The sequence below is a fragment of the Uranotaenia lowii genome, chromosome 3 (genome assembly GCF_029784155.1).
Source record: "Uranotaenia lowii strain MFRU-FL chromosome 3, ASM2978415v1, whole genome shotgun sequence".
NCBI classification, from domain to species: domain Eukaryota; kingdom Metazoa; phylum Arthropoda; class Insecta; order Diptera; family Culicidae; genus Uranotaenia; species Uranotaenia lowii.
This window is the reverse complement of record NC_073693.1, coordinates 193,819,285-193,963,463: the sequence shown is the minus strand read 5'-3', so window position 1 is coordinate 193,963,463 and position 144,179 is coordinate 193,819,285. Positions and strand designations below refer to the sequence as shown.

Here is a 144,179-nt window from a genome sequence, read left to right as displayed (position 1 = left end):
ACCATAGTTTTTCAAAATTTCCTCACCTATTGATAGTAATTCATTTCAGAATATAAAATTTCAACTAAGATTTAACTTATTGCAATCCTAATTGTATTTGTGTCTTCATATTTCGGATTCTGTATCCAGTTTAGGATTCTTGTTTTTCGTTTCGAATCCTCATAAGACGTTATTTTTCCGAATATATTGAAAAAAAAACTAGTTACCATCGTGAGTTTTTGTTTCACATTCAGAGCGATACGTATTCATCATTCAAAATTTTAATTTTTATTTAGATTTGCATGTCAGGTTAGAAATACATTTCTAATTTAAATGAAGAATTATCATTGGAACCCCAAACATCAGATTTTTAATAATAAATTCAACGGAACCAAACGTATTGAAATTGCGAAACAGATTCAAAAGTCAAATTCAAGTGCAAAACCCAGATTCAGATTCAGCCCGTAAATGAGTTCCATAATAAAAATAAAATTATAAAGATGACTATTTCGATAAGAATTGAAATTGCAAGAGATCGCAGGCTTATTATTGATTGTTAGTTCGAGTTCAAAATTACGAATTTTTAACCAAAGTTAGATCGTTTTTAAATTTCTGCTGAAAAAGACCAAAATTGATGTTCGCCTCAGCCCGGCTGCCTAAATTTTGATTAATAAATTTCTGATTTTGCCCGGCTTAATTCACATTTTTTGCAAAATCAAATGAAAAATTCAAATTGCATTGTTATAATTTAAAAAAATTACTCCCGAAAAATAGAATTTTTCGAGCTAGATTTCTTAAAATTAACATTCCGGATTTGCACGGCCTGTATACTTGAGGAAAAGTATCTAGAAAGCTTTGACTAGAATAATTCCGGATTTTGGAACTTCAAATTCAAATATAATTCAATAAAATTCGATGTTTGTGATAAGAATTCGGATTCTGTAGCAAATCCAGTTTATTGTTACAGAACTTCAGTTTGGATAAACATTAAAAAAATCCTGACTCGAATTTCGGTTTTGAATTGCAAACTTTTTTGTTCGAGACTTATCCTTTTGGAATATGAAAAAAAAAAAACTATTTTAAATTACATACCATTCTTAAGATTTGAAATGTTGATTTTTGACTCTTATATAGAACTGGATATTAATAAGTTTCATGATGATCATGAAATATCTGAAATCAAATAAGAAATTTCTGGTTAAGAAATCTGATCCAAATTTCACTTTTTGGCTTATAATTAGTAACAATTAAAATCTGTAACTTAGATTCAAAAATCGTTTTCAAATTCTGAATTCAAATTACGAACTCAGGTTAAAAAGGCAGTTTTCAAACAACAATGTGAAAATTTTATCATGTATTTAAACTACAGGCGATCGCAGTTTCATAATTTTGATTCTGGATTCAAAACTAAAATTTTACATTCAATCAGAGTTGTTAAGAACTAACATAAACCAGAATAAATCACAAATACAAAATAAAACAGAGAAAACTAGATTTAATTTTTTTAAGTTCAATTGAAAACACATTTACTGGTTGCTTGTTTAACATTATTTATATTGCAGATTCTTTTTAATCAAAGTTTCAGACTAAAATCTAAAATTTTAGTTGACTTACAAGAGTAGAAATTTGATCTAATTTGAACCGCAAACTTTATCTCTCTTTTATTTATTCCCAAATATTTGATATTTTTTACTAATGCTTCAAATGATCATGCTTGTGGTGAAAAAAGATGCAGCTTACTACTTTCTTATTTAAGAAAATATAAAAAAAATGAAACCTTCAAATCCGAAATTTATTTTTTGAATTTTCTTGAAAAAAATGGCTACTTCTAGGACTTATTTTCGATAGTGAGAAATTTAAATAAATACCTTTCAATTTAAAATTATATTTTTTTTTTACTATTCTCTATGTAGGCATTGTTCAATCAAAAATGCTAAAGAAAAAATATTGTCACCGAAACGGTGAACTCCACTACGGTGAGTATCAATCTCGAATGAATATCTAAAAATCTGAAACTTTGGAACTGTCCCTCGTAAACGAAATTTGCAGAGGAATACTACTCAAATTAAGTTATTATTAACACTAAACGACATTTTTTTAACTTCGACCGACTATAACTCCTCTTTAAATTGTTTTTTTTTTCACAAAGTTTTCTTCATAACTATTTTTATTTACAAAATGCACGTATTTTTTATTTTATTTTTTTTTTTAATTTGTAGATTTCGAAAACGTTTGTGGTAAACCAATTAAAACCACTGGGAGTCAAATGACCCCTAACAATTTTTTCGCTAAAACTCTCTTGTTTCTTAACCAATATGATTGATTAACAATATTCAGCTTTAATCATTTATTTCAAAGTTATTCAAAGTCGAAGTTTTTAAACCTACTGTGGGAAAAAAGACTGTAAGTCAGATATTAAGTGCTCATAAAAAATTACTCAGGGCCTGAGAAATCTGAAGTTCGAAGCTTTGTATATGTTGCACATGTGGATTTTTTTTTTTAATTTTTAAGATCATGGCCACAAAAAGGTTAAAAAAGTGGTGTGAAAACGTAACTTTTTAATGAATCTACCGCCAAAGATGTTCCAGACATAATATAAAGTTTTTGAAAAGTTAATTGAAAAGTTGACGTAATTTGTGACAATTTGGTATCATTAGATTTCTAAAACACGAAACACAGAGTTTTTGACGACTATTCAAAGGTAGCTGTTTTACTAACCTGATATCAATATGCATTTTCTGAGACTATTCTGGCAACTGAATTTGGTTTAGCACTGGATTTTTAGTACAAACTTTAAAATTAGTAAAAATCGGTTGAGGAAAAAGAGAGATTTAGATTTGCTGCTTTTATGCATTTTGCGCCTCGAAAATTCTTCATTGTTGACTTGAAAGCTCATAAACTGTTGATTTTTTCTGATTTTTTTTTGGACCAAATGGTTAAGAAGTATAAGGAGCCACTTAAGGATCTGCACGAAGTTCAAACCAACCATCGGAGTGCAGCCCATGATCTCAAATATGGTAAAAATTCTATGGTTATTGGGAATAACTGAATGCAGACTCCTTAAATAATACAAAAAATCCATTTCCGGCAGGGAAAAAGTGTTGCCGACTAGTAGACACCAAGTAAATAACTATTAATGATCAGTTCCAAAGATTGCAATCTGTACATCCGGTTTTTACTCAATATGACAGATGTTTTCTGATGGACAAAAAAAATTATGTTAAAACCGGATTTAAGAGATCATATTCTTCGAGATGCCTACTCATGAAAAGGTTCCAACCAGATTCCAATTGCTTTTTCCAGGTGAATTTGTGTGAAATATCATGATTTTGCAAAGGTGTTGTTTCTGTGGTAAAAAAATAAATCAATATATGACTGAAAAAAGTGTGCAAAGATAAAAAAGAGATTTCAAGAAAAAGTTAAAGTATTTCTTGAAATCATTGAAAAGTATTTTTTTTATATTTTTACATTAAATGTCATATTAACACCTTCATTTACTCCATAGAAAGTTTTTCGATCAAATGAATAGTTTTTAAAATACACATGTTTGTAACTGCTCGGATTCTATATGATCATAGTCTTATGTACAAAATGTCGGTATGATTAGTGTTAATAATAAAAAATTTGTTTCATTACGTTCTGGTTGTAAATTCTAAAATTTATCTCTGTATCTGGTTTTCAATTTAAATTTCAGATTTACTCTGTGCTCCTCAGAAAATTATCAAAAAGTTTAGTTCAAATGAAAAATCATGGCCCCTGCTTTCCAGCAAACGATGCAAAAGTCGACGATGTTATCATTCATTAAACAATATTATTACACAAAGTTTTATGCGTTTTTTACAATGTTGGCTACTCAATAAACAATTGACTCTCATTTTTTTTTATCGCAGAATGCATCAATATTCGTTTACGCTTTATAAATTTACCAAAATGAGCTCAGTGTTACACTACAGAAGTTTTTTTCTTCTTTTAATTTTAATGAGGTCATTACCAAACAACACTTTTGAGGAGTTCTATTAACTACACCTCTACAAAAAAAAATTGGCAACTTTTAAGAAATGGCGTGGTTTTGATGATGAATTATTGTTTTGCATTGTTGATAAAATTATTGAATCATTTTTTCCGAGCTTGGATCATTTTAAAATTAATTTTTATGCTTTGGCTTTCAACTATACTCCATTTGTGGTTTTCGGTCTAATTCCGGCCATTGAACTCGACGTTTACATAGTCACTCGAAATTTCAGTAGAAATAGATACGATAACTTTTAGTAAGTTTAAATTTATATCTTACCATTTATCAAAGATTGAAATTGGTCTTCTGAGCCAACCAAAACACTGCTAAAGCTTAAAGATAAATATGTGAAACCGATACGAGTTATCCACTTTTCTACTGCTGGAAAACGCTGTCTGGCATCACAATTGGTTTACGAATTTGTCCCAATTAGGTACATGACTGGCATATGTGTTCGACGTACCGTGAAATCTAGCGGGTGAGCGTTTAGGTTGTTAGCGAATTCTTCAAAAACTATATTGCCATTAGCCTCATTGGTCAAATTTTCGTTATGATATCCCGGAAAAATTGCTTGACAACAATGTTACAAGTGTTTCACTATTTCATTTAGACATTTTTTTTTTTCAATGAAACAGACGCATTCATTGGCTACGTCACTAGATTGCAGACAGACTCATTACATGATATTAAGTAGCTAAGTCATTGGTGGACTAGGTCTACTAAAACTTAATTCAAATCGTGCTATCGTCAGTTACTACTTTGAGCTTCCGCATTCGGGTGCGAATTGGATTTTGAATAGAACTCTGAATTTTACTTGACGGTATTATCCCAAAACAGCGGAATTTCATTACTGGATACATCGTGCATTGGTAAATATAATTCAGGGATTTTATAAGTTAATACGAGAGAATTTAAGTCTGATTTATAAGTTAATACGAAAGAATTTAAGTCTGATTTATCGTTGTTCAATGCACCTCAAAATTCTGCATCCGTAAAAGGTAACAAAATGATTGTTTTCTAATTTCATTCGGGAGCTAATTGGTTTCGAAAAAACAACAAAACGAAATCGAATATAAACATAAAATTGGCTTGTCCATTTGTTTGAATGACAACTATAACTAATTACTTGTATTCAAATGGTTTTACATTGTGAGCTGAATTTTGTCATTCCTGAGGTTGGGGTGAGGTTAGCCTATGCCTTGCTTGAACCCTTTCGTTTGCCCAACAACGCTAATGGATGTGGTCATTGCCGATTATGGGCACATCCGCAATGTCAATTATTCGCGTATTGATTCATGAAAACCCTTCCATTGAGTGTGGCGGCCATCGGGCTTTAGCCGGTCCCATAATGAGGCACATTGTCATCGTCGTTGGCGTTTCGGAGCAGCGATAATGTCGATTGGAGGGAAACTGGGCTGCAAATTAAAACATGATTAGATACTATTGACAGCCTCCCCGGGACCGGACTTCCTGCGCTTCCGAATCCTAAAATGATGAATTTTACGTCATAAACAAATTCACATTACTAGGGTGTTTTCATCTAAAGGTTCTTAAAATTATATAAGATACTTAACAAAAAAAAATGGAACATTTCAATCCACACAACGGCTTTTAAAATTGATTGAAATGTTCGAAAAAAAAATGTGATTCTATATTGGTTTATTTAAAAAAAAAAATTGCTACACCCTTTAGGACCGTTTATTCGGGATATAATTGAAATTTATTTTCAAATGAATCAATTATCGGAGCTGCCAAAGAGCCGAATGATGCAATCTGAGGTGGGTCTATCCGTTTTGCATTGAAAATGGTTAAAATGAATTGGTACAGTAAGTGGATTCGAAGCTGCCGGCACAGGAAATGAAGTCAATTAGACAGTGATATTTTATTTGTTGCGAGTTGAAGGGCATCCGGCGTGAATAGACTGAATAAATGGAATTGGATGCAAGTGAGTTCAATGTTGGGCCGCTAATACCATCGTTGTAAAGTGGAATCTTTATTTAAGAACTAGCTGACCCGGTGTGCTTTGCTACACCTTTCAAAAACAAATGTTATTTTCAGAAACTTTTTAAATTTTTATTGTTTTATTGGCATTATTTTAAATCAAATAACAACATAATTCATTATGCAACCGCTTTAAAATGAGAACTACAGCTGGAGTTTCGAATTGCAATACAATGATGACTTAAACAAATTTTCTAAATCTTGATCTGTGAATTTGTGTTAAAAATATGATAATTTTAATCTGTTTCTTTAAGCTTCGCCCTGAAAAAGGAGGGTCTCAAATTAATCTTACGCAAACAATCTAACTTATGAAATCTGGTTGTTTTTGCTTGATATATTCTGAAAACTGATAAGAGAGCCCCCCCTGTCCTCCCTTTCACCCCCTGCTGAATGGAGGACGGGATCTTTAATAATCATACTCATCCTCTTATATCATATATAGTTCCATTGGTTGATAAGTTTTTGAGCTTTACAACAAAATTTATATGGACCCCCCTCCTTTCTTCCCCTCTCAACACTGTGAAGCGTAAGAGTCTATAACAATCGTAGAAACATATCTAGTAACCAAGTACCTTTCCATGCCATATTTGTTTCCATTTGTTGGCTCCGTTAGCATAAATTGAGAACTTATGCTAACAAAATTGTATTGGGCTCACCTCCCTCCTCCTATGTACCTACTCACTGAAAGGAGGATAGTGTGTCAGATAATCATAGAATCATACCAAAATGAATTTTTATGTTAAGTTTTGTCCATTTCTCGGATTTTGTAAAAAAAAAGTTAAATGCATTCCTCTTCCCTTCCTATATTCCCAATTTTATCCTCCTACTGCAAGAAAGGAATCGTTTTCACATAGGAAAATTTCTAGTATTAAAATACCATCCCATGCCAAATTTGGTTTTATTTGCGTTGTAATTTATTGGGTTATGCATAAACTTTAAAGGAAGTACCATCCCCCCTTCCGTTCTCCCCATTGAATGGAGGGGTGAAAACTTAATATTCCTAAAATTATTTTTCGTATTCAAATACTTTATGATGCCAAATTTGGTATCATTTGCACGATTTATTCTCAAGTTATGCAAAAAATTTGTATGGAAGCCCCTTTTTCCCCCTTTCTATCTTTCCGCTGAGAAAAGGTGGGGCTCCAATTTATTATAAAAACATTTCTCGTCTCCAAATACCCTCACATGCCAAATATGGTTCAATTTTCTCGATCAGCTCTCCAATTATACTGAAAATTGAAAGGAAGACCTCTCCCCTCCTTTTCATCCACTTCTTTGAAGGAGTGAGGGATACCAAATATTCATAGAAGCATTTCTCGTACCCAAATATCGTTCCACGCCAAATTTGGTTCCATTTGCGGTTACTTCCTCTTTCCTTACTCCCCGCTGGAAGAAGGAAGGGGTCTCAAACAATCATTAGAACATGTCACGTTCCCAAATACCCGCCCATGCCAAATTTGGTTCCATTAGCTTAATTAGTTTTTGAGTTATGTAAAAAATTATAAAAGAGGCCCCTCCCCCCTTAATATCTCCCAACTGGAAAGAGGGAGGGGTCTCAAATAATCATAGAAATATTTTTTGTGTTCAAATACCCTTCCATGCTAAATTTGGTTCAATTTGCTTTATTAGTTTTTGAGTAATGTAAAAAATTATGAAAGAGGCCCCCCCCCCTTTCTACTGGAAAGAGGGAGGGGTCTCGAATAACCATTGAATTATTTTTCTTATTTAATTTTTGGCATTTCGGCGAGTTGTGAAAATTCAAGGTAGAATATTTAGAAAGAACATGAAAGTATTATAGGTGGAAAGATCAAAGCTAGAGCGCTTTGGGTAGAAGAAATTGAATAGTTGGTGAAAATGTGAGCAGGGCTTTTGTTGTGTGAACAGCTTTTGAACTACTTGCGTGATTCTTTGCCGCGCGCCGTTTCAATGTTGATGGGAAGCGATGAAGAAACCCATCGCATTCCTACCCACATTGAAACACGGACGGACGGATAATACTTTCATGTTCTTTCTAAATATTCTACCTTGAATTTTCACAACTCGCCGAAATGCCAAAAATTAAATAAGAATATATCCCAGCGGCGATTAAAATAAGATAACTGAATTATTTTTCGTATCCAAATACCTTCCCATGCCAAATTTAGTTCCAATATCTTGATTAGTTTTCGAGTTGTATGATAAATTGTAAGGTACCCCCCCTCCCCCCTTCCTATCACCCCATTGAGAGGAGGGAGGGGTACCTAATATTCATAGAAATATTCCTTGTTCCCAAATACCACCCCATGCCAAATTTGATACCATTTACTTGATGCGTTCTCGATTTATGCGAAAAATTGACTTTTGCTTGGAAGGCCCCTCCCCCCCTTCATGAGAAAGGGAGGGGTCTCAAACCATAATAGGAACCTTCCCCTGCCTCCAATACCCCCACCTACCAAGTTTCACGCAAATCGGTTCAGTAGTTTCCGAGTCTATAGGGAACAGACAGACAGACAGACAGACAGAAATTCATTTTTATATATATAGATTGTTACTAATATGGTGTGTTTTTTTTTTTTCAAATAACTGATACTGAAACAACCATTGAAGAATGAATGAAAAAGTTGAAGATGTTGTGTAAAACACACGACTGCAGGTGACCGTAGAATTACGCCAAACTGTCATTTTACAACAATCTACCTATTCCTGGTATTAAATTATCAAATATAATCAGATTTAAAAAAAAATGCAGTTGCGTTAAATTTTATAATTAATTGAACTTTGCAGTTATTTCACACAAGCCCTTAAAAGTTTTCACTAAACTCCCTAAATCCCGATGCTGCATCTTCATTATTGGTCAGCCCGAAGACCTGGATAGCCAGCGTTAGAGGTCTTTAAGAGGTGTGTCGAAGGCCAGGATGGACATTTTCAGTTTGTACAGAAGGTTCAGTAGTAAATTTAATAAACAGGCCACTCCTAGTATAGTATAGTATTAACATTTGGATGAATGGGTTTTTTATTCCATTTCGAGACAATATGATGCTTTCTCAAATGCCTTCAGGGGCGATCCTGAACAACAGGATTCTGGAGAATAGTCACTGAGGCGGATCCTGGTCCTGACTCCAGATTCTGAATCCTTTATCGTGATCATTATCCTGATACTGGATCATTAATCTTGTTCCCGCATTTTGATCTCAGTGCCTGATCCTGGCTCCTTTTTCTCATCCTGGTTCCTGATCCCATATATTTGTCCAAATTCTGATCCTGATTTGAGTCCTTAGTTCAGATTCTCATCTTGGTTCGTGATTTCGAATCTGGATCCCGTATAACACTGCTCAGGATCAGGATTATGATTTTTATATACCATGTACATTAGACTGCTCCAAATTTGTATGGAAAATTTCAAGCTTGTGAAATGTTATGCGCTGCAGGCTAAAATTGATCCTAGGCCTAGTACAAGGTCTAATGCCAAATTTGGGCCAGATCGGATCACGGGAAGGGGTCGCTCAACGAGCCCAAAGTTTGTATGGAATTTTGAGACATTTTGTTCGGGAGAAACATGAAAATCCAGTTTTTCATTAATAACTTTGGATCCCGTCGGCCGATTTCTTTCAAAAAACCTAAACTATGAAAAAAAATTTCATCCGAAGACTGCTTATCGATAAAAGTTAAGATAAAAAAAGTTATTAGGCTTCCAAAATGGGCTAATTTTTTAAGGAAGATTCGGGGCGGTCGAACATATTGACGCCTCATTAACAGTGATGAATACCATCCTTAAAAAAGTTAGCCCATTTTTGAAGCCGAATAACTTTTTTATCTTAACTCTTATCGATAAACAGTCTTCGGATGAAATATTTTTCATACGCCTCTATTTGCCTTTCTACTTTTTCTTTCATAATTTGGCTATTTCTATTCAACATGCCCTCTTTTCCAATGTCTTTTTATCGCTGTACATTTTATCTACTCCACTCTTATTTAATCTTATAAACACTTCGTAATTTTTCATTTTTCATTCGCAGCTTCGGTATCGTTTCTTCTTTTTTTTAACATTTTTCCTTATTAACCTACTATATACTTTTACTTTCATTTTCTTATTTCTATTCCTTACCCTCCTTTTTAAATCTCATTTGTTCTCCATATTTACTTCTTATTTTCTTTCATCTTTTTCTTTCTTTTTATTATTTTACAGAATGCATCTTTTGTTCCCCCCCCCCCCCCCCCCCCACTAAACACTCTCTCATGGTACTGCCGCTCTCAAGGATTTGTACATTTCATCTTATGATTCTGCCCCTCTCAGAGGTTTATACCTCTCAGTTCATAGTACTGCCCCTCTCAGGGTTTTGTACATTCATTATTATGGTACTGCCCCTTTCAGAGGTTTGTACATTTGATTTTATGGTACTGTCTCTCTCAGAAGTTTGTACATTTGATCTGATGGTACTGCCCCTCGCAGGAGTTTATACCTTCCATCTTTTGGTACTGCCCCTCTCAGGAGTTTGTACCTCCAGACTTATGGTATTGCTCCTCACCTGCAAAATCGTCTCATGGCATTGGAGTCTATAAGCATGCGTTATCATTGTTTCTATTTTAATTCTTACTTTTTACTACAGTACTCGCTCTATATTTCCTATTTTCCACTCCAATGAATCTTCTTTTATGCACACTTTTGTTTTAACAAGTAATTTCTCCTTTATTTGACGTTATCTTACTTTCCGTTTTTTTTCTATTCTATTTATTCATCTTTACTTATTTTTGTCCTCTATTTTCCCTTTTTTCTATTCTGTCTTCATTCGGCTTTTTCGATTCTCCATGCCCTATTTTCACATCTCTTTTTATTGTTGTATATTTTGTCTATTCCACCTTAAATCAGTCTTCTTCTATAAATACTTCCGTTTTCCGTTTTCATCGGTAGTTTTTCATTCTTAATTTGCAACTTCGGCTTTTTATTTTAAATTATTCCTTCTTTACCTACTCTATACTTCAATTTCATTTTGTTTTTCAATTTTTTACCCTTCTTTTATAATCTCATTTGTCCTTCATTTTCGCTTCTTATTTTTTTCTTTAATATTCTTTTTCTATTGTTCAATCAATCCTTTTTTATTTTACAGAAAGTTTTTCTTTTCTCTTTTCACTTCAGTGCTTCCTTTAACTATCTGCGCAAAACACTCTCTCACGGTACTGCCCCTCTCAAGGGTTTTATACAATACATTTTATGATACTGCCCCTCTCAGGTGTTTGTACCTCTCAGTTCATAAAAAATTGCCTTTTATGGTACAGCCCCTCTCAGGGGTTTGAACATTTCATCTTACTGTACTGCCCCTCTCAGAGGTTTGTACATTTGATCTTATGGTACTGCCTTTCTCAGAGGTTTGTTCCAGTTCATAGTACAGCCCCTGTCAGGGTTTTGTACATTCATTATTATGGTACTGCCTCTTTAAGAGGTTTCTAAATTTGATCTTATAGTACTGCCCCTCTCAGGGGTTTGAACATTTTATCTTACGGTACTGCCTCTCTCAGAAGTTTGTACATTTGATCTTATGGTACTGCCCTTCTCAGGAGTTTGTACCTACCATCTTATGGTTCTGCCCCTCTCAGGAGTTTGTATCTCCCACCTCATAGTACTGCCCCTCCCAAGAGTTTGTACTGTAAAGCTCTTGTTCGAAGAATCGCCTCATGGCATTGGAGTCTATAAGCATGTGTGATCACTCTTTCTACATTTTTTTATCTCATTTGTCCTCACTTGTCCTGTTTTCAGTCAAATTCTTTTTTATTTTACAGAACGCATCTTTTTTTCTGCTTCCTTTAACTATCGGCCCAAAACACTCTCTCATGGTACTGCCGCTCTCAAGGGTTTGTACATTTCATTTTATAATACTCTCAGGGGTTTGTATTTCTCAGTTCATAGAACATTGCCTATTATGGTACTGCCCCTCTCAGGGGTTTGAACATTTCATCTTACGGTACTGCCCCTCTCAGAGGTTTGTACCTCCCACCTCATGGTACTGCCCCTTTCAGGGGTTTGTACCTTCCATATTATGGTACTGCCTCTCCCAGGGGTTTGTACTTCCCAACTTATGGTACTGTCCCTCGCTAAACTCTTGTTCAAAGAATCGCCTCATGGCCTTGTAGTCTATATGCATACGTTCCACCATCATAGAACACATCTGTTTTGGAACTAAATCTCACTGTCAATCCTCGCTCGGATATGAAAATAAAAAATAAAACTGCTTGCAAACAATCTGATCAGATATAAATCACCTTTTTGAAATTTCCCGTATAACACAAACAACCAAACAGCCGAAACAACTGTTCTGTATCCCGTGGTTTACGAATAATGGATAGAACGAAACCAAGATCAACACTGTCAAATGAAAATCGTTGCATCACACATTAAAATCACCAGCACCACTGAGAAAAAGTTGATTCTTATTTTTCATTTCCCGAATTTAAACAAAACGTAGAGCGTGGTTGAATCGACCGACTGCGCCATTGTCGAGACCGACTGACATATTCTGCATATTTTCTTTCTATATTTAATTACTTTTCCTATTTTCTATCGACTCCACCATTTTCTTCCACTAAAATTTCTTTTTTTCGCACGAAAAACAACGCGATTCGTCTCTCATAATATGAGTTTATTAACTGATGTGTTTTTCCGTTTGGTTTCCATCGAACTCTCTTCTTTCAAAACTCCACACAGTCTTTCTCTCAAACTAAACAAACGCTCTCGACCAAACCAAAAGTTGTTCTTCTTATTATTATTAATTCAGAGATATTAATTCCTACTTTATAACCTACAGTAGATATTCAAATTGGGCTCCTGGCCCGCTTTTTTAAACGCCCGGGAGCAAGATAACACCTGGCTCGAAACCTTGCGGTGCGCCGTCGAAATGTCAAAAATGAGCGTTAAGCTTTGACATCTGACCGCTGTTGATACTCTAAGTAAGCAAGTGTTTATCAGAGTAGGGATGACAGTAACTTGAAATTAAATCTAATAAAGGAGCTATCTTCGGAAATTCGTCAAAAATTTTCGTCAACGTCAACTTTTCAATACACTTTTCAAAATTGTGTGATTTAAAGAATTTATCAATGATCTTAAAAAATTTCAAAAAAAAAATATATATCCTTGTGCGCAACATATAGTTTCTAACATAGGCTTTCTTGGACACTTATTGATTTTTTTTAGCATTCCATAGGTGATCTACAGTCTTTTTTCCAAAGCATGTTTTTCGGGTTTTTTTTCTTAGACTTTTAATAATGTTAAATTGAAGTGTTGTAGCTGAATATTGACTGAAATACATATTTGAGCTGCAGTACGAGGTTTTCTGTTATGTATTTCAGTAGACTCGGAAACTGATTGGACTGAAATTTTAACTGGTTGTCTCAATATTCACTTCATTTTGTGATCTTAACAACCATGCTCTCTTCTTAGAGCTGAAGCAATCGTTGCGACAATAATCCACTGTTATTGAAATCATTCAAATAAAGGTTGAATTTTCCTCGCCTGCATCCAGGCCGGACAAACCCGAAAAATTTAACTTAAATCCTAGCAGAATCCAAGCATTTGATTTAAAAACTACTTACCCAAAATCCGGGAAACATCCGGGGAAATTTGGTCAAACCCAGGATGAAAAACTCTTCAAATATATTTTTTTCTCATTGAAACACATCAGCAGTTTCAAATTGTTTTTTTTCCGCTTCCAAAAACAGTTCATGATGATTTTCATAGAACGATATGAAAAAAAAAAATCATTTTTGGACTTAAAAATCTAAAATTAGAAACCCTTAGGTATTTGAGTTTCTTTTTATTTCATTTGGCATATGTTGTGAATAAATCCGGGAAACTGGGTCGGATTGGACTTTTCCCAATTTTTGTATCAAATATTCGGGCAAGTCCGGATAAAAACGACCATAGCAAGGCAAGCTTATTTTAAATATTTCTAGAAACTTGACAAATTTTGGCCAAGAGTTCAAAATTTTGGTCAACAATCAACCGTGAAAAGTTGATTGATCAAAATGACAGTTGTCCAACTGATAATTTTTTTTATATACATATAATAATACGTATTTGTTAAGTGAGCTCGAAAAAGGACCACGCACTGGTCGAGTTAAAAAAAACAATACAACTTCCGGAACTCAAATTTCACCATCAATAGTATTCGACCGAATTCCGGTTTCCGGTGGACGTAATGTTTTGTGCTGACCTATCTGAGCAACCATATCCGAGTGATAAATCTCCAGTGAGCTGTCGTTCGGTTTTTCGTGGCTGAAGCTGTGTGCAATTAAATTTCCGTTGAATTTAAATTTAATTATTGTTCATAAATCAAAGAGCGCACGCAAGCCATGCTTTTACCTTAATTTCCCACCGGGAGAGGTGAATCGTGGGCATCGCCCTTTTAGGCCGATTTTCAACACCCACACGTTGCTTCCAAAGCACTTTTCCGTAGCCCGCCTTTGCGTTACAGATTGGTCGGTGACTCCCTTTTGCCTTTAACTGTTCCCATCCATGGCCAGGAAAATCGATTTTGGCTCCCAAATTGTACAAGGGGATGGGTCGGAAGATCATCATCAAGAGAATTACACACGACGAGCACGCCTCCGCCAAAATTTGGTTTTAATTTGCACTTTATCCACCTCCATTCAACCCAACCAGCCAACGAATGAACCTGCTCGGCGGCCATCGGCAACATCCAAACAAACCCGAAAACCATTGAGAGAGCTGTTTCAGTTTTTGGGCTGTGTTTTTATATTTATTTTAATTTAATTTGCGTTACGCGCCACGAAATCAGCTTACACTTTCCTCCTTCCTTGGCTGGGCCTGGCTTCAGGTTTCCTTCCTTGTTTGCTACGGAAAAAAGGGCGAAAGAGGTAAGAGTTAAGTCTGACAATCAGGTGTAACATTTTCCCACAGCATATTGAAGCTCCGTGGGGGAAGGTTGGTAATTGTGTTCAGATTTTGCTTTCCCTCAGGAACCGGGGAATGCTGATTTGGGAGTTCCGCGGAGGGTTGTATTTTTGCTACGCAATCCACCAGATGTGGGGACAGGAAACGATCTACAACCAGTTTGAATTTTTAACTTTCTTTGTATCACGGCGACGGGTGATTTATTTAATTTGAGAGATACTTTCGAGGCTACAAAATTGAATGTTTCGATTTTGGGAACGAAGGGAATTTAATTTTGTGAATTTTAATGTTGACAGCATATTATGTTATTTGAAGACAGTAATATAATTATATTAGATAAGGAAGTCGAGAGATTTCGTTGAAAGAGTTGCGATAGAAATATAGGAATATAGAGAATTTTCGACCAGGAACTTAAATTTTGATATGCATAGTTACGATAGGGGTAAATGTTCCTATATGCGCATATTGGGTAATATGCGAATACAGCCAATTGACGATATGGCTGGGGATTCAACATATCTAATCAGTGCAGTTTGAGGGTAATACGCTTTGGATACATGGCATGAAAAAAATAAATTGTTAGTTTTGTTAAAATATATTGAACTTTACTTATCGGTGCGTACAGAATCTGTAAACAAGAATTTTAATGGTTTTTCTTTCTTATTCATCGGGAAATCGGAAGTTCAACAAATTGAAGCTTTTGGCAAAGATGTAAATGGTAAGATATTGAAATAAGAGACAGGTTTTGAATGTTCATATCAGGGAGGTAAAATGCCTATATCAAGAAAAAATAGATTAGTCTTACAAATTTTTCACTTTTAATCATTAAAACATTAAATCTTCGCTCAAATAACAATCTTACAGTGAAAAAAGAAGAGCTTAACTGATCCGATAAAAATACGATATGAACAAAATATTACCATGAAATATGGCCATATTTCATACCAAATTATGTTTCATGCAAAAAAAAAACTTGTGATGTCTAAAATTTCGCCAAAATTTCAGTCTTGACGTTTGCTTAACATCCGTTTTTACCATTTTCAATTAAATATTATCGAAATATTGCAAGTGTAAATGAAATATAGCTAAAAACATAAATATGGGCATTAGAGTGCCCCAAATTACCCGACTTCAGAAAAAGTTATGTACTTCAGGCTAAAATTGATCCTAGGCCTAGTACAAGATCTCATGCCAAATTTGGGCCAGATCAGATCACGGGCAGAGATGTTAAAATCGCGAGTCTACATACTCGCACTTTGCCCTTCTTTGCAGAACGGTTTTATTTCTTTAAACTCAAACTGCAATGATGCTATCTATAGTTCAACTCGGAAAGCATCAGGAAGTAAGCTTCGGGTAAACTCGGCAGCAGAAAACAGCAATCGGGGGAAACATCAGCGAAGCGAACGTACAGTTCTGCGAATTCAAAATTCAAATCGTTTTCGTTCGGCAGCCAAACACATCAATCGGATAACGCATGGGGGCGTGGCTAAAAGTGATAGATACCAGTGATGTCAACCTTCCAGATTTTGTCTGGATCTTCCAGACTTTTTGGACTTTTGCCAGACATCTTTTCAGGTTTCCAGACTTCCAGACATTTGACAATTCTTCCAGACAATTCCAGACTTTTGGGTTTGGATATAAATTGTTCTGAGAAACTATGAAAATTCAATTTGGTCATGGTGTAATATGGCAGGAAATGATTAGAATTTATGAATTATGAATTCATAAGTGTGCAAAACCTATTAATATTGGCAATTGCTTTGAAGATGTATGTCAAGTTGAGATTAAGACATAATACGTGACTGCTTCCCCCATGTTTCCTAAAAAACTTGGCGGCCGAATTGACAGAGCCTCTTCTGATTCTTTTTAATATGTCATTAAATTATAGAAAAGTACCCAAATTTTGGAAAAAATCTTTTTTAATTCCGATTTTTAAGTCCGGGAAAAAATCAGATGTACGAAATTATAAAGGAATAGCTATTTTGTCTTGCATCCCAAAATTCTTTGAATCAATAATAAATGTAAAAATTTATCAACAAGAAAAAAATATTATAACGAGTAAACAACATGGTTTTTCCAAAGGACGCTCTACAGCATCAAATCTTCTCGAATTCGTTACATACGTTATCGATTCTATGAGCAAAGGCTTTCATGTTGAGGCTATTTATACCGACTTTAGCAAAGCCATTGATCGCATTGACATACCCCTTTTAATCTTTAAATTAAAAAAAAAATGACTATCATCCAAATCTTCTCTCCTGGTTACAATCATATTTAATTGATCGAACACAAATCGTTCGTTTCCAAAACGAATTATCCAAATCTGTAGCTGTGACCTCTGGTGTGCCTCAGGGGTCTCATTTAGGACCTCTCGTTTTCATACTGTTCGTTAACGACATTTCCTTTATTCTAGAACGGATTGAATCTAATATATAAAGATGAGTTGGACTATATATGTTTGTTTGTTTGTATGCACTCTATACAAATCCACACTGCTTAACCGATCAGCCTGAAATTTGGTAGAGGTATGTGTTTGGACCATTGTAAGGTTTTAGTAACAGTGTTGAGCCCCTCTCACCTAAGAAAAGGGACCCTCCTTTACAACCTTCGTTTTTATTCCCGCGAACCAAAAGCCATGGCACCCATTTTGGCAACCGATTTTCGTTTCCTTTGGCGGAGTTGTTTTCACCATCACCATGGGCTGGGCATTAGAAACGACCATCCAGAGTTCACGTGTACTGGAAAGCAAATCAAAGCCTGCTGATGATTAAAAATTTGATAGCAAAATTTTTGGCGGGCTTTTCAATTTCTTCTACTGTTCGTAGCACAGGTTACAAGCAAGGTTGCTGATCTTCGCTCAGAATGGTTTTTCGCCCCGATCCTAGTCACCAACGAGTTTACTCCTCAACATAGAAAGTCTGTTTTCTTTAGAAACGACGCTTTTCAGCATCGAATGACGCAAACCTAGTTTGTTTTTCTTCCCCTCTTTAGTGATACGTTATTTTTTGAGTTACTATCGGTAACCATCAAACAATCATCATTCGCTTTTAATGAAAACATTGCGCGTAGACGGCGTCGAATTCTTCGACATCTACTCGACTCGCTGACGATCATGCTTCGCCGCGAACGCTTCATGAAGGAAAACGAGTTAATTCTTGGAACGCAAGAGATGCCCAAAAACCAAATTTATGAAAAAAAATGCCTTATTTTCCTCTCAAGCTGTGTTAATTATTTTATTAAATGTCGGTCTTAGTCTTTATCCCAGGAATTGATCCCTAGTAGCATTCTCCCTTAAAGGTCTGATTTTGGGCATGAATCAACAGCATCGTCATCAACTCGCGCCGAATCAACTCGCAAACGAGTTCATTCAGTAGCAAAGCGAATGATTGCTGGAGTAAACAATGACTAAAAATCGGAAGAAGAAAATCAACAAGGAACGCTAGGCAACACAAACAGAACGAAAATTCATAGTACATGGTTCACTAAGACGGCGTTCTTATGTTGCATGTTTTGATTCGTTCGCGAGTCGATGCTTAACAGCGTCGTTACTGTGTTTGCGTCGTAACGATTGAAAATTTTGAAGCAAACGAAGCGATTATCAGTAACCCTGGTTACAAGCATGTGATACTTGGATGAAATAACAAGTCTACTTTTGGTATAAAAAAATACTCCTAATTGCCTGTTCGAAGTGGATTGATTAGAACAGTAGTGGTTTTCAATGTGGTCCCTGGGGGCGTTAAAGATCTACAGGAATATACAGCATATAAAGTGTGGATGCAATGATTAATCTTCATAATGAATTGACTTCTTCAGCTTAATGACTATTTGGGCTGTTTGCTGAAAACTAATGCTTCAGCTTTTAGGAACCGACCACTTTCATGTTTTTGTGATTTCTTATGGATAAAGAAAAATCAATTAAATGCAGAGATATAAGCTGAAGACTGAAATTTCAACGCTTCCATAGAGGAGTAGGAATTCAAACGGGGGGCTAGACAATTAAACGTGCATTTTCTGGAAAAAGTTGAAACCAAATCTGTCGCATGAAACTTATTAGAAATTTTATCTAGCATTTTAGGTTTGTATAGTTAAATTTCAAAGCCCAATTTATAACTTTTGAGTTATTGTTGATCATCAATGCGGTAAGTTCTACCATCCAATTATGAAAAAAATTGAACCGTTTAGTACTTTGAATTAAAAAAAAGATTTCTAATAATTTTTACATTGATCACTTATGATAATTTATGGGATAGTTGTGTCAAAGAATAGAAAATTGAAAAATAACTTTAATAACATATTTTCCATAACATAATAAAATGGGCGATTTCGGTTCCGAGATGATTTGTGTTTTGATATCTGCGAAAAACTATTAGTGGAACTTTCAACATGTAAACAAACTAATCATAAAACAGTGTGAAATTAAACAGCGAAAAAAAGCACATAAGATTGAAAACATACAGAGTAAGTTTTCAACAAAGTTTCAGCTGAAGTCTGTTTAGGAATTTCTAAGTAAATAAAACTTGAATATACTATTCTACAGGCAGATTATCCATCTTGAAAAGTGGTAAAATCTTCAATAGAGGTCGTTCGCATATGTCTACAAGCTTGAGATACTGGATTTTAATTAGATAGTACATGGAAAAGATAATAAAAAACATCGTTATCATTTGAAGATAAAATAAAATAAGGTTCAATCAATTCATGCTTCCTAAAACATTTTGATTTTCAATTTTTTTCGTCATAGGATGAATAAGCATAAGAAAGAAATTATTCTAAATTTCTACTAGCAGCTTTAAGTTTTTGAATAATATAAAAACGATAAACTTTGTAAATAACCCCAATCAGAACTAAAAAAAACTAACAAAACTTACAAACTTCACAAAGCCCAACATCTGCAAAATCCTGAGCAACGAGTCATCGAAAGAAACAGCGATTATGTAATGAATCGAAAAAATTGAAATGTGGAACAAAATTTGAATAAGGTCAAGCTATTTTTAAGTATTTTTGAACATGAATGCCATAATCATGGTAAAAGGCCTCTAGTAAAATTAATAATAATAATTTCGTGGCTAAATCATGGCAAAATGTTTAATAAAGATGAATACAATTATTGATATTTAAACTGGACCCGAGCAAGGCTAGGTAAAATAAGCTAGTACCTAATATACGCCGACGATATTAAACTATTTCTGAAAATAAAAACAACCGAAGATGTTGAAATATTTCAAAACGAAATCAATGTTTTCTTTGAATGGTGCAACAAAAGTTTACTTCAATTGAATGTTAAAAAATGCAACTCTATATCATTTAGCAGAAAGCAAAGTTACCCCATCATTGAACCAAAATTAGGGAATCAACCAGTACAAAAATGCAAAATTGTAAGGGATCTCGGCGTCATACTGGATTCAAAACTCAAGTTTATAGAACATCAGAACAATATCATCAATAAAGCAAATTGCATGCTAGGATTTGTAAAACGTTTCAGCAAACACTTTCAAGATCCGTACACCATAAAATCACTTTATATATCCTTTGTTCGTTCGATATTGGAGTATTGTAGCATCATATGGAATCCTTATTCAAATATTCACGAGCAACGTCTCGAATCAGTTCAAAAACAATTTTTGTTATATGCGCTACGTAAAATCAATTGGACCACTATTCCTCTGCCATCGTATGAATCTCGCTGTAAGCTTATTGATATAAAACCTCTCAGTAAACGCAGAGAATTTTCCGAAATTACATTTGTAAATGACGTTGTTACACAAAGAATAGACAGTCCTGAATTACTTTCAAAACTTAATTTTTACGCACCCTCCCGTCCATTAAGAAATAACCATTTGTTCTACATTAAACTTTACGACAAAGATTATGCTAAACTTACTTACTTACTTAATGATCCCGCGCCGATCCTCCGGTGCATAGGGCCGTGGTAAAAGACCTCCACTGTTGACGATCCGGAGCCAGCGTCTTCACCTGGTCCCAGTCAAGATTCTCGTCGACAGTTCGGATTTCAGCGGCTAGGCTTCGCCGCCACGAATTTCTGGGTCTGCCTCTTCTTCGATGACCTTCTGGATTCCAATCTAGCGCCTTTCTGCAAATCTCGTTTTCATCTTTTCGCAGCGTGTGCCCAATCCATCTCCACTTACGTTCCCGAATCTCGATTTCTAGCGCCCTTTGATGACACCGGCGATGTAATTCCTCATTCGAGATCCAGTTGCCAGGCCACCAAGCGCGGATGATATTCCGCAGGCAGCGGTTTACAAATACTTGCAGTTTTCGCGTCGTCACCGCATATGTGCACCAAGTTTCGCACCCGTACAGCAATACGGATTTGACGTTTGAGTTGAAGATTCGGATTTTAGTTCGTAGAGAGATCTGGCGTGACCGCCAGATGTTTCGGAGACTCGCAAACGCAAATCGGGCCTTTCTGATCCGGGTTTCGATGTCTTTCCTGGTACCACCATCAGGCGTTATCTGGCTACCAAGATACTGGAAGCACTCCACTTTCTCAACTTGTTGCCCAGCTACCATGAAACTGGAGGGATTTTCTGTGTTGATCTCCATCGACTTGGTCTTTCCAACATTGACTTTGAGACCTGCTGCCTTGGAACTTTCGGTGAGGTCGTCGAGTTTGCTCTGCATATCTGGTTGTGTTTGGGCTAGCAAAACAATATCGTCAGCCAGGTCAAGGTCGTTCAGTTGCTCCATTGTTGAAGGATTCCACGGCAATCCTCGGTTCGGTGCACAGTCAATCGATCCAATCAGAATCTCATCCATTACGATTAGAAAAAGTAGCGGTGATAGAATACATCCTTGTCTCACTCCAGCAGTTACCGGGATTGGTTCGGACAAGACACCGTCGTGCAAGACCTTGCACGAAAATGCCTCATACTGTGCTTCGATGAGATGGACTAGTTTCTCTGGGACCCTTCGTCGCCTTAGAGCCGCCCAGATGTTTTCATGGTTAAGTCGGTCGAATGCTTTTTCGAAATCAACGAACACCAGCAGAAGAGAGTCCTGGAATTCGTTGATTTGTTCCAGTATGATTCGTAGCGTTGTGATGTGGTCCACACATGATCGTCCGGATCGGAATCCAGCTTGTTGCCGTCGGAGTGTAGCATCTATTTTCTCCTGGATCCTGTTCAGAATCACTTTGCAGAGTACTTTGAGGGTTGTACAGATCAACGTTATGCCTCGCCAGTTACCGCACTCTGTCAGGTCTCCTTTATGCTAAACACCAACCTATTAATCAAATGATGTACAAATACAATTTACAAAGTAAAATTATAGACGTAGCGATGAACAAAACACAATTAAAAAAGGCTGCTTATGCTTATGATGCTTATGATACGTACACAGCCAGATCTTGTCAGCATCCCGGTGAATAGTAAAAGTACATTTACTATTCATCTTATCAAGGCCGGGCCCACTGTGCAGTATTGGACGCAGAGACAACTGGAACCAGGGGAGGAAGAAACGTGGACAACAGTACCATCCCGAGCAGACTTTGATGCCCAAATCGATAGCTTAGTGAGACCAAAATAAGGTATATACAGCAAACTGATAGCTTATTTTGATATTGGTTTTTCAACTATAGCAAAATAAGGCATTAATGAGGTGTGAAGATCAAAAATTTTGATAGCAAAATTATACCAAAATGAGCTTATATAAGCAAAATGATAGCATCATTTGGTTTCCATTTGTAACTGATAGCAAAACTAAGCATCACGGAGGTATCTGATTTTAAAAGAAAACTTAGAGCAACATATGGTACCAAGAGTAAAATGATACCATAATCTGGTGTTCACTTTCCAACGATTGCAAAACTATCCATAAATGAGGTTTCAATACCAAACTGAGAAAGACGTAAGGCACAGTATGGCGATTCTATCATTTTAAAAACGCCTTTGTGTAGACAATAAATTGATATAGAAAATTTATGGCACATTCAAATCAGTTTGTTGTATATCCAAAGGCGTATAAAACATGATAGTAGGTCTGCTAAGCTCGAGTTGCCTACAAAGTAGTATGCGTTTTGTTTTCCTAGCCATAAACTAAAAAAATATGCTAATAAAATACTTATACACGATAAACATACCTTTTTTTTCAAGATTTCAGTATTTCCGTGAATGTTATAAGAGAAGTTTTTTTTGGGGCCAACAATCAATATTTTTGTCGAAGAATTTCCATAAACATCCTTGATCTATTCGCAGGTTCTTCGCTTGACGGTCACAGAACCTACAAGTTTACTTCATTCGAAATCTAGGTAAATGAAATTGTATGAAAATGAATAACTTAATTTTTTGTTTTTTGCTTACCTCAAATTTTACGTAAAAATATTATTTTTCAGTTTCGTTGTTTTAGCTTTTCTATTTTTTATAGGGCACGCACCCTTCCAAATAAACAAATTGCAAATCAAAATTAATGTTTTCATCTCTTTTTCTGAGAATTTATTATGACACTTGAATTAAGTGGTACTAGATTTGGTTCTATAGGGGTGCTACACGCTCACGATTTCAAATGCAGAATTAGGGTCCAAATTGAAAGAACAGTTCAGTGGTGCCCTTTTAACTTTAATTCGACTGGGTATTCTGAAAATTTAATTCAAATGTTTGCGAAACTATGCAGTTTAAAAATATTAGAAATTTTTAAAGAATAGAATAATGACACTAAAATGATAGCATCATTAGATGACTTTACAAAAGTTACAAACCAAAATTTAAAAACCTTTGTATTTAAAACATTTTTATAAAATGTTTTAAGATTATGCATGAGAGAGACAAATTTGGTTGGCCTCATACAAAATATGATAATGTATGCGGCGCTTAGTAATAAACGAAATTGTAGGTGAGCTCAGCAGACATTATCTTATGAAATTTGAGGAGGCATTTGAAATGTTTCTAATTTAAACGGTGAAATTGTTAAACTTAAGGTGTTGATCTTGGCAATCACTATAGAGCAAATTAAAAAAGGCGTTTTAAGGATTTTTTAAATTTGTGCTTGATTTAGGTGTGAGCATTCTAAAACTTTAGAGAGTTTAGAGAATTTAAGCTATTAATTTAGGCGAAAAGCGAAATATAAGATATCTCGTGTTCAGTTAGTCAAATTAAATTTTAAAACAATTCCAACTTAAACGAAAATTGATTTGGATTTTTCTAAAGCTTATTAAATTCATGTGTTCTCCTCAGAACTGCAAGAAGGTATTTGATTGATCCATTTGTGTATAGGAAACAACAATTTTTGTCGAAATAAGTTTGCGTTTTTACGTTTCCTTGTAGAATCATAATAAAGCAGCACATAATTGTGAGTATTTTTTCTTGTTTGATTGAAAGTTACATTTTTTATATTTGCATATTTTATGATAATCAGAAAACCAATGGCTTTAATAGCATTTTATTAACATTTCACAAATGATGATTTTTTCATGATCTACTATGGATGGATTTATAAATCCTTCAGATGCAATTTAAAGAATCTTAAATACCAATGACAAAAGTTTATTTCATATAACATTTAATTATTTGATTGTTTAACGGTGTATTGTGGTGGGTATATGGTATCAGTTACAGAGCCATGATAGGTTTGTTTGGATACCATGGTGCGCGTGTTTACATTTCTCGTATAGTGACGAATTATTATTTTATATCCGATCATGTTGTTAAAAGTTGCCCAGGATAAATCTAAGCCCTAAGGCAGGAAAGCATTGCCAATACCAACGCTCCGGATGTGCCAGTTCCGGGTCTTACTTGAATGGATACGAAACTGTTTCAAAGTCGCGCGTTTAATTCTTTTGCATAAAAGAAAAAAAATGAACTTCACTAAGCTCTTACATTGCATTTTGTTATTCAATTTTCATTTAAAAAACGTAGAATATTGATTGCATTTTAATGTTAATACTAATTAAATCGAAAACATTTTTTAAAATTAGCTTTTTTTATATATCACACGATAATTCTTAGTTACGCCGTTTTTAAATACTAAGCTAGAACTTGAAAACAAAAACAAACACTTGCGGATGAAAATAGATTGAGCTCCGTTGTTTCATTAAGTTTCGTCTCGGACAACATTGAAACAGAATTTAAAATCTTGAAAGGATTGTGGAGTACGCGTTTTTCCATGTCCGGAGTACGAAAACCTTCAACGGCCAAAACGGTGAGTTTAACAGCAGAATCTTAAGTGTATTTTCATAGCTTACAATCGTTTTTTTGGTTTTCAGATGACTGAAAGGGAGCAGCTGCATCAAAATAAATTCCAATTGGAACGATTCAAGTGCTGTGTTCAGTTGCTGCAGAGAAATTACCGAGAAAGACTGGATCGGAAGTATACTTGGTCATTACCAATGTAAGTATCAATTCTGCAAAAAAAAAAACAGGTTGGGTTCTGCCAGAATGGTGTGCCTCATTGTTGCACTTTAATCATCGGGAGCAGATTATTTAACTGGCTTTGTTAATGCTTGTTCAAATTTACTTACAGACGGCTGGCGATAGGTTCTAAAATTCCAACACGGTTATCTAGATACAACTCTAGTGCAGGACTATAAAGTATAGTGGAACGAACTACATTAACTTCACTAAAAGAGAACCAAAATTTTGAAGAAATCTGAAGGATTATGATGTGTTTGACGATTGTTCGGTTTGATTTAAGGAAGAAGCCCACAGGAAAAAGCCCACAGGAAGAGGCTCCACAGGTAAGATTTGATTGAAGCTGTGTAAGGTATTATAAACGCTGCATAATTTAAGGCGATTTTTAAAGCGACAAATATTTATCTCGTTTAAGTATAAAATATATAGCTATTCAGATTCAGCTCTCCAAAAAAAAACCTTTGCTTTGCATACATTAAGGCGTTTAATATCTCTGCCAACATATTTTAAATGTTTTTTTGCCAGGAATTTACCACTAGGTGGCATCCTGACCTAACTTATTTTACATAAATTTCTCTGTGTAACACCTCTCAAGCATACGTTTACGGCACAATTATAGCGAAATTTGCTATCACGCCTTGAGACTGAAATTGGCTTTGATATTGCTCGACATAAAGTTGTACACTGCAAAAATGAAAACAAAATTTCCGTGCTGATATAGCTACATGAAGCTCTTAATTTTGCCTAAACTGAGACCTCAACTACACCTTATTTTTTGAAAGATTCGAGAGCAAAACAATGTCAAATTTAGCTTTCATTGAAAAATATGTTATGCCTTATATTGACATCATTGTGCTCTCCAAGCTTTCAAAAAACGAGGTGTAGTTATGGTCTCAGTTTTAGCAAAATTTGATATCACTTTGCTAACCAAGTATGAAAATTTGTGCTCTCATTTTTGCTGTGTACCACCTTATGTCAAGCAAAATGAGAGCAGATTTTCCTCTCAGGGTGTGATAGCAAAATTTGCTATAATTTTGCCATAATAGTCTGCTCGGGATACGTTCCCATGATCATTTGATATTTATTCGTTGGGAGCATAGATGCTAAGATATTTCTATGCTCCTTGGTGTTGGGCCTTGCGATTCTTCCTTCAAGGGATGGAAATGAGGTTTTTCTACATAAAGTCCACAATTTAACAATATAATAATTAAAGAAATTTCTTTAACCATTAAACACAGTTTAGTTATGGATTCCTGTACCTTCATCTCAGGTCATCGACCATGGTTATAGCGCCATTGCCCGCTTTTGAAACGATTTGAAAAAGCAGAGAAATTATTAATACAGCACCAAAATCTCAATGGATTTTTCCATCCTAAAAGATTTCAGCGCCAAAAGGAATACATACACATTATGACATACTAAAAATATCAACAGCGAAATTCTTAAAACTATTATTTATGTTTAGATTTCATAACAATGATTAAAACATCGTGCGTTGCGCGCAATACATAATATCATTAGCTGTGCGTTATTTTTCCAGTAGATATACATATTTAAACAATTCGGTTGGCATCTACCAGAATTATCAGATTAATAAAAGGTCGGAAAATTATGGAAATTCAAGTGTCACGTTGTTCAGCTGTGTGATAAAAGTGGTGTTAAAAAAGAAAACCTATGAAAATGTCAATGAGAAATATATGTATACATTTAAAATTCAATTTTTTTATCGACGGTATGAATTCCATTAGGACTTATCTATGCATCGTGTGATCATCTGACATCTGTGACATCTGTTAACTAAGAGTTGGTGAATCTCGTTTTAAGCTTTTTTCCCCAGTTTTAAGCTATTTTGCCTTGATAGCATACGAGATGAAAGCTTAAGTCTGACAAAAAAAGCCTAAATCTGAGGGATTTGCTCCACACGAATGAACAAAACACAATTAAAAAAGGCATTCAAAAACAACTTCATAGAACAACAAAATAGCTTACATTAGTTTTAAGTAGTTTTTAAGTATTGTAGTCTACATAGTTTGATTTAACAAATAAATAGATATGGTTTGGGGATTACCTACAACGTGACTGATATGGTGACAGAAAAATAGTATTGCAAAATTGAGATCTGGGGACAAAAAAAGGTCGCCACCTTCAAAGCTAAGGTGTCCAGACATTTCCACACATTTCCAGACATTTTTTAAAAATCTTCCAGACTTTTCTGAAAAATAGTTGACAACCCTGATAGATACAAGGGAACGAGAAACGAGCGAGAGAAGGGTGCGAGGAGTTAACTCGGTCCATCGGGCAACGATTGCTCGTGTGCATTCGTGTACGGTAAGCTTCGTTCTGTTGTGTCGTTGGTGTGATTTTATTCCTGCGAGGCATGGAAAACATCAATGCAGAACTGTTTTCTTTGTTTTGTGTGCAATCACGTAATGATTGGAACGAAGATAAAATCAACCTGCACACAACAAGTTAAACTCGGAAAAAATCAGCCGAATGATTCTTTCCGAAGCGAGTTTACACTCCGCTGACCACGGGAAGGGGTCGCTCAACGAGCCTGAAGTTTGTATGGGATTTTGAGACATTTTATTCGGAAGAAACATGAAAAACCAGTTTTTCATAAATAGCTTTGGTTCCCTTCGGCCGATTTCTGTTGAAAACAATTTTTCTCAAAGCCTAAACTATGACAAATATTTCATCCGAAGATTGCATTTCGATCCGAGTTAATATAAAGAAGTTATAAGGCTTCGAAAATAGGATAATTTTTTAAGGATGGTATTCATCACTGTTAATGAGTCGGGGCGATCGAACATATTGACGCCTAATTGACATTGATGAATACCATCCTTTAAAACAGTTTGTCAGTTTTTGAAGCCTTATAACTTTTTTATCCTAATTCGAATCAAAATGTAGTCTTCGGAAATATTTTCCATAATTGAAGCTTTAAGAAAAACCATTTTCAAAAGAAATTGGTCGAAGGGGACTAAAGTTATTGATGAAAAACTGGGTTTTCATGATTCTCCCGAACAAAATGTCTCAAAATCCCATACAAACTTCAGGCCCGTTGAGCGACTCCTTCCCCTGATCCGATCTGGCCCAAATTTGTCATGAGATCTTGTACTAGGCGTAGGGTCAATTTTAGCCTGCAGCGCAGAACATTTCACAGGTTTTAAATTTCTTATACAAATTTGGGGCAGTCTAATAGTCATACTGAATTATATCTTTGTTAGCTACAAATGAAACCTTCTATATAGGAACGTAATAAGCTCATCAAGGTTTTTTTTTCTAAGTTTTTATATTGAATACATAAATTGTGTAGGTATTTGATTCTGATTTCTCATTATTGCAAAATGAAGTCGATATGTTCTACTAGGTAATCATAAATTGGTTCGGAATGAATTAAGTCAAAACAGTTACCTATATTTTTAAGAATTTAATTGTTTAATAGATTTTTGAAATCGTCAAGAATTCACCTTTCCAACGGTGTATAAATATGTTGGGGTCCAATGTAAATTTGGACTGCTATCTCAGATCTTCCGATGGAAAAAAGTATTACTTAAAAAATAAATTCAGTTTTTTTTTGCTTGTATAATCTCGTTGGTTTGATTTTCATTTTCCCAGAACATATTTAGTCTCAAAAAATCTTAGTTCATCAGTATACTGAAATAGTGATCATGATGATTGCAATTTGCGCTTCGGGTCATATTGACCCAAAAAGCTTTGGAAGGTAAAAGAACAATATATGAAGTTATGCAAAAATGTTCTTCACTGTTAACTGTACACACATTTGAAAAGTGTGTATGACATTCGTACATTCGCACCAACTGAGAAGAAAAGGATACATTTTATGAGTCATCAGGAATTTGTTTTCAACAACCCACAAAAAAATAAAACACATGAAAGAACAAGAAATATATTACACAATACTTTCTATAAGATTTGATTTAAAATTTTCCCCAATGAATGTGTTTCAACGCACACAGGGGTTAAGCTAGCTAACAATAAAAAAAAATCTCAATGATCAACATATTTGGTGAGTGACGCATTCGGAAACTGTTCATCGCTCAGTGCCTTCCAGTAGCATTCCATCATCTGGGAAAGCTCCTTTTCGGTCGACTCCACCGTTCGGGATGCCATCTGGAGCCACTGGTAGAACTCATCGCTCCATTCCGGATTCCGGGGCCAATCACACTCCGGCACCAGTTGACTTCGCCGCACGTACAGGTGCCGTAAATTTTGAGCCGATTTTACCATCAGAAGCAAGGTGGCCGTCGATATACGTTCGCGAACCATCTATTTAAAGGGAAATAAAATTCAGATTAGAATAAGAATTTTGATGTTTGACTTTCATGCGAAAATGCCAATTTAAAGCGTTTCATCTTTCAAACACATTTTTACCAAAACTGTCAACTGCGGGCATGACCTTGCCAGCAGCACCAACAAGCTGTCCACTCGATCCTGAAATTCGACCGGGCTGGTAAAATCGGGAAGCATTTCGTGCCCGTAAACGGCCAGTGTGTACTTGTAAGCTTCGACAGCGGCCAGCAGCTTATCCGAAGTAATCTGAAAATTAAACCGGGAAAAACATAACAAAACAGAATGCAGATCCTGGTGAGCGGAAAATTTTTCCTAGCAACGAGCGACTAGCAACTAGGCTTCAGTTAGCGCAAACATACAACAAAAACAACAACAACAGCACAAACACAGAGAGCAATGGCTGCGGTGCGATATATACAGAACCTACGTTTTTCATTATTCAGATGGAACCCGGCAGCAAAGTTCCATTATGCATATGAATAGAAATAATAAACAAACTAACTCGAAACTTAATTAACACTCTGAGCCGGGGTGGCTAAATCGGAAAAACCCAGCCAGCCAGCCAGATCCAGTAGCTAGTGGTAGCATTCGCAAACCGAGACCAGTTTTTCGGAAAAAGCCAACTACTGGAGGGAGTGCATTGTTCAACGATGAAAGCGCCCACATCGGCTCACGGTGAGCTGAGCTGCGGCGGTGAATGCAAATTAAAGAGGGAGAGGAAGGGCTGGGGGCAGGAAAAATAGGACGGGTTGCGATTGTGTGTGCAGAATGTTCGGCATGTGCGTTTTTCACACATATGCAGGGCCGCATTTAAGGGAAGATAGCTTAGAGTCCTTCCGCTCAAAGGAACTACCGAAAAAATATGGTGGCTCCAGAGAGTAAACCAGGCTACATTACACACTTAAGAGTTTCTTAAACCGCATCAAAAGTATTGGAGGGGTATCTACAGTTTTTGTGTATATCAATACTGCTTGTAATTCTATTTTCTTGTACTCACTTTTAATTTTTTTTGTGGTAAATTTATGTCAAATTGGATGAACAAAATGGTTAAAGCAATAAATTTTCAAGGACAAAAATTCTCAATGAATAAAAAATATAACAACATCTTTGATGTAAATTTATGTCAAACGAGATATACATACATAATTAAAACATTGCTTTTTATTTACAATAGGATTGTTTTACAATTGAAAACAGAAATAAAGGGATTATTTCTGCGGAATGAAAACAAAATTTTCAGCCATATATATTTGTTCTGTATTCATAAGTCATTCAATAAAATTAGCATCTTTCACTAAATACATAAAAAAAATTCGCTCTTTACCGCCCTTCACAAAGGAAAAATGTGTTCTATTCAATAAAAATTTGAATACAAACCTTGTATTCTGATCAGGCGTGAAACTAGCTCGCTATAAATTTAGTTTTGCGATTCCGAAAGAAATTCAAACAAAACATGTCATGTATTATCCACTTATATACTTTATATATAAGCTTTATATCTTTCACCATACAATTGAGTTTTTTCACACATAATTTTACATCACTCTCGAAATGAATTTAAATGGATATCCAATTTTCAAATTCTCGATTTTATTTATAGCTGCGCTCAAGAAATATACATAAATTTAAAGTCTGCTTCATTTAATATTGGAACAAATTCTTTTGCTCATTGTGGCGCTCCTAGTGGACGGATTTGGAAACTTTTTTCACCCACGTGTCGGGAAATACATTACCTTTCACCATGTATTTATGTCATAACACCAAACGATAGCATTTTGCAAACAACCGCCATGGAAGCCGAACGGAGAGATCAAATTGTGCACAGTTTTCTTGAAAATCCATTGTTGTCGGCATCGAAGCTAGCTAAACAGCTTAAAATGCCCAGAAATACCGTATGGTGTGTTATTAAGCAGTACAAGGAAACATTGACGACGGCTCGGAAGCCGCATTCGAAGCGTCGGAGTGGAACTGTCGACCGGAAACTGCGTGGGAAAGTCATCAAGGCCGTCAAGAGGAATCCCAATCATTCAGACCGCGATTTGGCCAATAAGTTCCAGGCCGCTCACAGTACGGTGCGACGAATTCGTCTCCGGGAAGGAATAAGGTCATTCCGAGCCAGCAAACAGCCAAATCGGACGCTGAAGCAGAACAATGTGGCCAGAATCCGTGCTCGAAAGCTGTACGACCAAGTGCTGACCAAGTTCGACGGATGTAAAGTCTGCTTCATTTAATATTGGAATACAAACAATTGCGTGTAGTTCAGTCATTTATTAACGAATTCATAATTTGTTGTTCATACAAATGTAGCATTTTCTTTACTCTTTCATAAAAAAAAATTAAAAAAATTATTCATTGCTGTTTCGAAGAAATTCTCGTACTCGTACTCGTTAGAAAACTGTGCACAATTTGATCTCTCCGTTCGGCTTCCATGGCGGTTGTTTACAAAATGCTATCGTTTGGTGTTATGACATAAATACATGGTGAAAGGTAATGAATTTCCCGACACGTGAGTGAAAAAAGTTTCCAAATCCGTCCACTAGGAGCGCCACAATGAGCAAAAGAATTTGTTCCAATATTAAATGAAGCAGACTTTCAAACGATGTAAAATTAGTTCCTTTTCAATCAAAATCTAATAAAATAACGTGCATAAGCGTTTTTGGCTCGTAAACTTTGATGAATAATTTAGTGAGTAAATGTATGAGAAAATCAAACTTATTAAAGTAAAACCTAAAATTTTTAGTGATCGTTTGATTATAGGTGGCTCCAGAGAGTACGCTGTACCTTAGTTAAACATTAATTATGACAAAAGTTCAAAAAACTGTTTTCCACAAAGTTTTGAAAACGACACGATTCAAATATTTAAAGTCTGGTTCACATAGAATCTGGTCGGATAAAATAAATATTTATCCGCAAAGAAATAACGTACAACAAAAGTAAAAATGTCATGTTGTAGGATTTTTATTGCACTTTAAAGAAAAAAATACATAAAATCGTTCGTCAGCTTTTCGGATGAATTTTCGAACTTTTTTTGTGATTCTACCCGTCATTTTTTGCACAGTACTGTTGGTAACCTCATTCGCAATCTTGTTCCACCACATTTCTGTTGGACTGGCATCCCTTCTTGTCAACAACTACCAACTTAACAACAACGAAACTCCATCATTAAAGTTTTTCCGCTCAAGTGAACAATACTCGTGTTTTTTATCGTTCAATAAAAGTTAACTCAAACCCGGAAGTTTTGCGTTCTTTTATTCGTATATCAGCCCGAGAGGTTATGGGCCCAGCATCGCGATAGTGCGGGTTGATCAATTTCGCGGAAAATTCGAACAAGTGTCGTGATTTGGCTTTTTCTTGTTATGGACAAGTTTGCAAGCTGTTGGGAGATTAGTTGATTCATCTCTGCTTGTGTTGAAAAAGCAAATGGCAAATGGCAAAATCCATAAAAATGAAAATTGTTGACTTGAAATTTTCAAAAACTACAGCTCAGAGAAGCTTCAAAATATGAGAAAAATTGAAATGGACTTATTTTTTCAAAAAAATCATCAATTTGGTGATCTAAGAAATCCTTGATCCGTGTGTTTTTCAATTTAAAAAAAATTATTGGCGGTTATGTCTAAGAGTTACCACCAATCTGGATTGGTTTTTTGAGGATAAAATATCCTAAGTTAGGTAAGAGAGATGAAACATAAAACCTGTCTTAAGGCGGGTTTGGGAAAAAACGACATACCTTTCATACTAGTTGGAATATCTTGGTTATTTGTGGAACAAATTTGACAATAGTTATAGTTATAAAAATATAGCAATGAATCAGTCTCAATGTGTTTCAAAGTTTAGAAAAAAAAATGGTTGTAGTGTTTGAAAATTACAACCGAAAAAGTATCGAAAGTCAAATTCCCAACCCCCTGTGCTATTGCAATTTTGTAAATTGTCAAAAAAATTTCCTCATTTATCAAGTTTTTTGTAGAACAAAAATTGTTTGAAATTGAATGAAAGACTAAGCTTCTATGAATTTTTAAGCAAAAAAAAGTTTAGGTTCAAGAGGGTTAATAATGGTTCATAACAATTTTGGGGAATGAGTTTTTATTATCGGGGACCAAAAATGAGTGCCTCAAAGTAATTTTCACTGATTTATGCGTACAGAAACGAACATTTTGGGGAAAGTTTTATCGAAATAATCAAAAATAGTTTATTGGAAGCTTAAAATACGATTTAATCTGCTGTGTTTTAATGAAAAAAAAAGTTTTCCGGGCATTTGAGAAATGCTTAGATTTTGTCCAAAGACCTACAAAGAGAACAATAACAAGGAAATAACAAAAACAATTATATTATTGCCTTATGTGTCAATTTGACACCACAAGCTCAAATCGTTATAACTTTTGGGGTGTTAGACCGATTTGAACAAAACTTACATCAAAAGAAACCTTGTAATGTCAGTAAAATATGTTTAGAACATTATATACAGCTAAAGTTACAAGTTTTCTCGTTATTCAGCATGAAAGAAAAAAAATCCGAAAAAACATGCCTCACAAAAACTGCTGTAGTTCATATATTGCACGTCCAAAAAAATATTTGCCTTATGCATATGAAAGCTGAAGTTAATGCCTACATCATGAAGACAAGAAATATTTTTTAAAATTTTTTTAATGAAATGGTCACAAAAAGTTCAAAAAAGTGGTCTAAAAAACCTACCTTTCATTCGATTGCTAGTAAATACTGTTTGAGCGATGGTAGAGTTTTAAAAAAAATATGACAACAAACTTTATTAAAATTCCAACATTTTGCTGTCTTTAGATTTTTGATGCAACAAAAATTGAATTTACTGGAATTTTTCAAAGTTCACTACTTTGCGCATTTTTTTTACAAATTGAAATTTCATCTGTTTTTGTGGTCCACCGTCAGGTTGTACCCGGATTTTCAGTGCTTTTACTTTGTTTGGACCAATCAAAAGTGTATTCATTGGAAAGCTAATTTAATCTACATTCTAGTGAGGTGCAACAAATCACGCTGTGAGATTTCCCAAAAATATGAAAATTATAAACGTAAAATCATTCCTGAATTTCTAGAACTACAAGCACCGCGTCCAGCAAAACGTGTTTGTTTGTTCTCCGAGTAGGTACGGTGGGTGGTGATTTGGTCAGAGAGCGAAGCCGACAGACGAAAAAATGCACGACACGCAACGTTATTTCGTCTGTCGGCTTCGCTCTCTGACCAAATCACCACCCACCGTACCTACTCGGAGAACAAACAAACACGTTTTGCTGGACGCGGTGCTTGTAGTTCTAGAAATTCAGGAATGATTTTACGTTTATAATTTTCATATTTTTGGGAAATCTCACAGCGTGATTTGTTGCACCTCACTAGAATGTAGATTAAATTAGCTTTCCAATGAATACACTTTTGATTGGTCCAAACAAAGTAAAAGCACTGAAAATCCGGGTACAACCTGACGGTGGACCACAAAAACAGATGAAATTTCAATTTGTAAAAAAATTGCGCAAAGTAGTGAACTTTGAAAAATTCCAGTAAATTCAATTTTTGTTGCATCAAAAATCTAAAGACAGCAAAATGTTGGAATTTTAATAGATTTTGTAGTCATATTTATTTTAAAACTCTACCATCGCTCAAACAGTATTTACTAGCAATCGAATGAAAAGTAGGTTTTAGACCACTTTTTTGATCTTTTTGTGACCATTTCATTAAAAAATTTTTAAAAAATATTTCTTGTCTTCATGATGTAGGCATTAACTTCAGCTTTGATATGCATAAGGCAAATATTTTTTTGGACGTGCAATATATGAAGTACAGCAGTTTTCGTGAGGCATGTTTTTTTCGGATTTTTTTTTTCTTTCATGCTGAATAACGAGAAAACTTGTAACTTTAGCTGTATATAATGTTCTAAGCATATTTTACTGACATTACAAGGTTTCTATTGATATAAGTTTTATATGAAGTTCATAATAATTCAAACGACTTAAATAGATTTTACTTTTGTGGTGTCAAAATGACACCAAAAGTCGGAAAAGGGAGTTTTTTTGTCCAGGCTTCCAGGGTTCGTCTATAAAAAAAAAGTAAAGATGCAATATTGAAGAACTTTTGAATTCATTTAGGGTCCCCAATTTTTGTATTTTGAAGCTTCTGAAAAAAGTTACAAGCCTTCAAACTTGCAATGGTGTCAAAATGACACCCTAATGCGGATAAGGGTTAAATTTTTATCTTATCTTAAGCTCTTTCTAACCTCACACTATTATAAATTTGATAAGATATTGAAGCTGTCCTCTCGATTTGCCTTTCAATTTCAAGCTGTCCTCTCAACTCGTTGAAACTTCTATCGATATGATCAAGCTTGTCCTTTCAACACGTTTTTCAATTTCAAGCTGTCTTCTCAACTCCCTTGAAATTTCATTCGATTTGTTCAGGCTGCCTTCCCACCTAGCCTTCCAATTTCAAGCTGTCCTCTCAACTCGCTTGAAATTGTGAACATGATAAATCTGTTTTTACGACTCGCTTAATATTTCAGAATATTACAGTTTACTCATTTTTCGCTTTTTTTGTACTGGGTAATTTTTTTTTTTTTTTTGTATTTAAGTATCGTTTATTAAGGCAAAATTACTATTCAACTTAAGTTTTAAGGGGCTGAGGATCATTGGTCTTCACAGTCTGTTTTCTGCTGTTCCATGTCCGTCGTTTTCATAATACTGGATAATGTATGCTTGCAGTTGGTTTGCTGGATCAATTTGCGTGCTGCTGCAATAGGCATGTACTGTTCGGTGCTAATTTATACTGGTGCCTCTGGCTTGCTGCGATTAATGGGGGAAACCTTCTTTTTCACAGTTTACGCAGTATGGATGATTTTTACAATCCTGACTTTCATATTTTTTGGAATTGCATTTGCTGCACGACAAAGGGTTTGTACTTTTTTCCTTCGTGTGTCCGTATTTCAGGCAATTTCTGCACAGTAAAGGCAATGGGTTGCAATCGAGTTCGCACTCAAAGTTGATAAATTCTGGTATAACTGTGCTACTGATAGTAAATATCAGGGTGGCTGTACCAACAGTTCCAGAGGACGTTTTTTTGGGATTCTTCGCACTTCAATAACTTTTGGGGACGACAATTCAGTTAACAATTCTTTTTCTGCAATTTCTTTGGCTTCGTGGCACACTTTCGCTAATTCAAGCTAGGATGGCGCCCGATAACGGTAGGCGTGCCTCAATCGAACAAGTTAATTTTGCCAGCTTTTTGATTGGTTCTTTACTTCTTGTCTTCAGTACGTACCAATCATATCTATTCTCGAAGAACGCGCCATCAATTTTACATCCTGCCACTTGTTCCACGGATCGCCCAAGTAAAAATGGGTTTTGTTGAAGTTTATGTCCATCTGCTGCTTTCAGGGTCACGTAATACAATCGTCCATGCAGGTTTTGTGTACCCATCCATATTGCGATGGACTCCAAGCGATGGACTCACGCGCCACTATCACTTAAAAATTTTTAGTTTAGAATACAATAGCCTTTGTCTAGCGAGCGAGGAACTAACACAAAATGCGACCGGTCTCGTTCGAAGTTGAGGAGGAACTCTTACTGGGTAATTAATAAACTGCTTGCTTTTCAAGCAAGTTTGAAGAAATTTTTTTGTACTTGAATTGGTGCTCGGCTTTGTTTACCTCTTTTTTGGTTCAATTTCCTCTGTAATTTCTCGTTTTTCGAGGTAAACGAGGTAATCCTGTCACGGTTACCAAATGTTCAAATCTGTCCGGAGCTCCAAAGCTCGGAAGCAGCACCGGAGAGCCGATCGGATCACGAACTACCGAGGGGAACGACACACACTACTTGACTCACTTGTTCGATGACCGACTGACTGACTGACTGACTCGGCTGCACGCTTGGGGAAAAAAGCCCGGTGTCTGTTTAATCCATTCACACAGAAATTTTCCAAGACTAAAACCGTTTTGAAGTTCGAAAAAAAGAAGCAATTCGACACACTCTGTTGTTGAAATTATTTTTTATAAAATGTTGAAAAGGCAAACCAGATCAGTGGATCACTTCACTATCAGGATACTGTAATTTTAATACCTAGTTTTCTTTATTGTATGAGAAAAGCAGTAGAGATTAATTTCTTTTTTTCTCAGTCCTAAACATCGTAATGGATAACAAAAAAAAAGCAAATACTTTTGATTATTGTTTATGGAAGTCTAAGGCCGTATTCGTTTATGCTCAGATTTGCACCAGATCACAACCAGTTGTGTACTTTTTGTGGATGGTGTCACACTGAAGATCCTGTTAGACAGTGAGTGAGAGAGCAATACACTCACGTCGATTTGTGTACGTTTATATCGAAAGTATAAAACTGCGCGAGTGGACCAACGAATACGTTATAAGTAATGCTCATTAGTATTCCGTAACAACTATGAACATTAAAAAAATTGATAACGGTATATCACGTCTTAGATTCCGAAAAAAATAATCATATAAAAAAACGGAATATTTTGAAAAAATCTGAAATTTATGCTACTTATTTTATTCAGGAATATCTAAAAGAACATTTTTTGTGTAGATTATTGGTAATGTGCTAGATGCTACATCCGGCTCTGGACACGCGCTCATATCGGGGCTTTGAATGAAGTTTCGAACTAGCAAGCGTAACTATTTCAGATTGGCATCACAAGAGCAAACGATTTCAATTAGAATTGGTTATTTGTTGACAAAATCGAAAGATCTTTTTCAGCAGTCTGTTGTTGGCGGCCTAGAGAACATAAAGGGTTAGTAGTTTCCTAACAAACGGCAATATTTTCTCTACAAGCGGTTGAATGAAACAACAACATGACCGAAACCAAACTCTTACCATGGCTTTGGGGCACTGATAGATCATACTATGGACGGGTGCTTCCGGTTGCAGCAAAATCTCGGCCCGGGCACTGGTTGATTCAATACGCAGGTGAACCTGAAGCAGAGGATTATCCCGCCGCAGGATGCGCCACCCTTTGACCGTCCCGGGGCTGATAGTGAGGGCGGCGGGGTGTACCGATTCTGGAAAAGATACAAATGGCGCACCTTCGAGTCGGCCAGCAGCGTTAGCACATCGTCGTCGATGTTCTGAGGCGAAACTACCAGGACCTGTCGGCGAGCGGTTGTAAAAAAAGGGGGAAAGAGAATTTGCATAAGCGAAGGATTAGTGAATTTTACTCATATTGGGTACAACTTTGGTCGTCGTTTTTTGTTGGAGGTAATTTGTGTTTGATGGATTTTTTGGCAAAAGTAGGGCAAGCTTTTGTACGTTACGATATTCAAACCGTCGAATACCTTCCTGAATTGATGCTAAAATTGACGAATACGAATTTAATATCAACATAATCATATCCCAGAAACACAAAGTGGTATAATTAATGGTAAAGTAATATGTTTCAATTCCTCAATTCCAATATTGTTGGACTTTTATCAATAAAAAAAGGCAATCATACGTTGGATAAATTTTCGCAATGCTAGTGATATTTAGTTTGAGACAATATCACTACAATTAGACTGAGTCAAATCAGCCCACGAATTTCTTCTATGCCCGATAACAACTATGCAAATTTTGATGTTTCTAGGATTTGAAAAAGCTTGTAGCAAAACATTGAAAGTTTGTATGGTATTTTTGTGACAAAAGTGATTTACAGTGGAAACTGTAAGTCTTTAAAGGGTTTATAAAAGATATAATGAAGATTTCAATGTTGAGTAAAAAAATTATGATAAAACCAAAAAAGCAAACGGCACCACTTCAGGCAAATTTGGTAGCACTGGTGCGTGAAAGCTGCAGTTTTGAAGGTGGTCTCCCAGAAAACATTTTTGTATGTATATTTCTTAACAAATTTTGTTATACGTTTCATAAACATCATAGAATCATCATATACATAATACTCGAAAAAACAGCATTTACCTACCAAAGTCTAGGTAATGTACATACATTTTTTTAACATCTGGCTTAAACGATAAGAATTATACAAACTAGACGATATTCATCACCTTATTCGTACAACCTGAAAGTATGCGAGAGAGCGCAAGTTTTGCTCTCAATGCATGTAAACCGTTGCCATCAAAAGTATTTGCTACTTCTCTCATTGGACAAATGAACCACCTGATTTTTATCAATCTGGTTGCACTGCTTATAGCAGAGAGAACAACAAGGTTTAATCCCGCGTGGGAGAACAATTTGCAAACATGGCGAACTTTTTAACGTATCCGATTTATACCGACTTGAAGTAAACATTTTTACGATGGTTTACATATTTGGTAGGAATTGAAATGCACATGAATATTGTTAACGATTTGAGCTATTATTTCTGATGCATTATGTTTGCTGAGCTTGATTTTACGAAATTTGGTGTGGATCGACTTTTGTGGAATATTGATCTGCAGATTTTGATGTTATAAGGAATTTGGAAGGATTTCTTTATTTATAAGAAAAAGGATTAAATATCTGGGAAATTCGCGTTGGTGATTGATGATGTTGATTGCTTTTTCTTACAAAATTTCGAAAAAAACGATCTATAAGAAATCGATCTTTAAGCTCCGATTCTTTTAGGTAAATCGACTTTCCCAAAAATCGATCCGACTGAATCGATCTTTCCCAAAAATTGCACAATACTATCGTGCATGTTCCAAAAAAGAGAGCTTTTACCGGTGCAACCGTTTTTCAATTACAAAGTATGTCAAAATTGACACAATTGAAAAAATTGACAAAATTGACCAAATTGACAAAAATGACAAAATTGACAAAATTGACAAAATTGATAAAATTGATAAAATTGACAAAATTGACAAATTGACAAAATTGACAACATTGACAAAATTGACAAAATTGACAAAATTGACAAAATTGACAAAATTGACAAAATTGACAAAATTGACAAAATTGACAAAATTGACAAAGTTGACAAAATTGACAAAATTGACTAAATTGACACAATTGACAAAATTGACAAAATTGACAAAATTGACAAAATTGACAAAATTGACAAAATTGACAAAATTGACAAAATAAACAAAATTGACAAAATTGACAAAATTGACAAAATTGACAAAATGACAAAATTGACAAAATTGACAAAATTGACAAAATTGACAAAATTGACAAAATTGACAAAATTGACAAAATTGACAAAATTGACAAAATTGACAAAATTGACAAAATTGACAAAATTGACAAAATTGACAAAATTGACAAAATTGACAAAATTGACAAAATTGACAAAATTGACAAAATTGACAAAATTGACAAAATTGACAAAATTGACAAAATTGACAAAATTGACAAAATTGACAAAATTGACAAAATTGACAAAATTGACAAAATTGACAAAATTGACAAAATTGACAAAATTGACAAAATTGACAAAATTGACAAAATTGACAAAATTGACAAAATTGACAAAATTGACAAAATTGACAAAATTGACAAAATTGACAAAATTGACAAAATTGACAAAATTGACAAAATTGACAAAATTGACAAAATTGACAAAATTGACAAAATTGACAAAATTGACAAAATTGACAAAAATGACAAAAATGACAAAAATGACAAAAATGACAAAAATGACAAAAATGACAAAAATGACAAAAATGACAAAAATGACAAAAATGACAAAAATGACAAAAATGACAAAAATGACAAAAATGACAAAAATGACAAAAATGACAAAAATGACAAAAATGACAAAAATGACAAAAATGACAAAAATGACAAAAATGACAAAAATGACAAAAATGACAAAAATGACAAAAATGACAAAAATGACAAAAATGACAAAAATGACAAAAATGACAAAAATGACAAAAATGACAAAAATGACAAAAATGACAAAAATGACAAAAATGACAAAAATGACAAAAATGACAAAAATGACAAAAATGACAAAAATGACAAAAATGACAAAAATGACAAAAATGACAAAAATGACAAAAATGACAAAAATGACAAAAATGACGAAAATGACGAAAATGACAAAAATGACAAAAATGACAAAAATGACAAAAATGACAAAAATGACAAAAATGACAAAAATGACAAAAATGACAAAAATGACAAAAATGACAAAAATGACAAAAATGACAAAAATGACAAAAATGACAAAAATGACGAAAATGACAAAAATGACAAAAATGACAAAAATGACAAAAATGACAAAAATGACAAAAATGACAAAAATGACAAAAATGACAAAAATGACAAAAATGACAAAAATGACAAAAATGACAAAAATGACAAAAATGACAAAAATGACAAAAATGACAAAAATGACAAAAATGACAAAAATGACAAAAATGACAAAAATGACAAAAATGACAAAAATGACAAAAATGACAAAAATGACAAAAATGACAAAAATGACAAAAATGACTAAAATGACAAAAATGACAAAAATGACAAAAATGACAAAAATGACAAAAATGACAAAAATGACAAAAATGACAAAAATGACAAAAATGACAAAAATGACAAAAATGACAAAAATGACAAAAATGACAAAAATGACAAAAATGACAAAAATGACAAAAATGACAAAAATGACAAAAATGACAAAAATGACAAAAATGACAAAAATGACAAAAATGACAAAAATGACAAAAATGACAAAAATGACAAAAATGACAAAAATGACAAAAATGACAAAAATGACAAAAATGACAAAAATGACAAAAATGACAAAAATGACAAAAATGACAAAAATGACAAAAATGACAAAAATGACAAAAATGACAAAAATGACAAAAATGACAAAAATGACAAAAATGACAAAAATGACAAAAATGACAAAAATGACAAAAATGACAAAAATGACAAAAATGACAAAAATGACAAAAATGACAAAAATGACAAAAATGACAAAAATGACAAAAATGACAAAAATGACAAAAATGACAAAAATGACAAAAATGACAAAAATGACAAAAATGACAAAAATGACAAAAATGACAAAAATGACAAAAATGACAAAAATGACAAAAATGACAAAAATGACAAAAATGACAAAAATGACAAAAATGACAAAAATGACAAAAATGACAAAAATGACAAAAATGACAAAAATGACAAAAATGACAAAAATGACAAAAATGACAAAAATGACAAAAATGACAAAAATGACAAAAATGACAAAAATGACAAAAATGACAAAAATGACAAAAATGACAAAAATGACAAAAATGACATAAATGACAAAAATGACATAAATGACAAAAATGACAAAAATGACAAAAATGACAAAAATGACAAAAATGACAAAAATGACAAAAATGACAAAAATGACAAAAATGACAAAAATGACAAAAATGACAAAAATGACAAAAATGACAAAAATGACAAAAATGACAAAAATGACAAAAATGACAAAAATGACAAAAATGACAAAAATGACAAAAATGACAAAAATGACAAAAATGACAAAAATGACAAAAATGACAAAAATGACAAAAATGACAAAAATGACAAAAATGACAAAAATGACAAAAATGACAAAAATGACAAAAATGACAAAAATGACAAAAATGACAAAAATGACAAAAATGACAAAAATGACAAAAATGACAAAAATGACAAAAATGACAAAAATGACAAAAATGACAAAAATGACAAAAATGACAAAAATGACAAAAATGACAAAAATGACAAAAATGACAAAAATGACAAAAATGACAAAAATGACAAAAATGACAAAAATGACAAAAATGACAAAAATGACAAAAATGACAAAAATGACAAAAATGACAAAAATGACAAAAATGACAAAAATGACAAAAATGACAAAAATGACAAAAATGACAAAAATGACAAAAATGACAAAAATGACAAAAATGACAAAAATGACAAAAATGACAAAAATGACAAAAATGACAAAAATGACAAAAATGACAAAAATGACAAAAATGACAAAAATGACAAAAATGACAAAAATGACAAAAATGACAAAAATGACAAAAATGACAAAAATGACAAAAATGACAAAAATGACAAAAATGACAAAAATGACAAAAATGACAAAAATGACAAAAATGACAAAAATGACAAAAATGACAAAAATGACAAAAATGACAAAAATGACAAAAATGACAAAAATGACAAAAATGACAAAAATGACAAAAATGACAAAAATGACAAAAATGACAAAAATGACAAAAATGACAAAAATGACAAAAATGACAAAAATGACAAAAATGACAAAAATGACAAAAATGACAAAAATGACAAAAATGACAAAAATGACAAAAATGACAAAAATGACAAAAATGACAAAAATGACAAAAATGACAAAAATGACAAAAATGACAAAAATGACAAAAATGACAAAAAATGACAAAAATGACAAAAATGACAAAAATGACAAAAATGACAAAAATGACAAAAATGACAAAAATGACAAAAATGACAAAAATGACAAAAATGACAAAAATGACAAAAATGACAAAAATGACAAAAATGACAAAAATGACAAAAATGACAAAAATGACAAAAATGACAAAAATGACAAAAATGACAAAAATGACAAAATTAAAAAATTACAAAAATTACAAAAATTACAAAAATTACAAAAATTACAAAAATTAAAAAAATTACAAAAATTAAAAAATTACAAAAATACAAAAATTACAAAAATTTTAAAAATGACAAAATAACAAAAATTACAAAAATTACAAAAATTACAAAAAATACAAAAATTACAAAAATTACAAAAATTACAAAAATTACAAAAATTACAAAAATTACAAAAATTACAAAAATTACAAAAATTACAACCATTACAAAATTAAAAAATTATAAAAATTACAAAAATTACAATAATTACAAAAATTACAAAAATTACAAAAATTACAAAAATTACAAAAATTACAAAAATTACCAAAATTACAAAAATGTAAAAAGAAGAAAAGAAACTCTGTTGTGGTATGAGCCTACTTGGTTGAATGATTCAACTTAATCAAAGCAATCGAAAGATTCCTTTTAATTCAACCACGGTACCGTGGTTGAATTAAAAGGAATCTTTCGATTGCTTTGATTCAGAAGAAAAGAAAACCAAAATCCACTAGGTTTTAGTCTTTTGAAATTCAAATTCTCAATTTTCGAAGAAAACTGTTTTCAAAATCTTATACTTAAAATGAAATTCATGAATCAAATTCTGAAATTTATATGTGGACACAAAAATATTAAGAAATGTTTCCTGATTAATCCATTTAATTGAATCAAATTGAAGTAAATATGGATAAAATTTTAACCTGTCACAATTCAAAATACTCGAGGCCTAGACATGGTGGTTAAAATTCAGCAGCATTAAAGAATGATCTTCCCATTTTTCACTACATTTTTTTCGTGGGAACCGTCATAGTTTCTCAAATCATTTGACAGTTTTTTACAGTTTTGTTTCTAATAAAGAATTTAAGAAATCAAGCAATAGATGAACATTTTTTACATTTTTTGATGCCTTAAAAAACTATACCCAGTATGACGGGTTGGCTTAATGATATCACCTACAAACTTTAGATTGCTTTTATCGTGCTTTACTAAAGCAGTTGATTTTAAAAATATTTTTTGGACTATCATAATTTTTTTGAAAATTAATATATATTTTAAGAATTCAGTTAAGAGTCTGGCTGGGCTAAAATGCAACAAAATGCAAATCATAGATTCACCTTTTAAATCTTGTTTCCATATGCTGGAATATGATTGTTTCGCATTACGCCTTCATTAATTCCAAAATTTCATCCATCAAAACATTAATTTTTATGATTTCATCTAGTAGAATTTTTGTAGTTTTTTTACCTGTTAATGTATACTGCCCCTTGATGCTTTTTCTTTTAAAAAATTTTTGACAGAAAAATATTAAATTTAATTCAAACAAAACCAAAAATCATTGCAATTGGTGCTTTATGCGTTATGACATCACAAATATATCAAAAACTCGAGATTTTCAAATGTTTTCATTTGATTTTTCATTAAAATCCAAGTTTGTGACAACTTATCCTATTTTCTTAGTAAGCTGAAAATCGTATGTTTTTGTAAGTTCAAATTTAGCTGATGGAACCAATAATTTATCTGATTACGGAAATTTGATGTCCCATGAACCCCTTAAACTTTTGATGTACAAGCGGTATGATTTTCTGATGACATTAAGTTTTTAGAAGTCATTGAAATTTAGAAATGTTGCATGATGCTCCAGTTGACAATAATGGACTCAACTTCAAAACTTTAATTTGAAGGGAAAATATCTTAATGAGGAGAGTTGACCACAAAACTCCTTTTCACACAGACTAGGTAAAAATCTTTTAATAGTCCATTTTAGATGCACTGCATTTTCATAAGAATTCAGAACTCCGAAACAAAAAACTTAAACCCTTCCTGCTTGAAAATCAACCATTTCAGCATGTGCCCAGCTTAACGATAATATCAACTAATAATTCGGTTCATCCTTTTGAAGGTACAGCTAACAACATTTTCCATCAAAATGCATCTCGGTCAATACATATTCAACAGAGGAGACGAGTCTTCGTGAACATTTCCCTCCAGTAAACCTTAATTGATATCTGGCTCATAAAACAGAATCACCGCTGCCCGCTCAAGGTTCTGGAATTTCAAGTACGGAGACGACGACCATCTTCATCCCGATTTTGTGCGGCCACCATCATCATCGATGGTCGTCGTCATCGTCGTCTTTCTGATGATGTGATGTGCGGCACTTTCCCAGCCGAGGGAACATCATCATGTTGCTGCTGGTGCCTGCGAGGGGTTTATGTAAATTTATGTATGCTAATATATTCACTGTCAACACATTGGACCTCGTCGCGTCGCACCCTTGCATGCCTTGGAACTTGGAAAGTGTCCATTTCGCAAGGATTTGAAGGAAGCTTCGGGAAAGCTGCTTCCCTCCAGGATCTCAATACCTTGCCGTCAGAGCCAAGCGGGACAAACAGCTGGACCAAAGTCGGTGACAAGCGCGCCAACCGGCATCCGAAAGGGGGCATATCCGTCTGCCCGGAATGTCACCGAGGGGAGGTCCGGTCGTCTCAAGCACCAAGCGAATTCAACCCATCTGTCCAGGTTGCTGACTCCGTGCTTTCAAAACCTGAGAATGTTACCCATTATGCTTTTGCAAATCAACTCCATTTATTCTGATGGCTCACCCGAGTTGACAAACCTCGGTGCACGGTGATGTGAGTTTGTAGAAAATTATGAGAAAATTCAATCGATTCCAAAAATTAGTCAACTTAGTATGATAAATCATTGGAAAAGTTATAGTAAAGAGCAAACAAGATCAATGAAAAATGCACAACTACGGATTACAAGCTTCACGCTCAGATCGTATTTATCATACGCCAAAAACGTCAGAAAAATAATCGCACATCATTGGCACAGGATTCGAACACTATTGGGGTAAAAAAGCTTTTTGCCCAATGCCGTAGTCTTCATTACTGCGTATGCCTGAAGAAACACAAAATCTTTTTTTCATATTTACCCAACCCATCCACTCTATTCTGTTTTCTTTTTTTTTATGTAGCGGCCCACCACACTCCCCCACACCAAAAGGCTCAATTGAGCCCCCTGGTAATGGATGCTACTGTTCTCAGCACGTCTGACAGAAAAACAAAGAAACTTCAAATGCGAACAAAATTTTAATCATGCTGAGAACACAAAAGTTTATTATTTACTGCGAGGAAATGTATGCTATAATTAAACAAGATTACGATAAGGATCTCAATGGAAGAAAATTTCCTTTAAAGAGATCCATTTCTTTTTTTTAATAATGTTAACTAATCAAAATATTATGCTAGATTTACTTAAGTTTACTTATTAATAGTTAAAAGTACGACAAAAGAAAACTACGATGCTACAAAAACAAACAAAATTTGATTTTAAAAAAAACTGGTTGTTGATCGACTTTTTTAACGATTCAATTTTTCTTTTAATAACTGTACTACTTTGACTTTAAACATGGAACGGTTGTTGATGGTCTTTATTTCAGTAGGTAAAGCGTTGTATATTGTAGGTCCTATAAAAGAAATTCTTTTTTGCCCTAAAGATGTCATGGATCGGCATCGTTGCAAGTAATTATTTTGACGGGTATTGTGGGTTCTTAATCCCGTAGTAAAATTAAGGTTTTGGTTATTGCTACTCGAGTGTATATTATCATGAACATATATAACGGTTTGCAAATTACAGAGTTCGGTTATTGGAAGAATGTTGTGCGTTCCCAGAGTGTATAGCTGTTGGGTAGGAAAAAGCAGGGGTAGTCTGAAGATGTTTTTCAAACATCTATTCTGTAGGGTCTGAAGTTTTTGAAGATGTGACAAGGAGGCTCTTCCCCATATCAAAATAAGATAGTTTAGATGAGACTGAATAAATGCATAGTAAAACTTTAAAAGAACATGTTGGGGCACTAAGTTTCTTAATTTCCACAAAACACCACAAAGAGGAGAAATTTTTTTTACTAGGTTCTCTGTGTGACAACTCCAAGAAAGTGTTTCATCCAAGAAAATTCCTAAGTACTTGAAGTAATGAACTCTCTCAATAACAATTCCATCCATAATTGGGTCATTATTTGACAGTATTTTTTTATGTGAAGAACGAAACAACATATATTTGGTTTCCAACTGCAACGTTGATAAAGTCGCGAATGCCATAAAGATGGTAAAACGACTATAATCGAAACAAAAAAAAAAAAAAAAAAAAATATATATATTTGGTTTTTGTATAGTTTAGAGAAAGCAAGTTGCATTTAAAATATTTTGATAGTAACTTCAAATCATTTTCAATTTGTTGAGTTATAACATTCGTTGATGCAGCTGAATAAAAAATAGCTGTATCATCAGCAAATAATCGAGCTGTGCCTTTCAGTGGTAAATTACAAAGATCGTTTACATACAAAAGAAAAAGTAACGGACCAATGTTGCTTCCTTGGGGTACACCAATATCAATGTTTCTCAAATCGCTTCTAGTATTTTCGATCGCTACGAATTGTTTCCTTTCCGATAAATAACTGCGAAGGATGTTGTTAGCAGCACCTCTTATTCCGTATTTATTCAATTTGGACAATAATATTTCGTGGTTTAGTGTGCCAAAGGCTTTTTTAAGATCTAAGAACAAAGCACCAACGATATTCTTTGAATCAATTTTTGAAATAATAGAATCAACTAACTCTGTGATAGCAATTAGCGTACTCGATCCAGGTCTGAAACCGTACTGCAATTTGTACAGTATATTTTCCTGATTTAAAAAATTTTCAATTCTATTCATTAGAAGTTTTTCAAAAACTTTACTAAAAACACTTAAGGTTGAAATTGGACGGTAATTATTTACGTCATGTGGATCACCTGCCTTAAAAATGGGAATAACTTTTGCAACTTTAAGACAATCCGGATAAACTCCTGTCTCTAACATGTGATTAAAATATTGCATGAGTATACCAGAGAAAATTTCGTTGTTATTTTTTAACGCATCTACAGGAAATCCATCAGGTCCACGACTCTTTTTATTTTTAAGAGATAGAATTACTAGTCGAACCTCGTTGACACTAGCTGGACGTAAGAATATTGTATTTTGTACACTATTAATATGCGACAAAGGATCACTGCTGGGATCAGATGGGATTTCATTAGCTAGTTTTTTCCCAATCGTAGAAAAATGTTTGTTAAATTTTTCACAAATCTCAGAATTGTTTGTTGTTACGCCTTCTTCATCAGAAAGATTTATTGGAGCGGTGATTTTATTTTTACCAAGGAGTGTATTTATGTTTCTCCAAAGCTTGGAATGTGGAGTATTGTTTAACAATCGCTCGTAATATTGTTTTTTGCATTCTTGTTTTTTAAAGTTTAACTTTTTGTTTATATGATTCAACATTTCTTTGAGTTGGACATTATCGGGATGTCGTTTACAACGTTTCAAATGGTTATTTTTGATTCTAATCAGTGTCCAAAGGTCTAGAGACATCCATGGACAATAATTGCCTTTTAGTTTTACCTTTTTATTGAGTGTTTTAGTAGACATTGAGAGAAAACGGTTGTAAGTTGTTGTAATGTGCTGTAGGCCATCATTAACATTTTCTGGTAGTTGAATATTATTTAAATAATTTCGAAACAAATCGTTAAGTTTGGAATGATCAATAATTTCTTTCTTCAGAATTGTTTCCCTCTTATCACATAACAATTTTAGGGATGTAACAATTTGTAAATGGTCACTTACATCTGTAAAAATAGTATCGTTTTTAAGTCGGTCGATGTCAATCTGCTTCGAAATAACGTGGTCAAGGATATTTTTAGTTTTTGGTCTTGTTGGAAAAGTATTTGTGCAAGCATAACCGAAAGATTCTAAAATTGATTTATATTTCATCACAGTGTTTAAATTAACTAAATTCACGGGGATATTAAAGTCACCAACAATAAGACTCGAATGGTTAACAGGAACAGATGCTAATAAGGATTCAATTTCATCACAAAACAGGTTAAACGAGAACGCTGGTGGTTTTGTTTATTTAAAGAGGATTTTAACCTTATTTTGGGAAACTACCACAGTAGTGGGATATTACTGAGTCCAGAAAAGTGTTTTAATATAGATGTTACTAAATTTATCAGAATACTAGCTGATTTACCCGGCCTTGCTCGGGTTCACATAAAATATAAATCGAAAAGAGTCGTTTGACTTTTTGAAATTTTGAAAGCTTTTTGTTCATTATCATAACAAATTGGACCATGTTTGGCCATGTGAGCTTTGTAAGTTTTGTTAGTCTTCTTAAAGTTTTAATTGGGATTATAAGCAAAGTTCATAGTTTTCATATTATTGAATAACTAATAGTTTTTAGGTTTGCTAATAGAAATTTGAACTAATTTCCCTTGAATGCTTATCCATTCTATTACGAAAAACATTTCAATGTAAGGTTGCCAGGTTGCCCGGATTTATCCGGATTTGCTAGAACATTTGACTCAAAATTTGTGGTAAGTCTGGTCCGGCCCGGTTTCCCAGATATTTTTGCAAAAAGTCCGGATTTTGCCCGGATTTATTCACATCATTTTTAAAACGAAACATAAACTGAGATTTAATTATTATAATTTTTCATTTTTACGCTCAAAAAGAAGTTATCAATGGCAAGTTTTAGAAATAATTGTGACTCGTGTTTGGAAGCTTGATATACAATTTAAAATCTGCTGATGTGGTTTGTTGAAAAAAAAAAATATTGCAAGTATATTTTTCGTTATTCGTACTGAATAATTACGCGGTTTTGACCAAGTTTGCCCGGATATTGCCAGGATATCGGTTTGAACATTTTGAAATCAAATGCTGGATTTGGCCAGATTTTTCGATAAAATTGGCTGGATTTGTCCGGTCCCGATACGGCAATTCTGGCAACCTTATTTTACACCCACCATTTTTCTGGAAGCTTGAATTAAATTGCCACTTTTTTTATCAAATGATATCATTTTTTATCTTTTCCATGGGTTATCTAGTGGAAGCTCCATGTATTAAACTTTGTAAACAAATTCTAACGACCTCTTTTCAAGATCTCCCCGTAGAATGGAATTCCCATTTAAGTTTTATTTTGTACTTAGAAATTTCTAAACAGATTTCCGCTGAAACCTTATTAAAGACTCCCTCTGCATGTTTTCAATGTGCTTTTTAAGTTCTCCTATAATTGGATGGTAGAATTGAACACATCGATGATCAATAATAACTTAAAATTAAAAAAAAAAAAAAAAAATTGAATTGTACAAAACTAAAAACATCAAATTAAATTACTAAAAGTCTCTTGCGATGGATTTGGTTTTAATTTTTTGCATACAATGAACATTTCATTGTCTTATTCCTATTGTGAATTAAATTCCTACACGGCAATTAAAGTGTTGAGATGGCAGCCTTGAACCTACAACCCTCAGTTTTATTAATTGTTTCTCAATGAGAAGTTCCGAAAATATCAAAATGGATGGTTCCTAAAAGCTGAAATATTAGTTTTCAGTCCAAATAGTTATTTAACTGAAGAAGTCAATTAATGATGAACATGAATAAATGTATACATACTTTACACACTGCAGATTCTAGTAGTAGAGTAGATTCTAGTAGTAGAGTGCAACCACTGTTCTTCTCAATATATTTCTAACAGGCGAGTAGTTTTTTGTTATCCTAAATGAAGGCTCGTTATTGCAATCAAACGCCTCGCACCTGTACCACGTGCTTTGAACAGTAGAAGGAAAAACACCCGCCAAAATTTCTCCTTTCAATTTTTTTATGCTTAGCAAGCTTTGATGTGCTTTCCAGTACACGTGAACTATGGATGGTCGTTTCTAATGCCCAGTCCATGGTGATGGTGAAAACAACCCCGCCAAAGGAAAAGAAAATCTGTTAGCAAAATGTGTGCCATGACTTTTGGTTCGTGGGAGAAAAAACGAAAGTTGTATGGGAGGGTCTCTTTTCTTAGGAGGGAGGGGCTCAAAACTATTACTAAAACCTTACCATGGTCCAAACACATAACTGTACCAAATTTCAGGCTGATCGGTTAAGCGGTGTGGATTTGTATAAGGTGCATACAAACAAACATATATAGTCCAACTCATCTTTATATATTAGATTTCCTCGCCTCCAGCGGAGTTAAATCCCATATAACTCTTAGACCTCCAGTTTAGAATCAGACCTTTTTCATTCTACGGTAAAATATGAAATTGTCAAATTGTTACCGATTTTCCAAAGTAAATTTTGAATTGCAATGACATTATATAAAGCGTTCCGGATGACGATATTGCCTGTTTATGAAATAAAGATTTGCTATTGTGCCAGTGGACAAAACAGACCAATGCAATAAATATTGTCTTTCGAAATCCCTTCTTTGCCCTTAAAATGTGTTTTTGTTAAGAAGTGTATGCAAGTCCAGAAAGACAAATCAACTTATTAAACTTTACAATTTATTAAATCCTCATTTAACACCTCAACATTCACTTCGATTAATTGAAGAAATGGAATATAAGATGTTTGTCATGAAACATATTCTGCAGATAAAAAACATCCTTAAAAAATTCATTTTCTATCTTAAACTATTTGTTTATGTTTTCTGTCCTTTTAGATGCTAAGTTACATATTTAAACAGATTTAAAGAAAATATTAATAAAAATAAAACATTTTTAATTTGCAAAATATTTGTAGTCAAAAATATTCCTTGTAAAATGGTAAAATACAAATCTTTTTTATTCATATTTAGCGTTGATTTTAAAATAACTTTTTCAAATTTTGAAGTCAACTTTGCAATTCGAAACTTTTAAATTTAAGGATGAAATGACACTTTTATTTTTAAATATTCGGATTTGATCTTCAAAAAATCTTATATTTAGAAGATTAAAATAATAATAATCTAATTTCGAATCGATCATGACTTGAGAAATCATTTGTGAATCTTGTAAAAAAGTGAGAAAAATTATTTGAAGAACATAGCAACTTTTAAGCTTAATTTCATATGTTTTATAAATATGTGTTTTCTTTGTACTTTTAATGTTTCAGTTTCAATTAAATTTTTTTAATGTAGGTATCAAAATTCACGATATTAATTTCAAATATGATTTGAACGAAAATGATTCGTTTCAAATATTAATTGTAATTACCATAAATTCCGAAATTAATTTTTATTTTAATAAAATCATTGAACTCTCTGATAATAGGAAAATCTACTTTCTTTCCAATCTGAAATCGATTACACAAAGGCAACAAAATTCACATTATTCCTATAAGCAAAGAATTAACGAGCAAAACTGAATAACTTCAAGGCGCCCAAATAAATATGCATTTTTCCTAAGTATCAATTTATGTTTCGAGATAACTTTGAAAATATTTGAAGATTTCGAAAATAAAAGCTTTGATACAATGATCTCGTTTTCCGAATACCGCAAGTAGTTTTGACTCCTGAGAAAATAGATAGGCATTTAGGTAGTCAAATCTTTTTTGCCTTCAAAAATGTTGTTAAATCAGTTATCAAGTACTAAAAAAAGAATTCCTTGAATGATGTCAGGAATAGTTGTCATCTTATCTATGACAACTTGTCACAATTGTAGAATTTAATTTTTTCAAAGCATTGAATTTCAGAAACTGAAATATCTTGAAAAGATCTTGATTCTTGGTTAGATGAAGAATAGTTAATAGTAGTGAAGTACTGAATAACGCCCAAAAACAGGCCGAATATTCGGCTCACCGGAAATTTAGGCTAAGTATTCGGCCGAATATATATTTTTCAAATTCATACAATAAGGCCGGAACCAATATGAATCGCTTTATTTGTCATCAAAAAACCCAAAGGGGGTAATAAACAATGTTAAATGTTGAAAATAACACCTTTTGTATTATGTGTTTTTATTTTTTGGATAGAAAATTACGTGATTCTTAGGTTTTATGCAATAATATACATAGTATGCAATTTTCTCACATACAATTCGTGCAATTTATTCAGATTTATTTGTTTTTCACATTATTATTTATTATACCGACACCGCCCTCCCGTGATGTTCCGACCCGAGTGACAAGAGAAACATTTGAAATTTGTTCCGGTCTAATAAAATTGTCCAATTTTTCAAATGATTTTGGATAATATATAAAAATATTCTTAAGTAAAGATGAAAAAGCTACATAGTGTTAAAAAACTTGAGGTTACAGCATCGCTGAATTAAGGGGGGGGGGGCAATGGGTGCAATTGCTCCGGGCTCCAGCCCCCAAGAAGAAAAATAAAAAAATTCTCTAAAAAACGACATTAAAAGTTCAACATTTATGAAATCTTTAACTAGAACAGGGAGGCCCCCACTATAAATAATTCAGGATTTGTAACTCAGCGTTTTCGATGGTATGACATATATTTTAAATAAAATTTTCCTCAGATAGTGCGCTATACAACTAACATATGAAGACCTCAGAGCCAGAGAGTTGTACGTGCATCAAAGCTGTTTTCGAGAAAAACGCGCTTCAAAGTTTTCTTTTTTCTCGTTTTTCATACATTTTTCAGAAAGTTGTAAATTTTGTTCGATCGGAGAAGTATGAAGGATTTTTATAAATCTGAAAGTTTCACTAAATGTAGTTTAAAACATGAAAAATCGTTATTTATTATAAACTTAAATGGGTCAAGAAAACGGTTAAATGGTTAAGTAACGTTTCAAAACTTCCAACTATCGACAAATATTTACAAATCATAATTTTTGAAAAGAATATATTTTTTCATTTTTATGAGATAAATTTCAAATTCCACAAATTTAAACTGCAATCCGAATTCTAATTTTTATTTAATAGTAGTGAGGAGCTTAGTAAAGGGTCCAGAGATTTTTGAAATCTAATTTCAAATAACGAATACGGTCTTTTATACTTCTATTTTCAAACTCACTAATCTGCCTACATTCGATATCCGAGTGTTGCAATATGGTTCTGCTTGTTTTCGCAGAGGCACACTCAACGATTTGATTGAATATTACAATGCGCATTATTTTTCTCAAAGTTTGAGGCGTTTCTAATAAAGAAATTAAAACAAAAAAAGTTCTTTATTGAAATTATCCATTCATTTTCTAAAGTGAGTATTTATTTAAGTTTTAAAATTATTGAGTGATTTTGAATTCTTATCTGGATCAGGATGACTGAACCTAGCACTAACACTGGATTCTTATTTGAAGCTCTTTGAGTTTTGTTTTTTTTTCTATTTGATCCTTTAACTGAATTTGATTTGAATTCAAATATTGGAATCATGTTCTATATTGTAATGTTGATTTCGAAAAATAAAAAATCTTCATTGTTTTTTTTTTAATTTTTTAATTTTTCGTCTATTTAAATTGAAGTCTTCAAATATCAATTTGTAATTTGAATCATTCCTTCGAAATGTGATTTACTAGTATACTTCTAAAGGAGAATTTTGATTTTAAATTTGACTTCGACTTTTTTAACTGAAACTTTATTGTGAGGATAAATATTAAATCATGACTGATTTTTCGAGTTAAAATAAGCGATCTGCTGTTTTATGTTTCATTTTATTAAGAAGAAAAATAGCTTGTTTTAGAATAAATAAACTAGATTTTTTTTAAAACTTAAACAGATGATAGAACACTTTTTTAACCTTTTATGAAGAATGTGAGAAAGGGTTTCAATTGCTTCTTTAAAGTACACCTATTGTACCGTTCATGATTCGATATAAATGAGATGCATGCGCACTGAAACTTCAACTTTGAATTTTCATAAAATTTTACTCCGAATATTTTTTCGTTAATGTTTTCTTTAAATGATGGATCAAGTGACATACAGTTATCTCACAAAATTTGATATTTCATTAGTTGCAATTACATAATATTTAAAACGATAACAATATTATTGGTTTCTTATTTATTTTCAATCTTTATACAATCTTTATCACGAAAAAAAAATTTTGAACGGATTATCGAATCAAAATACACGGACAATTGAATCAAGGATAATCAAGGCACTGGTTAATCGAGTCTACTTAGAATCAAGTCCGCATTGTATAACCAAATCTGGCGAGGATGCCCAGATATTGTTCAAAACTTCCTGGACCCGGGTTTATTCAAATAATAGGGGAGAGGCGGGCTAAATGCGCATATTAAGGAAAATACTCATTTTCTCCCATATTCCAATAAATAGGAGACTTAAAAGCATACGCAGATGAGCGGACATCTGTTTTATATACGTTAGAGCAATTTTTCTGTTAACATTTTCTACAGTTTTTGTGAAAATAATTTTATTATAAAAGTAGTCAAAATAGCCGATTTCCGAAATCGGCGCGCTAAATGTGTATATTTATGTTTTTAGCTATATTTCATTTACACTTGCAATATTTTGATATTATTTAATTGAAAATGGTAGTAACGGATGTTACGCATACGTTAAGGCTGAAATTTTGGCGAAGTTTAAAAAAAAATCACTAGTTCTTTTGTATGAAAGATATAAGCATTTAAAACCTGTCTCTTATTCCAATATCTGGTCATTTACAACGTTGCTGTAAGCTTTTTTTTGAATTTTCGATTTTCAGATGAATAAGAAAGAAAACTCATTAACATTTTTGTTTACAGATTCTTTACGACGAGCATTAAAGTTCAATAAATTTTAACAAAACTGATAAAAATCTTGTTTGATTTTTTTTATTTTTTTGACTTTATATAAAAATTTGAATTTTTTCATGCCATGTGTTTGTGCTTAAAAACAATTTTTTAAAATTTTATAATGAACAGACATTTTTTATCTTTAGATTCGATATAAACACTGCTGCTGTAATTAAATGAACATTTAAAAAATTCAAGTTATTTTCATTTACTTTCCTTTTGTATGCTATCTACCTCTTTTTAAATATTTTTTTTGTCTTTGTTTAGAGCAAGTTCACTCTTGTTGGAGGAAAGGGTTAGAAATTTTTACACTATTAGAGCAAGTTCACTGGTGTTGGGAAAAGTGGTAGAAATTTTGTCACTTTTAGCAGAAATAGAAACAGTGATGTAAAAAAATACAACGCACAAAGATCTTGAAAACATTTTTGCATGGTAAAATTTTCAAAGTGTCAAAATTTCTACCACTTTTTCTCAACACAAGTGAATTTGCTCTTAGCACATTTTGAAAATTTTACCATGCAAAAACATTTTCAAGATCTGCGGCCTTCAAGTATTTTACAACACGTGTTCTATTTTTTTGTATTCTGTGATGCAAAAATAGCAATACTTCTATCACATACGGTTGAAATAAAAACAATGCTTCAAAAAAATACAAGGTCCAAAGATCTTGAAAACATTTTTGCATGGCAAAATTTTCGAAAGTGCCAAAATTTCTACCACTTTCTCCCAACACCAGTGAACTTGTTCTTAAAAATTAAAAAAAAAACGTTCTGATTTCCGTGCTGCGTATGGTATGCACAGGTTAAAGATCAACGTTATTTTTTAAAATTCTTTTGAAGATTTCTTGCTCAAATTCGACTTTCATCTAACTCGATCAATTAAGCAGCAATTTAAAATTACTTTGCACATGTTTCGGCGTGTTTTGTCCCAAATTTCACAGGATACCCATTCTCTTTGGTGATATAAGCCCTAGAATCGACAAGTCATCTCGTGTCCTTTCATCATTGATGACATTTCGAAAATTACAGAGACCCCTGCTTGAAAAAGATCTTTTATTACATCATCTGGTAATATCATCTGGTTAGATATAATCAATTTAAAAACATAAGAAGCGTTAAAACGGAAGAAAAAAATGTGATTTAATTTATGTTTATTTCTGATCAAATTTTTATACTTTGTTACAAATGTTTGTGCAGTGAATTTTCTGCATTTAATTATAATTTTGTTTTATACGAAATTTCAATTTTTAATATAATTTGGTATTCATTTTATGGTGTTTTTTGTGCTTCCTTAAATTTATTTTTAAATAATTCTCTATCTAAGAATAAGGAATTTTATTTTGAATAGTTTTAAAACTTAAATTGCCAAAAAGGAATATGGATTTGAAATTTTTAATCTATTTTTTTGTTTGTTTTTATTTATTTACTATTATTTTTCAAATCTTTCATTTTTGCCATGTTATCATTTTTATCTTTTTTTTATAATTTGGATAATGGTTTATGTAGCAAGATGGTTTAGGGTAATTAATTTTCATTTTCATTGAGCGTTCATGATAGTGTTAAAATTGCTTACTTAATTCTAAATTCGATACCCCCTGATTTGATTTTTGTATGGAAAATATTTTAATCAATGTTTTTGGATCATTTGTTCACAAAATCAAAATTAATCATCATAAATATTGTGTATTTGTTGAAACCCTTTTCGCGCTTTTTTGAAAATAGCAAATCTTTCAACAAAACGCAGAATACTAAGAAGAGTTGCAGAAAAAACCTGCAAAAATATGGATAAACAAAAATGAAGCGAGTATTATATTCGCTCTTGTGTTTGAATAACAAATGTGTTGAAATGTTTTCTATTTCCATACCAAGAAGGAATAACGTTTCTGATAGATTGCATCCTTCAGGGGTGTGAAATTGTGATTGGATAAGAGGACGGTTTGGACCATTTTTTCAGCAAATAAAAAAATTCACACCCAAAAGTGTTAATAAACACTGTTTGAGATATTTTCCGTACGAACATCCGTCCGAAAAAGAATGAAATCGCCTGTTTGGCGATAATGAATCTCATTTTCAAAACGGCACCATATTTTGATCGCGTAAACCTATGTTGATATATCTAGGTCAGGTAACAGATCAAACATTTAGACATCATTCGACCTCATTTCAATTTTTTTTCTTTTTTGCTTTTTTCTTTTTGTGAAGCAATTCCAAATTTTCCTTATACCCGAGCATAGCTGTTCTTTTTTCAGTCATTGTTCAGTATTCAAATCTTATGGATTGATAGTTAGGAATTTGAACTAGATTCTGTGAAAATTTCATGATTAAATATCATCGGAAAGCGAAGGTATCTTAGCAAAGTTTGAAAAGAGTGCACTGTACCGTCTCAGAGATTTCATGTAAGTTTGAGCAATTTTCAAGAAAAGCTCATCATAATGCGATATGCACTTTAGTCCATATCCTCGAATAATCGTTACAATTAAATATTCAAATTCAAAAAGTTTCAACAACTTTCCCGCTCATAAAAGTTTCTGAAAACGAAAGTCAACCTCACCGTGCGATGAACGAAGAAATCAGAGTGCAAAGTGATAATGTCGGTACGCCGCCACGCCACGCCACGCCATTTCGCACAGAACGTGTGATTCCCATCACCCACCATAGTCAGTCGGTTGAAGAAGCATCGATGCAACAGCACAGAATCCCGGAGATCATCCTGCTCCCGACTTCCGGGTTTGTTCCGAAAATACATACGAGCATTGCATATATAGCAAGTGCAATTATGAAGAATCATCTGTTTGCCATCGTATAAGCAGCAATTGCTTGTACATAAATACGATGAAGAATAGGAAGTGGGGGGGATGGAATGAGGGGCCGGATCACGGAAGGAGTATCCACTTCCCATCTTATGGTGTTCGACCTTATCCGGATACGGAAAATATGTTGTGTGCATATGAGCTCTGTTGTCGAGATGGTAGGAGAAACTCGTTTAACGCGCTTCTATAGTGCAAATGTGCTCTACATTGTATGTTATTGTCGGGAAATCCTTTAAGCGGAATATGCAAATGAGAAATATCTGGATTACAGTGTTACTGGAGCCTGTTCTGTGTATTTCGGCTTAGTCTAATTCCATAACCATTGATTACAGAATTTTCCCTCATCTTAATAAGCAACTCAATAAACAGCTCTAAAATTACTCGCAAAAATGTGTACTCATCAGCAACTGTAATCACAACTATTAACATATTTTTCGGAGCCAAAATCCGTAAGCAAAACAGAAAACTTGCTTTTAGCCGGTCGATTGCCAGAAGCTCGAAACGCATAACGAGCAGCTATTGATTTTCAATATGCTTTGGCATACACGCTTAAGATCCGGGATTTGTAGCCGATGTGACCTGGGAGAAAGCTTTTACGACATCCCCCCTAACCACCCATGCTTTCCCGGTGCATCCCCCCAGTCCCGCCATGAACACATGAATGGAGGGAAATTAATTTTCCAAAAGCTGTTGTTCGCCAGCACGGTAATCGGTTATGATGGTGAATAATAAGTGTTGAACCAGCAGCAGCTCCGGTTCATTTCCAGGCGTTCGGTTCGCTCACTGGCATTGAATCGGTGCTGGCAGATGTTTGGGCAATATTTGCATTTTATATTAAACGCGATGGATTTCGGAGCCGATTGAATGAAAACAGCTTCCGGGATTGACACAATGAGCAGTTAATGGTATGTGTATGCTCCGGTGTTGTAAGCCGTCCGTCTTTGTGTACTGATTTTAGGCTTTTGATATATTGGACAAATGTAACGCACGATGGAGTGTAAACAATTGACTCCATATTAACAATAAAGAAGCTCCATTCTGTCTCTTTTTGGAAAATATTTGACAGTCCAAGCAGGCCCGTGCAAAGGATCCGCTCAGGCGGTTAATGGGGTTGATGGTTTCAAAAATTAATATTTAGCAATAATAACAAAACCAAAATTACACAATAAATAAGAAAATGGATTTCTAACATCATCTTATTACTAATAGTTATCACACAATCTCAAAAAAATAATAAATTTTACAAATAAAATAAAACAAAATTTCCAAAATAAATCACTATGAAAGTTTCAAATCCATGATATTTTCGGTAAGTCATTGATAAATTTTTCAAAATGATGTTCCTTGTTCTGAACTATAAAGTTGCCTCAAAACAGTTCCTAAACAGTCTAGTTTTAAAATTTGAAATAAATATTCCCGAAACACAGATTAAGAAAAGATTGATTTCTAGAATAAATGTCTGATCAGGTAAAAAATAACCATGATTGATATTTAGAAAAATGATAATAATTGAATTTTATTATTTACTAGCTGACCCGGTGTGCATTGCTACACCTTCCAAAAATAAATGTTATTTGAAAAATTTATTCAAATTTAGATTTTTGTAAGCTTTTTTTTAAATCCAACTTCTTCATGGTTTAGTACCAACAACTTTAAATTGAGAGCTGCAGCTGGAGTTCCGAATTACAATTCAAAGATGGTATATATTATTTACTGAAGCTTGATCTCTAAACTTGTTTTCCAAGATCTGATAATTGTACCTTGTTTTTAAAGCTGCATAATGAGTCAAATAATGTCAATATTTATGGATTTTCCATCTTTTTTCCCAAAGTGGGAAGTAAGGAACTTCCATAAAAACATTTGTCACATCTATTTTTGAGTTATGCCAAATATCCGTACGCAAAATACCCTCTTTTAAAATATGGTCCCTTCTTTGAAAAGCTCTTTATCTTAATTCTACATGGGAGCTCCCCCATCTTTTCCAATTTTGTCCCCCACTGCTTGAAGAGGGTAGGCTGATTTACCTGGCTCGAGTTTACATAAATATTTAATTGAAAGAAAAAGATTCGCATATTGGAATTTATTGCACATTGTACTTTATGGAAATAGAATTTTGAAAACCGATCAATAGCGTGAATCAGGGCAGTTTTTTGAATATATTCCAAAAATTCTGTATTATGAGCACTTCCAGCCCCTGATTAGCTTTAGATGATGTTTTTTTTGAGTTTAAAAAATAAGCTATCGAAATTTAAAAAAAAAAACGATGAAAAGGATTTGAAATAAACATTTTCAAACAGCTATTTTCACCATCCTCGCTTTTCGAAGCAGTTTGAATATCAATACTTTTTGCGCCAAAATTATGTTAAAAAAATGTTTTGCCATATGCCAAACTCGTGGACATGAGACATTATAGCTTGAAGTTTTCCCAAACAACACTTATTATGGTATGAAAATTATCGATTTTATACAGTGCAAATTTCTTTTTTTTAATAAATTTATTAAAGCAAAAAATATCAGTTGCATCACTAAATAATTTCTCCGCGTTTATTATTTTCTCTTTGAAAGTCAAATACTCAAAAATGTTGGCAAAAACAAATTTCCAAGTTAACATTGGTCCTGTATATTGGGGCAAGTGTGAATGCAAAGCTTATTTTCAGATGCGTCAGAGTAATGGCTTTAATGGATTTAATACGTGTATCTGTTTGTTTGTTTTATCAAATTTCATTGATATATCTGCAGTATTACAGCAGTATAAATTTATGTTTGTTATTCCACTTTTAACGAATGCTGTTCAAAGCAAATGACCTTCATTTAGAAAGACATTCAATAATTTTAAATATCCGCTTCAGTTTCAACTTCGTCTTTCCAACATATTGAATCATTTTGAAGATGAATTTCTTAAAAGTTCGACGTTTGCCCTTGCCCCACCGTGTATGTTGACAGGAGGGAATATTGAAATGAATTAAAGTTTGAATTAAAGTTTATCTCAGGTTCCTACCTGCAATATTGTTTGAACACTTTAAAAGTATACTAAAATTACTAAATACTAAAATTTTCTCATAAAAATTTTGCTTCAAGTTGAATATCAGTTCACTTTTCAAAAAAGAAGCGGATCAAAAATCACTTTTATGCAGCCATGTAACACAAAAACATTTTTCATGTTAAGTACGTACTTGAATTGGTATGTAAGCAAAAAGTTTTTTTCGGAATTATTTGAAATAAAAAGCTCTCATTTTCATTTCTAAATTCGTTTCAGTTGTGTATTTGGGCCGAAGTAACAATTTTTAGAAGAAAACATAATTTTTATTATTTCGTTACAGAGAAAAGTTGAACGTTTGAACATGCGCTAGTGTTCCTTGAATAAAAATTCTTTCGGAAAATGAATTCCATCACTTTTGGTCAATAAAAATCAGTTTATTTCACTAATACCTTTTACTTATGAACACGTCAGTCCTATCTTATCTAATTTAAAGAAAAAGCTTTTGACCAGTTCATGTGTCGGATCGAGTTTTTTTATTTTCATTTTCAGTTAAGTACACTTTTACATGTTCAACAAAATGTTTCCGATCTACCACTGTAGAAAACATCTTATTCATATTTCTGTTATCAATATGATTCAAAAATAACCTTGAAGGCAAAATGGGTTAGAAAATTGTATGTGAATTCTTCATTAGCATCAGAACTAAATTTATATTTTTGAGACAACAAATGCTATATGGACAACAAATATGGAAGTATTTTTGCAAATCTTTCAATTGCTTTTGATTCGATTGATAAAATACCAATCCGTGACACATCTAGGTGTCATTTATTTCCACGTGCTGTGTACAATAAAGCAAGAAAAAAAACATATCTAGGTTGCATATCGCCCCCACGTGCATAAGAAATATAGGAACTTGGTTGGGAAACAGGCGCCTAATTGTTAATTTTTTTCGGCGATCTATGCTTTGGTTACTATCCACTTGCGACGACGTTTGTTTGACCATAGATACGAAAAACAAATCCCTCAAAGAAAAGCAAATCTCTAAAAATGGATGCCATGACTTTTCAATTTCAGATTTTGGAAAAATGTAGGTATATGTTTTATTCACATCTAGGCGTCATTCATATCCATGTGCTGTACAAATGAGCTAGGAAGCAACTAGAAAAAAATCACATCAAGGCTTCATATCGCCACCCCTTTCATTGAAAATATGCGTGGTTGAGAAATACGCGCCAAATTATTCCCACTGATCAGTATGCTATGTCATGGTCACTATCCTCTCGCGACGTTGGCTCGCGACGCCATGACCATGGAGACGAAAAACAAACCGCCAAAAGGGAAAAAATTCTCGACAAAATGGATGTCATGAATTTAATTTGTTTCGAAAAACTACAAATTTTGTATGCAAGCCTCTTCTCCCTTAAGTCGGAGCGGTTTGTAACTATTATAGAAACCATCTCCGGCCCCAAAAACCCTCAGATGCCAAGTTTCACGATGATCGGTTCAGTAGTTTCCGAGTCTATAGGGAACAGACAGACAGACAAACATTCATTTTTATATATATAGATATTAATTTACATTTTTTTTTTCATTTTCAATTGCAGGGTTGATTGAAAAACTCTGCGGTAATGTTTCGAATTTGAAAAAAAATGAACCGCAATTTGAAATGTGAATTTTTGATTAGGAAACATCAAAGTTTTATGTGGTTAACTAAGAATTGAAAAACATAGATAAACTTATCAAAAAATTTCAGAAAAATTTAATAGTTTGGCTTAAAAAATCGGTAAATTAATAATGAAACTCAAAATGAAACTGTACTATAAAATGCAGAATATTCATTTGAAAATTAAAACAAAATATGTATTATACAAAATATGTATTAAAACAAAATGTGTACCTAGCGTGAAATATTTGTGATACCAAAGCCATCAAAAGATGCGGATTTTCGTGGACTTAACTTTGCTACACAAAGCATGTTTTTTGTATTATCGTGTGAAGAGCTATTCACGGTTTAATCCTCAATAAAAATCACAGTTTAGGTTATTTTTTAATTAATTTATCCAATTCGTCTTAATAAATACCTACTTTAAAATCAAAACACTAGCAAATAAAGACTTTGATGGTTTGCAGGCTATATGCTATATGCTAAATCTGACAACGGGAAAGGGTTGCATTGAATTTCAAGTGTGAAAGGAATTCTGAGACATTGTGTTCTGAAGAAGCATAAAAACTGGGTTTTTCATCAATTTATTTTTTTCTTTACCAATCGATTGCTTAGCTGATTTTATTATTATATTTTCAATTAATACTAACATTTCACATCAAGACTGCAACTCGATTGAACTTAAAACAAAAAAGTTATGACCGTTAGAAGACAAAATACAATCTTTGAACAGTCATAACTTTTTTGTTTCAAGTCCAATCGAGTCTTAATTGCAAATATAATAATAAAATCAGCTAAGCAATCGATTGGTAAAGAAAAAAAAATTGATGAAAAACCCAGTTTTTATGCTTCTTCAGAACACAATGTCTCAGAATTCCTTTCACACTTGAAATTCAGTGCAACCCTTTTCCGTGGTAAGATTCAGCTCAAATTTGGAATATAGCTTTCTGGTGATTTCTTTAAACCAGGGATGAGCAACCCACGGCCCTCGAGATATGTTGGTGCGGCCCGCGGAGCTTATCTCAAATGTTATTTATATTATGTTTTTTTTTCTACGAAAGATTGTTTATTATCATTAAATAGCAGTCCCTGCTGAACTAAAGATAATTTTTTAATTACTCGCTCAAATATGCACGTCGCTTATTTGCAGTTGCATAAGCCCCATAATCATTCAAATTGTGCACTTTTTTGTAGGATTTCTCGACAAAAACAATATCTGTAGTTCTGTGATTAAACCCAAAAAGTTTTAAACGACTAGTCAGGAAAACAGGACTTTTGATGCCTATGCCTTAATAACTGATTTTGTTGAATTTTGGAGTCCTGAATTAAAAACATTTCACAGATTTTTTCAATCACTTCTGGTTTCGGTGATATGGCGTGTGGAAATTTTAAAATTGATCAGTTTTTGGTTAAATCGATCTTTTATAACTGATAAACCAATAAACCCTCCATAATAACCAAAAGCTGATTTTGAATCAATTTACTAACCTTCATTTAATTATGGTCTCAGGTATAGCCAAGATATTCTTGTAAGACGCTTTAAAAAAATTGAATTCTACAATTTATAGAAATTCCAGAAAATAAGATTACAACTTCTTCTGACCTCATTTCAGAAAGTTATTTAAAATTTGATATTAAGGATTTTAACTCATTCAACAATTTATTGAAAGCTGCAAAATCATTTGACTTACGGTTCTTAATATATATAATCTTTAAATAAATATTAAGTTTAAATTTTCTTTGAAATTTCGTCAAAACTCCCGTTTTTGTAGGTTCGGAAAAAATTTCAAAATGAAAACTTCCATATTTGAAAGCCGAAAAATCACCTTTAATTCATGTAACAGTCGTTAAAAAACATCATAAATCAATTAAAAAACATCAAACTTTTTTTCAGAATTCAAAATTACTCGCGATCTTTGGGAAGGTTGATCATTGAGTCAATAAGTATTTGTGTTTTACAGCTTTGTCATTGTTGTTATTTTGAAAACACAAGCTGAAATAACAAAAAACTCATTGAATGTTTGGATTCAGCGCTCACGAATAAGTCAAAATCAATTCTGAGATTCCTTGCACCTCGAAAAATGTGAATTTCATTGGCAAATAATGCCAAACATCGATTGAATTAAGTCATTTTAATTGAAAATTAGCAATCCACATTACCAAAGTCATAAGATTTTCATGTTTCAGCCTTAGAAGACCTATCCCAGAGGTATCTTAATGTAATTAACTGAGAAAATTTATGAAATCTGTAAAAAAAAGTTCTAGAATAAAAAATTTTAACTGTAACAACATTGACAAACAAATCTGTGAAATAAAGAATTTTTCATAATTTTTAAACCTTGCTCAATATCTCAATGCAATGAATGCATACGGAACTTCAAATTGAAAAATAATCACCGCTTCTAGAAAAAAAAACCGAAGCTTCCCGACAAAATTTATATAAATTGTGGAAATTTTCAAAAATAAGCACAGAAAAAAATCGCTATGGTTAAACTTCATGAAATTTTTAAATAGAAATGATGACGAAAAATAGCATCGTATTTGTTCGAACAAAAACCGAGTTTTCCCAGAAAACGAATCAAATCTTTTTACGACCCATAGAAAGACTTTCAACATTTTTGGTTTTTAATAAATAAAAAGGAAGTGTAGGGATGAGATGAAGGATATGCAGAAAATAAATCAAATATATTAAAAAATAAAATAAAATAATAGTTGTATTCGGCAACACTGAATATAAATAAAATAAATTAAATTCCTAACAACGTTTGCTTTTTTGGCAACACTAGGCAAACAAACAAAACACAGTCAGTCATTGATCTATTCTTGTGAGCAACAGACGTGTCTAAGTGAATGACTGAATTGAGATTCGTAAAATCACGACAGGAAGCAAATGATGTTTTCCTTTTGTCGAAAAGAATTTTCGCTTATCATTTCAAACCAATTCAAACATTATGGATCTAGAAATCAAGATTAGTGATTATTCAATTTCAGCTGGTCTAATCAACTTATACATAAAAAAAATGTTTATGCAAGTACATAAATTCGTTTTATTCACCCTTTTCCAGTTTTATTTTTGGTAAAAATTTGTCTTTATCAAAAAATACGTAAATCTTTGCAAACTATTTTTACTTATATGTTATTTTAAGTGCGGCCCGCCGAAAGAATTTCAAATCAAAAGTGGCCCGTGGCTTCAAAAGGTTGCTCACCCCTGCTTTAACCCATCCAAGTCTTTTTTGCTAGTGTTTGGATTTTAAAGTAGGTATTTATTAAGACGAATTGGATAAATTAATTAAAAAATATCCTAAATTGTGATTTTAATTGAAGATTAAACCGTGAATAGCTCTTCACACGATGATACCATCAATATGCTTTGTGTAGCAAAGTTAAGTGCACAAAAATCCGCATCTATTGATGGCTTTGGTATCAAAAATATTTTACGCTAGGTAAAAATTTTGGTCAGTTGAATACATAATTTTTGGATAAAAAAATAGTTTATCTTAAAAATAGCCTGCTTATTTTTAATTTTGATACGAATTTGGTTCATTTTTCATTTTTAACGTGTAGTATTTAACCCAAACCCAAACAAAATTTAAAAAAATATAAAATATATAAATTTTGTGAAAAGTTTTGGACCCCGAATTTATCCAAAATTAAATATTTTGAAAGTGGACTTTTTTCAAATATTGCCCTTGCGGAACCTCTAAACATGAATTTTTTAGTCGGCCCCATACAAAAGTTTGTTCTCCACATCCTTATCTACCATTTGGAGGGTGAGCCGCCAGATTCCCAGAAATTATGCAATTTTGGGACACCCTAATGTATATACCTATGTATATTTCCCATCCTACGAACTTAACTAACCGATAATACTTGAAACTCAATCTTATAATGGTTGGGCTTCGTTTTTGTCAGATTTTGTCAGCAAACATTCCAGTAAAAACGTTTTTGTTTTTATTGTGGCACAGAAAAAAGCAAGTTTGGTTAATTTTGAAACAACGGAATCCTCCAAATGGCCCTCAGTTTCTTCCAAAAGAAAAGTATTGAGCCAAAAAGTATCGAAAATTAAAGGAGGAGAATGCAGCCACCCAAAACTTTTTCATTTAAAAAGATAGAGCCTTACTTTATACCACAAAGTGGTAGAGTACGCGAAAATATGAAAGTTTGTTGAAAACATCAAAACATGAGGATTTACATGAATGAGATGTTCTAAAAACTTATTGGAGCATTCAAATCACACGTTTTGCACAAGATCTTAACATTCTACGACACGTTTCCTACCAAAGTAGATGTGTTTTACGTGTTTTCATACAAAAATTTATTTCCATGCTACGCAGAACGAAGGCAGAAGGCAGTTGAAAATAATGTTTGTATGAAAACACGCCAAAGACATCAAATAGGTTTATGCTTGTTTTGTTCAAATATGCGCGCGTCGAGACAAATTGCACCAATATCAATTAGATGCGCTGAGTTCAAGCTTCAACGTGATTTAGTAGTTTTAAAAATCCACTTGCACCTTTTTGCAATAAATGCTCGTGAAGTTGAGAAAAAATAAACCTTAAAGTTGCAATTAGTTTGCTAGGAAACGTCGTAGAATATTAAAATCTTGTGCAAAACGTGTGATTTGAAGGCAATAACAAACTTTTAGAACATCTCATACATGTAAGTCCTCTTCTTATGATAGTTATGTTCAAAAAAATGCTTTTAAGAAACTTTTAAATAGCTTTCAAAATAAAACCTGTATGACTCGGCTTTGAGAAGAGATAGAGTTTTGATGTTTTCAACAAAGTTTCATATTTTCTCGAACTCTACCACTTTGTGGCATAAAGTAAGGCTCTTCCATTAAAAATGAAAAAGTGTGAATTTTCAATTAGTTCATAGTAGACTTTGACTAATTTTCGATGCTTTCAGGTTATGAAGTATGTTTAAAGGAGCAAATGTTTTGGAGACACTTAGGTAAGAGATAAGATGAAAGACAGAAGCGCTAGGAAAAAAGTTCCACTTTAAGCTCTTTCGGGCCACTGTGCGATGGAAGATACAAAGAATAAAGTAGAAAAATGTCCTACCAAAAACTTTAAATATTTTTTTTTCTCATGATTTATCATAACATTACCGTTATTACTAATTTGTTGAAACCTGCTAAACAAATAAATCTATGCTTTAAAAATATCAAAAATTCAATTTGGTTTAAACTTCTACAAAAATTCGATAAATAAGGAAAAGTAAACAAATTGAAAACATCTTTAACCTTCTTCGCAGAATGCAAAATTACATAAAGTCTTGAGCAAAGTTTGCAATTAATTGAAAATTGATTGATAATTGAAATTTGGAAACAAACCAAAGTCTCATTTATCTGGTAGGTACGAAAATCGTTAGTATCAATAAATATACTATGTCACTTCCCGTTTGCATCTTTCTTGCATATGTACATACTTTTCATTTATGCTTATATCAGAAAAACTTTAAAAACTAAATGAAATAAATCACAAACAAGAGATTCAATACAGAATCAACAATCAGAAATAAAAATAAATGTGAGGACAGACAAACAGAATCAAATGATTCAAGTCATGAATGTTTAAAACTGTTATCAGAATCCTAATCTGTTCATCTGAGTTTTGAAAAATTGGAAATTTAAACTCACAATGAAATGGCAAATTTGGATTCGAAATTCTATTAGAAATGAAAAAAAATTAAATTATATTCGAAATATGAAGCTATATGATAATGTATTGTAATGTATTGTATTTATTTTTCATATTTCAATGTCGAATTAAACATTGAAATGTGGAATAGAAATAAAGAACATAAAACAACATCATAGAGTTTCAAATTTCCAATTTGAATTTTTTAAGTTCTATCATGAACCGAAGAACAGAAGTAAGTCTTGATTAAGTTATAAAAAAAATGGGTCAATGTTTGTTTCTAATTAGGAAATTATGATTTGAAATAAGAATAAAAAACCAAACTATTGAAAGAGTCAGAACTAATCATTCTATCAGTATAAATTCAAGAAAACGATTTAAAAGTTTCGGGTTTCAGATAATTCAACAGGGAAAACATCTTATTCTTATTACATCCCACAATTTGGCGTAATTTCGCTTTCTTTGCCTTTTTTGCCATTTTAGCAAGTTTGTGTCTGTTTGTTATGAGTTTCCAGCATGGAGACCTGAAAATTTGTAAATTGTTTTATCAAGTTTCTACATTTTGATAGAAGCCTAAAAAAAAGTTTTCTGATGGTAGGTTTTTTCGATTTTTGATCGTTTTCTCCATAGAATATTGTTTCTCATCTGCTATCTTGCCAATGTAGAGATTCTTTATACTCAAATAAAGTTTTTTTTTTTAAATTCTTCCTTTATGTTCTGAGTATTTTATTTTTCATTTCATATCTGTTTAATTTTTATTGAGCTTAAACAGAAATTGCAGACCCCATAGCCTTATTGTTTGCTTTGTTTTTGTTGCATTTCCAATATTTTTTGTACAAATATGTACAGAAAATTATCAAACCAATAGCTTATAAAACGGTATTAAAAATTCAAAAAATGGCTGTGTGTTTCGAAATTAAATGTCCTTTAAAAAAGGAAATTTAAGTTAGTGATAATTGAGAGAAAAGAGCTATCATCTTGCCAACATACTGAATGTTATTTCACGAAAAAATTCTAATGACCCTTCTCAACAATAATTAGTTGTTGTAAAAAATAAGTTATAGTGCTGAGAATTGCAATTTGTCTCTAACTCTACTAGGTATGCACAATGGCTCCAGAGAGTGGTTTAGGTTCTATAAATTATAGTTTTCCCTACTAATAGAAATAGTTATTATAACATAAGCGAGCTATTTTGAGTCTTAAACCTAAAAATTTTTTTGTTAACTTAGCATATTTTTTTTAATTTTGCGTTTTGATCAAATTTGAAGTTTTTCATCACCCTTATTTTCATTTGAAACCTTTTAAAAAAAATGGACGTAAAAAGACTATTTTTCCTGAATGAAAAACGTAAACACTTGTCAGAGAAAGAGCTCACTGAATTCCATAATTAGATACAAGCTTTGTTTCTCAGTACCTAACATGGAAAGAATTATTTTTCTACCTCAAAAGTAAATTTCATTAATTCACAAAAGTCTGGAAATAACTTATGCATATACATATTTGTTTTGTTTTGTTAATACATTACTGAGTGAAATAAGTAAACATTTAACAAATTTATTCAAATTCTTCAGATTCTTTCAGATTCAGATTTATTCAAATCTGTTTTTATAGATCTGCCAAAAATGAATTGCTATCAACTTACTCTTCACCTGTTCTCGGTTTCAGATTTAAAAATATCTAAAATGAAAGCCTTTTAAGTTTGGCTATCTTCAACAAAATTATTATACAAATAAAAAATACAATATTTTCGAAAACAATTGTGAATTAAAAAACATTTGGTCTGTAAAATTTCAAATCATTTTTTATATAAAGCTTTGTTCGTCCATCAGTTATCAAAAATCACTAATCTGAAAATAATCTATTTTTTATTTTGTACGACAAATCAATTAGCTACCGAAAGTGAATCTAACAAATGATTGAAACTCACAAATTTGAATTTTTTAAGTTTTATAAACGTGTGTGTGTGGACACCAAAAATCATCGGATCTTTTAAATAATTTTAGAAGTAGTTAACTCTTTCTTATGGCCTATCTCAAAATTTTAAATCCTTTACAGTTCTAAGAGTGTCATTTCCATATACTTGACTAAAATCCTTATACCTCTCATGTTTCAGATTTTCAAAAATACTAGAATACATATCTATTTATTATTTTTCATGTCTATTTATCATATCAGTGCTAATATAATAACTAGAGTTTGTATGACATTGTCTTTCTTATGTGTAAAGTTTTGTTGCAAAAATTTGCGTGATTAAGCTCAATTCTCAGTGCAACTAGATTGTAGGTGTTTCCATAATCTGAGACTATTAAGGTTAAAAAAACGGAAACTAGATGCCTTTAGAATCTTAAAAAAAAACCAAAATATTTCGAATAATGTAAACTTTCCGGTACACTTTTCACAAATTTTCTTCTGAGATTTAAATAACTTCACTCCACTTTTTCAGATTTTTGTGGCAATGCTCTAAATTACCACATCATACAGCTTAAATTTCGTTTCATGATTTTTCAATGTTTTTTTTTTTCTTAAATTTTCATCAACCTTAATTTTGTATAACATGCTTGTTGAGAATTATTGAGATTCAAAAAACATATAACGATTTCAAACGAGGAGTATTCAATTGAATTTCTAGATATCATTAGAGATGTTTTCTGTGTAGGCTTACCGAATACGTCCATGCAAAGAGCAATGATGTAGAATTCAAGATTTCATGGATTGATGGGGAGTTCCAGATGATTTTTTGAGCCTTAATAAAGTTACACGTCACAAAACCTCCAATAGTGTATATTGACACTCAAATCCACTTAAGCCTTAATGGTTCGTACAATCCATCAAGGAGGAATGGCTTTTCATAATTTGCTGAGTAAATTTTTATATATATTTTTTTTCTATAAAAGTAATCTTGCTTTTGATTGCAATTAATTTGTTTTTTGCCAAAGAAACATATAAAAATAAATTTTCATCTGATAGGGATTGACAAGATGTTTGTATGATTAAAAGTTATGAACCAAAAAAATTGAATGAGTAGTGGCTCCAGAGGGTGCTTCATACCTTTAATATCTTTGTCGTTGTTTTTTTCAAGTGCCTTACCTGCAAGTTCAGGAACAGCCCTATATGCATGACCGGACAGTGCACCATGGTGACATTGACCAAGTGTAGCCGCCTGAGCACCATACAGCACATCTCCAGCACCTCATCGAGCAGATGGTTTGCTTCGTACCGTTCCAGAATCAGATCCACCAACTTCAGGGTATGCAGCTTCGGCAAATTGCGCATAAGTCTCTTGAGCGCGGCCAAAAGTTGACCGCCGGTCCCGAACAGTTTTATCGATTCCGGGTCCTCACTGGAGGCCATATTGCACGGGAAAATATAGTTCAACGATACAATCCGGCTGCCGCAATCTATCCACTCGCGGGGCACTTTTTCCTTGTGGTTCTGCTCGATGCCCCACGACAGTAGACTCATAAATTGAAACATATTGTTGAACGAGAACATCGGCCGGAAGTCCAAACCCCGGAAGAGATGTCCCACGGCCAGCAGACAGTTTTGGGTTCGGGTGTGATCCAGGACCGGTTGCCAGCCGGAGTAGTAGTTGAACTTTAGCCTTGCCAGCGTCTCGTCCAGCACCAGGAAGTTGGACCACACGTTCGGCAGGTAGAAGGCTTGGTACCATCGGTAGCAGGTCTGAAAAAGCGAAAAGATGAATGAAAAAAAAAAACTAAAATCAAGATTCTAACGAAACAGCCAATGGAAATCATCTCATCAGACAAATAAATCTGCCTTGTGAAAACCCCGGCTCCCAACAGCACAAGACAATTTTCTCAAAAATATCTCAATTCATGGTTTCATACAAAGAGCGCGAAGACGTATCCGGTAATATTCAATCATTCTCTTTTATGTGCTTTTGTGCATTGGGCTCTACAGATTACTTTTGGAAGCAGTGAATCACATTGGGAGTACTGTGAATAAATTTTTCAATAACGTTGTAGTGAGATACGTATTAAAAAACGATTTTTCTGACACTTAACCAAATTTAAAAATTTATAGGTAAATATATAGGTACATACTAGCAGGCCCGATAAACTTCGTCTTACCATGTTCAACTTGACGTCCATTTTCCATTTTTCCTAGTTTTTTTTTACATTTCCCTCCTTTCCCTTTACTCGAATCGCCCAGCTTAATTCTATCAAAATAAAACCTAAGAATTTTAACTCAATTTTACGGGTCATTTAAAATCCACTTTTTGTTACTTGTTTTGTTTGTTCCATAAATGATAGTATGTTGATAATATGTATGTTTCATTTGTTGTATTCCATTTAGTAGATTTATTCCGTTTTGTTCGAGTTCATATTAAGGTTTAAACCGAAATAAAAAGTTTCTCATTTATTGGAATATATTGCGTATGAATCATTTTTAAAATAGAATTTTGAATATCGGGACAATTTTTGGAGTATTTGCCGAATATTCTGCCTAGCGCAGCGCTTCATCTCCCAATCAGCTTTGGATTTAGAGCTGAAGAAATAAAAAACATAAGGAAAGATTTGTTACTAACCATTTTCAAACAGCTTTTTATTCACAGTTTGAGTTAAAATCCATATTTTCACCAAAATCATGTTCAAAAAAGTTTCGCCTAATACTAAACTTATAGACTTTACACATTTCAATTTTAAGTGTTACCAAACAGCACCTGTCATGACATGAAATCTGTCTATTTTGTGTACAACAAATTCCTTTTTTATTTATTCAAGCAAAAAATGCAAATTAATTCCTTTGAACTTTAACCAAATGAATCAAAGAAAGGATTGGTTTTGAAAAGAGGAAAAAATATGTTTATATATGTTCACCCATTATTTTATAGATTCTAATTGAAGCATTGCGATGTTCTGATTCAAAATTTCCTGAATATTGTTGGTGGTGATCTGCGATTTCATTTAGGATTATGTAATATTTTTAAAACTTTATAACATTTAATTGAAAAGCAGATTTTTTAATATTAATCAGATCGAAAAGAAATAATCTGTTCAGGCTTTGTTAGTTTTATGAGCTCATTTTGTTTCCTGGAAATTATCATAAATTAAGGTGTCTTTTTAACCATAAATCTTAATTTTCAAAAATGAAACACCGAGGCAAATGCAAATGAATATCACCACAGTTCAACTTTCATATCCTCTGAAAAAATTAATATTTTCAAAAAAAAATATAAGTTATGTTGACAAATAGAAATATCGAAGTATACATTTGTCCCATTTATTGGGGCAAGTGAAAACACATACACTCAGAAAAATCCTATTAAGTATGTCATAAGATTCTCTTATGAAGTGGCGCCATAAGAAAAAGTAATGAAATTCATAAGATTGTCAATTTAAACGAAAACTTACCTTTAGAATATCAGAATCACATTGATATTGAAGCAACTTTACAATTGGTTAGTGCTTCTGACGACGATGAAATAGATGAATAGAACTGATGAAATAAATGAGTTCATTATTTTTTCACAATGCCGTTACTTCTATTTTTCAAAAGATCATCGTATGAAAATTGAAAGAATTTCATAAGACTCTTATGAAAAACTATTTTACACTCTAAAAAGCGGTTCATAAGATGCAAATTATGAAAATTATAGTAAGAATTCGCCTGAGTGTAGGTCTTTTTCAGATGCGTCAGTGAAAAGTCTTTAAAATGAATTTAATACTTGTTCTTGTTTGTCTGTTTTATCAACTTTCATTGATATATCCTAAGTTTTTCTCCGGAATAAATTAATGCTTGGTACTTCAATTTCACTGAATGCTGTTCAACCAAAAGACCTTGATTTACAAAGACCTTTAAAATAATTTTGAATATCCGCTTCTGATTCAACACTCGGGATATCTTTTCTGGCCATTTAGGAGTTAAAATTCTTAAATGATAGATGTTTCATTGCTAAATGGCGCGTTTTCACTTATTTCACCTATGAAATTACAGGAATTGATATTATTTTTAACACTTTCAGGCCATATTAAAAATTGATAATAAAAATCTGCTGCCCCTGGAATATCAATCACAAAAAAACTTTTCAACCAAAAAGTGAATCAAAAGTCTCTTCTATTTTGCCAAAATATGCAAAACAAAAACACACTTTTCACGTTGAGAACGTACTTGAATTGTGTGTAAACAAACAGTAAACGTGTAAACAGTTTTTTTAATTAATGATTTAAAAAAAGAGCTGAGTTTTTTAAATCATATTGTTTTTTGAGCCCAAAAATTTTTAGATGAAGAAATAATGTATACATTTTTGTAAAAGTTGAAAGTGTGCACTTGCTCTAGTCTACATTCTTAATTGAAAATTCTTCCGGATAATGCATATCCTCACTTTTTGTTATTAAAAAGTAGATTATTTTATTGATAACTTCAACTTACGTTTGCATAACATCAAAAAGTTCATTCGGCCTTTAAAAACTTCAATCCTATCTAATCTATTTCAAAGGACAGATTCTTGTTCAGTTGGATTATACGAAATTGAATGTAAAGCTTCCCAATTTCTTTTTTCAAACGTCCGCAAAGTGTCATAACATTGTTTCATATGCATCATTACCAAATTCATATTTTTTGGACAACAATTCACTTCTTAAATGAACACGAATTAAAAATGGTTTTGATTCGATCGATAAAATATCAATCCGTGTCACATCTTGGCGTCATTTATTTCCATGTGCTGTGTAGAAATAAGCATGGAAAAAACCTATCTAGGTTGCATATCACCCCCACGTGCATGAGAAATATAGGTGCTTGGTTGAGAAAAAAGCGCATAACTTTTAAATTTTTCCAGCGATCAATGAACAGTATGCTTTGGTTACTATAATTTTGCTACGACGTTTGCTCGCGACGCCTCGCCTATGGAGACGAATAACAAACCCCTCAAAGAAAAGAAAATCTCTAAAATTGGATGCCTGACTTTTCAATTTCAGATTTTGGCAAAACAAAATTTATATGTTTTATTCAATCGGCAAAATGTCAATCTGAGTCACGTCTAGGCATCATTCATAACCATGTGCTGTACAAATGAGCTAGGAAAAAAATCACATCAAGGCTTCATATCGCGACCACTTGCATTGAAAATATGCTTGGTTGAGAAATACGCGCCAAAATATTCTATCTGATCAGTATGCTATGCCATGGTTACTATCCTCTGGCGACGCGACGCCTCGACCTTGGAGACGAAAAACAAACCGTCCAAACGAAAAAAAATCTCGAGAAAATGGATGTCATGACTTTAATTTGTATCGAAAAACTACAAATTTATTTATTACGGACAATTGATGCGACTTTGTGTTGTTTTTATTCGATATAAACCGATTCGCATGCCTACAGAATATTCTAAAAATAATTTCATTTGAATCCTTTGGGCCATTTCAGAGGAGTAGTACTACAAACACCGTTACAAGAGAATTTTATATAATAGATATAGAATACTGTGATAAAAATTGGAAGGTACCGTCAAACGAGGTATCAGCGGGGTAATATGCAACATTTGTGTACCCCAGCACTGATATAATTTTTTATTTTATTTGACATAATCGAGTCATCTTTTGGTGAATACAAAATGAAGATGACATAATTTTTCACAACTTCAGCTAGTATTTCAAAAATTTGCATCTTTATCTAAAATTTAAAAAATCGATCAATAAATGTACGAATTTTAACATTTTTCGATGCCGTAAAAAACTTTACCCAGTATGACGGATTAGCTTAATGATATCACCTACAAACTTTGCACTGGTTTAATCATCCTATTCCAACACTGTTGGTGTAAAAGTATTCTTCGAACAATCGCCAATTTTTTTTAAATTAATATTTTTATAAGTGTAGAATTAACTTAAGTAACCTAAACGGAGATCGGGTACCCAACCCCGGTGGATGCTTTGGTCGCATGCAGACTGAGAAGGTGGCCGCACGCGTCTGTTCCCCATGTCAGGGGCGGCGTGCAACAACAACCGAGCGTCTGTTCTCCAGGTCAGGGGCGGCTCAAACAGCGTCTGTCTTGCAGCAAGCGGCTGAATTTATGAAATGCGGCTCCCGCCAGCTAAGTCCAAGATGGCAGCCCCATCGCGGGATAGGGACTTTAGGCTAACAACCTACTGCTCCCGATTTAAAATTGTTACGGAATCCGAAAGAAATGACCGACCTGGAACTTTGGCGACGACTTTTAGCATGAAAACACGGACACGAATTGGAACTTGGAATGTTTTAACCCTTGCCCAACAAGGCAAACTGGAACAACTTGCTAGAGAGGCTAGCCGCCTCAAGCTTGAAATTCTGGGACTGAGCGAAGTCCGTTGGCCTAATACTGGAGAACACAAGACACAATCCGGGCAAGTCCTGTTTTACTCTGGCATACGAGGAGAACATGCTACTCGGGAACGAGGAGTTGGTTTCCTGTTAAGCCCGCAGGCCTATGCGGCCCTCATTAGATGGGAACCTATAAACGAAAGAATAATCGTAGCCAGATTTAGAACACGGGTTAGAAACCTTACAATGGTCCAGTGTTATGCGCCAACTGACGTTGCCGATTTGCAGGAGAAAGAACAGTTTTACAGTCAACTGAACAGCGTGGTTGAGAGAATTCCGAAGGGTGACATTCAAATCCATTTGGGCAACTTCAAGGCAAAGATTGGCTCCGACAATCAAGACCTTGAGCGCATCATGGGGCGCCATGGCCTAGGCCAGATGAGCGAAAACGGAGAGCTGTTTGTAGAATTTTGTGGCAACAACAACATGGTGATCGGTGGATCGCTCTTCCCCCATCGACCAGCACATAAGGTCACTTGGGTATCCCGAGATGGCCGAACAGAAAATCAAATTGACCACATCTGCATCAGCCGAAAATGGAGAAGGAGCCTTCTTGATGTCCGCAACAAGCGAAGCGCAGACATTGCATCTGACCATCACCTCGTCCTTGGCGAGATACGACTGAGAGTTGCACGTGTCCAACGGCGCGAGGAGAAAGTCGGGTGTCGATACGACGTCCGCCGGTTGGAGAATCCAGAGGTGAAAAGGGCATACGTTGAACAGCTAGAATCCCGAGCCTCGGAGCTGCCGACATACGGAACAGTCGAAGAACAGTGGTGTGGAATCAAGAATGCCTTTATCACGACGAGCCATGGTACTCTCGGTAAAGTTTGTGGAAGAAGGAGTGAATGGATGTCGGATGAAACTTGGAGGATGGTCGATGATCGGAGAAAGGCGAAAGTCGGAATTGAGCAGGCATGTACCGGGTCAGCCAAAGCAGCCGCCCGCTTACGATATGCGGAGCTGGAAAAGGCAGTTAAACGAGCTTGTAGACGAGACAACAGAGCCTGGACAAAATCCCTAGCCGAAGAGGGAGAAAGAGCCGCCGCCAATGGAGATATCCGATTACTTTATGACATTTCTCGCCGCCTCAGTGGTGCAAGGACTAATGCAAGAATGCCGCTAAAAGACCGAGCAGGTCAGTTATTGACCGATCGAACAGATCAGCTCAAACGATGGACTGAGCACTTCGAACAACTCTTCCGAGTCACGAATAGCGATGGCCAACAGAATCTGCAGCTCGAAGCGCCAACAGTAAGTCGCATAAATGGCGTCAACTCGGAAGCGCCTTCGCTGGCTGAAATAGAAGCGGCAATCAAAAACATGAAATCCAACAAAGCACCTGGGATCGATTGCATCCCTGCTGAAATGCTGAAAGCCGACCCTGCCCTATCAGCACAAATGTTGCACCGTCTTTTCGCTGACATCTGGGATACTGCAACATTCCCGGCCGACTGGATGCAGGGTATCCTCGTAAAGGTCCCGAAGAAAGGAGACCTGACAGAGTGCGGTAACTGGCGAGGCATAACGTTGATCTGTACAACCCTCAAAGTACTCTGCAAAGTGATTCTGAACAGGATCCAGGAGAAAATAGGCGCTACACTCCGACGGCAACAAGCTGGATTCCGATTTCGACGATCATGTGTGGACCACATCACAACGCTACGAATAATACTGGAACAAATCAACGAATTCCAGGACTCTCTTCTGCTGGTGTTCGTTGATTTCGAAAAAGCATTCGACCGACTTAACCATGAAAACATCTGGGCGGCTCTAAGGCGACGAGGGGTCCCAGAGAAACTAGTCCATCTCATCGAAGCACAGTATGAGGCATTTTCGTGCAAGGTCTTGCACGACGGTGTCTTGTCCGAACCAATCCCGGTAACTGCTGGAGTGAGACAAGGATGTATTCTATCACCGCTACTTTTTCTAATCGTAATGGATGAGATTCTGATTGGATCGATTGACTGTGCACCAAACCGAGGATTGCCGTGGAATCCTTCAACAATGGAGCAACTGAACGACCTTGACCTGGCTGACGATATTGTTTTGCTCGCCCAAACACAACCAGATATGCAGAGCAAACTCGACGACCTCACCGAAAGTTCCAAGGCAGCAGGTCTCAAAGTCAATGTCGGAAAGACCAAGTCGATGGAGATCAACACAGGAAATCCCTCCAGTTTCATGGTAGCTGGGCAACAAGTTGAGAAAGTGGAGTGCTTCCAGTATCTTGGTAGCCAGATTACGCCTGATGGTGGTACCAGAAAAGACATCGAAACACGGATCAGAAAGGCCCGATTTGCGTTTGCGAGTCTCCGAAACATCTGGCGGTCACGCCAGATCTCTCTACGAACAAAAATCCGAATCTTCAACTCAAACGTCAAATCCGTATTGCTGTACGGGTGCGAAACTTGGTGCACATATGCGGTAACGACGCGAAAACTGCAAGTATTTGTAAACCGCTGCCTGCGGAATATCATCCGCGCTTGGTGGCCTGGCAACTGGATCTCGAATGAGGAACTACATCGCCGGTGTCATCAAAAGGCGCTAGAAATCGAGATCCGGGAACGTAAGTGGAGATGGATTGGGCACACGCTGCGAAGAGATGAAAACGAGATTTGCAGAGAGGCGCTAGATTGGAATCCAGAAGGTCATCGAAGAAGAGGCAGACCCAGAAATTCGTGGCGGCGAAGCCTAGCCGCTGAAATCCGAACTGTCGACGAGAATCTTGACTGGGACCAGGTGAAGACGCTGGCTCCGGATCGTCAACAGTGGAGGTCTTTTACCACGGCCCTATGCACCGGAGGATCGGCGCGGGATCATTAAGTAGTAAGTAAGTAGTAATATTTTTATAATTCAATAACCTGTCAGGGGTAAGATGCAACAAAATGAAAACCAAAGAGACACCTTGTAAATCTCGTTCCATATGCTCGAAAAGAATTCTTTTGCATCACGTAATCGTCAACATTGAAATTCCATTAATCCAAACATATATTTTTTTTGTAGAGAAATGAATCCAACTTAGATGAAATTTCAGGGACTAGATAAGGGAAAATTGATGTTGAAAAACATGCGAAAAAAAATTCGCCTTGTCTCCCGGTGAGACTTGAACCCACATCTTGCGCCTCTCCGGGGCCCATGTTTTAACATTCTACTACAGAATCAATTTCATTTCTCTACAAAAAAAAAGTTTCGCTGACTGAATGTTTGAGTCAAGACCCATCTTTGGGTCACAGTTTAAAAATACCAAACATATATTTTTATGATTTCAACTAGAAGAATTTTTTGTTGTATCTTTTTACCCCTAAATATATGTAAAGTCCCTATGTAAGGAAAAAAAAATTTTCAAAAGAACCAGAAATTACTGCAATTGGTTTTTTAAGCGTAATGGTTTTAATGGCATCAAAAATTTATCAAAAGCTATTCATTTACATACGTTTTCATTTCATTTGGTTTGTAGCTGGAAGTTTTTTTGCCTTTCTAACAGAAAGGTTTGGTTATCGGTCGATTTGAGAGATCATTAATTATGGGTCTTAGACATACCTTTATAGGTACCTATCGACTCAGCTCGACGAGTTCTGTTGATGTCCGTGGATTTGTATGTGCCATTTTAAAAATGTCAAGAACGTTTTTGCGAAACTGGGCTGCACAATTAAAATGATTTTAGTCTCAAAAGAATGCATTTTTTTTTCTACACAACCCTTTCAAAAACGGGAAAAAAACAAAATAGTTGAAACCGTTTTCTTTACCAAATACATATCATACTTATTATGGCATATAAAAAAGTTGCTAGTGGCGCCTCGAAGCAGCAGCACCAGCAATCATTTATAAATTGGAGATAATCAAAATAAAAAAATAATATTTATTAACTCGAGACTTGAACCAAAACCCTTCAGATTCAAAGTTTCAAGCGCTATCCAATAAACCATCGGCACGCTTGATAGAGAGCGGCTCAAACTCAAATAGGTAAAAGGCATTACTAAGACGCACCGTGGTCTGGGCAGTTTCTCAGTCTGCTGGGGCAAATACGGCAACAGTGTTTATATCTTACACTTCTTGCTTTTCAATGCAGCAAATGGCGGATGGGCGTTTCCTTCAGAGTCCGCCATGCCTATAGACATTATAATTTCATTTATGAAATTATAGTGTCTAAAGCCATGCCGGGTGTCAACAAAATGCAGAGCCGTACAGGAAACTGCGTTGGGGGGGAATTTATATGAAGATCTTATGACCCTCGTTTTTTTTACCCGTGTTGAAGAATGAATTTATGTTTTTTTTTTCATTTCTACATACTCATACATAATTTAGATTCAATTTCAGATGCAGAATTCAGATTCAGTTTTCAAATTCAGGATACAGGTTGAGGAATCAGAATTCAGGATTCAAAATTCAGAATTCAAAATTCAGATTCAGAACTCATATTCAGATTCAGAATTTAGATTCAGAATTCAGATTCAGAATTTAGATTCAGAATTCAGATTCAGAATTCAGATTAAGAATTCAGATTCAGAATTCAGATTCAGAATTCAGATTCAGAATTCAGATTCAGAATTCAGATTCAGAATTCAGATTCAGAATTCAGAATTCAGATTCAGAATTCAGATTCAGAATTCAGATTCAGAATTCAGATTCAGAATTCAGATTCAGAATTCAGATTCAGAATTCAGATTCAGAATTCAGATTCAGAATTCAGATTCAGAATTCAGATTCAGAATTCAGATTCAGAATTCAGATTCAGAATTCAAATTCAGAATTCAGATTCAGAATTCAGATTCAGAATTCAGATTCAGATTTCAGATTCAGAATTCAGATTCAGAATTCAGATTCAGAATTATTGTAAATTTATTTTCGGCATATCGGTGAAAAATTTAGATTCATGGAGAAAGAATATCAGAATTAAAAATTGATGAAGCTGGATGTTGCGAGGTAAAGTATGGTGTACGTTAATAAATTTTCCTTGCAAAAATGTTCTTTGGCTCTTTTCATCATCCGTAAAATTTCTCCTCACTTTATCAATTTTCAATTCTGGAATTGTTTCTCCAAGAATACCAATTTTCACAGTTTTTGATAAATTTGCGATGACTTAAAAATCATTACGCATGAAAACACGATTTTGTTTTGTGAAAACTTTTATTCACAATTTTTCTGAAATTAAGTTTGCTGCATACTTTTAGGGGTAAAACCATACTATTAAAAGTTGTAAAATCCGAAATCATAAAAAAAAAATTTGGATGAAAGAAATTTCAATGTTGAAAACCGCGTGATGCAAAACAATCAAAATGAGATTTACAAGATTAAGAATTCAGATTCAGAATTCAGATTCAGAATTCAGATTCAGAATTCAGATTCAGAATTCAGATTCAGAATTCAGATTCAGAATTCAGATTCAGAATTCAGATTCAGAATTCAGAATTCAGATTCAGAATTCAGATTCAGAATTCAGAATTCAGATTCAGAATTCAGAATTCAGATTCAGAATTCAGAATTCAGATTCAGAATTCAGATTCAGAATTCAGATTCAGAATTCAGATTCAGAATTCAGATTCAGAATTCAGATTCAGAATTCAGATTCAGAATTCAGATTCAGAATTCAAATTCAGAATTCAGATTCAGAATTCAGATTCAGAATTCAGATCCAGAATTCAGATTCAGAATTCAGATTCAGAATTCAGATTCAGAATTCAGATTCAGAATTCCGATTCAGAATTCAGATTCAGAATTCAGATTCAGAATTCAGATTCAGAATTCAGATTCAGAATTCAGATTCAGAATTCAGATTCAGAATTCAGATTCAGAATTCAGATTCAGAATTCAGATTCAGAATTCAGATTCAGAATTCAGATTCAGAATTCAGATTCAGAATTCAGATTCAGAATTCAGATTCAGAATTCAGATTCAGAATTCAGATTCAGAATTCAGATTCAGAATTCAGATTCAGAATTCAGATTCAGAATTCAGATTCAGAATTCAGATTCAGAATTCAGATTCAGAATTCAGATTCAGAATTCAGATTCAGAATTCAGATTCAGAGTTCAGATTCAGAATTCAGATTCAGAATTCAGATTCAGAATTCAGATTCAGAATTCAGATTCAGAATTCAGATTCAGAATTCAGATTCAGAATTCAGATTCAGAATTCAGATTCAGAACTCAGATTCAGAATTCAGATTCAGAATTCAGATTCTTAAGATAAGTTAACCACCGTTAATTAATTTTGTAAATTTATTTTTCGGCATATCGGTGAAAAGTAGTTATGAAATTGATAAAGATGGATAGAGAAGTGAGAAGAAAATTTACAGATGTTGAAAAGAGCGAAAGAGCATTTTTGCGAGGAAACTTATTAACGTACACCATACTTTACCCTGCAACATTTCATTATTTAGGAGAAGTAGTACCGGGATAGAGGTGGTACTACCTTAACCTATACAATGAAATCTGGTTGGTCCGAAGGCTACATGTGGTGAACACGTATACTCCGGACGGGCCTCCTAAATCTCCTAAATAATGAAATGTTGCAGGGTAAAGTATGGTGTACGTTAATAAGTTTCCTCGCAAAAATGCTCTTTCGCTCTTTTCAACATCTGTAAATTTTCTTCTCACTTCTCTATCCATCTTTATCAATTTCATAACTACTTTTCACCGATATGCCGAAAAATAAATTTACAGAATTCAGATTCAGAATTCAGATTCAGAATTCAGATTCAGAATACAGATTTAGAATTCAAATTCAGAGTTCAAATTCAGAATTCAGATTGAGAATTCAGATTTAGAATTCTGATTAAGAATTTGGATTAAAGATCAACCTGGAATTTGAAATTGGAACTTATATTCAAATATTAGACTAAGTGTTGTAACTCAAAATTCAAACTTTAGAATCAGAATAAGATTTCAGATTTAGTTTCCAGAATGAGATTAATCATTTAATAGTCATATTACTTTCCCCTCCTTTTGTGGGAATTTTTCCTCTATGCATGGTTGAGCTCTAAAAAAGGTATCATGCTAGGGCACGCGTCACGGCTATCCATCAATATTGTAGTTGGTTTTACTTATTCAGTAAAAAAAAGCATAAAAAAACAGTAAGATTCGAACCGTGACCAGCAACGTGAAAGTTCTGGTTGCTACCACGGCACCATTTCAGCGTGTTATAAATCTTGGAAATTCTACTGTTTAAATACCATTCTTTCCATACATAAAATGAGCTCCTTACATACCAGTTCGCTTTTCCCCAAAAAAACGTATCAGGCATCATTTTTGCCTTTCTAACAGAAAGGTTTGGTTATCGGTCGATTTGAGAGATCATTAATTATGGGTCTTAGACATACCTTTATAGGTACCTATCGACTCAGCTCGACGAGTTCTGTTGATGTCCGTGGATTTGTATGTGCCATTTTAAAAATGTCAAGAACGTTTTTGCGAAACTGGGCTGCACAATTAAAATGATTTTAGTCTCAAAAGAATGCATTTTTTTTTCTACACAACCCTTTCAAAAACGGGAAAAAAACAAAATAGTTGAAACCGTTTTCTTTACCAAATACATATCATACTTATTATGGCATATAAAAAAGTTGCTAGTGGCGCCTCGAAGCAGCAGCACCAGCAATCATTTATAAATTGGAGATAATCAAAATAAAAAAATAATATTTATTAACTCGAGACTTGAACCAAAACCCTTCAGATTCAAAGTTTCAAGCGCTATTCAATAAACCATCGGCACGCTTGATAGAGAGCGGCTCAAACTCAAATAGGTAAAAGGCATTACTAAGACGCACCGTGGTCTGGGCAGTTTCTCAGTCTGCTGGGGCAAATACGGCAACAGTGTTTATATCTTACACTTCTTGCTTTTCAATGCAGCAAATGGCGGATGGGCGTTTCCTTCAGAGTCCGCCATGCCTATAGACATTATAATTTCATTTATGAAATTATAGTGTCTAAAGCCATGCCGGGTGTCAACAAAATGCAGAGCCGTACAGGAAACTGCGTTGGGGGGGAATTTATATGAAGATCTTATGACCCTCGTTTTTTTTTACCCGTGTTGAAGAATGAATTTATGTTTTTTTTTTTCATTTCTACATACTCATACATAATTTAGATTCAATTTCAGATGCAGAATTCAGATTCAGTTTTCAAATTCAGGATACAGGTTTAGGAATCAGAATTCAGGATTCAAAATTCAGAATTCAAAATTCAGATTCAGAACTCATATTCAGATTCAGAATTTAGATTCAGAATTCAGATTCAGAATTCAGATTAAGAATTCAGATTCAGAATTCAGATTCAGAATTCAGATTCAGAATTCAGATTCAGAATTCAGATTCAGAATTCAGATTCAGAATTCAGAATTCAGATTCAGAATTCAGATTCAGAATTCAGATTCAGAATTCAGATTCAGAATTCAGATTCAGAATTCAGATTCAGAATTCAGATTCAGAATTCAGAATTCAGATTCAGAATTCAGATTCAGAATTCAGATTCAGAATTCAGATTCAGAATTCAAATTCAGAATTCAGATTCAGAATTCAGATTCAGAATTCAGATTCAGATTTCAGATTCAGAATTCAGAATCAGAATTCAGATTCAGAATTCAGATTCAGAATTATTGTAAATTTATTTTCGGCATATCGGTGAAAAATTTAGATTCATGGAGAAAGAATATCAGAATTAAAAATTGATGAAGCTGGATGTTGCGAGGTAAAGTATGGTGTACGTTAATAAATTTTCCTTGCAAAAATGTTCTTTCGCTCTTTTCATCATCCGTAAAATTTCTCCTCACTTCATCAATTTTCAATTCTGGAATTGTTTCTCCAAGAATACCAATTTTCACAGTTTTTGATAAATTTGCGATGACTTAAAAATCATTACGCATGAAAACACGATTTTGTTTTGTGAAAACTTTTATTCACAATTTTTCTGAAATTAAGTTTGCTGCATACTTTTAGGGGTAAAACCATACTATTAAAAGTTGTAAAATCCGAAATCATAAAAAAAAATTTTGGATGAAAGAAACTTCAATGTTGAAAACCGCGTGATGCAAAACAATCAAAATGAGATTTACAAGATTAAGAATTCAGATTCAGAATTCAGATTCAGAATTCAGATTCAGAATTCAGATTCAGAATTCAGAATTCAGATTCAGAATTCAGATTCAGAATTCAGAATTCAGATTCAGAATTCAGATTCAGAATTCAGATTCAGAATTCAGATTCAGAATTCAGATTCAGAATTCAGATTCAGAATTCAGATTCAGAATTCAGATTCAGAATTCAGATTCAGAATTCAGATTCAGAATTCAAATTCAGAATTCAGATTCAGAATTCAGATTCAGAATTCAGATTCAGAATTCAGATCCAGAATTCAGATTCAGAATTCAGATTCAGAATTCAGATTCAGAATTCAGATTCAGAATTCCGATTCAGAATTCAGATTCAGAATTCAGATTCAGAATTCAGATTCAGAATTCAGATTCAGAATTCAGATTCAGAATTCAGATTCAGAATTCAGATTCAGAATTCAGATTCAGAATTCAGATTCAGAATTCAGATTCAGAATTCAGATTCAGAATTCAGATTCAGAATTCAGATTCAGAATTCAGATTCAGAATTCAGATTCAGAATTCAGATTCAGAATTCAGATTCAGAATTCAGATTCAGAATTTAGATTCAGAATTCAGATTCAGAATTCAGATTCAGAATTCAGATTCAGAATTCAGATTCAGAATTCAGATTCAGAATTCAGATTCAGAATTCAGATTCAGAGTTCAGATTCAGAATTCAGATTCAGAATTCAGATTCAGAATTCAGATTCAGAATTCAGATTCAGAATTCAGATTCAGAATTCAGATTCAGAACTCAGATTCAGAATTCAGATTCAGAATTCAGATTCAGAATTCAGATTCAGAATTCAGATTCAGAATACAGATTTAGAATTCAAATTCAGAGTTCAAATTCAGAATTCAGATTGAGAATTCAGATTTAGAATTCTGATTAAGAATTTGGATTAAAGATCAACCTGGAATTTGAAATTGGAACTTATATTCAAATATTAGACTAAGTGTTGTAACTCAAAATTCAAACTTTAGAATCAGAATAAGATTTCAGATTTAGTTTCCAGAATGAGATTAATCATTTAATAGTCATATTACTTTCCCCTCCTTTTGTGGGAATTTTTCCTCTATGCATGGTTGAGCTCTAAAAAAGGTATCATGCTAGGGCACGCGTCACGGCTATCCATCAATATTGTAGTTGGTTTTACTTATTCAGTAAAAAAAAGCATAAAAAAACAGTAAGATTCGAACCGTGACCAGCAACGTGAAAGTTCTGGTTGCTACCACGGCACCATTTCAGCGTGTTATAAATTTTGGAAATTCTACTGTTTAAATACCATTCTTTCCATACATAAAATGAGCTCCTTACATACCAGTTCGCTTTTCCCCAAAAAAACGTATCAGGCATCATTTTTGCCTTTCTAACAGAAAGGTTTGGTTATCGGTCGATTTGAGAGATCATTAATTATGGGTCTTAGACATACCTTTATAGGTACCTATCGACTCAGCTCGACGAGTTCTGTTGATGTCCGTGGATTTGTATGTGCCATTTTAAAAATGTCAAGAACGTTTTTGCGAAACTGGGCTGCACAATTAAAATGATTTTAGTCTCAAAAGAATGCATTTTTTTTTCTACACAACCCTTTCAAAAACGGGAAAAAAACAAAATAGTTGAAACCGTTTTCTTTACCAAATACATATCATACTTATTATGGCATATAAAAAAGTTGCTAGTGGCGCCTCGAAGCAGCAGCACCAGCAATCATTTATAAATTGGAGATAATCAAAATAAAAAAATAATATTTATTAACTCGAGACTTGAACCAAAACCCTTCAGATTCAAAGTTTCAAGCGCTATTCAATAAACCATCGGCACGCTTGATAGAGAGCGGCTCAAACTCAAATAGGTAAAAGGCATTACTAAGACGCACCGTGGTCTGGGCAGTTTCTCAGTCTGCTGGGGCAAATACGGCAACAGTGTTTATATCTTACACTTCTTGCTTTTCAATGCAGCAAATGGCGGATGGGCGTTTCCTTCAGAGTCCGCCATGCCTATAGACATTATAATTTCATTTATGAAATTATAGTGTCTAAAGCCATGCCGGGTGTCAACAAAATGCAGAGCCGTACAGGAAACTGCGTTGGGGGGGAATTTATATGAAGATCTTATGACCCTCGTTTTTTTTTACCCGTGTTGAAGAATGAATTTATGTTTTTTTTTTTCATTTCTACATACTCATACATAATTTAGATTCAATTTCAGATGCAGAATTCAGATTCAGTTTTCAAATTCAGGATACAGGTTTAGGAATCAGAATTCAGGATTCAAAATTCAGAATTCAAAATTCAGATTCAGAACTCATATTCAGATTCAGAATTTAGATTCAGAATTCAGATTCAGAATTCAGATTAAGAATTCAGATTCAGAATTCAGATTCAGAATTCAGATTCAGAATTCAGATTCAGAATTCAGATTCAGAATTCAGATTCAGAATTCAGAATTCAGATTCAGAATTCAGATTCAGAATTCAGATTCAGAATTCAGATTCAGAATTCAGATTCAGAATTCAGATTCAGAATTCAGAATTCAGATTCAGAATTCAGATTCAGAATTCAGATTCAGAATTCAGATTCAGAATTCAAATTCAGAATTCAGATTCAGAATTCAGATTCAGAATTCAGATTCAGATTTCAGATTCAGAATTCAGAATCAGAATTCAGATTCAGAATTCAGATTCAGAATTATTGTAAATTTATTTTCGGCATATCGGTGAAAAATTTAGATTCATGGAGAAAGAATATCAGAATTAAAAATTGATGAAGCTGGATGTTGCGAGGTAAAGTATGGTGTACGTTAATAAATTTTCCTTGCAAAAATGTTCTTTCGCTCTTTTCATCATCCGTAAAATTTCTCCTCACTTCATCAATTTTCAATTCTGGAATTGTTTCTCCAAGAATACCAATTTTCACAGTTTTTGATAAATTTGCGATGACTTAAAAATCATTACGCATGAAAACACGATTTTGTTTTGTGAAAACTTTTATTCACAATTTTTCTGAAATTAAGTTTGCTGCATACTTTTAGGGGTAAAACCATACTATTAAAAGTTGTAAAATCCGAAATCATAAAAAAAAATTTTGGATGAAAGAAACTTCAATGTTGAAAACCGCGTGATGCAAAACAATCAAAATGAGATTTACAAGATTAAGAATTCAGATTCAGAATTCAGATTCAGAATTCAGATTCAGAATTCAGATTCAGAATTCAGAATTCAGATTCAGAATTCAGATTCAGAATTCAGAATTCAGATTCAGAATTCAGATTCAGAATTCAGATTCAGAATTCAGATTCAGAATTCAGATTCAGAATTCAGATTCAGAATTCAGATTCAGAATTCAGATTCAGAATTCAGATTCAGAATTCAAATTCAGAATTCAGATTCAGAATTCAGATTCAGAATTCAGATTCAGAATTCAGATTCAGAATTCAGATCCAGAATTCAGATTCAGAATTCAGATTCAGAATTCAGATTCAGAATTCAGATTCAGAATTCCGATTCAGAATTCAGATTCAGAATTCAGATTCAGAATTCAGATTCAGAATTCAGATTCAGAATTCAGATTCAGAATTCAGATTCAGAATTCAGATTCAGAATTCAGATTCAGAATTCAGATTCAGAATTCAGATTCAGAATTCAGATTCAGAATTCAGATTCAGAATTCAGATTCAGAATTCAGATTCAGAGTTCAGATTCAGAATTCAGATTCAGAATTCAGATTCAGAATTTAGATTCAGAATTCAGATTCAGAATTCAGATTCAGAATTCAGATTCAGAATTCAGATTCAGAATTCAGATTCAGAATTCAGATTCAGAATTCAGATTCAGAGTTCAGATTCAGAATTCAGATTCAGAATTCAGATTCAGAATTCAGATTCAGAATTCAGATTCAGAATTCAGATTCAGAATTCAGATTCAGAACTCAGATTCAGAATTCAGATTCAGAATTCAGATTCAGAATTCAGATTCAGAATTCAGATTCAGAATACAGATTTAGAATTCAAATTCAGAGTTCAAATTCAGAATTCAGATTGAGAATTCAGATTTAGAATTCTGATTAAGAATTTGGATTAAAGATCAACCTGGAATTTGAAATTGGAACTTATATTCAAATATTAGACTAAGTGTTGTAACTCAAAATTCAAACTTTAGAATCAGAATAAGATTTCAGATTTAGTTTCCAGAATGAGATTAATCATTTAATAGTCATATTACTTTCCCCTCCTTTTGTGGGAATTTTTCCTCTATGCATGGTTGAGCTCTAAAAAAGGTATCATGCTAGGGCACGCGTCACGGCTATCCATCAATATTGTAGTTGGTTTTACTTATTCAGTAAAAAAAAGCATAAAAAAACAGTAAGATTCGAACCGTGACCAGCAACGTGAAAGTTCTGGTTGCTACCACGGCACCATTTCAGCGTGTTATAAATTTTGGAAATTCTACTGTTTAAATACCATTCTTTCCATACATAAAATGAGCTCCTTACATACCAGTTCGCTTTTCCCCAAAAAAACGTATCAGGCATCATTTTTTTATATTGAGATTGGAATTTTTCGTGTTTGAATATCTGAAATCATACTTATATGATTCAGAGGGAAGGAATCTATCATGTATATTCTATATTATTTTATATATTTCCAAATATAATTTAAACTCTGTTAGAAAGGCTCCAATCCACTGTTAAGTGTATTAAATCGGGTTTTATATTACCGTAATCAAGGGTAAGATTGATAACTTTTTTCAATATTTTTCGATTATTTTTTATGTTAAGTTAATGGGAATGTTGCATATTTCTTATTTTTAAAACTAGTACTGGACCCTTATGAAAGTAAAACATGGTTGCAGAATTTTATAAGACTATTTTAAATTTGATTAAAAAATCGATTACGTCTCTGTTCAGAATTTAATGCTTTGGGGTAACATTGATCAGTCTCTATTTCGACTGTTTTAACAAGTTTTCTTGATCGTAAAGAATACAAAACACCATCATTATATTTACAAATGCTAGTTTATAAATTTTACCTTGCCTTTTAACGTTTTCTTTAAAAGACATTCATCATCGAAAAAGAACAATGATGCTACATACATTAAGGGGCAAAAGTTATAACAATTGCTAAATAGTTTTAGCTTCAAAATACAAATGAAATTTTACCTTCACACATTCCCCTACCCCCTCCCATTATTTCCATTTTAATTTTTCTTAAAAGTTAACCATTTGATAGGGTTCCTATCCATTTGTCCAATTTGAACGTACTCTTCGAAAATGTCCTTATTTTTTTAAATATGAAAAATTTATCATTAAATAATGACAATAAAATAAGCACTATTACTAAACATATACAAAGAAAAAAGTTGTTCTTTCACATTTAACAACCTGGTTGCTTCTAAATGCTTTTTGGTTTCATCAGGAGAGCTGTTTTGTTTGCGAGCCTCGGAAAAATAGATATTTTAAGATTATGAAATTACATTTTTACAAAGTGAAAAAAAATCAGAAAAAAACCAAATTTGGTGTATTTGACACTAATTTAATAGGCTTTAAAACGTAGAAAATAGTTTTCAAAATTTCGAACAATAGACTGAGTTATTGATGATAATGTGGGAAAATTTATTGTTTGTCAAAGTTACCCCGGCGATCAAAGTTACCCCGTTTTACGGTGTTTAAAATGTAGTTTTTAAGTTTGAAAATATCTGTTTTTCAAAGACTCACATACAAACACCTCCCCTTATAAAATGATAGCACTTAGAAGCAAATGGGATATTTTTTATGAAAGGGTAACTTTTTTCATTTATATGGGTATAGTTTAAAAGTTATTTATATAGTCATTCTGTGATAATTTTTGGATATTTAAAAAACGAATATTTTCTATGAGAAAGCCTGTATAGAACGAATTGCTGAAAACCCTATCAAATGGCTAAGTTTGAATAAAAAAATAAAAAAAAACATAAGAACAGTTGGAGGACCTAGGGAATTGCATGAAGGTAAAATTTCATTTTATTTGAAGCCAAAAAATATTAAGAAATGTACCGTACACTGGGGGAACTTTGATCTGCAGGGTAACTTTGATCAACATGAAATTTTTGCAGATAATCATCATTAACTAAGTATAAAGTTAAAATATCGGAAAACTGTTTACTACGTTTGATAGCCTGTAGATTGAGTTACAAATAAGCTTTATTTGGTTTTTATTAGAAGATTTTTTGTATTACTTAAAACATAATTTTCAAATCTAAAAATATCTGGTATTTTTAAAGCTCACAAATAGAGATGTACCGAATATTCGGTCGGCCGAATATTCGGCTCACCGAATAGTTAGGCTAAGTATTCGGCCGAATAGGCCGAATATCTTCTACAGACTTCTAAATTTTTCAAATTTTTTTGGATAATTCATAAAATATCCAAAAGTAATGTTGGAAAAGCCACACAATCATTGAAAACTTATGATTTCAGCAGTTATTTACTAGGAAGAATGACCTTAAAGGGTTAAATTCCTATAAAAAAGGGAAAACATGGTTTCAGTAAAACATCCTAGGTGTATCCGCGTATCTTTCACTAAAGATCGTGCAGGGAAAAGCTCAACGGTATCGTTTATACGTTTATTCCAGATTTTCTGGAGGTATATTCCGGCTTGCCCATAAATCCAGTAAAGAATCCAGATAAGTCTAATCTGGCCGAGATGTCCAGATATTGTTTAAAACTTCCCGAGTTTTGCTTGGGTTTTCAGATTAATTGCTAAATCAAATAAAAAACTCAAATTCCTCTTTAAAAAATTTCAAATTTTGTGTTCAATAATGATTTTTCAAAAATTTCAAAATATACATAAATGTTGCCCTTTTTAATATTTTTTTTTTTATAATCGTCCTGAATGCCTGACCGTGTGGATACGTGTGGTTGAAAGTATGGTATGCTTAAAGTTAAAGATAATCTATTTTTTCAACAACTCTTTTGAAAATATCACACTCAAATTCTACCTTCATCTAATTCAATATTAGAGATGCAATTGCAAAAAGCTTGGCATCTGTTTCGACATGCTTTATCCCAGATTTCACAGGAGCGCAATCTCTTTGCTGAAAAACGCCCTAGCAGCGACGAGTCATCTGATGTCTTTTCAGTTATTGGTGACATTTAAAAATCTGAAAGACCCCTACTTGAAAAATATCTTGTAATACATCATCCGATAATATCATCTGGTTGAAAATTATCAACTAAAAAACATGAGGGGTATTTATATGGAAGAAATAGAAAGCATTGAAATAATCGCTTTTTTTTATTAAAAACTCAATAGAATATTCGACCGAATATTCGGCCGAATATTCGGCCGAATATTCGTTTAGCCGAATAGTTGAAAAGGTCAATATTCGGTATTCGGCCGTTCGCCGAATACCACTATTCGGTACATCTTTACTCACAAACAAACATCTCTCCTGATCAAATTTAAGCATGTAGGAGCAAATGGGCTGTTTAATATGAAAGGTCATCTCTTTTCTTGGATTAGGTTAAGTTTAAGTATTATTTTTATGGTCATTTGATGATAATTTTGAAATATTTAAAAAAATGGTCATTTCCCATGAACAATTCTGTATAGAAAAAATGGCTACAAACCCTATCAAATTGTTAAATATGAAGAAAAAAATTAAATAGGAATAGTACGAGGACTTAGGGAATTGAATGAAGGTAAAATTTTATTTGTTTTGGAGGCCAAAAAAAAAATTGAGAAATTTTTATATTTTTTGCCCCTAAATGTATGCAGCAATATTGTCCATCTTTCGAGTATATTTGTTTTTGAAAGAAAACGTTGAAAAATTCAATTGAGTAAAAACAAAAAATTACTGTTATCAATGTTTTGAGCATTTTGTGCTGAATAGCATCAAAACAATAAATTTGAAGATATTGAGATATGTAAAAACCATAGAGATCAAAGTTATCCCGAAACTTGAAATCTGGTTTTGTAACAAACATTTAATTATAACCACCAATGTCGTTTGAATTTACTGCAATCTATCATCATGTTTAATACTCCTCACCTCAGTAAGGGTTTTAAAGTTTTTAGGTATTACGAAAAAGCAACCCCTTCCAAAATATTCAAAAATGAATGAAAAAAGAGATCAAAGTTCCCCCAGTTTGCGGTATATAATTTTTGCCCGTAAATGTATGCCGCAAGATTGTCCATCTTTTGAGTATATTTGTTTTTGAAAGAAAATGAAATGAATTTTTCATGAAATACTTTGCTTCTTCTCATGTTTGCATAAAATGAAGCATAAGAAAAGACAAACTCGATAGTTAAAACAAATTTAATATCAAACTTATTTGATTTTCCTGGATGATTTCCCTACAAATTGCCAAACAAAATTGAACACATTCATTAATAACATGCAACTGAAAAAAAAACTCGGATTGTATTTCAATATGACATGTTTTTTTTGCAAAATAAGTGGATATTTTCGTTTAACTGATAATTTTAGTAATTTCTATGCCCTAATTAACTGTTTTTCACTCAGAATTTTCATATTTTTTTGCATTCAATGTTGATTTTTAATAATTCAACTTTTATCCAAAAACACTTAATTTTTCCATAAATATATATTTTTTACCTTAAAATTAAGGTTTTGAGAAACTCGTTGGAAAATATATATATATGTATGTTTAAAATTCGGGTAACTTGCAATGTCTGAAAAGTGACAAAACTGTTCTAGCTTCCCTTTTATCAGATTCATCTTGAAATCCTTTATCCTGACCATTAACTCAACATTTTATGTAAAGAATCTAAAGATAGTTCTGAAAACCCCCTGTTTCTCAAATTTCGAGACGACAAATCCTAAAGAATTGTGTTTCATGTCAACAGAAACCCCATGGTTTTGATAAATATATTGTAAAGTAGAATAATTTGGACCCTAAATCCCCAAAAAAAACGAAATCGAAGGTCGGAAAACCCGAAACATTGTTTATCTTATGTGTAAGACTGGAGAAATAAAGCTTTATTTGGCCTTTATCATCCAGAACAATAAAGTCATAACTTCGTGAACCTTAATTTGTTTTTCAGCCGGAAAATTGTTGGGAAACATTTCAATGTGATGTGAGTGTTTTTCGAGGACCGATGACATGCTACAGAGGGTCTATTCAAACAAATAATCCCACTTTCACGAAAATGATATTTGAATAAATTTACTTTTCAAAAAAATAAATTCATATACAAAATTTAATATCTTTAACAAAAATCAGTCGAACAATCTGAAACTTTTAGCGTGGTTTAGTGCATTTTGAAGCTTCAAATTGATATTCATTATGAAAAAATCGATCGACTTCCGAGTGAGTCCTAAGACAATTATTTTATATAATTACATCTTCTTCATATGGGTAAAGAAGGGAGAGAAGACTGATTGCGTCCTTTTATCTTTTCACCTGTAAATAGGCACTTTAAAAAAATTAAGTAATAAATACCTATTCGTTCATTCTATAGAATTTCGACGACATAAAACCACAGAGAACAGACGTACAAGCTCGAACAAAAAATCTTACGAATTGGCTATATCCAGTCAATTAGGAACATCCCTGACGACCAGTCTTACCCATCAGAACTGATTCTAGACATCTCAAAGCGGGTTACTTTCGAGTACAGTAGCTCTCAAGATATTTTTCCATTATGCAACGTGACGAAAGTGTCACGAAATTATTGATTTTATTGAAACATGCCAAACAGTTCATACGACCTGTTCAAAACTGACCAAAATTTGTGTTTGTTCTCAGTTTGGTTTCGACAGTTCTCTTTCTCTCTGTTGGCCCTGCCATAAAAAAATAATTAGTTCAAAACGATCGTTGGAAATTTTACACAAGTTTTGCAGGCTAGCTTACACGTCTGTTCTCTGTGATAAAATTTTATGTTTGTAAGGCTTATTAGGAAAAAACTCAATACTGGCCAAATAAGGTCAAATAACAATCAACTTAGATTGCTCCGGTTAAATTCAACGGCAGTTTGAATTTCTTAGAAAATTTCGGGCTTCGGGTTTCTTTTTTTAGATTTTGGGTCCGAATTTCCCCATTGAGCATTGAACGGTTCATATGGAAGACTCCCCGACCCGCCCTTTCAAAGGGGCCGTCTCCAAATTGGATTGCATTTGAACTAGAAGTTCTCATAATAAGCATACGTAATAAATTTCTGCTTCTTTGACCACATGGTGTCTGAGCATTAAGAAGGTTTTTGAAATGTCCAACCGTTGAAAAAAAAACGAACAACATTAGGCAAGACATAAAATTTGCCTGTGCAACTATTGGGCACAGACAAGCTGTTTTAAATGATTTTTTTTGACAAATCCTGTATGAGTGCATCCGACAAAAAAAAATGGAGTCAATTCAGTTTAAATGACTAAAACACAGCATAAAAACTAATATCATGTGCTTAGCTGTTTGACAAATTGACAATTGGCAAATCACCAACCATGTACAAAAAAAATCACGTCGAAAAGACATTCAATCTTTTATATCTTAGGAACTAGAAATATGATATTGAGCTTTTAATTGATTCTTACGTTAAATTGTCTCAAAAATACGATGCAATTATAAAAATGAAAATTCAAATATACTTTCCTCGAGTAAACGAGTATTTTAGTTAATGATCTATAATTGAACAATTTAAACTTAATTTTTTACAACAAAAATCTATATATATAAAAAGCAATTATCTGTATGTTTGTTTGTTTGTTTGTTTGTCCTCTATAGACTCAGCCGTCTTAAGAGCTAGAGATCTGAAATTTGGCATGGATGCTCATTAGGACCAGGAATGATGAAAAATGTTATAGATTTTTGGATGACCCCTTCCGAAGGGGGTCGTCCATACAAGACAAATATTGTTTTCGCGTTATTGACATTATTTTCCGTCGGATTGTGATGAAAATTTGCACATGAGTGTTTTGAGAGACGAACAATCGATTACAGTTATTAAATTTAGGGTCAGGGGTCGGCCAAAGGGGTCGTCCATATTCACTGATTAATGTTTTTGCGGTATTGGCTTTATTATACATCGGATTGTGATGAAAATTAGCACATGAGTGTTTTGGGAGACGAGCAACCGATTACAGTTATCAAATTTAGGGTCATGGGTCGGCTAAAGGGGTCTTCCATATCCACTGATTAATGTTTTTGGGATATTGGCTTTATTTTACATCGGATTGTGATGAAAATTTGCACATGAGTGTTTTGAGAGACGAGCAATCGATTACAGTTATCAAATTTAGGGTCAGGGGTCGGCCAAAGGGGTCGTCCATATTCACTGATTAATGTTTTTGCGATATTGGCGTTATTATACATCGGATTGTGGTGAAAATTTGCACATGTGTGTTTTGAGAGACGAACAATCGATTACAGTTATCAAATTTAGGGTCAGGGGTCGGCCAAAGGGGTCGTCCATATTCACTGATTAATGTGTTTGCGATATTGGCTTTATTTTACATTCATTTGTGATGAACATTTGCACATAAGTGTTTTGATAGACGAGCAATCGATTACAGTTATCAAATTTAGGGTCAGGGGTCGGCCAAAGGGGTCGTCCATATTCACTGATTAATGTTTTTGCGATATTGGCGTTATTATACATCGGATTGTGATGAAAATTTGCACATGAGTGTTTTGAGGGACGAGCAATCGATTTCAAGTTTCGAATTGCGGATCAGAAGTCGGCTGAAGGAGTCGTCCATACCCAACTTCAATGTTTTTTGCGATTTTGACGTTATTCTACATTGGATTGAGATGAAAATTTCCGCATAGGAGTTTTGAGGGACGCTCTTTTGCTTTCAGGTTTCAAATCTTGACTCAGGGGCCGGCGGAAGGGGTTATTATCTGTTCACTGTTTTCACGATATTTTCTTGATTGAGCATAGAATTGTAATGAAAATTGACACATGGGAGTTTAACAGAAAAGATAATTGATTTCAGGTGTCAAGTTTTGAATCGTGGTCAAAAAAAAGGCCGTCCATGTTAATTGCTCACTGTTTTCGCGATGTTGTCGTGATCATGCATCGGATTGAGATGAAAATGTTCAGATGAGGGTTATAAACTATGAGCAATTGACTCCAGGTAGCATGTTCCGTGTCAAGGGTCGGCGAAAGGGGCGTCTATATTCACTGTTCACTGTTTTCAAGTTCCTGACGTTATTTTACATATAATTTGAAATGGCACAAGGGAGTTTTGAGGAACGTAAAATTGGTTTCAATTATCGAATTTCGGGCCATGAGAAAGAAAAAGAGGGTGTCATTGAAAGTTCAGTGTTTTGTGCAATAATTTTTTTAATTGATACCAATTTAAGTGTGAAGGTCAAGCAAAAGAGTCGTGCACATAAACAAATAGTACATGTTTCTGCCATAATGTCCAGATTTTGCAACCGATCGAGAAGAAAACACTTTCACATAAATTTTAATAAAAAGCCAATCAACCGTTTAATTTGAATTTCAAGCAATAGTAATAGTAGCGACTTTAAACACTGTTGAATTTTATCCCCAAAATTGTCGAAAGAATGTTTCGAATTCATTTTTTAAACTCATTTTGACGTACCAATGATTTAAAGCGAAACGAAGTTCGTACGGGATCAGCTAGTATCTATATATTTATAAAAATGGATTTTTGTCTATCTGTCTGTCTGTTCCCTATAGACTCGAAAACTACTGAACCGATTTGCGTGAAACTTTACAGATGGGGGTATTGGAGGCCGGGAAAGGTCCCTTTTATAGTTTGAGATCCCTCCCTATCCCTGGAATGCAGGAGGGGGTCTCTCAATGAATGTAATAAGTTTTCATAACTCGAAAGCTGATCATGCAAATGGAACCAAATATGGCATGGAAGTGTATTTCGGTACGAGGAATGTTTCTATGAATGTTTGGTACCCCTCCCTCCTTCCAATGGGGAAATAGGAAGCAGGGAGGGGGCCGCCATACAATTTTTCGCATAATTCTAGAATATATCAAGCAAACGCAGTTTTATCGTGAGAGTCGGTCGAACCGAGACGCGTTTTCGGGCGCTGTTTGGTTTCTCAAAATTTCGTGTGTTTTCGAGCTGCGGTTGATCTAAAAGTGGTGTCTACTCGGAAAGTGGCCATGTTGTGAAGTTACTCGTTCAGAAAACTACTAAAATGTCGTGATATTTTGTGTAATCAGAGGTTTAAAAAATTCTCGCGTGGTTATTTTATCACTTTTTTCATGGCAAGATGGAACTTCAGCAACATACAGGTCCATATACATGTAGTAGTGAAGCATCGCTCTGGGGTGAATCGATTGAAAGCGCGAAAAATCGTTTACGTAGTGGTGAATTCTCTGAACGCGTTCGCGGATTGCGCGAATGTCGAAGACGTGGGTTCGTTCTTAGCATTAACGGAGAAGATTTCAAACTTGCAGTTGATTGACCGAATATTAATTGATGTTGATTCACTATCAACATTAGCCTTGCTCTATGAAGTTAAGCGAAAGTTGCCTGCTGGGATGTGTTTATCGATGCTCGAGGTTTGGTGCTATTTTGAAGAATGGTGACAGACAGCGGAGTTTGTGTGGATTGACAGTGTTGATTTGGCACAAGTGCTGTAGGCAAGAGAGTGAATTGTGCGCGATGGTTCAAACTTATAACACGAAGAAAGAAGGTGATGCAATTAAAGAGAGGTTTGTTTTCGGTTTTGGTTATTGGAATCCGTGTTGCATGCCGTTTTCACGATCCGAGGAAACAGTATCATTCGAGCTAATTGGTTTAAGTGTGTGCGTTTAGCCGACTATGTTGTTTTAGGAAAGTGCGAGAATTTGTTAAAAATCAAAACTGCCATGGAAATAACTGTATCCTTTTAAAAATTTAAGCATGATTATCATTTATCTCAATTGGTTGCATTATTATTATACTTCTTCTTATTATTATCATAATATCATTATATTGTTATATTTTTATTATGTATATATATATATATATATATATATATATATATATATATATATATATATATATATATATATATATATATATATATATATATATATGCCTATGATATATTATTCCTTATTCTGCAGATTCGTATATGATATATCATATATTTCTAGAAAGAATGCATCTGGGGATAACCTGAAGAAACTATTGCAAGCGGAGTGGGTTGCCAACCATTGTAGGTTTTTGAGAGTTGGATGCCTTTCTTCGACGAACCATCGGCCGTGGAAGTCTGAGAAGTAGGGTAAAACTGTACAAAACGCACCAGCTAAGCATAATTGCTATTTATAGCGATACCAATCATTCAAGAACCATATTGAGAGTTGACAACGATTCAAGGATGAAATCTACGTATTATCGAAAAGAAAAAATATGATAAAAACTCGATTTTGACTATATTTTTTTTAAAAAACTTATTCAGCCAGAAAACAAACCGCGGGGTAGAACGCCAAAACTAGTGGACAGAACGCACCAAACAGGAAGGGTGGTAAGAAATAGAACAATGATTATACGGAATGTAATTATTGAAACACCAAATGTTTAATTACATGTTCATCGTAGTTTTGTAAACTACCATTTTTTGGCTAAAAATCATTTAGTATTGCTAAAGGCTAAAAATCATTTAGTATTGCTAAACTGATCGAAAATTTCGCTTTTCAAAATACACTTTTTAATATCCTTATATATAAAACGCCTTCAAGTAGGCAACGAAATTCAATTTTTTCGACTGATATAGTGATATAGCGGCAAACATAGCGGCCGAAATTTTTTTCGAATCGAATATTGGTGCACCGTTTTAACTCGAACAAGGACGAAATTTGTTATAATTATGCAATGTTATCGTCATTTGGGAGTCAGCAAATAAAAAGAAAGGCATATTGTTTTGATATTCGGGTTTTGTCAAAAGTTAACAGCATTCAAAATTTGAGCATAAAACACGTGGTCTTGTGGGCATTCTGCCCCAATTTTCATATGTTTGATTTTGGATAAAATTTGTAGGAAGTTAATAAAATACAACAAAATATTTATAGACTTCCGAAAAAGCACATGAGTGGTAAAAAGATAAGCTGTAGTTTGATCAGATTGCGCAAGCTGTTTTACCATAAAACCTTATATGTAACTTATGAAAAATTACAAGTTTTACGCAGATTCTATTAATTCCTCTGTTTCTAAGAACTAAAGTAGATTTTGTGAACTTTTTATCTATTGAATGATGAAAAAGCTTGTTTACTACAATAAAAATGAAGAAAAACATCATTCGAAGCCATAGGTTAGTGTTAGTGTATATTTGAGAAAGAATGACATGGGCCATTTTACCCCGCTGGTGCGTTTTGTACAGTTTTCCCCTAATTCAAAGGCCAAGCCACACAGACATAGGCAGGACCTTGCTACCGATGGCGGAACCATACATACATACAATTCGAGAATATATCAAGCAAACGGAACCAAACTTGACATGCAAGGGTTTATGGGTAAGAAGAATATTTTAAAGATGATATCCTCCTTTCCAGTATGGATATAGAAAAGGGGGAGGGACCTCCCATACATTTTTTTGCAAAATTCGAGAACTTATCAAGCAAATGCAACCGAATTTAACATGTGTGGTTATTTGGGTACGGAAAGCTTCTATAATAATTTGGGACGCCACCCTCTTCTTTTGGGGGGATACAAAGGGGAGGGAGGGAGTCTTCCATAAAACTTAATCCATCGTTCGATAACTTATCATGCAAATTAATCCAAATTTCACATAGAAAGGTATAAGGCTACAAGTCATGTTTCTACGGCGTTTGAGACCCATCTGTACTTCCACTGGGGGGATAAGAAGGGGGGAGGGGTCTCTCTTTTATGCATTACTCGAGAACTAATCGAATAAAAAATCAAATATATCATGGATGTATATTCGAGCACGGATTTTTTTTTATGTTTCGTGACCCTTCCCTCTCTCCAACGGGAAAGCACTGGAGAACTAATTATTCAAATACTATAGCAGAGGGTATTTGAGTAGAATTTTTTTTTCTATGATTGTTTAAGGCTTCTTCCTCCTTTTACTGTTTCGATAGGAATTGTAGCGGTAGATGTATGGAGGATACATACAATTTTTTGTATGACTCGAGTGCTAATCTAGCAGATGGTAACAAATTGGGAAAAGTATTTCAATACAAGGCATATTTCTAAGATGATTTGGTTCCCCTTACGGGGTATGAAAGAGAAGAGAGGTGCCATACGTATGTATTGATAAATTCATGAGCTCATCAAATAAATTTAATCAAATTTTACAGGGCAGAGTATAAGGGTACGAGAATGGATTCTATAGTTATTAAAAAAAACCCTTTTCACCTTCCGGAGAAGAGAGGGGGGAAAGATTTGCGCACAATTATTTTGTGGAACTTGAGAACTTATCCAACAAATGGAACCAAATTTTAAAAAGAAAAAGTACTCGAGTACAAAAATGTTTATGTTTTTTTAAGGGAGAGATTCCATACATTACAGAGCCGGGAAAGCCGGGAAACAATATTTTACATGAGAGGTTTTTTTTTAAGATTCAAGACTTTAAGTTTGGAAATGATAACATTTTTTAAATTATGAAAAATAGAAGCGAAGTTCTAAGGGGTGGTTGAGTTATTCTCCAAATTTCAGGATTTATATTTTAAACCATAGCGATGTCGGCCAAGTTTAGCATATTTTGGATAAGATTTTTTTTCGCTGTGCACACTTGACATGGAATGACCCATACTTATTCATTCCAGCAGAATGAAATTATTTAAAGAGCTAATGTTTAAAATATCAATAAACTTAAACCACTGCTTTCAGTTGAAACGAATCTTCTGTACAACAGTCTCCAATGCTTTGAATGTTTGTCCCAAATTCTGATAATACAGAGGTTAGAAGTAAGCCATAATTCAATTTATTCCCTTTTGGTCAAAAGTCATTTTCCGTTATTCTACTGTATTGTTTATAAATGAATAAAACTTTATTCCACATTTTCATACACATGAATTGATATCCAGGAAATTTTGCAACCTGAGAGCCACCGGAGGTTTTTTAATATTAAAATAATTTCAAAAGAAATCATATAAATCCTCGACCCACAGTACGCTAAAGTAGGAAAGTAGCCACCCACCACCACCAGGGGATAAATTTGATCCATACCAGACTGGCGTAATATCGGTGCCGGATGCTCAGGTGCGAGAAGATTCGTTCCATAATATGATCCGGTAAATCACACCAGGGCGACTGTCCGCTCGAATGTTCCTCATCATTCCGATCCCCGGTTCCGGTTCCAGCTACAGTGGCCACTGTTTCGTCCAATCCGAGCTGTTGTTTTTGTTGGTCGCCATCTTCTTCATCGTCCTCCACCTCGATGTAACATGCTGTGAAAACAGAAGATTGGCCAAGATAAGGGGATGAAAACGTCAAAAGAATGAATATAAAAAAAGGTAAAGATGTAAATTATAGATGAATTCATTCGAAAAGTTCAACCATCTCTTTAGCCTCGGCTATCTGAGGTGGAATAAGTTGTGGGATTGCTGGATGGGATCAAGTCTGGGCTGCTTGCGGCTCCAGATGCCACAATTTGCGAACATCTTTTCCCTTGGAAAAGATACTTCATGGTCAATTTATCCGAATACCTACCAAGCGCTAGGGAAAACATTACGAATGAAAGCATTTGGCATATGATTATAGTGAATCATCGGCAACAGAATGTGTTTCTATTTGGTAGACGATCTCTGAGACAAGTAAATTTTCTTTTAAAAATATGGTGAGGAAGGTTGTAAGATTTGCAGTATATCGGTTTCTTAGTTCCGATAAGTGAAGTCTGTCTCGAAATGGTCGAAATGATCGAAGCATAAAGTATTTTTCAGAAGTATTCTTTATATTTCCTATTAACATTTCTGTCATTTTTGTCACTTTTGTCACTTTTGTAATTTTTGTCATTTTTGTCATTTTTGTCATTTTTGTCATTTTTGTAATTTTTGTTATTTTTGTAATTTTTGTAATTCTTGTATTTTTTGTAATTTTTGTAATTTTTGTCATTTTTGTCAATTTTGTCATTTTTGTAATTTTTGTCATTTTTGTCATTTTTGTCATTTTTGTCATTTTTGTCATTTTTGTCATTTTTGTCATTTTTGTCATTTTTGTCATTTTTGTCATTTTTGTCATTTTTGTCATTTTTGTCATTTTTGTCATTTTTGTCATTTTTGTCATTTTTGTCATTTTTGTCATTTTTGTCATTTTTGTCATTTTTGTCATTTTTGTCATTTTTGTCATTTTTGTCATTTTTGTCATTTTTGTCATTTTTGTCATTTTTGTCATTTTTGTCATTTTTGTCATTTTTGTCATTTTTGTCATTTTTGTCATTTTTGTCATTTTTGTCATTTTTGTTATTTTTGTCATTTTTGTCATTTTTGTCATTTTTGTCATTTTTGTCATTTTTGTCATTTTTGTCATTTTTGTCATTTTTGTCATTTTTGTCATTTTTGTCATTTTTGTCTTTTTTGTCATTTTTGTCATTTTTGTCATTTTTGTCATTTTTGTCATTTTTGTCATTTTTGTCATTTTTGTCATTTTTGTCATTTTTGTCATTTTTGTCATTTTTGTCATTTTTGTCATTTTTGTCATTTTTTGCATTTTTGTCATTTTTGTCATTTTTGTCATTTTTGTCATTTTTGTCATTTTTGTCATTTTTGTCATTTTTGTTATTTTTGTCATTTTTGTCATTTTTGTCATTTTTGTCATTTTTGTCATTTTTGTCATTTTTGTCATTTTTGTCATTTTTGTCATTTTTGTCATTTTTGTAATTTTTGTCATTTTTGTAATTTTTGTAATTTTTGTAATTTTTGTAATTTTTGTAATTTTTGTATTTTTTGTAATTTTTGTAATTTTTGTAATTTTTGTAATTTTTGTAATTTTTGTAATTTTTGTAATTTTTGTAATTTTTGTAATTTTTGTAATTTTTGTAATTTTTGTAATTTTTGTAATTTTTGTAATTTTTGTAATTTTTGTAATTTTTGTAATTTTTGTAATTTTTGTAATTTTTGTAATTTTTGTAATTTTTGTAATTTTTGTAATTTTTGTAATTTTTGTAATTTTTGTAATTTTTGTAATTTTTGTAATTTTTGTAATTTTTGTAATTTTTGTAATTTTTGTAATTTTTGTAATTTTTGTAATTTTTGTAATTTTTGTAATTTTTGTAATTTTTGTAATTTTTGTAATTTTTGTAATTTTTGTAATTTTTGTAATTTTTGTAATTTTTGTAATTTTTGTAATTTTTGTAATTTTTGTAATTTTTGTAATTTTTGTAATTTTTGTAATTTTTGTAATTTTTGTAATTTTTGTAATTTTTGTAATTTTTGTAATTTTTGTAATTTTTGTAATTTTTGTAATTTTTGTAATTTTTGTAATTTTTGTAATTTTTGTCATTTTTGTAATTTTTGTAATTTTTGTAATTTTTGTAATTTTTGTAATTTTTGTAATTTTTGTAATTTTTGTAATTTTTGTAATTTTTGTAATTTTTGTTATTTTTGTCATTTTTGTCATCTTTGTCATTTTTGTCATTTTTGTCATTTTTGTCTTTTTTGTCATTTTTGTCATTTTTGTCATTTTTGTCATTTTTGTTATTTTTGTTATTTTTGTCATCTTTGTCATTCTTGTCATTTTTGTCATTTTTGTCTTTTTTGTCATTTTTGTCATTTTTGTCATTTTTGTCATTTTTGTCATTTTTGTCATTTTTGTCATTTTTGTCATTTTTGTCATTTTTGTCATTTTTGTCATTTTTGTCATTTTTGTCATTTTTGTCATTTTTGTCATTTTTGTCATTTTTGTCATTTTTGTCATTTTTGTCATTTTTGTCATTTTTGTCATTTTTGTCATTTTTGTCATTTTTGTCATTTTTGTCATTTTTGTCATTTTTGTCATTTTTGTCATTTTTGTCATTTTTGTCATTTTTGTCATTTTTGTCATTTTTGTCATTTTTGTCATTTTTGTCATTTTTGTCATTTTTGTCATTTTTGTCATTTTTGTCATTTTTGTCATTTTTGTCATTTTTGTCATTTTTGTCATTTTTGTCATTTTTGTCATTTTTGTCATTTTTGTCATTTTTGTCATTTTTGTCATTTTTGTCATTTTTGTCATTTTTGTCATTTTTTTCTTTTTTGTCATTTTTGTCATTTTTGTCATTTTTGTCATTTTTTTCATTTTTGTCATTTTTGTCATTTTTGTCATTTTTGTCATTTTTGTCATTTTTGTCATTTCTATCATTTTTGTAATTTTTGTTATTTTTGTTATTTTTGTAATTTTTGTAATTTTTGTAATTTTTGTAATTTTTGTAACTTTTGTAATTTTTGTAATTTTTGTAATTTTTGTCATTTTTGTCATTTATGTCATTTTTGTCATTTTTGTCATTTTTGTCATTTTTGTCATTTTTGTCATTTTTGTCATTTTTGTCATTTTTGTCATTTTTGTCATTTTTGTCATTTTTGTCATTTTTGTCATTTTTGTCATTTTTGTCATTTTTGTCATTTTTGTCATTTTTGTCATTTTTGTCATTTTTGTCATTTTTGTCATTTTTGTCATTTTTGTCATTTTTGTCATTTTTGTCATTTTTGTCATTTTTGTCATTTTTGTCATTTTTGTCATTTTTGTCATTTTTGTCATTTTTGTCATTTTTGTCATTTTTGTCATTTTTGTCATTTTTGTCATTTTTGTCATTTTTGTCATTTTTGTAATTTTTGTCATTTTTGTCATTTTTGTCATTTTTGTCATTTTTGTCATTTTTGTCATTTTTGTCATTTTTGTCATTTTTGTCATTTTTGTCATTTTTGTCATTTTTGTCATTTTTGTCATTTTTGTCATTTTTGTCATTTTTGTCATTTTTGTCATTTTTGTCATTTTTGTCATTTTTGTCATTTTTGTCATTTTTGTCATTTTTGTCATTTTTGTCATTTTTGTCATTTTTGTCATTTTTGTCATTTTTGTCATGTTTGTTATTTTTGTCATTTTTGTCATTTCTATCATTTTTGTAATTTTTGTTATTTTTGTAATTTTTGTAATTTTTGTAATTTTTGTAATTTTTGTAATTTTTGTAATTTTTGTAATTTTTGTAATTTTTGTAATTTTTGTAATTTTTGTAATTTTTGTAATTTTTGTAATTTTTGTAATTTTTGTAATTTTTGTCATTTTTGTCATTTTTGTAATTTTTGTCATTTTTGTCATTTTTGTAATTTTTGTAATTTTTGTAATTTTTGTAATTTTTGTAATTTTTGTCATTTTTGTCATTTTTGTCATTTTTGTAATTTTTGTAATTTTTGTAATTTTTGTAATTTTTGTAATTTTTGTAATTTTTGTAATTTTTGTAATTTTTGTAATTTTTGTAATTTTTGTAATTTTTGTAATTTTTGTAATTTTTGTAATTTTTGTAATTTTTGTAATTTTTGTAATTTTTGTAAGTTTGTAATTTTTGTAATTTTTGTAATTTTTGTAATTTTTGTAATTTTTGTAATTTTTGTAATTTTTGTAATTTTTGTAATTTTTGTCATTTTTGTCATTTTTGTAATTTTTGTAATTTTTGTAATTTTTGTAATTTTTGTAATTTTTGTAATTTTTGTAATTTTTGTAATTTTTGTAATTTTTGTTATTTTTGTCATTTTTGTCATCTTTGTCATTTTTGTCATTTTTGTCATTTTTGTCTTTTTTGTCTTTTTTGTCATTTTTGTCATTTTTGTCATTTTTGTTATTTTTGTTATTTTTGTCATCTTTGTCATTTTTGTCATTTTTGTCATTTTTGTCATTTTTGTCATTTTTGTCATTTTTGTCATTTTTGTCATTTTTGTCATTTTTGTCATTTTTGTCATTTTTGTCATTTTTGTCATTTTTGTCATTTTTGTCATTTTTGTCATTTTTGTCATTTTTGTCATTTTTGTCATTTTTGTCATTTTTGTCATTTTTGTCATTTTTGTCATTTTTGTCATTTTTGTCATTTTTGTCATTTTTGTCATTTTTGTCATTTTTGTCATTTTTGTCATTTTTGTCATTTTTGTCATTTTTGTCATTTTTGTCATTTTTGTCATTTTTGTCATTTTTGTCATTTTTGTCATTTTTGTCATTTTTGTCATTTTTGTCATTTTTGTCATTTTTGTCATTTTTGTCATTTTTGTCATTTTTGTCATTTTTGTCATTTTTGTCATTTTTGTCATTTTTGTCATTTTTGTCATTTTTGTCATTTTTGTCATTTTTGTCATTTTTGTCATTTTTGTCATTTTTGTCATTTTTGTCATTTTTGTCATTTTTGTCATTTTTGTCATTTTTGTCATTTTTGTCATTTTTGTCATTTTTGTCATTTTTGTCATTTTTGTCATTTTTGTCATTTTTGTCATTTTTGTCATTTTTGTCATTTTTGTCATTTTTGTCATTTTTGTCATTTTGGTCATTTTTGTCATTTTTGTCATTTTTGTCATTTTTGTCATTTTTGTCATTTTTGTCATTTTTGTCATTTTTGTCATTTTTGTCATTTTTGTCATTTTTGTCATTTTTGTCATTTTTGTCATTTTTGTCATTTTTGTCATTTTTGTCATTTTTGTCATTTTTGTCATTTTTGTCATTTTTGTCATTTTTGTCATTTTTGTCATTTTTGTCATTTTTGTCATTTTTGTCATTTTTGTCATTTTTGTCATTTTTGTCATTTTTGTCATTTTTGTCATTTTTGTCATTTTTGTCATTTTTGTCATTTTTGTCATTTTTGTCATTTTTGTCATTTTTGTCATTTTTGTCATTTTTGTCATTTTTGTCATTTTTGTCATTTTTGTCATTTTTGTCATTTTTGTCATTTTTGTCATTTTTGTCATTTTTGTCATTTTTGTCATTTTTGTCATTTTTGTCATTTTTGTCATTTTTGTCATTTTTGTCATTTTTGTCATTTTTGTCATTTTTGTCATTTTTGTCATTTTTGTCATTTTTGTCATTTTTGTCATTTTTGTCATTTTTGTCATTTTTGTCATTTTTGTCATTTTTGTCATTTTTGTCATTTTTGTCATTTTTGTCATTTTTGTCATTTTTGTCATTTTTGTCATTTTTGTCATTTTTGTCATTTTGGTCATTTTTGTCATTTTTGTCATTTTTGTCATTTTTGTCATTTTTGTCATTTTTGTCATTTTTGTCATTTTTGTCATTTTTGTCATTTTTGTCATTTTTGTCATTTTTGTCATTTTTGTCATTTTTGTCATTTTTGTCATTTTTGTCATTTTTGTCATTTTTGTCATTTTTGTCATTTTTGTAATTTTTGTCATTTTTGTCATTTTTGTCATTTTTGTCATTTTTGTCATTTTTGTCATTTTTGTCATTTTTGTCATTTTTGTCATTTTTGTCATTTTTGTCATTTTTGTCATTTTTGTCATTTTTGTCATTTTTGTCATTTTTGTCATTTTTGTCATTTTTGTCATTTTTGTCATTTTTGTCATTTTTGTCATTTTTGTCATTTTTGTCATTTTTGTCATGTTTGTTATTTTTGTCATTTTTGTCATTTCTATCATTTTTGTAATTTTTGTAATTTTTGTAATTTTTGTAATTTTTTTAATTTTTGTAATTTTTGTAATTATTGTAATTTTTGTAATTTTTGTAATTTTTGTAATTTTTGTAATTTTTGTAATTTTTGTAATTTTTGTAATTTTTGTAATTTTTGTAATTTTTGTAATTTTTGTAATTTTTGTAATTTTTGTCATTTTTGTCATTTTTGTAATTTTTGTCATTTTTGTCATTTTTGTAATTTTTGTAATTTTTGTAATTTTTGTAATTTTTGTAATTTTTGTAATTTTTGTCATTTTTGTCATTTTTGTCATTTTTGTCATTTTTGTAATTTTTGTAATTTTTGTAATTTTTGTAATTTTTGTAATTTTTGTAATTTTTGTAATTTTTGTAATTTTTGTAATTTTTGTAATTTTTGTAATTTTTGTAATTTTTGTAATTTTTGTAATTTTTGTAATTTTTGTAATTTTTGTAATTTTTGTAATTTTTGTAATTTTTGTAATTTTTGTAATTTTTGTAATTTTTGTAATTTTTGTAAGTTTGTAATTTTTGTAATTTTTGTAATTTTTGTAATTTTTGTAATTTTTGTAATTTTTGTAATTTTTGTAATTTTTGTAATTTTTGTAATTTTTGTCATTTTTGTCATTTTTGTAATTTTTGTAATTTTTGTCATTTTTGTAATTTTTGTAATTTTTGTAATTTTTGTAATTTTTGTAATTTTTGTAATTTTTGTTATTTTTGTCATTTTTGTCATCTTTGTCATTTTTGTCATTTTTGTCATTTTTGTCATTTTTGTCTTTTTTGTCTTTTTTGTCATTTTTGTCATTTTTGTCATTTTTGTTATTTTTGTTATTTTTGTCATCTTTGTCATTCTTGTCATTTTTGTCATTTTTGTTATTTTTGTCATTTTTGTCATTTTTGTCATTTTTGTCATTTTTGTCATTTTTGTCATTTTTGTCATTTTTGTCATTTTTGTCATTTTTGTCATTTTTGTCATTTTTGTCATTTTTGTCATTTTTGTCATTTTTGTCATTTTTGTCATTTTTGTCATTTTTGTCATTTTTGTCATTTTTGTCATTTTTGTCATTTTTGTCATTTTTGTCATTTTTGTCATTTTTGTCATTTTTGTCATTTTTGTCATTTTTGTCATTTTTGTCATTTTTGTCTTTTTTGTCATTTTTGTCATTTTTGTCATTTTTGTCATTTTTGTCATTTTTGTCATTTTTGTCATTTTTGTCATTTTTGTCATTTTTGTCATTTTTGTCATTTTTGTCATTTTTGTCATTTTTGTCATTTTTGTCATTTTTGTCATTTTTGTCATTTTTGTCATTTTTGTCATTTTTGTCATTTTTGTCATTTTTGTCATTTTTGTCATTTTTGTCATTTTTGTCATTTTTGTCATTTTTGTCATTTTTGTCATTTTTGTCATTTTTGTCATTTTTGTCATTTTTGTCATTTTTGTCATTTTTGTCATTTTTGTCATTTTTGTCATTTTTGTCATTTTTGTCATTTTTGTCATTTTTGTCATTTTTGTCATTTTTGTCATTTTTGTCATTTTTGTCATTTTGGTCATTTTTGTCATTTTTGTCATTTTTGTCATTTTTGTCATTTTTGTCATTTTTGTCATTTTTGTCATTTTTGTCATTTTTGTCATTTTTGTCATTTTTGTCATTTTTGTCATTTTTGTCATTTTTGTCATTTTTGTCATTTTTGTCATTTTTGTCATTTTTGTCATTTTTGTCATTTTTGTCATTTTTGTCATTTTTGTCATTTTTGTCATTTTTGTCATTTTTGTCATTTTTGTCATTTTTGTCATTTTTGTCATTTTTGTCATTTTTGTCATTTTTGTCATTTTTGTCATTTTTGTCATTTTTGTCATTTTGTCATTTTTGTCATTTTTGTCATTTTTGTCATTTTTTGTCATTTTTGTCATTTTTTGTCATTTTTTGTCATTTTTGTCATTTTTGTCGTTTTTGTCATTTTTGTCATTTTTGTCATTTTTGTCATTTTTTCCAACATCATGGGGACTCCTCATTTCTTTATCTTTTTAGTCTTTGAAATTATACTCCTTAATATTTAGGTTTTGTGCAAGCTAAACCAATAAATTTGTGAAAAGTCTTGATCATTCAAGGGTGCATCATTTGTTGCAATGAGGCTCAGCCAACGACAAGTTACTTGACAAAAGGGAACTTTCCTCATGCATAATTTGATTCAATTCACGTCCGAAGCAGTCCCAACTGCGCGGCAATAACCTGTCTTATGAATTACGACAGCTCGCGAGAGCAGCGCCCGGCTGGATGATGGAGAAAATAAGCCAAAATGATAGCATTTTGCGCTCCGGATCACCATTAAAATGATGAAGGCAAATTGCCCTTCCCTTCCCATCTTTTGCTACCTCCAAGCAGAAGCAGCAGAAAAAAAACCATGAATGATGCATCCCAGACAGGGAAAATTTAACATGTAACTAAAGCTACTCTCTGGCGCTGAGCTGCATGTGACTGACTGAGTGGGTTGTAAATTTCTTCACCACCATTAAATTTAACCGCGAACATGACTCCATCCAACCGAAGAATATGGCGGGCTAAGGCGTTCACTTTTTCTCGAAGTTCGCTAGCCCGTCTTTTAGTGGTGGATCAAATCGGGATATCTTTATCCTCCTCGAACGGTTTTCACTCGGCTTGGTTACTATAGATGCGGCACGTGGAACGACTATTTGAAATAACATTTGGGTCAAATTAGGAGATGATAATAGCAAAGATTATAGGAAGTTCTCTCTACATAATAACTAAATATTTCAATCGCAGCTGTTGTATTAACCAAATTCTTAAGTCATTGATGGTTAAATCAGATATGAACAAACTGAAAGTTGGAACAAAAATCACTAAAGAGTGAAACGGTCAAAATTTGGTCAATATCAACTTGACGTATTTCTTTCAATTTTGCATTTAAAAAACCTGAACATCCCTCATTTTGAAGGTATGTGTGTGTGTAGAATGTTGCTCCTATTTTGATTTTGGAATTCACTCTTCAGTTGTCAAAATGCCGTCCAAGGAAGAAGAGCAGCGTATCAAAATTTTGCTCGCGCATCGCGAAAATCCGAGCTACTCGCACGCAAAGCTGGCAAAATCGCTAAAAGTTGCCAAATCAACCGTTACAAATGTAATTTAAGTGTTTGAGGAACGTTTGTCGACAGCCAGGAAGTCTGGCTCGGGGGGAAATCGAAAACCGAAAGCCGCTGAGACGACATAGAGAGTTACCGGTAGTTTCAAGCGAAACCCCAACCTCTCTCCGAGATGCCGCAAATAAGCTGGGTATATCGTCTACAACCGTGCATCGAGCCAAAAAACGAGCCTGACTATCGACTTACAAGAAGGTAGTGACTCCAAATCGCGATGATAAACAAAATACGACGGCCAAAGCGCGATCCCGGAGGCTGTACACGGCGATGCTGACGAAGTTTGACTGCGTGGTAATGGACGACGAAACCTACGTCAAAGCCGACTACAAGCAGCTTACGGCAAAAGGTTTCCCCTTCCAAGCACATGAAACTATCAAAGTTCGCGAAGAAAAATCTGGTTTGGCAAGCCATCTGTACCTGTGGCTTGAAAAGCAGCATTTCCATAGCTTCCGGGACTGTCAACCAAGAAATTAACGTGAAAGAGTGTTTGAATAAACGTCTGCTGCCTTTCCAACTACAAACCAAATTTAGTCTATTTGAAACTCAATTTATAGGCTTTCAAACGTATAAAACAGTTTCCTGATATTTCAACTTCAAACTTAGTTAATGATGATTATCTGCATAAATTTCATGTTGATCAAAGTTACCCCAGTTTATGGTTCTACAAAGCTGATTTGCAACTTTTCAACGGCACTGTTTTTTTTGTCAATTTTTAACGACATGTTTTGATAATGGCTTTCGAAAATTTTCACAGGTTGCTATAATTTTTTTTTCTATATGAGCTTGTATGTCTGTTTATCTGTAATAAAATGGCCATTGGTGTTCGGATCAAAAAGTGGTTTAAATAAATTGCGTGTAAATCGATAAATTATAACAAAATCAAAGTATCTTTCTATTTGAAGCCCAAATGTTTAAAAGACGAAAAAAACTCAGTTAGGATTCCAATCGACCTAGAACAAATTGGCGATTCTTCCGTTTGACGCCTGCTTTGGGGATGAATAACACGAGAGTGTTAAAGTCCCAGAAAAACAAAAAAAAACCAACATTTGACGCCTGCAAGCAGATTTCGTACAGTCACCTTTTCCCCTTTTTCAGGTTCTGCTTAACTTTCGTCCAATATTTTTCGATTGCGCGAAGTTCTGGTGTGTTGGGAGAATTTTTATCCTTGGACACAACCTAAATATTGTTAGCTGCATACCTCTTCATGGCCTTTTTCCATAATGACAGGATGCCAAATCCGATCAAACCAGCACAGACAAGCCATTTTATTCACTCTATGGGTACAGCCAGCTCGTCAAATGAGATATTTCTTGGCAAACTTTGATAAATTAATATGCTTGAAATCCTTTCCCCTACTGGTTGCGGTATAATACTCTTGTCCAGGAAGCTGTCTGAAGTCTGCCTTGGCTTGGGTTTTGTCGTCCATTAACACGCAATGAAATTTTGTCAACAATGTCGTTTACAGCTTCCGAGAGCTTGTTTTTGACGTAAGGTTTTGCTTTTCTTATAAGTCGATAGTCCGGATCGTTTTTTATCAAATTTAGAAACAGTTTTTTTGTACGTTTCAGAAAACGTGTTAAAATTCTAAAACAGATTCAAATTTTGAATTAAAGCTCAAAATTAAGTTTCAGAATTAGTATTTTAAATTCAGATTCAGATCGTAAATGAGTTCAACAATCACAATAAAAAAGTCTATTGTGGTAAGGAATTCAAATTGCAAAAGATCGCAGGCTTCTAATTCTGATTGTTAGTTCGACATTAAAATGTTTAACCAAAGTCAGTTCGTTTGCACAATTCAACTGCAAATGAAAAAAATTATGTAGAGTTGAGTTTACTTTGCAAGTTTTGTATTATGAAAAACTCTGGTTATTATTTGAATAAAAAAAACCATCCACAACAACTGATTTTAATGAAAAGTATAAAATATCAAATTTTGACGATAAAGCTGTATCTTCTCGTAGAGAAACTGCATGCAATTCCCTTTGTTTTTGGCGTTTGTTCAACATTATTAATACTGCAGTTTATAAGAAAAGCCAAATTTAAAACTAAAATGTTTATCTTATTTTATTTTAACCCATTACTTTTACCTATGGAAATTGGGTTTATTTCCATAGCTGGGTCAAATCTTTAAATTGGTTCAAGAGTTTTAAGAGTTGAGCTTATTTGATTTGAACATTGAATAAGTTTCTTTTTTAAATAGAAGGCCTCCTTTAAAAAAACATATTTTAAGTTCAAACCAATTAAGTAAAGTCAAGCTTGCCAGATTACCCGGTTTTTCCTGGAATTGCCGGATATTTAATTGAAAAAAAATGGGAAAATTTCGGTCCGGCCTTTGGTTTTGCCCGGAGCTATTCACATTTAATGCTAATTCAAACAAAAAAATATTATTGCATTATTATTTATTTTGCCCAAACAGGAAAAGCTGGATTTATAAAAATAAACACAAACGATTTTTTGAGAGCCTAAAATTCGATTCACAATCTAGTTATGTTTTTCGATGAAAAAATAATGATTCAAATTGTTTTGTACATTTCCTAGAGTTTTGTCAAATTTGCCCGGATATTGCTCGATTTTGGTTTGAAAATTTGGAATAGAATGCCTGGATTATGAAAGGTTGTCAATAAAATAGTCCGGATTCGCCCAGACTGGAGTTGAAGCTCGCCAGATTTTGATGCACATTTTAAGATTTCAATCATCGTTGAAAGTATGTTTTGTATTTTGATACTAAACGAAAGCATTCTATTATTCTATATAGAAATCTAAATCACCATTTTAAAGATTTTAAAATTTACTTTCAAAATTTTCAATTTAACACGAAAAATATTCATGCAAAGCATAAAAACGAAAAAGCATAAGCAAAATATACAACGAGATAGCCAAGAAATCGAGCTGCAAATTAAGGCCTCAGACAAGGTAAACTCCATTGCAAAAGAATTGAAAATGCCCAAACTTAATTAAAAATGTGACTACTCCTAGCGCTTTGCCGTCTTCGGACAAGTTATTGCCAAAGAATTTTCCAGTACCTACATGGAGCTAGTATTGGAATTTCATCTGCATCGCGTGAGAACAAAATATTCAAGGAAAACCAAAAAAGGGGCGTTCTCTGGATAAACTTTCGCGTTTTTCCATACAAATTTATAATTTAGAACCAGGGTACCTTAATCTTATTTTTAAAATCTTCAACAATACTTTTAAGACTACAAGCTTTTTGAAATTCGAAAAAAAAATTGCAATTTTACACACCCTACGGCACTAACTGTTTTTTTACTACGAAAAATGTGATGTCCCATCAAGCATTAAACTTTTCATGCATAAGCTTTTTATTAACTGTGGACATGAATGTTTAAGAAGCCATTGAAGATGAAAATTGTTACATAATACCACTGTTGGCAGTTTAATACTTAAATTAACTCTAATAAGGTTGTCACACTTAAAATTTTTTTTCTGCCTTTTTCAAGCAGTGGCTTTATCATCAAACAATCGTTTTCCTGATACTGGCGTGAATTCAACTTCACTTTCTTGATTGTTTTTGATTTATTGGATTGTTTACTGGTAATCCTGCCGAATTTGTTCCCAACTTCCTGGCAGTGAAATGATCTTCGAAAAAGTTTCCGGACAAATTCACCGCCAGCCTATCAATTATTCAACGCAACATTAGAATTCAATTTCAAGATAGAGACCGATTGACGGTGCGAGAAAGTGAGAAAGCGTTAAAAAGGGCAGCTTCAAAGTTCTTTTCTTCGGGTGGAGCAGGGCAATATTTAAAGACTGAATTGAATTAATCAATTTTCAAAACCACTTGCCAGCTTTGGAATTTGCCTTCTGGCTCTCTGGCCAAACCAAAACGCAACGCCAACAGGGAAAAAGCGAGGAAAACGTGCAGACCGCAGAAGTGGGAAAACCGTAAGAATAAATGAAATATCTAGCCGAGGGGAAAAGAGCAACTTTCCGCTTCGTTAGCAATCGAATTCATCATATAGACCTCCTGCCTGGGCCCCAGGCAGCCATCGTCATTGGCCGGCATATTCCCCTCCCCCCTCCCACATCCGGATACCACCCCCCTCTCTTCTTGGCAACATCCATCCATAATAACCGCCTCTTTTGTGTTTCTTTCTTCCTTTTCCGGGGAGCTACTGCGTATAGTTGAAGTGCATTTTCAATGAAGCCATCATCACCTCGTTTCTATGTGAAGGAACTCCGTCCCCCATAAACCCACCCCCCAACTTGGGCCGGGACCCTTTGAATGGAGCTCTGGGTGGGACCGGAATTATAAAGATGCTTCAAGCTGAAGATGAAGGGCGACGGAGAGACCCGCCAAAGTGGAAGTGAGAGGCTGTGACGAAGGTTGTGTGAACCGTCGTCTTTCGTTGGACGACGGGAAACCATCACTTCCTGCACAATTTCTTTTTCCATTCAGAGTGTAGCACTTGGTCCGGAACCGAGGCTCTCAAATGGCCGTCGAGCGTTTGCTTCCAAACCGAGGTGGGTGTTCTTATTTAAATCTCACATCGCATTAGGAAAGAAATTTGTTGGGGAACATAAAAAAAACATTTAAAAAAACATTTTATTGGACTTTTTAGCTTTATTTATCAAGAAAGGCGTACGGAAAAAGGATAAACAACATTATCTCAAAATTGTTTTTAATTTTCTGGGGAATAGTTCAATATAGCGATTTTTTTAGCGTTTCTTAGGCGTTTCTGAGGCAATGCCGTGCGAGCGGAAGGGGGGGGGGGGGTTTAGGGATTTAACTCCCTCCATGGAGATTTTTCCAAGTAAAATTTTCAGTTCAAAAAATGAACTTACCATGTCAGAAATAGAACTCGCCTCCAGCGGAATTGTGTCCTAAACTACACAAGGCCTTAGTCATTAGACTGAGTCGATTGGGGGTAATTTTTTGAATTTCTCAAACCCTGGGGTCTAAAAAGCTTCGTTTTTTGCACAACTTTGAGGTAACGTTTACATGAGTAAATTTGAAATTTAAGGTTTGTATAGGAAAAATTAATATTTTGTACTGAAAATCAACATCATTTTTGTTTCTTCTGTCGAACCGAGACTGCTAATGGTAGTTGTACCAATTTATAAATTCCTTAAAGAAAATTTCCGCTGAACAACTTTGTTGAAAACTGTTTTAAAGGGTGGTATTCATCAATGTCAATTAGGCGTCAATATGTTCGATCGCCCCGACTCATTAACAGTGATGAATACCATCCTTAAAAAATTATCCTATTTTCGAAGCCTTATAACTTCTTTATGTTAACTCGGATCGAAATGCAATCTTCGGATGAAATATATGTCATAGTTAAGGCTTTGAGAAAAATTGTTTTCAACAGAAATCGGCCGAAGGGAACCAAAGCTATTTATGAAAAACTGGTTTTTCATGTTTCTTCCGAATAAAATGTCTCAAAATCCCATACAAACTTCAGGCTCGTTGAGCGACCCCTTCCCGTGATCCGATCTGGCCCAAATTTGGCATGAGATCTTGTACTAGGCTTAGGATCAATTTTATCTTGCAACACATAACTTTTTCTAAAGTCGGGTCATTAGGGGCACTCTAATGCGCATATTTATGTTTTTAGCTATATTTCATTTACACTTGCAATATTTCGATAATATTTAATTGAAAATTATTGTACTGCCCCTCTCAGGGGTTTGAACATTCCATCTTACGGTACTGCTTCTCTCAGAGGTTTGTACATTTGATCTTATGGTACTGCCCTTCTCAGGGGTTTGTACCTACCATCTTATGGTTCTTCTCATGGTATTTACTGCCCCTTCCAAGGGATTGTACTGTAGGCTCTTGTTCGAAGAATTGCCTCATGGCCTTGAAGTCTATAAGCATGCGTTATCACTCTTTCTATTTTTATTCTTGCTTATTATTACTACTACAGTACTCGCTCTATATTTCCTATTTTCCAATCCAATGAAATTCCTTTTATAAACAATTTTTTAAAGTAATTTCTCCTTTATTTGAAGCTATCTAACTTCCCTTTTTTTTTATTCAGACGGAAAAAAGCCAAATTCAAAATTTCTATACATCATCCACGGTCGAAACATAAACATAATCTTAACTTATTTTTGTCCTCTTTTCTCTCTTTTTTCTTTTTCATCTTCATTTGGCTTTTTTCCATTCTTCATGCCCTCTTTTCACATCTCTTTTTATTGTTGCATATTTTCTCTAATCCACTCTCAATCAATCTTCATTTATAAATACTTCCGTTTTCCGTTTGTTCATTGTTTATTCGCAACTTCGGCTTTTTTTTATTTATTGCTTCTTTACCTACTCTATGCTTCAATTTTCATTTTCTTATTCAATTTTTTACCCGCCTTTAAAAATCTCATTTGTCCTCAATTTTCAGTTCTTATTTTTTTCTTCCATATTTTTTTCTCTCTATTGTCTAGAAAACTTTTTCAATCTATTCTTTTTTTTAATTTTACAGAACACATCTTTTTTTCTCTTTCCACTTCAATACCTCCTTTTACTATCTGCACAAAACACCCTCGTACGGTACTGCTCCTCTCAACGGTTTGTATATTACATTGTATGATACTGCCCCTCTCAGGGGTTTATACCTCTCAGTTCATAGTATGGTACTGCCCCTTTCAAGGGTTTGAACATTTCATCTTACGGTAATGTCCCTCTCAGAGGTTTGTACATTTGATTTTATGGTACTGCCCCTCCCAGGGGTTTGTACTGTAAAGCTCTTGTTCGGAGAATCGCCTTATGGCATTGGAGTCTATAAGCATGCGTTATCACTCTTTCTAATTTAATTCTTCCTTCTTATTTAAACAACAGTACTCGCTCTATATTTCCTTTTTTCCACTCCAATGAATCTTCTTTTATAAACACTTTTGTTTTTTTAATTAATTTCTCCTTTATTTGACGTTAACTAACTATCCGTTTTTTTAATTTTACCTCACCTTTCCTTATTTTTGTCCTATATTTTTCCTTCTTTCTATTCGGTCTTCATTTGACATTTTCTATTCTCCATGCTCTCTTTTCACATCTCTTTTTATTAAAGTATATTTTCTCTGTTCCACTCTCAAACAATCTTCATTCTATTCTATTTTTATTCATTTAAAGAGGATTTTAACATTCGTGGTCATTCACCCTCTGGACAATCTGCATTTATAAATACTTCCGTTTTCCCTTTTCCACCGGTAAGGAGTGTATCGAAAATTAACTATAAACATATTTGGGCCTTCTAATTACTAACGCGTGAACGCGCACAACTGTGCTTACCTGTATGTAGCATCTTGATCTGTCAAGATTGAATCAGCGCTCTGTTTTCGTTGAAAGATTTGTTTCTCCCGAAATGTCGCGAATTAAAAAAGAAGTTAAAATTCGTGTGTTGGACACTTGGATGCGAGAGAAGGGCATCTCGATTAATGAAGTAACGAATCGTTTCGGCATTCATCCGGTGAGCGTAAAATCCATCATCCACAAGTTCTGGGAAAATTATACGTTTGATGATTTGCCAGGAAAAGGCACAAAACCAGGACCGTCTGACCCAAACCTTAACAGTAAGGTAATCAATCTCATCAACCAGAATCGATCGATGTCCATACGGGATTTGGCGAAAAAAGCATTTAATCTTATGGTACTGCCCTTCTCAGGGGCTTGTACCTCCCACCTCATGGTACTGCTCCTCCCAAGGGTTTGTACTGTAAAGCTCTTGTTCGAAGAATCGCCTCATGGCATTGGAGTCTATAAGCATGCGTTATTACTCTTTCTATCTTTTCTATTTCTCATTTGTCCTCATTTCTCCTCTTTTTCAATCTTTTCCCTTTTTTTTATTTTACAGAACGCATATTTTTTTCGCTTTCCACTTCAATGCTTCCTTTAACTATCTGCACAAAACACTCTCTCATGGTACTGCCCCTCTCAAGGATTTGTACATTTTATTTTATGATACTGCCCCTCTAAGGGGTTTGTACCTCTCAGTTCATAGTACATTGCCTATTATGGTACTATCCCTCTCAGGGGTTTGAGCATTTCTTCTTATGGTACTGCCCCTCTCAGGAGTTTGTACCTACATCTTATGCTTCTGCCCCTCTCAGGGGTTTGTACCTCCCACCTCATGGAACTGCCCATTTCAGGGGTTTGTACCTTCCATATTATGATACTGCCCCTCCCAGTGGTTTATACCTCCCACCTTATGGTACTGCCCTCGCTAAACTCTTGTTCAAGGAATCGACTCATGGCCTTGTAGTCTATAGGCATACGTTCCTTCATCATAGAACACATAGCTATCATCTGTTATGAAACTAACTGTCACTGTGAATCCTCGCTCGGATTTTAAAATTAAAAATAAAACTGTTTACAAAGAATCAGATATGAATCACCTTTTTGAACTTTCCCGTGTAACACAAACAACCCAGTAAAAAAAAATCTAGAATCAAAAATGTAAACTGTAACATTGACAAATCTGGTTTGAAATCTGTGAAATTCTGAATTTTTCATGAAGATGAAATCATGCTCACCATCTCAATGGAATGATTTCATACGGAACTTCCAATTATAAAAAAAACCATTGATAGGAAAAAGGAGGCTTTACGAAAAATCTAATATATAAAGATGAGTTGGACTATATATGTTTGTTTGTTTGTATGCACCTTATGCAAATCGACACCGCTTAACCGATCAGCCTGAAATTTGGTACAGAGATGTATTTGGACCAGGGTAAGGTTTTAGTGAAAGTTCTGAGCCCCTCCCACCTAAGAAAAGGGACCCTCCCATACAACTTTCGTTTTTATTCCCACAAATCAAAAGTCATGGCACCCACTTGGCAGCCGATTTTCGTTTCCTTTGGCGGGTTATTTTCACCATCACCATGGGCCGGGCGTAAGAAACGACTATCCAGAGTTCACGTGTACTGGAAAGCAAATCAAAGCTTGCTGAGCGTTAAAGATTTGAAAGGGGAAATTTTGGCGGGTGTTTTTTGTACCTTCTACTGCTGCAAGCACGTGGTACCGGCAGAAACGAGAATTTTGGATGCAATAATGAGCTTACATTTCGGATAGAAAAATACAACTAACCTGTAAAGTACGTATTGACTTGAATTGTAGTGGTTTTTAAAGTACTCCCTACCACTGCTGCAGGGCTTTGGAGTCTATTAGAATATACAGTGTGTGAAGTATGGATGCAATGATTTATCTTCATTATGAATTTGGTTTAAGTGCTGAAAACATATTAAGCTATTTTTTTAAAATCAAGCTTTTTAGAACCAACCATTTTCGTATTTTAGAATTCCTCTTTTTTTCCAATTTCAACGCTTCGAAAGCCGTCGAGAAATCTAAATGGAGGACTAAAAAATTTAACGTGCATTATCTGGAAAAACCAAATCCAACGCAAGACACTTTATTTGAAATTAAGTATGAGGTTTCAAGTTTTATACAATTAAATTTTATCGGTCAATCTATGACTTTTGTATAAATGTTGATCATTAATGTGTTCAATTTTACCATCCAATTATGCGAAAACTTTAACCGTTAAGTACTGCGAATTCAATCAAATTATTTCCAAGAATTTTTACTTTATCACTCTTCACAAAAATTAATGAGATTTTTTTTTCCAAGAATGGAAAAATTGAAAATAAAAAAATCTTTTGTTATAACATCATAAAATGGGTGATTTGGGTTCCGAGATAGTTTCTTTTAAATCACTTCAAAAAATCATTAGTGGAACTTGGAAAATTTAAGAAAAACTAATCATAAAATGGTGTGGAAAAAACAACGAAAAGTACACATCCATTTGAAAACATGAAAAATGAGTCTTCAACAAGTTTAAAAAACCAAATACAAACACATACAGGATCTCAATGAAACTTAATGTTTCCTCGAGGAGATTCCTTTTACTTAATTCTAAGCGTACATCTTTCGGGTATATATGGCTAGCATCTCACAAATGCTTAAACCACTAAACAACAAAAGTTTACTGTGTATGCCGTGACTGGGATTCGAACTCATGGCCGTTGGCTTGGAAGACTTGAAGGCCACGAGCTGCGGCAAGTTTCGGAAGCCTTCTTAGAATTTTCTGGGCAAATAAAACTTGAATATAGCATACGGGGGAGCATTTGCTATATAGCGTCCGAGGAGATCATCCCCAAAAGAGGTTTCATTAGATGGGGGGTGGGAAAGATAAAAATATAGTTTAATCATTTGAAAATAAAAAAAATAGAAGGCCAAAGCTATTCAAGCTTCCTTTAAGAAAAAAAATGTTTTTCGTGATGAAATAAAAAAGCATTCATGATAAATTAGTTTTAATTACTATGAATACGAACCTCATAACTATGTAGGTATAAGTGTTTCAAAAATATGAAAAAGGGAAACACAGTAAATATTCTCATTCAAAACTTGAAAAACACTAACAAAACTTTCAAACCTTACATACATGGCACAACATGGGTAAAATTTTCTCATAATAAATATATAAAACATATTGAATACAAAGCTCCCAAAATTTCGTGAAATTAACTGACTCATTTTGATTTATATTTTATACAAACCCGAGCAAGGCCGGGTAAATCAGCTAGTATTAAATAAATTGTAAAGAAAACTTTTTGGAAAATGGGCACAGAAAAAAATCGCCATGGTCAAGCTCCATTAAACTTTTCAATGGAAGTGATAACGAAAAATAATCGTTTTTAATCAGTTCGTCGCCACGTTCATTTCGACAGTTTTACTAGCCAGCCCCAGAAATTTTTCGGAGCGAGGAAGTAAAGAGGGAAAACTCCAAAATTTAAAACGTGTTGCTAAACTGAGCGGGAATAGCGTTTTTTAATAAACGAAAGGGAAGCAAACGATGTTTGCTTTTTGTAAAAATAGAATCTTCGCTAAACATTTCAAAGCTTTAAAAACATTCAAATTGTTGAAAAATGATCCGGTTTTAGTGATGAAACTAAAAAATATGTTAAATTCTGCAAATTATTATTAACTAAATTTTATTTTAAATGCGGCCCGATGACAGCCAAAAGGATCATGTCGAATTTCGAAAATCGACCACTCACATTTTTTAGATTTTTCCCAAAAAACTGACCTGTGCAAAATTTCAGCTCAATCAAAAAGCTCACCAAAAAAAGGATCAAAGGAATTAAAAAAAAATCGGAATATCAATTTTGATGTCAAATGACTTAAATTGCTTAAAACGTCGAAATCCAGTGTTATCTCTTAAAAAACTTGTATGTCACCAATCGACAACAAGAAAATCATTAACCACGTATGAGGGAACCAAAAGATATCGGAAAAATTGCAATTACAATTTTGATGCCAAACGACTTAGAAATGCATGAAACCTCACAGTGCGCAAAATTTCGGGTTTTTTACCCTCAAAAATCCTCAAAAGGAAATCGGAAAAATCGAAATTTTAATGATTTTAAAAAACAATTGCTTAAAACGTCGAAATCCAGTGTTATTTCGAAAAACGTCGAGGTCTGTTGTTATCTCGAAAAAAAAAATTTTTTTTTTTAAAAACTCGACTTTCTGATATTAAGCCAATTGCAGAAACCGGCCGTTTTTCAAAAACCCAGAAAGTCAAGATTTGGACAATATTTTTTTTCGAGACCTCGACGTTTTTCGAGACAACACAAAATTTAAATGTTGATTTTTCCAATTTCCTTTGGTCCCCGCTTTGATGATTTTTGGGGGTCTAAAAACTGAATCTTTGTGCCCTCTGGCCTCCAAAATCAATGGAATCAAGAGACGTCATACAAATAATTTAATGTAAAATAATAATTCAAATTCTTTTTTAAAAAAATGTGTGAAACACGTGTTCCCTCGAACCACTGTTTGATTATCGAACAGTAGCTGAATACATTTGCGGGCTAGCTTCATGCATAGATTGAGTGCAAGTACCAGCCAACCAAGCAGGGAGCGGAAGAAGAAGTTTGACTTGGTTTGACGCACGTTCCGGGTTTCCTATGTTTCTGACCGAGCGTCTCTCTAATGGGCCGTCGTCGTCGCCGTCATCGTCGTCTCGGTGGATGGCAGATTTTGTACCCTCAACCGAAACGTCCATCATTCGCCGGTGCTCACCGTACTCGGCTCGGCCTTAGTGTTGGAGTTCGGAAGGATTTCCACCCACTCATACTTTCGAACGTTAGTTTAGTTCCTGTACTGACTAGGTACTACCACAAGTCGCTGCAATTAATCTATGAAAATGTACAATGTACATGCATGGGAAACCAGGCGACCAGCAAGCAGCATGACACCGAATCTTCGCCGCAAGTCATAAATTCGAGACGGTTTGGTATAGGTCGCTTCTCTGGCGTTTCGATGACGTCTAGCGCTAGTGATACGTGATTTGGTTTGGGTTGGATGGAAGCGAAGCACAGTTGTCGGTAGGTATGCAGCAAGTGGTAGGACCTATTAGTTGCAGAAGTCGAAGAAGGTGCAGGTGAGCAGGACAGAAATAATTTGATCAATAGGGCTCATTCAAGAGCGTACCACTATTTAAGTCTTCACTTTTGATTTGCCGTGAACTTTGTACGTCCCAATTCCACCATTTATTTTATGGTTGGATAAAAAAAAATTAAAATTATGAGGAATTGCAATCCTAAATATGATTGACTATATAGTGACTCCCATAGGAATAAGAAAATGGATTAGAACAATCATCACACAGTCCCCTACAGTTCTTTGAGACAGTATGTGGTTTTCAACCTTTTTTTACTCACCGCCCCCTGTCTCGATATTTCGGATTAACCGCCCCCTAAGAGTATTTTCGAACAAATTTGTATAAGAACACAACAAAAATTGGTTGCTCTGCTGGTCACATTTGGCACGCGAACGATATTTTGTGGCTCGCGGAGCTTGGCCTAGCTTCAATGTTATGAAATGAAAATTATACTTTTAACCCAGAGTAAGGGGGCTTCGACAAGGCGATGTATGATGTTCAACGTGGCGCTAGAAGGTCTTATTCAATTCTTCTGCAAAGTTAAACGCGAAGCAGGAAGGATTGGGTTGATGATTAATACGCCCAAGACGAAGTACATGCTGGCCTGCGGATCCGAGACCGACCGAGCTCGCTTGTCTAGTAATAACAAGGTCACGATGGACGGCGACGAGCTGGAGATAGTCGAAGACTTTGTCTATCTCGGCTCACTGGTGACTGCAGACAATGACCCCAGCCGTGAGATCCGGCGATCAGCGTAAGTTGTGCCTACTATGGACTTCACAAGCAACTGCGGTCGAGAAGACTTAGCCCTCGCACAAAGTGTAACCTGTATATGACGCTCATTAGACCGGTTGTTCTCTACGGGCACGAAACATGGATATTGCTCGAGGAGGACCTGCCTGCACTCGGAGTATTCGAGCGATGAGTGTTAAGAACCATCTTTGGCGGCGTGCAGGAGAACGAAGTGTGAAAGCGAAGGATGAACCACGAGCTCGCGCGACTGTACGGCGAACCCTGTATCCAGAAGGTGGTGAAGGCTGCCCGGATACGCTAGGTAGGACATAATGCGAGCATGCTCTGCATAACAGGTGTTCACTACGAATCCGTTTGGAACAAGACGAGCAGGGGCGCATCGAGCAAGGTGGTTAGACCAAGTGAAGCGTGATCTGGCGAATGTGGGATGACCGAGAAATTGGAAAACGGTCGCCATAGAACGAGTGCATTTTAAAAATTATGTTTATCAAGACGGTATACTATGAAAATACATTATATGAAACAGAGTAAAATCATAATATTTGTAAATTCCTCATAAAATGGTAGTTTTTCAAAAAGACATTTTGGAAATTTTGGATTTTGGAATTTCAATTAAAAAATTATTCGTTGTTTGTAAACTGAAGAGTCGCCTCATTTCACTTGAAAATGCTACTTGAAAATGAACTATTAAATGTATAAATTTATTTAACAGCTTGAACCAAAGGATCGACATCACCAAAATGATAAATGCGGCTTTTTTCAAGGATCATTACAAATAGAACCCCTTTAAACATCCTGTAGTACCAAAGTAAAGGAGAAATGTTATCAAGTTGGTTGAGATGACTTTAATAAAAACCAAATTTGGGCAAAGAGAAGTATCCGGCAATTTATGTGTTGTCTTGTAGGTTATTTTGCTATGTGGAAAAACCTACAAATGTGAAGAGCTATTCTGTTCAATTATATTTTAATTTTTTACAGAGGATTTCAACCAACATGGTCGTACTTCCTCTTGAAAAATAAAATTTAATATTATGTTCCTTATTTAAGATATTGTAGATAAAATTTGCATTTTTGAGGAATTCTATAAGTTTATCTTCGTTTGCCGTATTCAACGATGTTACGATGTCGTACTCGATACCATTGATCATCCTTTCCTTCTCGTACGACCGATGATGTGGGGCACCGATAGTAGTGAATTGCAAGCCAAAACACATATTATTATACGTTTTGTGAAAAAAATTTTAAAAGTGTGAGCAATCCTTAATATGATAAGTGCACGTTGGTTCAAGGGGAGAAGGGAAGAGCTTTTAAATCTAATGAAGCATATTAAATGCCTTTTCAACAAGCACACGAATTTCTGATAAACACATGAAAACTGTTAGCATGTAGCAATAATATAAATCGATCGCAACCCTTTTAATGCACAACTTTTTTGAATGGGAAAAGCTATCACTGATTCAATAAAATAACAGTGATTTGAATAACGTAACTGAACAAGTTGGAAGTCGTTATAAATACGATTTTGAAATATTCTACCAAACATTCTTCATCGAGAGCTGGAATATGTTTGAGGTTCATTGAAATTTCCAAATCTGTAAAAAACCGCGATTTTCCAAAAAAAATACATTTAAAAAAAAAAATATTTTTTTAACAATCTTTAAGCAAATTTTTTTTTCTGATATCTCAATCAAACATTGACATGGAGTAATAGAAATGAAATGAGTTGATTTCTATTCAATTCTAGAATATTCTAAAACAAACAGCAATTCGCCGTTGATTTATTTAATTAGGGGAGACTTTGGATCAAGATCCCTTTTTCTTATTTTCATCCTATATGTTTGGGTCAATTTTGAAACTCGCCGTCTTTTGCATTTGCTGACAACGTGTCATTTCAAGTTTATATGCTACAAAAGTTAGAACGATACATGAATCCGTAGGTGAACTAAAAGCATTTTTGTGAGACGAAAAAAGGCTTGATCCTTTACTAAAGAAGACTTAATCCTTAACTCTAGCAAAATCCAAAGATAAAAGGTCCGTAGACTATTATTTGCCATTTCACAGTTTGTAATTATCAGACAAGGAGAAATCTAAAAGTTTGTCTTCTACCCTAAACTCATTGCATACTTTAAGGCGCGACTTTCTAGTTTTTAGATAAATACGGTATTTCGAGTCCTTTTTAACAGATGATGACAGAATAAGCATTTCTATTGGACAAATATTATAAAAATTTCGTGAAAATTAATGATCACGATCCATTCAGAAGAAGAATTTATCTTTGTGGACTCTAGGGATCAATTAAACCTACAACATACATTTTGGAAAACATTTTCTTAAAAAAATTGAGAGTTTACTATTGCTTTGGCATTATCAAGTTAATTTTAAACTCTTATGATCGACATACCGTCAAACGGGGCATCATGCAACAGCGGGGTTCGATGCAACATTTATATAACACTACATTGAATCAATTTTTAATTTAATGTATTGTAATAAAGTTATCTTCTAATGATAACAAAATGATTATGACATAATTTCTCGCATCTTAAGCTAGTTGTCTTAAGTTTTTTATTTTTATGTAAAATTTGAAAAATCGAGCAATAAATGTACAAATTTTAACATTTTTTGATGCTGAAAAAAACTTTACCCAGTATGACGGATCGGCTTGATAAAATTACCTACAAACTTTTTACAGGTTTTCTCATATTATACCAACATTGTTGGTGAAAAAATATTTTTCGAACAATCACCCAATTTTTTTAAATGAATATTTTTAATATTCAGTTAGGTGTCTGGGGTTAAATGCAACAAAATGCAAATCAAAGAAATACCTTGTAAATCTCGTTTCCAAGTGTTGGAATATGAATTTTTTGAATCACGCGTTTGTAAAGATTTAAATTTCATTCATCCAAACATTTATTTTTATGATTTCAGCTTTTAGAATTTTTCGTTGTATTATTTAACCCCTAAATGTATGCAGCATCCTTAATTTCAGAAAAAATGTGAAAATTTGTTTTTACAGACCCAAAAACTACTGCAATTGGTGTTGTCATGCGTAATGGTCTTAAAGACATCGCAAATATATTAAAAATTATGAATTTTCGTACGTGTTCATAAGATTTTTCATTAAAAACATAGTTTGTTGCAAGTTACCCCATTTTCTAAGAAGGGTGAAAATCGCATGTTTTTAGAAAATTAAAAATAACTGAAGAAACCAATAATTTTTTTAACTACGCCAATTTGATGTCCCAGCATCCTTAAAACTTTTGATGCATAAAGGATACTATTAACTGTGAACATAAGTTTTTTAGAAGCTATTGAAGTTGAAAATTGTTGCATCTTGCCCCAGTTGACGGTATTCGATTAAATAGTTTCACTATATTTTTAAATGTAGGAAACATTTTAAAGTAATAATAAAAAACTTCAAATCACATTTTATAAAAAATTCCAACAAAGTTCAATAACTAGAAAAAGACGGTCGTTTGACGAAATAGCTGACAAGACAACTTATATAATCAATGCTTTTTTATGGTAATACGCTTTGAACATAAGGCAAGAAAGAATTTTATTAATTTACCAACTCAAAAAAATTTATACAAAGTTTTTTTACCTATTAATGTGATATATTGACTTTTAAAATTATACGTTACTTAGGTTTTTTGTTTCTTATTTAAGTGAACTCAAAAAGTAAAACAAATTTAAGGTTTAAAATGATAAAAAAAAGTGGAATAAAACAGTGTTTTTGAATCTCTATCATAAAAAAACAGGTAAAATAGAATAAATATATGATTGTTATCATTGAAACTTTGAATCTAAACTCTAATTAACATCTTAAGAGAGAATTTAAGATCTAAAAATGTTTTACTTTATTTTATTTAAGTTTTTGTACACGTATTAGATGTAATGTTTGATTAAATCAGAATTATGCTTGATAGACGCATATAGCCTGCTTCTTCCTTATGTTTATGAAACGTTTTTGTAAAAATGAAAAGAAAAAATGTGCTTGCAAAAAAATTTTGGTTCGAAGACAAAGCTCATACCGTCCACTGGGGCAACATGCAACAATTTTCAACTTCAATGGCTTCTAAAAAACTTATGTTCATAGTTAATCCTACCCCTTATGCATCAAAAGTTTTAAGGATGATAGGACATCAAATTGGCGTAGTTAGAAAAATTATTGGTTTCTTTAGTAATTTTTAATTTTCTTAAAACATGCGTTTTTCAGCCTCCTTAGAAAACGGGATAACTTGCAACAAACTTGGTTTTTAATGGAAAATCTTATAAACACGTATCAAAATTTATAGTTTTTAATATATTTGCGATGCCTTAAAGACCATTACGCATGAAAACACCAATTGCAGTAATTTTTGGGACTGTAAATGCTAATTTTCACAATTTTTTCTGAAAATAAGGATGTTGCATACATTTAGGGGTTTAATAATAGTACGAAACTTTCTACAAGCTCAAATCATAAAAATATATGTTTGGATGAATGAAATTCCAATGATTACAAACGCGTGATGCAAAACATTCTTATTTCAGCACATGAAAATGAGATTATAAGGTGTTTCTGTGATTTGCATTTTGTTGCATTTTACCCCAGACACCCAACTGAATTATAAAAATATTTATTTATAAAAAATGAATGATTGTTCGAAAAATATTTTTACACCAACAGTGTTGGTAAAGCATGAGGAAACCAGTATGAAGTTTGTAGGTAATATTATCGAGCCAATCCGTCATACTGGGTAATGTTTTTTACGGCATCGAAAAATGTTAAAATTTCTACATTTATTGCTCGATTTTTTAAATTTTATATAAGAATAAGAAACTTTATAGAATTAATATAAGATGTGAGAAGTTATGTCATCATAATTTTGTAATCATTAATAAAGAACTTTATTACAATACATTAAATCAAAAATTGATTCAGTGTGGTGTTATATAAATGTTGCATCCAACCCCGCTGTTGCATGATGCCCCGTTTCTCTACTCTACTCTAAGGGTCCAGCGCCGATTGACCGGCGCATAGGGCTGAGATAAAAGATCTCCACTGCTGGCGATTCGGAGCCAGCGTCTTCACTTGCTGCCAGCCAAGGTTCTCGTCAACTGTGCGGATTTCAGCGGCTAGACTTCGCCGCCACGAGCTTTTGGGCCTGCCTCTTCTTCGATGCCCATCTGGATTCCAGTCAAGCGCCTCTCTGCAAATCTCGTTTTCATCTCTTCGCAGCGTGTGCCCAATCCATCTCCACTTACGTTCCCGAATCTCGATTTCTAGCGCCTTTTGATGACACCGGCGATGAAGTTCAACGTTTGAGATCCAGTTGCCAGGCCACCAAGCGCGGATGATGTTCCGCAGGCAGCGATTCACAAAAACTTGCAGTTTTCGCGTCGTCACCGCATATGTGCACCAAGTTTCACACCCGTACAGCAATACGGATTTGACGTTTGAGTTGAAGATTCGGATCTTAGTTCGTAGAGAGATCTGGCGTGACCGCCAGATGTTTCGGAGACTCGCAAACGCAAATCGGGCTTTTCTGATCCGGGTTTCGATGTCCTTCTTGGTACCACCGTTTGACGGTATCTAAAATTTTGCTCACCAGCTGAAAATGTTGGCCACCCATGGTCTTAAGCTTCATATTAAAACCCTCGAGGTTGAACCCAGAAATATTTAAATTTCCTTATTAATCCCAATTTTTTGGTTGAAAAATTCACAGAAGTTGTATTTTGTGATTACAAAAACTTTTTGTTTTACAAATACATATGGATGGAAAATATTTGATTTTTCAAACAAAATATTTCTAGTCAAGTTTTTTTTTTATCATCGTTTCTAACCGATTTCGGATATTTTTTAATATCAACCCAGCATGTTTTATACCTTTAAGGCTACATATTTGTTTTGAAGAACGAAAACCAAATAAAACTTTGTTGAAGGTCATGATTTTTGGAAATATGGGCATCGTTTTTAAACTTCTCTTAGCTATATCGAATACCACGCGCATGTCAAACAGCGTCATCATTACGGAAACTTAGAACAACATCTTTTAATCATTTAGCGAAAAAAATTATAAAAATTTACTATTCGATGCGGTATAATAACAATATAAGTAAACTCCACCTAAATGCAGGGTTGGGTACTAGGAGGTTAAGTTATTAATTCAATCAAGTTTTAGTTTAATAATAAATTTAAATTTTTCATATATTTTCATACATCCACGTAACATATTTCTCAATATTTTCTGTCGAACTGTTTGCTATGACAAAGTTTAAAAATCATTCGAATTCATAAAGTTTTGGAATAAGTACAGTATGATGGCAATGGATGTATGGGAAAAATTTCATCATCGAATTTAAACAAAACGACCATGTATACATTTTATAGATTGAATTTCAACTCAATCGGACTTTAATCCGGTGTGTCAAGTTACGATTTAAAACTCTTAAAAATAACCAAAGGGAGCCGGTAGGGAATCTGAAAATCGAAATTTCAACACAAAAATGACAAACATGCCAAAAATTACAAAAAATGACAAAAATGAAATAAATTACAAAAACGACTTAATGACCAAAAATGAAAATAAGTCATAAGTGATGATAACAAAAAGGACAACAATGATAAAAAAGAATCCAAGAAAGTTAATATTTGCCATTCAAAAAATATTTTCAAACCAATTAATATCAAATATGGAGGTTTAAGACATATTTAATTTATTTGATATCAAAATTAAAAAATTTCCGATATCCTTTAGTCCCGTTTTGGTGATTTTTAGGGAAAGAAAATCGAAACTTTAAGCCCTTCGAGGCGCGTCTAATACAAGTCCGACTAAGCAAAAAAAAAATGTCACAGGTCAGGCATGGCATGGTTGGAAGGAAAATAACTTGGAAGGTGACAAAACTATTCTGCCTACCTGGACAAGTATGACGCTCTACCCCGAATTCACAGGGTATACTACAAACTCCTGTAGTATAGTCGGTAATGCGTTGGCCTAGAAAGCCGGAGATTGCGGGTTCAATTCCAGCACAGTGCAGAAGTTTTCTTCAACTTCTCTGTCAATCTATTCTTTCCTGATAGTTTCATTTCTAAAAAAAATATGAGGATTTAAATAAAAGTTGTTAGACAAAAGAGAAAATTTCGGCGTTGCCTCCCTTCCAACTGGTTCTACTTGAAGATCCAGTGCGGCAGTAACAGTTCATAAACTGAGGCAATTTTTGTCATTTTCGAATTTCTCAAACACTGGGGTCTACTTTGAAAAAAATTTTAGATCTCATACAAAAGAAGCATACAATATGATATAAATTGTCACATGAGTATGTTATATCAACCAAATGCGCTGTAATTTGGCACGGAATTTCCTGGCAGACCAATGAACGATTTCAATTCCCAGCAATATGTTATGATTCCAGAACTAACCCATTCTTTAATATTTAAGTACCTACACATATGTATTTTATTTTTTCAATAATTTATACAAACAGATGACTGTCGAATTCTTTTGAGTTTAGGTACTAAATCCATGGAAAAAATAAACAACAACGAGATATTTTTCCATTACCAACAGGTATGGATTGTGAACATTTTAGATTTTCCCCGAATATTGGCAAACCACCCTCCTATACAGCACCTAAAGAGCCGGTACTCTACATACAAATATGCAGCAAAAATAACCTGTTGCCAAGTATTTGTTTCCCACTTGAAAAGCATTTGATTACGGCCACTCTGCTAGCCTAGCATATCTGTGTTTGATTTTATTAATAGCCCTAGGCGACAAATTAATCTCATTCAATTAGGATCGACATCGTTGTTGTTGCTTATGAATGAAAGTTATCAAATATGTGCCAAATACAGCTAATAGCTTTCGATAGCCTTATTCCATGAACTTTATGTGAGTTTGGGCTCACCTTTTTCGTCCACACCCAGCTTCCATCCGGCTGATCTTGTTGTAGTCATTTTGAATCCGTTCCGAAAATATAACTGTGTCTCCAATAAAACGTGTCCTTTGAGTTTCGTGAAACTCTAAAACTCGAATGTACTATTTAAGTAAACATTTAACTTTTTTCACTATCACTTAAATCACAGCTTTCAAACTGATCGCGATCGAAAATCCTCAATGACTGACCCTCTGGTTCAGGGAAAATTTCCACCCAATACAGTCTCAAAAATGACCGTAAGAAAATCTGCAGAAAACAGACGACGGCGATGACAACAACACAATGAAAAACCCGATTTAATACACTTAACAGTGGATTGTAGCCTTTCTTATAGTCTAAAAATTATATTTGGATTCACATGACACAAAATAACAAATAAATGATAGATTTATAAATTCTGAGTAATGATTAAAGTATTTCGAACGTAGTAAATCCTTAATGAATTTAAGAAATTAGGTTTCAAAATTTTTTAAAGGATGAAGGTATTTTGAAATACTTATAATTTTCACATAAATAATAACATAATTGTAAACTAATTGAAAATTTTTGAATGATTGAATTCTGAGATATCTTGTATGATACCGTTTCTATGACATTATGATCTTATATCTATTAAATAGAAGAGGTCCAAAGATGAAGAGTATAATTTTTAAAAAAAGATGCCTAACCGTGTGTTTTAAATAATTCAACCTCTCAAGTAAGGGAAGCGAATAAATGGAAAAATTTAGTAAATTTACAACTGCTAGACTAAAATACGATGCTTCAACGTAGATTACAATAATCTATCGAATTAACTGTAGATATTATACATTTTGACAACTTTGAAATGTCAATATTTTCAATTTTTTCATTTTGTCAATTTTGTCTATTTTATCATTTTTGTCAATTTTGTCTATTTTATCATTTTTGTCAATTATGTCAATTCTATTAATTTTGTCAATTTTGTCAATTTTATCTATTTTATAAATTTTGAAAATTTTGTAAATTTTGTCAATTTTGTAAATTTGGTAAATTTTGTAAATTTTGTAAATTTTGTAAATTTTGTAAATTTTGTAAATTTTGTAAATTTTGTAAATTTTGTAAATTTTGTAAATTTTGTAAATTTTGTAAATTTTGTAAATTTTGTAAATTTTGTAAATTTTGTAAATTTTGTAAATTTTGTAAATTTTGTAAATTTTGTAAATTTTGTAAATTTTGTAAATTTTGTAAATTTTGTAAATTTTGTAAATTTTGTAAATTTTGTAAATTTTGTAAATTTTGTAAATTTTGTAAATTTTGTAAATTTTGTAAATTTTGTAAATTTTGTAAATTTTGTAAATTTTGTAAATTTTGTAAATTTTGTAAATTTTGTAAATTTTGTAAATTTTGTAAATTTTGTAAATTTTGTAAATTTTGTAAATTTTGTAAATTTTGTAAATTTTGTAAATTTTGTAAATTATGTAAATTTTGTAAATTTTGTAAATTTTGTAAATTTTGTAAATTTTGTAAATTTTGTAAATTTTGTAAATTTTGTAAATTTTGTAAATTTTGTAAATTTTGTAAATTTTGTAAATTTTGTAAATTTTGTAAATTTTGTAAATTTTGTAAATTTTGTAAATTTTGTAAATTTTGTAAATTTTGTAAATTTTGTAAATTTTGTAAATTTTGTAAATTTTGTAAATTTTGTAAATTTTGTAAATTTTGTAAATTTTGTAAATTTTGTAAATTTTGTAAATTTTGTAAATTTTGTAAATTTTGTAAATTTTGTAAATTTTGTAAATTTTGTAAATTTTGTAAATTTTGTAAATTTTGTAAATTTTGTAAATTTTGTAAATTTTGTAAATTTTGTAAATTTTGTAAATTTTGTAAATTTTGTTCATGTTAATTTTGTTAATTAAGTCAATCTAGGCTATTTTGTCAATTTAACCTAGGAAGTCAATTTAGTAAATTTAGTAAATTCAGTCAATTTAGTCAGTTAAATCAATTTTTTCAATTGTCTAAATTTGGACAATTTTGCAATTTTGTCAATTTTGTCAATTTCGCAACTTTGTCAACAAAGATTTTTTTTTCATTTTTGTCGTATAGTTAATTTAGCCCAGTTTGTCAATTGTTTCCAAATTTGTAAATTTGGTCTCAATTAAGTTATTTTTGTCAATTTTGTCAGTAGATAGACATACTATCTACTTTTTCATTTTTCTCATTTTTTTATCGTAATTTGTCAGTATTAAACTTTATAAGAATTGTTTGTATTGAATTAATAAAATTGGTAAAACATTTTGTCAATATTGATGAAACAGAAAATTGAAAAAGTTGATTATGCAGAATTGGTAAAAAAACGAAATTGAAAAAAAATTACAAAATTGATAAAAATGTCAGAAATGATAAAATTTTAACATACCTTCCAGGGGCATTCTTACTAGTATACAAGTAAGAATGCCCCTGAAAGGTATGCTAAAAACTTTGATTTCTATGTTGATTCATTTTTGTAAAGAGCGAAAGCTGTTTCGAGAAAATCGCGTTGAATGTAATTAGGTTTAAAATGTAGGTCTTCAAACGGTACTTTTTCACCCAGCTGACAATTCGATTTTTAACATTTGGACGCACGCCCTTTTGAAAAAAATGATACCACAGCTGCTCTCATGCTGGGTAGGGAACATAGAATCTTATTGGAAGAAAATAATGGGATACTGGGTATGCCAACGAATGACGCGCAACTTAAGGTCGATTTTTGAAAAGGGCACATTTTTTGCCATATTTGCAAAATTTTTCAGGTTTGTAAAATTTATCAAGTTAGTGAATGTTGTCATTTTTTTTGTATTTTTTAGCAATCTTGTCAACTATGCAAGTTTGGTCCAATTTGTAATTTTTGACGATTTTAACAATCATGTCATTTTAGTAATTATAGACTATTTTGAATTTTTAGTAAATTAGGTCAATTTTTTTAAATTTGTAAATTTTTTTCTATATTGATTATGTCAATTTTGCATATTTTGAAAACGTTTTCAGTTGTATGAATTATATTCATTTTATCTATCCAGTTTTGCCAAATTTGTAAATATGATCATTTATGTCAAGCCATTCAAAATTGATCAATTTTGGTAAATTTTTGTCAATTTTTGCCATATTTGAGAAATTTGTCAGGTTTGTTAAAACTTGATAAAAGTTTGTTAATGTTGTGTATTTTGTAATTTTCATCAATTCTTTCAATTATGTAAATTTGTTCCACTTTGTAATTTAAGAAAATATAAACAATTATGTCATTTTTGTTGTAATTAACTATTTTGACATTTTTGTCAATTATGTCGGTTTTGTAAATTTGTTTTGAAAATCGTCTAGCGCTGGATTGCATCTGAATTTTTGGATTTTAATCTGAATTCTGAAACTCACTATTAGACTCGATTTTTTTAAATTAAGTTTAAAATCAGAAATACTTTAAATTCCAGGGAATTCAACATTTTGAAATTAAAGCGTCTGTACAAAAAAATCACTTTAAACTTTAAAACAGTTGATAAAATTATATTTGGTGAAACTTTTTGTTGATGCATTTTCGTTGGAACAGGCTGGAACGTGAAATTACGCCTATTTAAAATATGGTTTTTTTTTTATTCGGGTAGGGCCAATAGATAGCGTCGATTTTTTAAATAGGATTCGATTAGATGTTCCGAAAATTCAAATTTTTTTTTATTTTTGTTCCGATCTAACTGATAGTTTCGCCCTTATCAAATGTTACGCTAGGTTTGTTTACATTTGGCGCGTTCGCTTTTTTTTTAAAACTTACTACAAAATTATCTGACAGATTCCCGCTTGCGTCGTAGTATCAAAGCCAGCCATCGCTGCAGAAGCATGCGGTGTTGAACCCTACACCCATCGCTTGAATATGATAAGTTCGGAGTTGTACCCCTTTAAAAAATTCATATTAACACTATATGATTTGGAGCCTCGGCTCCAAAATTTTTGAAACCTGTTCGGCCAATACTGCACTGGTACAAAAAATAAATTTAAATTATTGCTAGAATTTAATTCACTTCTCACACTCCTTCCTCCCGCTCGTTTTGTCTTCATGATGACATCAAGAGTGGGAGTGGAGCCTCTAATTTTTACCACTATAAACAGCGAGCGCGCCCATCGTGTATATGACGTCATGTATAATTTGACGTCATATATACGATAATCTTGATTTCAGTGATTGCTGGTTGTGGCTAGCAAGCCAAATTGACACGTTTTTTGGAGTGATGATTTGATGATAATTACTATGAAAATTTATTTTTCAAACTATTTTGTTTTTTTTTCTTTCTTTTATACATTGAAGAGGGAAAAAATCAATTTTTTTAAGACAAAAATCATTTTTATTGTACTTCCCAGTTTCGCAAAAACGTGTGGACAAAGTTTCCAAAAAATCAAATCAATGCACACAAATACACTGACATCGTCTGAACTCGTTGAGCTGATTCGATAGGTACCTAAAAGGTAGGTATATCTAAGACCCATAATTAATGATCTCCCAAATCGACCGATAACTAAACCTTTCTGAAAGAAAGGCAAAAAGGTCGGGAGAAAAAATTCTTTGAGAATGGTCAGTTGTGTGGCGAATTTTACGCAACCGGCAAAATACCAACCAACAACCAGCTGCTGTTGTTGGCGTGATTCGGTTCTGTTTTGGATTCATTAGGATGATGGTCAATGATCGAAAGCGAGCGAGCGCGCACTAATACAGATGTGAAAACGTCAGTCAATGATCATGATTTTTCCTCGCGCACACTTCTAATGAGAAGAAGGTTTTCCCTTTCAGGAGAGTAACGAATGTCGATGAAGACGACACTCACTGGTTTGTTTACATGGGATTTTCTTTTGATCCGGTGGTTTTATGCATGCACACTGAGAAGGTGAGAATTAGACAAGTGTTAAAAAATTGCCAATCGCCGCGCGCGCCGGTTGTTTTTCTCCTGGCTGCTTTCAAGTTTAGAGAAAAACTAACATGTGTATCGTCATCGTATTCTAGGTCGTGACTTATGTTTACTCAATCACCATCGATCATTTTAATTATGCTCTGATTTTTTTTTCAAGGTCACTCGTTTTGGATTCACATCGTAGCATGATAGGGTGACGATCAGGTGTTCTCATGAAATAGAAATTCAATAGAAAATAAAATAATTGCATAAAAATATTGGAAAAATACCACTGCTCATGAATTTAGAATCTCTCCAAATCTGTGTATTTTATATTTCACTAGCTGTTTAAATAAAGGAAATAAATTTCGCCATGGGACTTGAACCGTGACTAATCAAAATGACTGGTAAAATTCACAGCCCTATATAACTAAAACGTAATAATAAAATCGCTTTCATTTGGTTTTATTTGCAATCAACATTCAACACAATGAGCAATAGTGGATTTTTTGTGTGTAGATGTGTACCATTCGTTAAAAAACTATAGATTTTCGAAGCGAAGTCATGACGATTTGTTAAAAAAAAAAAGGCATCAGATTGACCGCTGTGTGACACTCCAAGCACTTGACTCTCAATTTTATTGGTCTGTTTTGTTGTCCAACTATCATCAAACATTCTATCAAAACTTTTCGAAATTACTATAAGATTTGTGGAAGTTATGTTACATTTAATACATGTCCATCCGAACAATTTGAGTAATTTCAGGTGATAAATATCCGTTATACTTGTTCATAATCTTATATATATTTTTTTTATCGTCTAGGTTTATTCACATTGTAAGTAAAATTTATAACTATTTACCTTTCGATCTGTTCTAGTTGTTTCTTTTAGATAACATAATAACAAGGAAAACTTTTTAATAAGCAAATCTTTAGTGTTTCTAGGAAAGTTTCGAAAGCTAGGAAAGATCCAATCCATTTTGTGCAGGCTAAGGGTTCTCCTGTCGATGGCCAAGAATAGTCGTCTTTGGTAGTTCCATATTAGTTTCGTGTTACCGCATTCGAACAGAACATGCTCCAAATTATCCGTAGTTCCAGGACACAGGTCACAAAATGGATCAGCTCTCATTCTCCTTCTGAATAGCAGCTCATTGTTCGCTAGTTTGTTGTGTATGATTATAAACCATGTGGAACGTCGATTCTATGAAATGTGTTTAGAGTGAATGTTCTTGAAAATCCTTTTCCATTCTCTCTGTGGATTTTCTTGAATTATCTTCGGATTCTTCAGTCGTTTGAGATAGAATTGGTAAATGCTCAACGAGTAAGGAGCCCGGCGGATACAATCTGGCAAAAACACTGATTCCTGCACAACGCTTCTTATATGAGAATATTTCCTGGGAATTGTAGATATATTCGGAGGACTGTCATTATTTTCCAGACATATAGTGAAGATTCGATCCAGCTCGCAGTAACCTATTAATCAGCAATGATTTGGATTTCAGTATTGGTGAATGAAGGCTGAGTCCTCCTCTTTCCTTTGGAAGAATCATAGTTTCGAAAGCCACTCTGTTCCATGATCTGCCATGCCAAATAAACTTTCCAATTTGCGATGTGATTCTTCCAGCATACTTGTTTGGTAACGGAAGTGTTGATGCAATATATCACAATTTTGATGATATGTAGGTGTTAATTAGGATAACTTTTTGGCATATATTCAATGTTCTGACATTGTTGATCCATAGTTTCGTTTGGAAATTTCGAATAGTGTTCTGCCAATTTTCATCGATGATGCTTTCGAAATGTTCACCAAAGTATAAACCTAAAATTTTCACCCTAGGTTCTATTCGTAACCAGTTGCTATTTTGGGGTAGAGTAATGTTCCCAATTTTTGTTGCTACAGTTTTCAAAGGATTTAGTAACGCTCCAGAAACCTGTAGAAAGTCGTGAATTAAGTTTACCAGAGTCATTAGTTGGTTCTCGTTTTCCACGAAGATCGAAATATCATCGGCATATGCATTGAGTACTGACTCTGGAATCGTTGAACTAATTTTGTCCAGCAGTGGCTGTTAAAGGACGAATAACAACATAGATAGTGGATCACCTTGGCGAACGGAGCGTTGAATCCTGAATTCACTAGATAACTTCCCGTTGATCAAAACTCTTGAGTAGCTGTTATTAAAGAAGGATAGTAACAGATCAATAAGGCTCACGTTGAAATTCATTTTTTGCATGGTTGCGGCCAAAAAACCATGGTCCACTCGGTCAAAAGCATGGTCGAGGTCCAGTGCTATTAAAAGTGAATCGTTTCTATTTGCATTTAGCTCACATATGTATTTTCGATGTTGCTTCGAAGATGTTTCTTCCTCCATTCGAACATTTTTGTTTGTTGGTTAAGACCTCTGACACCAGATCTGTCATCCGTTTCTTAAGAATTCTTCCGATAAGTTTATAATCAAAATTTAATAAAGAGATGGGTCGATAGTCTTTCACGGTGTTCGTATCGCTGTCCTTTTTAATCAAGACAATCATTCCATCGAAAAATTCTTTGGCCGCCAAACCTCGTAGAGCGTCGTTTATTACGTGGGTAAATTCACGACTGATGATGTTCCAACTTTTCTCATAGAACTCTTTGGGCAAACCATCTATTCCTAAAGCCTTTCTAGAAGCGCTAGACTTAATAGTGATCCGAATTTCTTCCTGGGTTATTACCTGAAGGACATCTTGGTTCATAGCATTATCTTCCGGTATTTGTAGAGAAGGAGTGAAGTTTTCATTCCGAATGGTTTACGAAGGGCTATACAAATCTTCGAAAAATTGATAGAAATGTTGCTGGATTGCGGTTTGATCAGTGATCAATCCTCTTGGTGTTTCTATCTGGCAAATACTAGTTTTTTTCCTCTTATTTTTCCGGCATGCGACATGATATATAGAGGTATTTTCGCCTCCAATGTAGCATTCATTCCACTGTGTTTATGTTGAAGAAATCCGTCTCTGATGTCTTAGCATTAGGCATTTTATATGGTTAATATCCCGAAGTTGTTGAGGGTCCCCAAAGTAGCGATCGTAAGCTCTACTCAACATTGCATGGTAGAATTCCATTGTATCCTGATCTCTACGACGTTGGATAGAGGCTTTCCTTTGTAAGAAGGATTTGATTTTCGGTTTCACAAATTTTGTCCACCATTCGATCCAATTGGAATAGTGTCGTTTCTGTCTGCACCAGTAATCCCATTTAGTGTTTAGTTCAGCCATTGTTTCATTATCGTCTAAGACCCTTGGTTGCATTCTCCAAACTCCTCTACCGGGTGGCGAGCCGAGATACTGAAGCGCTATTCGCACCACGTATGCTTTGTGATCCGAAAAAGCAGTTGCAGCAAAATGTACACATCTAATCGAACTTCTTATGTTTGCAGTCACTAGTATGCGATCCAACCGTGAAGCAGAGTCTGCTCGTACAAATGAATACTCTACTCTATTTCCGTTGAGAATTTCCCACGTGTCTTTCAGGCCAGACGATTCTATAAGCCTTTTGAGCATTGGAGAGAAAGAGTTTGTTCCAGTTGCATCTTTTTGATTGGTTATACAATTGAAATCCCCTCCCACTACGACAACGTTCCGTGCTTCGAAAAGATGATTCGCTAGAGTAGAATTGAAAAAAGCTTCACGGTTAGAACGATTTTGAGTGCCGGGTGGTGCATAGAGGTTAATAAACGTTATTCTGTCTATACATAAGCTTATTAAACGGGCATCCAAACTCCTTTGCACTCGGTGGTAGGTATAGTAATCCCGCAACACAATAGCTGTGCCTCGTCTGCGCTCGTCAACATTGAAAATAATATTGATTCCATTTATTTCCAGGTCGGTAACTGCAACTTCTTGTAGGAATATTATATCCAGTTCAGAAACACGGATGAATGAAACCAATGACTGCAATTTTGTTTCATTGGATACTCCATTCATGTTAATGGTTCCGATTTTATAGCTTAGAGAAGTCATCGAAACAAAAATAATATCGACCAGTCTCTGGTAACCCTAGGACGTATGCTGCATTTGTTGTTTGCTGTTGTTTGTTGTGGACTGCAAAGGATGAAATTTCACTGAGAAGGGCAGTATCATCTGAAGCTAAGGCTGAACATATACTGTAGAGTTCGCTTACCGGTAAGAAAAAAACTGCTGCGGGTCCGGTAAGATCGTTTATCATCTGGTATCCTGTTTCACAATTGGTAAATAGTGCGTTGATGGTGATTTCGTGGCAAGTAGTGCTGGTGTTCGTAATTGTTGATTCGACGATAGTGAATTTCTTATTTTGTTTTGGTTCTGGACGATTCTCGTGAACGCAAGTTGCTTCGCTGTTCCTGTGTACGTGTGATGCGTTTTTCTTCATTTTTTTGTTCAACGTTCAGTGGCGAAGCCGGCCGTTTTGTGGTCGACATGACATTTGTTGTGGTTTTGTTCAGCGCATCAGGGAGACTAT

The 144,179-nt window shown here is 33.1% G+C and overlaps 1 protein-coding gene across 1 annotated transcript; it reads right to left on the bottom strand.

Annotated features, from left to right (window-relative positions):
- Nucleotides 1-29,128: 29,128 nt before the first annotated feature.
- Nucleotides 29,129-135,011, bottom strand: LOC129757692 (uncharacterized). The gene is given in 7 exon segments (XM_055754982.1): nt 29,129-29,524; nt 29,630-29,794; nt 38,387-38,527; nt 38,530-38,658; nt 72,804-73,397; nt 104,228-104,448; nt 134,812-135,011. Coding segments are annotated over 7 exon segments (1,578 nt in total). The 5' UTR covers nt 134,861-135,011; the 3' UTR covers nt 29,129-29,245.
- Nucleotides 135,012-144,179: the final 9,168 nt, after the last annotated feature.